Here is a 130949-nt window from a genome sequence, read left to right on the forward strand (position 1 = left end):
GAATTAGCCCTAGGTACCAGCTAATTAACTCACTCAAGAACTACCTTCCCTGTCTCCCTTCTAGCCCAGCAGCTCCTATGATTTGCTTATGTCTCTCTCCCCCACTTAGTGTAAAAGGAAGACTGAGACAAAAGCATTTAGAAAAGATAAGTTTGCTTGCAAAGACGTGCTGACTTCAGTAGGACTGGACCACTGAATAAGAAATCCCACAGATATTTAAAGGAAAAATGTAAAGATTACCATGTTTACATTTATCTCTTCAGCATAGACAGTATGCTCACATGGGAAGATATGTCACAAATGACATATTCCCAAATTTCTGTATTCAAAAGTCAGGGATAAAATAGTTTTCATTAGGGAATCAGTAACTGATGGGAAAAACTCAAGATTTCATTCATTCTAGACAGCAGATTTAAAAAAGTAGTTCGTATACTTTGTCTTAGGGTTGAAAGTGTCTTATTATCAGTAGTATTCTTCCTCCTGTGGGACTTGATGTGCACTCTTAAAATGGCAGCAGGGCAGTCTCACTTTTGTTTCCACAACCGTGAGCTTCATGAAGACAGGGTCCGTTCCAGTCTTAGATATTATGGCATTCCCGTGCTGGCACATGTTGGACGTTCAATATATATTAGTGAAATGGATACGATCACACCTCGTGCCACAGTACTTAAATAAGATTTTAACTGGATAGGGAGCTGCACCAGTTTTCCATTTTGATACTTTTCACAATTCTTAATTATGGTGCTCTGAACTGGGGCACTCCTCAAACTGCTTAGGCTACAACAAATTCAGAAGGAGCTTTTATTTCCACGTAAACGATTGTTGAGGGGCGGTTGTCTGTGAATGGACGACCCTCACGTGAGTAACAAGATGGTCACTCCCGGATGAATGGAAGACACGATTCTCGTGGCTGGAGTGATCCCTCAGCGAGGCCGGTCATCTTGCCTATCCTGTAATACCATTTAACACCTACTATTGACACCTCGCCATAGCCAGATCCCAGAGGTCCGCGTGGGCATCCGGAGCCGCGCCTCCAAGTTCGCCGCAGCAGCATCCCCCCAGCAGGGGCGTTACGCCCCAGGGCGCAAGGCAGAGCGACTCACACATCTAGAAGACAGAGTAAAACCAGTCGCACCAAGGAGAGGCAGCGTTATTTAGGCAGGCGGCTACTCCTCCAGAGCTTCCACCCTGTCCCCTGGGCCCGGCGCCCGGCGCTCAGCCTGTGCCCGGCTCCAAGAGCCCCAGCTCCCTCCACGTGTCCTGTCTTCCCAGCAGCCACCTCTGCTGCCTCGAGAGGAAAATCTCCTGACAACTCGCGGTCTGCGGACTACGACTCCCAGCAGGCACCGCGCCGCTTCTCTCTCCGCCCCCCTCCACGGGGCACGCAGGCGCTCTGGGCTCCGTCAACAAGCCGGGCTGGCGACGACTGTTTACAGTTCCTTATGGGATTTGTAGTTTTTCTGGAGCTAGCTGGGCTGTCAGTCAAAGGGACAAGAACTACAAGTCTCGGCGGCCCCAGCGTGACCAGCCTGGTCACGTGGGAGGGGGCCGACCGGGCGTGCGTGCCGCCGTTGATCCGGTGCTGCAGTGAGGAGGTGGTTCTCGCCCGTGTTGTGTGTGTGTGTGCGTGTGTGTGTGCGTGCGTGTGTGTGTGTGTGAGTGTGTGTGAGTGAGTGAGAGAGCGAGTGAGTGAGTGTGTGTGTGGGGGGACTCGGCTTGTTGTTGTCGGTGACTTCCCCCTCCCCTCCACCCCTCCCCCTTCCCCGCCGCCGCTGCAGTGGCCGCTCCCTGGGCCGTAGGAAATGAGCGATAACGATGACATCGAGGTGGAGAGCGACGTGAGTCCTGGGGCTTCTTCCTTCCCTTGCGGGTTGTCAGGCGGGGACAGCGGCCGGGGTTCTCAGCAGGGCGACGGCGGTAGGGGGCCGGGCAGCCGCCGCCTCCTTCCCCTTCCTCACCCTGGGCCGGGACCGCCTCCGTCGCGCTCCCGGCTCGCTCTCCTCCGGGCTCTTGGCCGAAGCGGCCTTCTAGGACTGGAGGTGGGGAGGAGACACGCGGCCTCTGGGACCCCCACCTCCCCCGGTGGAGGAAGGTGCTGCGGCCTCCCGTTCCCACCCTATCCAGTTCAGGATCCGGGGGACAGGGACGGGGTGCGCCCGGGATCCCATTGTCCGGATCCTGGGGAAGGGCACCGCGCTTAGGACCTGCTCCCTCGGCCCGCGACCCCCCTCCTCCCGTGACCCGCGGCGGATCCTGGCTGGTGAAGGAGGGCGGAGAGGGCTTGGGAGTGCCCAGACGCCCTGAGCTGGGTGCGAGGAGAGGAGACAGTGCTCTGGACCCCCTCTCTCTGTCCCGGGTCGGATGCCGGAAGGAGGGGCGGCGCTCGGGACCCCCCTGCCCCGCTACCGGATCCCGCTAGGGGGGATGGGGGCGTGGGATGGGGAGGGGGGGGGTAGGGCTGACTCCCCACCCGCCGCTTCCTCTGCCGCCGGCATTTTCTTTCTTATTATTGAATGTGAAGTGTAAAAATAACTTCTATATTTTCTATTTTTTTTTCTCTCTTATTCCAGGAAGAGCAACCGAGGTTTCAATCAGCGGTACGTCTCCTACTCTCCGTTTCATTTTCATTTCCGTTCAATTCTAGTCCTTTTTGGGGTCAGAGAGAAAAAGAGATCGTTCTGTTACTTTTAATATTGTAGTAAACTCTTCTGTTATCGCTAAGGTGAGGTGGGGCCTTGTTCTGGGGTTCTAGGTGGGGGCGGCGGGCTTGCGAACCTCATAATTCTAGGTTCTCAGGTGGTGAGGTTCAGTGACTGTAGGTGAGTGAGAATTTGTATGCAATGAAATGAATCCTTCTGTAGGTTTCCGCTGGGGGCTCTAGCTGTCACTATAGAAGTGGGAAATGAGAAACACATCATGCTGAAGTAAATTGTAGTATTATTTCAGGGAAAAGTGGCCAGCTTTACTTAGGAACAAGTAGGTTCTAAACCATATCTGCATAGTTGTGTGAAGTTGAAGGCACATGCAGTAATCACCTTTAACCAAAAGTCACGTGACTGCTGTAGACCTATGGAATCTAGCACAACCTGGTATTATTCTAATGCAGAAATTGGAAATGTAGAGGGGCCAAAGGTTGAATGTGAACGTGTCACATTCAGCTGCTTATTGTGGTCTGACTATTTGAGTTGAAGGAGCAGTATAAAGACAAAAGGAACTGTTGAAGAAAAGTGGCACTGTAGAGAGAGTTTTGCTAAGAGGTGATGGTTGAGACCATACCGTGTTGTCAATAATTTCTCAGAGTTTGGATATTAATGTTCTCAGTGGATGGTTCTGTGGATTAAGATAGACACAAATCTCATGTCCTTGGAGTCTGAGATAGTACTATGGGTGTTCCATGAAGAGATTAGAGGGAGAAAAAGGAATAGAGACAAAATAAATCAGAATCAGAGGAGAAGAGAAATGAGTAAACCATAGCATCTAACATTTGACAGATGGGAGCAGTAGGAAGTGTAGAGAATGAGGGTCCAAAATTTAGATGTCTCTAGGGGGCCCAGGCAGTGAGATAGTCAGGAATAGAGAGCAGAGGTGAGGACTGGGGTACTAGAGAGCACATGCCTCTTCTGAAAAGGCAGCCACTAAAGTCCAGTGGGTTGCTGTTATGTGGGAATGAGGGCTTAGTGTTGTCTTATCTTCCTATTTTAAAAGAAAGATTACAAATCCAGACTTTGATGTTATTTTTCTGATTTTTAAAATAATGTATGAGACAATCAAGTTGATTAGGGGCTTGTTACAATTTGCCAGATGCCACTTTGAGACCTCTGGTCTAATAATTTCATTATCACAGGATAAAAGCAAGCCCTCTTAATTGTACCTGCTTTTCATTAGAGCACAGATTCTAAGGTTGTCGAAGGAATTAGGCATTTAGAAAAACTTTACTTATGGAAAGCTGATATTTCCATAAAATCCAAGAATGCAGTTGTTCCAGGGGTTTTAAAATTATCCCTGGGTACTAGTCACTAAAAAAGAATTTGTTTTGTTTTATTTTTCCTTGAAGTATTTCCTTGAAGACAATACTTTGAATATTTGAAGTATTGTCAGATACTTAATATTTATACATACGTTTGAAAATTAAATTCCTTTTTTTCAGTTACTATTATCCTTAATAATGTAAACATGGAATTTCATGTTTGGAACACAGTCTATTTAAAACGTTTTTTTCCTCCAAGTCTCTGGTTGTAAAATCTGCCCTAGGGCTTGATCAGGATTGGAGGGTAGGGATTGTTTAGGCTTCCTTTGAAGAATCATTATTTAAATTGGAATTATATTGGCTTTCCAGTGAGATAAGGATTTTCTTTGTGAAATTTTGGCTTCCAGTTCTTGAGCGCTTTCTGCTTTTCAGAATGCTCGTCCACATGGCTGTTGATGTAAATCGTTTTATTAAATTATGAAAATGTCCCCACTCTCCTAGAGTGCTCATCTCATTGTCTGGTATGGAGGCTTTCAGTTCGCTGTTAAGGTACTTAGGATTTTTCCCTTTGATTTTGGAGGGTGGGCACAGGGAGTGGTTCTGACCCTTTGTTTTTAATTTGACACATCTACTTGCTGAGACATTTAAATATTATCTGTTACAAGATAATCATAATGGCATAGAGAGAAGAAGCAATAGACAAATTTCATAGCATATCAAGCAATTATTGTGAACACGTAGGGTAAAAAAGATTTTTTTTTCTGTGTGACTATGTTTATTTCCTGACATTTAGTATAGATAAATACATATATTTTTTAATTTGGGGGAAACTGTTCTTAAGCTTTGCCTTCGTTCAGAAAAGGGTGTGGACTGTGAACAACCAAATATTTAGAACTGCAAAAGAACTTTTAAAAAGTTATTTTGAAACGGTCCTGTGGGTCCTAATATAAAAAAAGGTATTCATTCATGTTTTATAATGTCACTACAATAGCTACAGCCTTACTACATAAGAAATGTAGGATACTCAGCAATAACAGAGTTAGGAAGTGAGGCTAACAGTAACAGAAAGTGAAACTGATTTGACGTATTTTTTTCTGTTGCCTCAGTGTGAACAGAAAACAACTTCTCCGGTGACCAGTAAGCTTTGTTAAAGGAAGTAATCCCAAACAATAATTTATATTATTAAATTCAATATGTCTCAGAATCCCACTGATATTATTTTATTTTTATTATTTTTTTGGAGGGAAAAAGTTGCATTTCAAAGACAGTTTTCTGGGGCAGGTATATTTCATGCAAGGTGATCTTTGTTTTATTTCTGCTTGAGATTTTTTTTTTTTTTTTTTTTTTAAAGAATGAACGTATACAAGAAACGTAGGGTTAGTGTGTTAGTCGGAAGCCTAAGACCTTTTTCAGCTTATCCTTCATGACAGCTGCAGGTGTTTCAGTTACAGTATATCTTTGGGGGGGTTAGAAACAGATTTGTACAATTCTGTTTCTGGACCTTTCTGGTATGAAATATTTCTAACTTCTCAGAGCTCTTTGTTTCTTTAGAAATTGCAATGTATTCAGAAGGGAATGAGCTTGGTCATCTTTGAGATCGGAATTTACTCAGGAAACTACTGTCTTTTACCCGGAATTAGTTGCATGGCAGAAGTGCTACATGATACATTACATGTACTTTGTGTCTGCTTAGAGTGTTGACAGTGATGTGGATGCCAGGTTTGGTTCCTAAAAAGACCTGTTGAAGGGTGTTCTTATATTTAAAAGTCTTTTTTCAAGATTCCAGTAATGGTAAAATAGTTGAGCAAGGAAAATGGGTATAGTATGATGGCATATTTGGATGATAGCGTTCCCAAGTTTTTTTAGGCACCAAGTGATTTTTTTGAATAGCCTGGAAAACACATGTGTGTATTGGATTTTAAAAATGTATACCAGGCAGTCGGCTTCAAACAGGAGAGGTGTTGGGAAGTTGCAATTTGTATCTCCTATTCAGTTTTTATTTATCCTATTTGCTTCCCATCAGAAGTAGTAAATAGATCTTTTCTGATGAGAATTTTGAGCCTGTGTATTTCCAGTGTTAGTGTTTAATAAGAGTAGCTTATTAAGTAATCGTAAGCAACACTATCTTCTTTCTAAAATGTAGCCTTTAAATTTCTTAAAGGCAGTAAATGTTTACTGGGCAACTCTAATTCCATATATGGTGGGAATTTTCTATATTGGAATTGAGAAGATTCCCCTTACAGATGGGGTTAGGTGTCACGTGACCTGCAAGAGAGGGCATTGCTCTGGAGAACCTTGGTCATACTTGAATAATGGATCATTCATTTCCCCTTGTGATTTGCCTACCTAGAACTTGCAGGAAATAATGCTGCTGACTGATGTAATGCCTTTAAGGAAGATGTATTCTCTATGCAGTAAGTTGGAAGGAAATAATTTAAAGAGATTTCTTCAGTTTTGAACAGCCCTCCTTAGCTTGAATGACCTACTGCCAGTTTAGCAACTTCTTGGCTAAGAAAATAACATTTGCCTTCAACATTTAACAACACTTAAGATAACATGTGCTTGTTAGTGTCAGAGATGGACAAATTGTAGGTGAAGATTTTTATTCTGGCTGCCAGTATGGAAAGTTTGGTGGAAATAATACTGAGAGGCTGAATAAAAACCTTGGCAGAGATGTCAAAGCTGGAATCGATTTGGTGTCGGAGTTCCTGTTGAGCATCTGTGGGCCACTCTTAAGATCACACGGCTCTTTAGTATTTCTGTTAGCCTAGGATGCCCTGAAGGAAGGGTTGTCTGCTGGAAACTGCAAATCCAGCGTACTTAAAGAGTGACAGCATCCAGCCACTGCTCCTGTAGGATGTATAGGGGAGGTATTTGTGGGCCTGCTGTTCAGCCCAAGAATGTTTCTGTTGTCTCCTAGAATTTGTTTGGTATCACCCGTTTTCATTATCAAACATCTTTCTCAGTATAGCTGAGAGAAAGCTGACTCATCTGAGTTGAGCTTTATTTGTTCAAGACACAGCAATTGTTTGGCCCTTCCCCACCTGTTGTTTTTTTTTTTTTAAACTAGTTTTGAGTTTGTGGGAGGATCTCAGGTGCCTTACACTGGGAGTCTTCAAATCTTGTCCCTTTCAAAAAGGGTTGCCAGCAAGCAAAGATAGTTAACAAAGCAGTGATAAGCCTGGCAACTGGCCCTCCATTTGGATGAGTTGCGGGGGAAGAGAATTCATCCGGCTGGACGTTTGGAAATGTTTCCCAAACAGAATTCTCAGTCTTGTGTAAAGGTTTTTCATACGTGTAAAGGTCTTTCAAGCCACTAGAGGTATTATTTAGTTCAGAGTTGCCTGGAATTAGGCATGTTAGTTCTGCATGTTTTTAACTTGCTCTTTCAAATGAGGCTGGAGAAGAAGAAAAATGCGTCATTGCCATTGTCTCTGAGAGCTTCAAAATGGACTCTGGTTAAGTGTAGCAGCTTGGGGATGGACATGGCAGCAGGGAATGGTCTAAGATTCCACTCTTCTGCTGGTTAAATTGGGCCTGGAACCACCACAGAAATTCCATCCACTGCTTTGAGAACAACAGTCCCCAGCCCAGGCTTTCTACCAGGCAGTGGACTGCTGCCTTTCCTTGTTGAGCCAACTTCTCAAACTTGGCTGGCTTCCCAGATGAGAAGCCAAGATTTCTGCTGATGGTCCACAGCCAAGTTCACTTACAATCCTCTAACCGAAGACTTGTCCATTTGAGTCCTTTCAGGGCTCCGTGAATGGGAAGGGGGTAGTGCATTGTGGGGATGATTTTGGTGTTAGATTATACTTAGCTCCACCCTTCTAGTGCAGGCGTGAGTGAAACCAAGTCCAACTTGATTCTAGCCATTTGAGATTTGCAGGGCTCTCCCAGAAAGAAAACAGACAATTAGAATTTTATTTGTATCAACAAGAGGGATTGTGGGTAACTGGTGTCACTGCTTCTGTGCACAGCTCTTAAGCTGGGAGGAGGGCCAGGAATCAGGGTGATTTAGTAGACAGGAGTATCTTGGGCTGCTGCTGGATACCAAAGCTGGGCGATTATTTTGCATGTAAATAAACCATCCTAGGGAGTGTGTAGCAAACACAGGAGAGACAGATAGGTGCCAAATGCCATCTCTCAGCCCTCTAAGTCTTTAGTCTAAGACCCAGCCAACTTACCTATGTATCAACAGATGACTAGAGGGAATGGTAAGTTAGAAAAGGACTAGATACTTAAATATGTTTAATTTTTTCAGGCTCTTCATACTGCTGATAGAAGGAACCTGCACTTTTCCTGCTCTAATGCTGTATGATACCTTCCTCTAGCCTCAGGTTATCTGATCATTCCCTCAGTTTCCCTGTAAATTCCACATATCCCTGGAGTTCGGCAGACACACATTTTTACAGAGAATCCAGGCGTAAGATTAGGAGAGCTTTAGAAGTGTTCCAGGCATCTGCCCTGAAAATGAGTGCTATGCCATGGAGAATCATGGCTGTGATGGGAACCATGTTTCCAGTTCAGCAGAGCTATAGGTGAGGTGTTGTGCTCGAGAGACCAGGAAGTGACTAAAATTACCACAGCTGCTCACAGCCTCTTCCTCTGTAATGACTCAGACTTTTAGGATTAGATACTAGAATTTCAAGTCCTTTCATTCCTATAACTCTTGTCTCTATAGACTTTTGTCCGAACATCTTGTCTAGTATAAAGATTCATTTGAGGCATTCTTGTGCTAAGCCAAGTTATTTACTCCTGTTGCTTCATTTTTAAAATTCCTGGTGCTGTGTCTGGGTAGATTAAAGCTACCTGAACTTCCTCTGTACAGACTTCCTCTTTAGGTTAGCCCAGTGCAACCTTGTGTATTGGGGGTAAATTCTCAGAGTATAGTATTTCCCATAATTCCCGGAGTGCAGATGTGAAGTTCTTGCTTTAGGTTAAGTGAGCGTTTGTGCTTCATTGGAGGGACCACCCCTTTAATGGGGACCTGCCGAAACTCTCTTGCAGTGTTCTCCAGCACTGTCACTTCCACCTGAAGCCAGTGTATTTTGCCACTGATTACTTGGCATCTCTGTCCCTCTCCAGCTGATTGTTCTTTGTGATTCTAAGCAGGACAGGATAAGGAGTTTGGTCTGTGGGTATTTAGATACCGCCAGTGATGCGCCACAGGTGCCTGAGGAGGTGTATTGAGAATATGTGAGTGTCAGAGGTTTACTGTCTGAGAACCGCCTTTCTGGCAGCCTGTGTGAGGGAAGCCCTTGGCTGAATATCACCTTAGATGCACTTTAAAAAGTAGGAGCTCAGAATGCAGTTGGCGTCTATATCAGCTCTGTCATAATGATCGCAGATTCATGCATCTGGGTTTTCTAGAGGTTTTAGTTTCTATTGTATGATTTGGCAAGAAGGTCTTAAAACTAGTACCTCTTAGTGAGCTGGAGACCAGAGCGGACTCATGGTGATGGTTTCACATGGAAAGAAACAGTGCACCAGTGACCTAACTCCTTTTCTGGGTACCCACCGTGGGGAATCTCTTACAGTGGGGGTGATCACATCTTATGAAGGGGCCCAATGCAGCTTTTCCCTGGTCACCTCCCAGCCATGGACTGGCGGCTGTTGTGTCACATAAGTAAGTTGTGGGAGAAAACTGATGCTGCAGGAGAGCCACACTTTGTCCCCATGAATAACTTTTATTTTACTTATGCATGAACTGGATGCATCGAGCTACTTTGGATGTTCCTGTCGAAAGCCTTGCTCACCCCTTTCTCCCCCTTTAGCAGAGCCTAATTCTGGAGACTCCTAACTGCCCACCTCGACAAATCCTTCCCAGTCCAGTCAGCTGGGACAGCGCTGACAGCATATACTTCCAGGCTGTACCCACTCACCTGTACCAAGCAGAAGGACTGACATCACTAATGTGCTCTTTCTCCCATTCTTCCAGGCTGACAAACGGGCTCATCATAATGCACTGGAACGAAAACGTAGGGACCACATCAAAGACAGCTTTCACAGTTTGCGGGACTCGGTCCCATCACTCCAAGGAGAGAAGGTGAGTTTATTGAGAAAGCTGATTAGCTTAGCCGCCACTAACTTGGAACTCACTGTGGGGCTTAGCAGGGCATTCACCTTTCTGGAAAGAAATGGAGTCAGCGATATTTGGGTGACATGGTTTCCTTAATCTTTGATTCTTCAGAGAGTCATCACACACCTTACCTACTGTAGTTCATCCTTAGCAAACGATGTCAGATGTAATGGAGCTGCTTGTTAAGACATCAGTAGGAGCTCTCTTTTAAAATTAGTATTATGTATAATAAATTACTCATTCAAGAAATTATAACTATACAGTGTAATATAGAGAGTAGCATATAGCCGTTTGGGATAATGCTAAGGATTCCAGAGGTCAGTGATTCTCTGGACCTCCATGAGGATTCTTTTTATATGGTTCGAAGTGAGTACTTATTTTAAATGAAACTTCCCAGGAATGTATGTGAACCAATCTGGACACCAGTGATCTCCCAGTCCAACAGTTATTATTTCAAAGGCATATAAAGAGCATTCTTAATGTGGGACTTGAGTAAAGAGACGTGTTCATACAAAATGGAAGAAAAAATAACTACTCTTCTTCCACCATCCCCCTACCCCACTGGTGGCCTTCCAGAAACTGTTTTCCCTGGAGAGGTAGGCACCAGCTGTTTCTACATTTGCAAAACAAAGTCCGAGGCTTTGAGTAAAAAGTCTGTGGGTTAGGGTCACTCCTTGGAATTTGGAGAAAATATGTGTTTGCACAGTTCATTCCATCCTTGACACACAATATAACTGGCTGCTCTCTGCAGCTATTCAGTGTATAAGTGGGAAACTTGGAAGAAGACCTGTGTGTTTTTGGTTTTTGGTTCAATAATGCAGTGTTAAAGAAGCAACCGAAAAAAAAAGCAACTGTTTTAAGAAAAATTGTTGCTTTCAGGTGGGCTTTGAATGGCTTTCCAGATTTAGCTCTGTGGTAGGAGTCCTGGTTTTGTTTGGTTATCCGGAATTAAACTTGGGACCATTATGGTTTCATTTTATTTATACTGCCAGTCTGGTAAGCCACTTGCTTTATATGTTATCTAAGGTGTGGCTGTGTGGCTATAAAGGATGGGGTAGGTCTGACCTTTATGCAAAACATAAAATAGGCCATGTAAATACCTAGCATTGCAAAACCAGAATTTGCCCTAGGTTAGGCCTACTTAGTGTGCACTTGGCTTAATGGCCTTGGACCAACGTGCTTACCTGGAATAACAACATTCCTGGGTACAACACTGTTAAGCACCACGGGAAATCTTTATGATGGGGGGAGAGGCTCACGCTTTTAGTCAGAGTACACATGTACAAAGGATTATCTCTTGTGTTTGTCTGAACTATTGACAGTAGGTGCTTATTCATATGCCATGGTATCAATTAAAATGGCTTTGGTGAAGTAAATGGACAAGAGCTACCTTTTTCTAAGTCTCACATCTAATCAGGAATGGCGCCGGGGCAGCGTATCCCAAGAAATGGCCTGTGGATCACCCCCATCAGAATCACTACTGAATCTGTCTTTCTGGAGGCAGGCCTAGAGATCTGTATTTATAACCTGCAGTCAGGTGATTCTTAGGCTTTCTTAAGTTCAAGAACACTTTGGGAGAGGTCAGTCTTAAGAGCTCAACTATACCTTTTTCTTTATCCAGTCTATTTTACATTGTCATAACATTCTTCCTTAAGTCCTTAAAATTACCCTAAATCCTGTTGTCTCCTTTCAAGGAAGATGACAGTTTGAATTCGGTAACCTTACAAACCAAACAGTTGTCATTCTTTGTGGCCTATTCGTTTGTTCACTTACTCCATTCAGCAGATACTTACTGGGGGTCTGCTACATACCAGTCGTTGTCCTAGATATTAGGAATACGGCAGTGAACAAAGTAGACAAAAGCAGAAGCTCTTAGTGTGGTGAGGAAAAGATAGAAAATGAACTAATAATTAAATATATATATAGTATATATATATATTTAGTATGTCAGATATATATATATAGTATGTATGTGTATATATATAGTATAGTGTATATTATAGTATGTCAGATAAGTGCTGTGGAGAAAAACAGGGAAGGAAGGGTTGCAGTTTTCATTAGGGCAGACAAAAAAACACACTGGCAAGGCAACATCTGAGCAAAGACTTGAAGGAAGTGAAGGAAAGAACCATGCATCTATCTGGTGATTAGCATTCCAGGCCAGGGAAGCCGAGTGGAATAGTCCAGGGGCAGGAACCTGGGAGCATTCCTGGGCCTTTCAAGGAGACAGAGGCCAGAGTGGCTGGAGCAGAGTGAGTGAAGGGACCATAGCAGGAGATGAGGTCAGAGAAGTAGCACGACTAGGGGAAAGGAGTGGTCGAGGGGCCAGGTTTCTTCTAGCTGATCAAAGCCCCAGTGGAAGTTAACCAGGTGCCTTTCTGATTTCAGAATGCTTTTGTGTGTTGCAGTGCAAATGTTCATGTTGAGCATGAATAAAGGAAGTAAGTGGCTGTTAGCTCTGGTTGAACCCCAACCCCTTCCCACTAAGTTCCACAATCTTCATTATTCTCCTTCCCTGCCAACACTGTTTCACAGATGCTGCAGTGAGTCTAACAGAATACTTTGGTCTCTCAGACTTCCTAGTTCTCCCTAAATGTTGCAGTTTTTTTTAAAGTGGTATTTGAACCAAAGGGAATTGAGTAATTCTTGATTTGGATTGCAGTAATTAAGGTTCTGACATTATGTAAATAATCATGAAGTGATCATTTTGCCCTGTGAGTTTTGGGGGTGCTTAGATCAGTTTCTTGAAGCGAAGGCCCCCAGTCTCCTCTGACTTGTTCACCATTATGCTCCAGGTGGCTTCTCACTTAGTATTTGGATTATCTGTCCTATGTGTTCTAATAAGCCTTTTGTTTTTTAAAGAGAAACTAATACTGATTGAATTGGATCCTAACCAAGAATGGGGTGTACTTGTACTAAAACAACAACAACAAAAAAAACCCCTTTAGACGTGAGACTCAAACTCTATTTGTCCTTTGTTCCCTATATTTCTACTATAAAATGGTCACCTTTTGCTTAAGTAAAAAATTCAGTATTAACTAATATCTGTATTGCAATGTAAAATGAAATCTGCACACCAGTTCTCTGAGGTGAGTACTACACTATTATAATTGGACAATTACTACTGCTAGGGCTCCTGCCATCCTTCATGTATCAGAGATGAGGAAACAGGCTCAAGATCAGTCTATAGCTGGACAGGGACTAGAACTCAGGACTGCTGGTTGCCAAGTTCAATCTTTCTACCACACCGTAGGGGTAAACAATTTAAGGATATTTTAAAGAAATCTTGCTTCAATTCTTATATCTTGTCTTTATATTGGGAGCTTCCCCTGGATAGAGTCAGTAATCTTGGCAGTATGTCTTACTAGGGTTGCTACTAAAATATTGTCCCCTGAAGTAGCATATGTAGACAACACCAAAGTGCAGAGTTAAGGGTCACTGAAAGTTTATAAATTTGTCTGAGTCCACGTAGCTGTTCTGAGAAATAGATCATTATAGTTGGCAGTCCAGCTGGGTTTTGCCGTAGGTCACATTGTTCACAAGTAGACTCTTGAACTCTTGTTGCCTGAGCCTTTTGTTTACCATAGTTTTTCAGCTAGACATGGAGCCCACAGGAAAGATGGAATGGCGTTAGAACCATCAGCCAGTCAACCAGAGTAAGGGAGCAAGGGCAGGAACGACTGCGGTCCCACTTTTCAAAGGAAGACGTTAGTGTTCTTGAACAGAATTATTCCTTGTTTTGAGGGTCCTTGGTTGGGTGCTAGGGAGTGTTGCCCAGTGGCTTGCTGGCACTGAGCTCACGCTGTTATGTGGGGGGCAAACGTGGTGACGAGCCCATCAGTCTGCCTTTGCGTGGGGCTGTAATTCTGTGCCCACCCCCGGTGAGTTAGCCCCAGCACCTGCACCAGAGTGACTGTATCCAATCACAGTGTCTCCTTAGCATGGCTGACTTTAGTGAAAGAAAGTTCTGTTTCAGTGGTGCCATATGTAGCTGAACAGTGGTGTATAGGAATTTTTCATCTTCTAGGTCTCTTCCTAAATGCCTATTTATCATACGTAATTGCTCTCTCAGGCAGTTGTGCTCTGAATTTCTCCTTTCTGGATAGAGCTATGTTATGTTAAAAAGAGATTATAACCTAAGATGAAAATAAAGAAGAAAAGTGTTTCTTCTAGTCAGCAAGTAAGAGTTCTTATAGTCAGTGAGTCAGTCCCTTTGTTTTAGGTGAGGCTATGAAGGCACTGCCTCTGCCGGCTGCTGTCACAGACTCCGGCTCGTGGTAGGTTCCCAGAAAGGAGCTGAGGAGTGAGAGTGCCAGAGGCAACGGTGGGCTTGCTCAGCTCTTTGACGAAAACCGCCACAGCCCACATGGTTGTGCGCACGTTTTTATATGTGAGCACCGCAGAGATTTAAGAGGTTTAATGCATGCTGTCTACTCTTGAGGATCTTGCTCTCTTGTTGGGGGAGAGGATTATACCTAACAATTAACAATAATAAGATAACCTGCTGAGCATCAAGTAAGAGGTTAAAACACTGAGCTAATTTGTTTCATCTTCATTAAAGCCCAGTGTCCTTAACAGGTAGATGTTGAAACCAAATAGCCCCTTATACCAGGGAACATAGTAGTTCTTACTGCTGAAGGTCAGTCTCCCTGTTAAACTCACTCAGCACTGTGACCCGGGCTTATCCCAGGTGTAACTGTATACATATTTGTGTGGTTACTTGATGACTGTCTACCCGTCTTCCATACTACACTGTAGTAAGTACTGAAGGCAGGGAGAATATCTTTGGTCATATTTCTTCCCTTGGTGCCTGGCACACAGTAGGGAGCAGAGCGAGTGTTTATTGACTGAAGGAAGGAAGCCCTCTCTCCACCTGGCCTTGTTACACTGGGAGGAGCTCACTCTAGTGGACACCCTTTAAGGCAGGCAGTTCATTCAGCAGCAGTGTTTCTGCATCATATCTGGGCTGCTAAAGGGGTTGTCTTCTAAATGAAATGTAAACTACAGCCCTACCCATTTCACCTTATTACTCAACAAGGTTATTACCTGGCCAGACTCCAACTTGGGCAGTTCTTTTATTCTTAAATTTTCTACATCTTAAGTTGTTGTCCATAGTTGTCCAGGTCTCCCTTAAGCTCCAGGCTCAGCAACTGTAAACGTACTGATTCATTGAATTCTTTGTTTAACTGTATTTTTGCACTGCCAAAGCCTCCAAGGGCTTTTCAGTGCCCATCAAGGTAAGGACTGGCATTCCATGTTCTCTGAATAAGGTACCCAACTTGTCCTCCTGCTTTTTCTGCTCCTTCCCTTATTGTGAAGCAGTGTACACCCTCCTCTGTTTCCCCAGGAATGTCATCTTCAGGTTTATCTTAGTTCTTTCCTTCCACCAAGGTCTCAACTCCAGCTTCACCACCCAGATGACATTGGGGTTTCACAATGAAGAGACCCACTTACAAGGGCTCCCCAGCTCCCCATGTTTCCTGCCTTCCTGTGTTTCTCCCCAATGAGGCCTCCCCTGCCAGTCAGTCTCCACCTGCCCATTTTCAAGGGCTGTATCAAATGCCTCAGCACCCTGGGAACACTGGATTATCACTCTCCCTGACACCCCACCGGCCCTTTATGGGGCCTCTCCTGTGTCTTCCTTTTTTCTGTGACAGTTCTTATCACCTAACTGAAGGGTGCACTCCTTGAGGGCAGAAGCTTTGTCCATCCTTCTGGAAGTCTCTGCACTACAGAGTAGGGGAGGGCTCACTCCCATAGAGAAGACTAGAGAGTCGGGAAACTCACCGCTTTTCCATCTGGAGATTTGAAAGAAGAGGAATTGGTTACTGGGCCTTCCCTCCAGCATTTCTCTTTTCTTTCCCCTCTAACAAAATTGCAGAAACTTTGGAAAAATGGGAAGAAGAAAAACAGTACTTCCATTCCTCTAACACAACTACAACCTTTCCTTTATTCTAAGATTCTAAGACAGGTGCTGTCCAGTGGAATTTTAATGTGAGCCACAAATAGCAGGTAAAATTAATTTTAATAATATAGTTTATTTAACCTAATATACAGAAGTAAGTATGACTTCCATATATAATCAGTATAGTAAAAATTACTAGTGGGATATTTTATATTATTTTCTTGCGCTGTTTTGATAATCCAGTGTGTGTTTTATACTTACAGCACATCTCAATTCAGACTAGTTACATTTCTTTTTTTTAATTAATTTTTATTGGAGTATAGTTGCTTCACAATGTTGTGTTAGCTTCTACCACACAGCAAAACAAATCAGCCTTACACATACATATATCCCCTCCCTTTTGGATTTCCTGCCCATTTAGGATACCACAGTGCGTTACAGACTAGTCACATTTCAGTACTTATTAGCCACCTGTGGCTGGTGGCTATTGTGCTGGACAGTGCGGTTCTCCCCATCCCACACCCTATTTTAACATGACTGAAATTGGGTGCCATCTTAAAGTGGATGTTAAACAAAGCTCGCCCCTTTTTTTTCCCTCCCCCGGCAAAGGCTGCTCTTAAGTCCATGTGTTTATTGATGGAGTCTAGGAGACAAGAGAATAATGGTGTTATCAATCTGTGTATCCCCTCTGGTCTCTTCATACGCATGCTTTACATGGGTAAAGGCTATAGCTTGATGCTTTCACATAATGTGCCCTTTCCCCAAGTGATAGAGTGTTCATATTTAGCCATTAGGCATGTTTCTTTTAACCATTCAGGTTGCCTCCAGTCTTTTAACTTTATAAATAATGTAGTGATGAACATCTTGGTGCATGTGGCTGTTTCTATAAAACAGATTCCCAGAAGTTGGATTGCTGGGTCTAGTGGTAAGAACATCTGATTTTTTGCTGTATGTTGCCAAAATGCTTTCCAGGAGGATTGTTTTCATGTCTTCTTTCTTTTCTTTCTTTTTCAAGCAAATTCTAAAGATTAGTCTTTTGGTATTGTTTTGAGAGTACCAATTTTACCACCACTGGAATTTTTTTTTTTGGAGGGGGTGACTAATTTAATAGGCAAAAGGTAGTAATTAATTTTGTATTTTGTTTATCGCCTGTGAGATTAAATCCTTTTCCGCATGTTTATTTACTAGTTGTATTTCTTCTTTGAGGAAACCCTGTGCTCCCGTCCCTTGTGGTCAGAGTTTGATGGGGAAATGTCACACCTTCATTTCAGACTACCAAGGGCTCAAGATAAAAGAATACAAAGTTTGAAACATGATTTGTGTTGACCCTTAAACAAATGTCTGGCTCCCAGCTTTAAGCCCTTAATGGGGCATGATAGCTTTGCCTTCCCCTAGTAATCAAGAAAATGGTCCTTTGGGCTTGGAAGGGCCAGGAAGAAGCCTTTGAGGGGCCACATGGCTGTGCTGGCTCTGAGCCCACAGCCTTCCAGCCTCCCTTTTTGGCATTGATGGTGGTTCCATTTTGGAATGAACTAGTTTAATACAGACCCGAATTTATTGTGCTTTGATATTTGTTTCCAGAACATGGCTTATTCAACTGAAAATGTACACCAGCTTTGCCCTAGGCCTCCCTTTACCTTACTATGCATAGAATTTTGTGCAGGTTTCAGAAAATAATGGTTTTATTTTCTTTAAAATAACAAAACATGTCAACTGGTGAGTCAGGCAGTAGTTCTTTTTTCATTCCCCAGGATGTGGCGTTTTGGTTCTTGGCAGAACCAGGGCAGCCTGGTAGGATCTGATTTTGACAGGAGGAAAAAATGATAAATACAGCAAAGATGACTGTTTCTCAGGTCAGCATTAGGACCCTAGGGAAGAGCAACAGTGTTCCTAATGTTAACAAGCTAGTACGACTCTTCTCTTCCTCACCTCTCCCCACCTGCTTTCTAAACAACTTGGATTTTTGTCTAAACAAAGATTTACAGCTCCGGAAATGTGTGGAACTCTTGCCCTATATGAAAAATTTTGAGAACCACTACCTTAAATGGGATTTAATGACCTTGGATGTCATCCTAAATATCAGTGTTAACTACTTCAAGAATCATTTGGGACCTTTAGGTGCTAATTAGAATCAAACTCTTGGGTTTGGGGCCTCTCGTGAAATAGGTAGTTGATTCTTGCTGCAGCACACCAGGTGAGTACACTCTGTTCCCAAACAGAGTTCTGTTCAAGTGGGTGCCTCTGGAGGCTGGGTGGCCCTTTCCTCCATCTCCTTGCTGCTCTGGGCAGGGATGCAAACAGGCCAGCAACTGCGTACGAGCAGGAGAGGTGGCACAGGAACCGCTGGGTCCCTCTGCCACGCTGGGTCTTCTCCGCTGTCCATTTCGGGTTCCCCTTCTTAGGTAATGAAGCCAGAGCAGTGCGGGGGGCCAGCGTTTCCCCTGGCCCAGGCCCAGGTTCAGACAGTTCTTTCAAGCTAACTTGCATCTTCTGGCTTTTCTTCTGTATTTGTTTCTTCTCTGCTAGGGATCACTTTGAGTTTCACCTGCCTTTAAAAGAAAAACAGTCTTCCTTCAATGCTGCTGTTATTACATGCTACTTTTTTTCCATTTCTTATTTTTTCAGCCTCATTCTAAAAACCAGTCTTCATCTTTGCTTCAGCTTCAACTCACTTCTGCACCCATTACCTGTGTGAAGATGATTTACCTAAAATCACTCCTTCAAGGAAATCACCCTCACCAGGCTCTTCATTGATATCCTTACAGACAAATTGGGTGACTCTTTCATTGTCCTTTTCTTCCTGCTCAGACTCTCCAAATTCCATTGATCTTCTTCATTAGTTCCACAGCCTCCCCTGTGGTCCCAAAATAGGGTGTTCTGGAGGCCTGGGTTCAAATCTTGACTCACTGTTACCCACTGGTTATGTAATATCAGGCAAGTTACAGCTCTGTGCCTCAGTTTCCTCCTTTATAAAATAGGGGAAATAACACATCAGAATATTGTATGAGGGTGCCTGGCATTTAGTAAGTACTCAGCTGCTGCCATTATCATCATCATTTGTATCGCTTTGTGCAGCCGTGGCTCTGGAACGCGATTGGGCAAGGGGTCCAATGTCCTTTTGCGTGGCTCCCAGAGGGAAAGAGAAGCCTGACTGCCGCTGTGCGTTAAACTACTACCCAGAAGGCCCAATGCCTTTTCAGTGCCCTTGGCCATGGGCCATCCTGTGTCCAAACCATTAAAGAGATATGTTTCTGCTTAGAAAGGCAGAATGAGAATTGGTACCTTCTAATTGTAAAAACTAGCAGGAAATAAATTATTCGGGTCCTTACTGGGTACCCAAAGGCAACAGTCAATCTGTGGACATGTTGACCTACCAAGTGTTATCTGCTCAGGGACACTCACACGAAGATTGCTGACTTAGCCAACTGGGCACGGTTTAGAAAACAGAAACCAAAAGCCCAGGGCCACTCCATAGTCCAGGCTGTAAAGCCCAGGGTTCTTGCTGGCTTCATGTCTGCTGTTCACAGTATAAACTCATAAAGGCAAGGGCCTGCCCACACCTTAACCCTGTGGCAGGTCACATGATCTTGCATGGTTTGTAAAACTGGAAGAGGGGATTTCAGTTGAGTCTAGCATTTTCTACCTTCAACCTTTTGCTTTTTCTTCGCTGGACTAGATGCACATGTAAATTTGGGGGAATTCTGTATTTCGTACTTTAAATTTTTTCTTGTGGGACTTCTTGTTGAGTACCCTGGAGGGGGCAAAATAAAGTTAGTTGAACCATGCTTTTGGACTTAGTAAGTGAGGGTCAGGGATACCCCAAGTGGCCTAGGTGCTTCTACTTAGGCAAGGGGCTGTGTGGAGGAAGGGCGGTGCTTATTAGCATTCTGGAGGCCTCGTGCTGGGTTTATTACAGTCTAGCCTTCTGTGGAGACCTCTTGATCCCAAGACACTGTTTTCTGAGCATCTGTGAATTTTATCTTCATCCAAAAACTGCCTTGAGGTGGAAAAACTTCCATCTCTCATGGCATCTTTCTCTTTGGTTTGTTGTGCTGTGCTTACTTCTCCCTTTTCACTTCGTGGTTTCATGTATAAATATGTGAAGAAGAAACTGGGAGCGCTCAGGCTGCTACTCAGTGCGGTCATTTGTTAAAAATTATCTCTGAACATTTGCAAGCGCCACCAGGGAAGTCTGCAAGTGCTCTCTTGTTCAGAGATTTTGCTTTTTTCCCTTGTGCCAGATGCAAATGAGGAGTTAAATAAGGGTTAATGTTGCTTTCTGGGAACAACAGTTGAAAAAATAGACAAATATAAAGAGAGACTGGGATGTAAATATGCATAACAATTAGATCAGTGATGGAGTGCATAGAATTTGGAAGGCTGGGTGGGGTCTGAGAGAATTTCTTGTCAGATAAGGAGTAGCCACGGAGAGAAGTACTGTGTCTGCAGTCACAGAGCCCATTACAGACAGGACCTAGGAGGCACCCGTCTCCTGGATTCCTAAGCTCTTCTCCCCACTCTGCCACCTATCCTACAATACTTGTTTTTAATCCCATCTCTAGCATCCAGAGAGGCAAGGTATTTTAATTAGTCCCTTGTAAATATGTGCCCACCTTTTTTTTTTTTTTTCATTTTATCACCTAGTAATTAACCCTAATAAGTCCCCTTTGGCAGAAATGGGAAACAGCTTCTGAAGCGACCTTGTAGCCAGAGTTGCAAGCCCCCGTTGGTAGGTGCTCTCATTCTTTTCTACATAAGCTGACTTACTCAACTAAAGAAATAGGCCTGGTCCTGTCCCCACCCTCATGCCCTTGCTTGTGCTATTCTCCCTGCCCAGAGCAACCCTTTCCCACAGATTCCACCTCAGTCTAACCCAGGGTTCACTGGTTCAGATAGGAGCCTGTGTGTGCAGAGCCGAGGCTAATGCTTGGCACTCAGAAGGTGATCACCCCAGCCAGAAGCCATCTTTCCCATGGCCTTTCTAATCTGTACTACTCAAGTTACACTTGTTGGTACTGCCCTGTGATTTGTCTGTATATAAATACATTTATCTCCTCAACTAGATAGTAAGTTAGCTTCTGGGCAAAAGAAACCACGACTAATACATTTTGTTTCCCCACAGTGTCTGCTCCGTGCCTTGTATGTAATTCGCACCAGATAAAAACGGTTGAATATGAACAATTTCCCTTTGAGGAAGTTGCCTTAAGGATGCTATAAGAGGAAAGCCTGGAAACTCTAGTACTTGTGAGAACTGGTGAATAAACCCAGGCCTTCCAAACCTCTCTGATACCCAGCCCTGCTGAAGTCTATGAGTTGAGATTGTCAGAATATACTACAGGTGGATTTAGTTTTGCTCGCCTGAGTGCGGCTGTTTTCTTTGCCACTTAAGAAGCTTTACTGCAGTTCAGGTGCCTGAGGTGCCTCACCACCATACTTCGGCTACTAGACTACCCTGCCTTGAGCTTCAGTTCTCTTGGCTTTGTACCATTCCACCAGGGGCCGAGTAACCTGACATCCATTTTATTAGCTCATTAACTTGTTCCTCTGACAGGGCAGTGCGTAGGCTACCCACAGCCATGGTAAAGGTATGGTTGCTTCCTGAAATGGCCCAATCTCATGCCCTTCCTGTGTTGACATCAAGCTCTGACAGCTTTCACAAAATTCTCTTTAGCCAGTTACGCTGAAATCATGACAAAGCAGCATGGCTCAGTTGGAACTAGTTAACAACGGTCTGAAAGCTTGTCTGAAATCTAGGACCTTGATGAACAACATTGTACCCATTCGCATCCTGACAGCGTTGTACCCATTCCCATCCTGAGCCACCTCCAGCTGAGATCTTGATCTTGTCTTTCTGGACCAGCTGCCTGTAGCCAGGCCCTAGCAGAGAGTGAATGGCCTAAGGTCTCAGTTAAGTAGCATTTTAATGTTTTCAGAATAGCCTGGCTGAAGACATGAAAGCAACCTAAAGAACCAAAGCGGGTGGACAGGGTACAAGTTCAGGAGTGAGTTGGACCTGCGTTTGAATCCAGGCTCTGCACTCTTTTATTTTGAATAAACCAGTAAACTTCTCTGAGCCTTGGGTTCCTGGTGGAGCTCCCTCTCTCAGAGAGAGCCAGCGAGGTAAGCTATGTAAAGCCGCTGGTGCCTTGACTGGTGTAAACAAGATTCCTGATAGCACTTGCGCCGTTTCCTCAGCCTTGTGCCCCCTCACCCTCCTGCTTCCATTCCCTCATGCCGTCTTTGCTGAAGGGCATGGTTTCTTCACTGCGTGGACTAGGTCTTTATTTTGTCCCCTTTGCTTTTTCTCATATTGCAACAGGCATCCCGGGCCCAAATCCTAGACAAAGCCACAGAGTATATCCAGTATATGCGAAGGAAAAACCACACACACCAGCAAGATATTGATGACCTCAAGCGGCAGAATGCTCTTCTGGAGCAGCAAGGTGAGCAGCAGAGCTTGTGGGGCATCTGGCCCTGCTGTGCTCCAGCCAGGTCAGGGCTTCGCACCCAGGCCTGCTGAGTCAGAACCAGTTACGGAGCGTATGCTCCTAAGCAGCTGTGGCCCTGCTTCTTGGGCCTGAGTAGTTGAGTGTAGAGCCATCCTGAGGAAGGACCTGAGCCCTCGGTGAGGGAACAGTGGAGTATAGGGGTTAGACACTGGAGACTCTTTTCTGACCTGCTCTCTCTCCCCTTCTTGGGGCTCAGGTGCTCTGCTTGTCGTAGGGGTCACACCTGGCATCAGGTGTCTCAAAAGAGCTGTGAGGTCCTTGAATTGGAGTGTGCTGTGTAAGCGCCACAGAGACTCCGGGTGTTCAGGGACAGTGAGCGCTCCCCGTTGTCAACGGTAGTCCAATCAGGGCAGCCTATGGGCCAGGCCCATGCTGTTCTCCAATGCTCACATCCGCCTTTTCCTACAACCACAGGGGAAAGCGAGAGCTGATCAAGTTCTTTGTTCCTGGGGAATTCACTTCTCTTCCTCCCTCATGGAAGATGCAAGTAAAAGGAAATGCAAGTAACCACCTGGGTTAGAACACCTCAAATAAACTAAACTAAAATAAATGGGCTGACCTTCCAGGCTCAAGATGAGCTGAAACGAGGGCTGGGCAGCGGGAGGCGGCAGCGGGTTGGTCACCGGGCCGAGCAGCCTGCATGTAGGGGCCGTGTGTCGGAAAGCCCAGGTATTCTGTGTGTATTGGTGACTTGCTTCCAAGTGTCCAGCTTGTCTTTCCAAGTGGATCTTGTACATGAGAGCTAAGCCAAAACTTTTCTTTGGCTGATACATCTTCTGTCATCCTTTCCTGTTGATGTGTGGCCTTCACACCCTTGTGGAGCCTGGCATTGCCAGGCCAGCTTCGCTGTTACTGCACCACTGGGTCCCACAGGGAGCTCGTGCTCCTGTCTCTGTACTGGGCTTCCACAGCAGGACAGTGACATCACAAGCCTTCTCTTTAGGGTTGGGTGGCATTGCAGAGTGGCTGGCCACATCCACTGAGCGCTCAGCTCTGGCTGGGAAAGGCAGAGGGAAATGAAGTATGCAGGTGGAACAGCCACCAGAAGGGAGTTACTTATGAGCCACCCTGAGCCTCGGGGGCCAGCAAGCCCTTCGGAAGAACAGGCTGGACCCTGACCTGAGACTCGGTTACTCCCCCAGTCTCCAGAAGGCTATAACCCGCTCGCTTGGTTGCCTTTCAGTCCGTGCACTGGAGAAGGCGAGGTCGAGTGCCCAACTGCAGACCAACTACCCCTCCTCAGACAACAGCCTCTACACCAACGCCAAGGGCAGCACCATCTCTGCCTTCGATGGGGGCTCAGACTCCAGCTCGGAGTCGGAGCCCGAAGAGCCCCAAAGCAGGAAGAAGCTCCGGATGGAGGCCAGCTAAGCTCCACGGGGCAGGCCAGCAATAAAAACTGTCTGTCTCCTCCATCGTCTTATCCTCTTTTCAGTTCATCTTTAAAACCCTCAGAACCATTTAAGAGACTCTTTTTTTTCTCCTCCTTTTTTTTTTTTTTTAATTTTATTTTTACGTAGAAGCTCTTGGACAACAGCTCTCGTTCTCCTTCCCCATTTCCACTATTTTTTTTTTTAACGTTTCCCTTCAGGGATTCCCTGTCCCCACCAGGAATATTCAAACCAAAACACCCCAACTTGGCAGCTTTTTCTGTGGAGGACAGACGGCCGGCCAGACCTCTGAGCACATGGTGTCCTGACCACCCACCAGCTCCTCCAGCCCTGCCGGGCGCATGTGCCCCGGGGACTCCTGCCCCTCCCAGGCCTCTCCTCCCGGGCCACCCTCACCTCTGTTTGATAGACTTTGTGAATCTGTGGACTGCTCTACTTTAAGAAGATGACCAGTTTGGAGTAATCAGAATTATTCCCCCTTCTTTTTAAGGATTTTTTTTTTTTTTTCCCCTAAAAGGCTATTTATCGCTCCTGTTGAAAGACCAGAGATCCTTGAAGAAGTTTGTGGTATAAAAGGAAGTGGGGACAGATTTGCAGCGCAGAGTCTTTGGCCTGTTTCACTCCTGCTTCTCTCAGCCAGCCTTAGGGAGGGCCGCGTGACACTCGTGTGGTTTGTTGGGGGACAGCAGCAGTGAGGCGGTAGCCACCAGGGGGTGGGAGGGGGTGGGACGAGGAGGGAGGGTAGGGTGGGGTAGAGGTTTTGTATTGAGGGCCAGTGATGATGTTTTGATATTTATTTCCTGCTACTGAAATTTGAATCTGAGTGAATTGTCCCTATTTCTGATGATGTCAGTATTGCAAAACGACAGATTCATAAAGTAATGATCAAATCTTCCTTTCTTTCCGTGTGTATTTCTAAGAAATAGAGCCAACTGATTTTCTATGTAAATACCAAGAGCGGTTCACCTCATACTAAACCCACACCCCAGTGCAGACCCCTCCCCACCCTCGTCCCTCTCCCCTTCCAGCTGTCCTGGAACCTGTCCCCATTATGTGATCCAGCCCTGGTTCTGGCTGCGGTCCGCAGATCCCAGTGAAGGGTTTTGTGTGTTTAGGCCTCATTTCTTTGTCTTTTTCCTACTCTGTTCCTGGCATTTGCTGATTTCTAGTGTATACTCTGTAGTCTCAGTCCGTGTTTGATTCCATTCCATGGAGATAAAAAGTATGTTGTACATACTGCTGAAGAATTGTCTTGCAAGTTAAGGCTTCCCCTTTACTATAAGACTATAAATAAAAACTTATTTTATCCTTCTTGGTGGTGGTGTCTTCTTGCCCCGGCAGAGGCCAAGGTATCTTGGTAGAGGGAAGCACCCCCTGGAGGCCGCTGGGCCTGTGTGGGAGCCTGAGAGAGGAGCCTGCAGGCTGGGAGCAACCGTAAGGCAAAGTGGTTCCCTTTGTGCTCTGAGGGCTCAGTGCAGCCTGGGCAGGGGAAGGTAGCTAACCCGGTGGTGGTGACTTCACTCATTGGATAGAAGCTTTTAAGGCTCCAACAGGGATGGGGTTACCCAGGGCAACATTTCTGGATCCAGTTCCTGCTAAATAAATGACCCTTGGGGAATTGGTAGCCCAGAGCTGTGAGTTTGGGTTTCTCCTGGTAACGAAACGTCCAGTCCAGGGGTGGCTGGTATGCTCTAGGACTTTTCAGTTTCTAGAGAGTTCCGACATGGTAATAGGCGGCAGCAGTGCTGCCACGGGCTGGAAGTCAAGGAGGCTTCAACAGCATCCAGTTAGTTCTACTTGGGCTAGGGACCAACACCGGCCTGAACTCACTTGACCTTGAAAGAAAGGATTTATGGCCAGAATACAGCTCAGCTTTGGTTTTCCTGTCTGGCTGACAGGAAATACTGCTGTTCCTAGTCCAAGGGAGGGAGAGAAGTCAAAGCAGTTCTTTGATTTGTCACTCTTTAGAGTGGTGGTGCTGGGGCTTCTATCAATTGGATATCAAATCCATGGTATCTCGTTTTGGTTAATGGGAGTTGACAGGTGGTGGTGGATCATGTTTCCATAAGAGGCATTTTTTAAAATATTTTATTGAAGTATAATTGACTTACAATGTGTTAATTTCTGCTGTACAGCAAGGTGACTCAGTTATATATATATATATTTTCTTTTTCATATTTATAAGAGGCATTTTGTAACGTGATCAAACCAACCCCCAAAAACTATGATCGCGATAAGGAAAACAAGGATGCTGGGAGAGAGCAGCATCCCATTTATTGAAGTCATTCTTTTTAAGATGGAAAGAGACACGAATAAGGGGGAAAAAATGGGAATGAGAGGTCAGGTGATTTCCTAAGCCTTCAAAGTTAGTATGATTTTCTCCCCTTTCATTGTGCTTTACTACATCCCTTTGTATATCTGGACTTATTTGTAGATTCCATATTACACACAGTTGGCTTGGTCAGGCTGGGCATCAGAACCAAGCTGCAGCTGCGGCCGTGTTGGTCAGGAGATGGAGTGTGAAGCAAACAGTCGAGCCAGCCCTGGGGTAGGGGACGTCCCCGAGAGCCAGTCCCTGGCTCCAGGATATTGGCTGGACAAGGGGTTGAGTTTTAGGCTTCTCAAAATTTCAATAAACCCGTTGGAAGAAAAGGGCCACAACAGGATAGCTGATTCACCTGGGAAAATCCAAACCACCTGACTGACAAGTGGTGGAGAGGAGGCGGTGCCACTGGGAGCAGCTGCCTGGAAAGGAGAACCAGGTAAGAGCAGCCGGGCTGGAGGTTGTGCTTGCTGAAGGGGACAGATGAAAGCCACAGCTGAGTTCCTTCTGGTTCGCGTGTCTAGGAAGCCAGTGTCTGTCCTCCATGTCACCGAAGTTGGACCACGGTTCACTCGGTGAGGTTATTCTTGGTGGCTGGTTCTCGGCACTGCGCTCTGGACTGCCCTGGTGAGTTGCTTGGTCCTGTGAAAAGCCACCTCTTTCTCTTGCAGAGGTGAGCTTGATATTTTCTTTCCTTTACAGGTGCCCCAAGGTCAAGGGTATTAATGGCCCAGTTTTTTAAATTCTTGATCTGCTAATCCCATCTGTAGAGTAGCTACCACTTCAGCAAAGAACTACCTCAGATTACAGAGCTATCAACTCGGAAAGGTTTAAAAAACAAGACTAGAGTAGGTGAGAGCCCTGAACTAGGACTGAAGAGAGCCACGTTCGATTTCTAATAATAGAGCGTAGTGGATTATGCTTGAGCTCTGAAGTCAGGTTGCCTGAGTTCAAAATTCTGGCTCTGTCAGTAGCTGGTAATCTCGGGCGAGTTACTTCTCTCAGCCTCAGTGTCCTCATCTATAAAATGAGGATAATAGTAGCTTTAACCACATGACGTGTCTGTGAAGACTAAAGGAAATAATGCTTATAATGCACTTGACCTCAGGACCAAGGGAGCACTCAGGTGCCAACTGTTGTCATCTACGTAGAGCATGTGACCAGGGCTGAATCTGCAAGACGGAAAAATCCGGCTCCTGCGGCTGTCTCCAGACTGCGTGAGGGTGGACGTCTGGGTATCTCACAAATGCTTCCCACCCCTGAGGTGTGCCCTCCCTGTACAAGGCAGAGACGGCAGGGGACCCCAAAACTGGAGTGACACACTCCAGGGTTCAAAACCGGAGAATGCACCTTAGATCTGTCGTCAGTCGGAGTGAGACTGTCATCCCCTCCCTCTGCTACTCAGTGGCATCTCTAAACTTTGGGCACTTGGTGCTCTGCCTGGCAGAATTGTTCAGAAGCCCCCATGGTGTTGTTACTTAAAGTGGATCCTTGGCCATGCCCTGGGGGTGCTTGTTAAAAGGATTCCTGGGCTCGAGCTTTGACCTGCAGCATACCTCGGCCCACCAGCCAGAGTCGGGCTGTTTAACAAGCTCTCCCAGGTGGTTCTCATGCACTCAGGTTTGACTCCCAACAGCAAAGTAACCCAGGGAACAAAAGGAAGCTCTTGGGGAAAGTGAGTCACAGCTGAATTAGCCAGGTGGGTCTGAGACCGGGCTCTTTAAGGCTGCACTCGGGGAAAGGGGGCGGAGAGGGGCTTGTTAAACAGTCCTATTAATAGGACTGCCTTGATGGTGTTTCCCTTCTCCCCGTGGGTTTCCAACACTAGTGAGGGCTGCCCTGCCACCTGTTTTTGAAGCCCTAAGCAAGGGTGATATCATGGGGCAGCACCCATTTTTATGCCACACACTGGCTGTCCTCTGTCACCAGGCAGGTTTATAAGCCAGCCAGAGCAAGCCTATCTCTCAGGCCTGTTTGCCAGGCTCTGTTCTGGACAGCCTCCGGGAACATGAAACTAGAGCTTTTCTTTGCTCAAAACAGTTTCTCTAGCCTGAGGAGGAAACCCAGGTAGGGAAAAGGAGTTTACCAGCCTCTACATTTGGATGCACAGTGGAAAAACCATGGTAGGAACTAGGACCCTTCTGAAGCACTGCTGAATCATGAACGGGCAAAGACAGTGTCCTTCACTTGTGGGGTTCGATAGTTTGGGGTTTACTAAGGCACGGGCTTAATTAATACATCCCCACACTTGCCGTGAGAAGGGGATAAACAAAAATATTTTCTAGTTCATTTCTCAGGTAGAGAATCCGATTGGCCAAGTAATCATTCCCGGACCGGGTTTGAGAAGCAGGCTTAGCTGTACGCAGGACTGATGGTATCAGGCCCCTGCTCGAGTTCTGGAGGCTCTCCCAGCAAACATCATTACCCAGCTGGTAAGTGTTGTCCTTGCTCCGTTAGGGTCAAGGTGGGGACAGGGAGCCCGAAAGCTTCAGAACCAGTGCCTGGGTGGTTTAGGTCACAGGCTCTGAGCCCACCTATCTGGACTGGCTCTGGGTGACACTGCTGTGGTTTCCTGAGGCATGAGGACAGCAGTAGCACAAGGTGCCATTGTGAGGTGTGAAGGCATAAGTTGGAAAGCCTGGCACTTTGGAAGGACTCACATGTTAACAATTCTTAGGTCTAGCCGCCGGCATGGGTCCTGGCCACGCAAACATTTGAGTTTTGTTGAAATATGGAGAGAATAAACCCTATCCTTCAGTGTGTTCAAATCCTCACAAGAAAGGGGCAGTAAATATATGTTGAATACCAAAGGGTGTGGTAACAAACAGGCTTTGCTTGGCTTCTGAAGGGATTCCAGCAAGATGTAATCTGTTACCATCTGAAAATATCTCAACTTAGGAAATGAAATACATGGAGTCATCAACGGCTCGGAGGTGGCAGGGACAGATCTGGGGCTAAAGGACAGTGGCCAGTGGCTTTGGACCAAAAGGCCACAGCAAGGCCAGCCAGCTGAGAGGAGGAGTGCCACATCCATAGCAGGCTAGTGGGAGACTTGAGGTACAGGAACTCTGGTTCAAATGACTTGACTGTTTCCCGACCAGGTAGTGAGTCCAGGGCCCACTCCTTTGCAGAGAGCTGCCGTGAACGGTTTGGCAGGTCTTTTCATCTGGGAGCTCCCATGAGGCCAGGTGTGGTCTTCGTGCTTGCTACTGCACCCCAAGCACAGTGCCTGGCCTGTCACAGGCACCACACACGGACACAAGCGTGTGTGTACGTTCATCTCTGAGCACTGTTAGGTCAGTCCTGAGGTTGCCTCTGCATGAGTTCAATCCATGGGTATTTGACCGGCACGTATTCTCAGCCCAGCCCTGTGCCAGGCACTGGGGAGATTCAGGGCGCCTAATGAAGCCTAGGCCCTGCCGCCAAGAAGCTTAGAGGAGTTGGAGACCAGATTCACGCGCGTGGCACAAGTGTGCATGCCCGGGCTACAGTGCCAGAGGAGTTCAGAGGCTGGGGCCCTTGACGAGAGAGGGCTGGCAGGTGGGAGGGGCAGGGAACAGGGCCAGGTCATTGCTTCTCAAGCTCTTGCTGCGCTCTCCTTCCTACCTGAGCAGAACCAGCCCCGGGCTCCCGGTGCAGCCGGCAGAGAAGCTGGGTGGAGGCTATGGGTGAAAGGAAGGTGGGCCAGAGCCTCCCCCCTGCATGGGATGGCTAACCATTCACATCCCACCACGTAGACTGGCCACCGTGGGATCCAGGCCCAAGGCAGCCACTGCTCTCGAGACGGAGGGGAGGGACTCGAGGGGTGGAGCCCAGTGAAGCGTTCACCTTCCTTGGGAGCATGGTGTAGGTCTCCAGGGTACCCATGTCATCATCCCCGTCATCATCCCCCTCACAGAGGGGCCACTGCAGGGCACTCACCACGCTCCTGCCAGGCACTGGTCAGCACGCCTGGGCAGCAGAGTCCCTGCAGCCCCAGGGTGCACCCAGCCTTCCCCTTGAGAGAGCTGTGCCACTGAGTCTGCTCTGACTCTGGTAGCTGAAGTCCCAGGCTCCTGTCACCCGCTTTGTCTCATTGGCCCAGGCCATCACAGGTACAGCAGATGGCAACATGAAGTCCCACATCCAAGAGAACAAAAATGTTGGGCTTCCCTGGTGGCGCAGTGGTTGAGAGTCCGCCTGCCGATGCAGGGGACATGGGTTCGTGCCCCGGTCCGGGAAGATCCCACATGCCGCAGAGCGGCTGGGCCCGTGAGCCATGGCCGCTGAGCCTGTGCGTCCGGAGTCTGTGCTTCACAATGGGAGAGGCCACAACAGTGAGAGGCCTGCGTACCGCAAAAAAAAAAAAGAGAGAACAAAAATGGAATACATTTTATTATGGAAAGAATTTAATGTGACCAAAGGTGGTGAGAGTAGAATACTAAACCCTAATGTAGGGGCTTCCCTGGTGGCGCAGTGGTTCAGAATCCGCCTGCCAATGCAGGGGACACGGGTTTGAGCCCTGGTCCGGGGAGATCCCACATGCCACGGAGCAACTAAGCCCATGCACCACAACTACTGAGCCTGCGCTCTAAAGCCCGTGGGCCACAACTACTGAGCCCACATGCCACAACTACTGAAGCCCGTGCACCTCGAAGTATAAAATAAATATTCATGAGTGCATACTGATATAAATGATTGAATAAATGGAGCACAGACAAACCTCCCAAACAAAAGAATTCCAAATAATTTATGTAGCTACTCTACCCTCAAGGGTGTGGGGCATAACTCCCCATCCCTTAAGTGTGGGCTGTGCACACGGACTTCCTTCTAAAGGGAACAGCAGGGGAAGGGGAAGAAAGAGGAACCTTATGGTGGGGAAACCTGGCAAGCCTCAGCCAGGTGGCCAGGGTTAACAGCATTAGTGATGAGCCATGTTGATAGCATGTACCATTGATAGGATGTGATCAGAGGGCACGTGACCTCTGTGGTGTTCCTCCCCCCAAACTCAGTCTAATCAGAAAAAATTGACACAAATCCCAGTTGGTGGACATTCTGCAAAATACTTAACGAGTCCTCAAAACTGTCAAGGTCATTCAAAGCAAGGAAAGTCTAAGGATGTCACAGCCAAGAGCAGCCTAAGGAGACATAATGACTATATGTAATGAGGTATCTTGGATGGGATCCTGGGGCAGAGAAAGGACATCAGGTAAAAACCAAGGATTCTGAACAGAGTATGGACTTTAGTTAATATATCAATATTGGCCAGTAGTTAGGATGAATGTATCATATGAGATGCTAACAAGAGGGGGAACTGACTCGGGGGTATATGGGAACTCAGTGCAAGTTTGTTTTTTAAAATGCATTTTGTCATTGTTGTTACTTTTCCACATCTGTGTTTCTGCAGGGGGCAGAGAAAGCTTCCCATTAAGTTGGGCTGGTGATGAGCACTCTGCCTGCCTGCCTGGCTTTCTTCTTGGATGTGCCCGAGAAGTAGGAGGGAGGAACATCAGCCGCCTGGCCCCGTCCTCTGAACCTCCTGCACCAGCAGGTAAAAAGCAGAGGCAAAGAGGTTGTTGCGAGGAAGTGAAAGAGGATGTCCAGGAACCAGTTAGGCACGCCGGGCTGGAGTGGAGAAGGCTGGCTGTGGCCAGCTCCCGGGAAGACTGCCTCACCGGCGCCTTGCTTGCGACTCACGCAGCATCGCACTCTGCACCGGGGTGGCATGCATTTGGTGCAGGGGGCGCTGCTCTATGCCAGGGACCTGACAGACAGTGAGCAGCGGGTTAGAAGGGTGAGGTGAGCCTGCCCCTGCTGTTCGCTGTCACCATCCTTGTCCTGGTGGAAGATGGGAGCAGGCATTCAGGGCCTCGGTCATCCACCGCTGGAGCTAACTCGTGCATGTTCAGCTACTGCTCCCCACCCCCGAGGCCGCCCATTTCAGAGACCTGGGTGGTGGAAGCACATGGGCTTTGGAGGCAGCAGATCTGGGTTCAGGTTCAGACTCCACTACTTGATAGCTAGGAAACCTTGGGTGAGTCACTTAAGCTCTCTGACCTGTTTCTCCAGTTGTAAAATGCAGACACACACCTGCCTCACCCACCTCATGAGGTTGAGTCAAGGATCAAATGAGGAGAGACAGTGACCAGGAGGCTCTCTCTCAGGGGTTGTTTGGATGGAGGTGACAAGAACGATCAGCATCCTTCAGGCAGAAGGTAAGGAGTTCATGGCTCTGGGGCTAATCCGGAATAGAGTTTTCTGTGTATCAGGATGCTTTGGGTGGCAAGAAATAGTAAATCCAACTCAGACTGGCTTACACAGCTGAAAAATGCAGAGGGGGCTCCAGGCTGCAGGAGTCATGTGACAGGGTTCTGGCCGTGTTTCTCGGTGTCTCAGGGAGTCTGTGTGGACTGGCTTCCTTCTAGGTAGGAAAATGGTGGTTGGAGTCCCAGGCCACACATTCCACCATCTCTAATAGGAGAGAACTGCTTTTCCCCTGTCATCAAATGTCCAGGGCTTCTCTCTCTTTGGTCTATTTTAGGCCACATCCTTGGCTCTGAATCAATCACTGAGGCTAGGACAGACCATGCTGATTGGCTTAGGCCTGGTTATTATTAAACCTGAACAAATTACTCAAGCCGAGGGATGGATTAAAATGATTGGTTTAGGCCAATCAGGGCCCAGCCTGGAGGTAGGAGGGGGGACACACCCACACACGCCTTTTGGCTGCCACAGCTGGGGAGGGGAGGAAAGGATGCCACAGTGTCCACTACAGGTTTCTAGAATCCACCATGGGAGAGAACGTGGTGATTCTGCCTCTCTAGCATCCATCTCCCCCTTTTGACTACAACCCTAATTTGCACTGGGGCTTCATTCCTTCCCCACTTTTGGACTATGTGCTTCTGATGGAGCCCCATTTCCCACTCGTGGATGAAGCATTTGATCCATCAGTGCACTGTAATCTCCCGGCCACAGGATTGCATCTCAGAAAGGCACTTGGCTTGATCAGAGGCAGTGAAACGCAATGATACTCACTGGGAAGACAGCGCCAGCTGCTCTTGTCTGCTCAACTTGACCCTGAGGATGTAAGGTCTGGAGCTATTGCTACTGCCATTGTAGAACCACATGGAGGGAGCCTGAGACTGGAGCCGATACAGAAAGCTGGAAAGAAAGCCACTGAAGCCACTCGGAAAGCCAAGCTACTTCCTGGACGATTCAGTTTATGAATCAACACATCTCCTCTTTGCTTTAAGCCTGTTTGGGTCAGGTTTTCTGTCAGTTGCAACAATTCCTTAAATCATACAATTCTCCTTCCCGTTCAAGGGCAATGAATGCCCTGAGCAGTGCATGTGGGTGGCTAAAATGTTTGGGCCGGGGGCTTCCCTGGTGGCGCAGTGGTTGAGAGTCCGCCTGCCAATGCAGGGGACACGGGTTCGTGCCCCAGTCCAGGAAGATCCCACATGCCGCGGAGCGGCTGGGCCCGTGAGCCATGGCCGCTGAGCCTGCGCGTCCGGAGCCTGTGCTCCGCAGCGGGAGAGGCCACAACAGTGAGAGGCCCGTGTACCGCCCCCCCCAAAAAAAAACCAACAACAACAACAACAAAAAATGTTTGGGCCGAACTTTACCAAGTACATTTTGTCATTTAACACTAATATTATGTACCTGGAAAGCATCCCAGCCATGAAAAGATGCAGAAAAATGCTAAATGAATATGGATGGGATTTAGTCTAGATCAGGGTAGGCAAACTACAGCCCATGGACCAAATCTGGCCCACCATGTTTTCATAAAGTTTTATTGGAGCATAGCCATGCTTTGTCTGCAGCTGTTTTGTACTACAGTGGTAAAGCAGAGTTGAGTAGTTGCTTGCAAAGCCTAAAATATTTAGCAGTTTGGCCCTTTACAGAGAAAGTTTGCTGCCCCCTGGTGCAAATCATGGAAGAACAAAATATTAGCAAAATACTTCCCCAAAATGAATACCTGCGTCCCCAAATGAAAGCAACACTGAACAGCCCTCCGTCATAGACCTCCATATTCTTGTATTAACATCAAGCCCTATTATCAGCGTTAGGAGAGCAGACTTTCATTGTACCGAACTTATCCCAGACGGTGAACGAGACATCCTATGTCTTTGTTAAGATTTGGTCTCTGCAGTGCCTGTATCTTAGTAGCCCTGGCCACAGAGGGTCTAGGAAGCCTGCAGGCCTAAGAACAGTCATTTCCCACCCCAGCCATTACCCTTTCCTCTGACTCGGGATGCTGAAGCTACTGGCTATTTCCTGCACGTAGCCCAGTGACCCTCTTCCATAAGGAGGTGGGATCAATGTAAACATGGTGGGAAGAAGAGACAAGTTCTTTTGCTTTCATAATGGAATGTCAGCATTGTTATCTGTACATCTCTGACTTCTGATGCCAATGGATTCCACTTCTGCCAACAATGTAGTGCACTCAGGAAGCTCCATGTTTAGTTCCCGGCTATCAAGCTCCCGCCAGAAGCACAGCATAGATAATAGCGGTGAAATAGCCAGGGTCACGTAAGCAACCACCCTGCTGGGGGCTTCTAAACGCCATCTCTCTGCCACGTTAAATCACCAGGAGGCAATGTACCAAAATCTAAGGCTAGTCCTCCATGGTAGGACGTCGTGGAACTGTTATTTAATATTACGGCCTCTGCTTTTGTGTGAGGTCTTCCTGAGAAGTGGCTTCCTCAAGGACACTCCTGCATTGTCACAACGCAGTGGCCAGAATCTAACTAGTGGCTTCTAACTCAGAAACGACACCACGAACAGAGGGCAGTTTAGGAATACTGTTGACTGGTATTGTTATCTCAGGCAAGTCCACGCTGGCTTATCCACGAGGTCCCCCTTCTGCTCACCGTAGGGTCTGGAAGGCTTCCCAACTTACACAGCATTCAAGGTGGGTCCAAGACAGTTCCCCAAGGGGGAACGTTGGGGCCCATCTGGATATAGAGATCTGTAGCCGGCTTATATTTCTTTATTGATAGGGGGAATATTTATTTGGGGCAACCTACCTTGAATGCTACGTAAGTGCCTCCGACTTAAGGATCCACGTGATAAATCTGAGAATCTACCTGCAGGACCCACTTGGAATGCTCTTTAAGTTGGGAAACCCTCCAGACCCGAATGGGAGCAGAGAGAAGTCTCATGGATATGCCAGTGTAAACTCCCCTACCCTTTGGGGCCCACCTCAAATCCTCGCTCCTTGGTATAAAGCCAGTTCAGACTGAAGCAATCCCTTCTGTCTCTTAACCACACCAATTATCACTGCAATTAATCTCGTAATACCTTGAGGCTAGTGGTGGTAGAGGGTCTGGCTTTTTGTTGTAGCGATGGGAAGGGTGCATTTCAATATGTTGCTTTGTCGCCTGAACTTTTGTTATCCCAGCAAAAAACAGCATGGGGGCAGGAATTACATTCCAGGACGTGGCTCTGGCTCATGCTCCACCTCTGAGGGTACCCTCTCCTCTCCTGTCAAGGAGGGGCAGGCCACAGAGCACCCGCCTTCTTGGCTTCTCCCTGGGAGAGGGTCTCTGGCCAGACGAGGAACGCCAGGTGACACAGGACTCCAACCCGTCCCCGTCACCCACCCCACCTGCTGCTGAGTGCCTGCGTGAGGGCTCTGGAGCGCAGTCCCTGCTCGTAGCCAGGTGGAGGAGACAGACTCCCAGACCCTGAAACTGTGTGTGGAGTGCTGGGACAAACGGAAGTGCTCCAGCACGCTTCTCCCCTCCTCGTCCTCGACTGGAGAAGGGATGTGAGGGAGGAAGGCAAGTCAGACCTCTTCGTAACTACCGACTCGCCCGGCCTGCAGTCGCACACAGGAGGAGGCTGGCGACCCACGAGCAAGCTGCAGAACTCCGAACGCTGGGCACTCGGAAGGAATTTTCTTGGTACCAGTCACAAATGAGAGACGTCATAGAAAAGGTTATTCTTTTACTATTTCAAGGAGGTAATACATAGCCCAATACACCAAAGCACTAGGGAATTAGAGGCAGCAGATGGCCAGAGTTTTTGAGAAGAGCCTTATGCTGCATCTCCAGGCCCCCATCTGCCCACAGCCCATGGCTGCTTATGGAAAGGCCAGACCGGCGACTTGGAGCTTGCTGTGACCGTAGCAGTGGACAAGTGAGCCAACTCCTCAAGACCCCACTGACTGAGAAAGGGTTCTTCTGTGAGGGCAGCAGAGGCCCTGCCAGGCTGAACACAGCAGGCAGCGCTCAGCCCTGCCCCGGCCAGGTTTACGCGGCTACTGCCTCAGCAGCACCCAGCTTATCTAGTGCTTGGCTTTATTTCGCTGAGCCTGGAGTGGGCAGGATGTGAATAAATCCTGAGTCAGAAATTAAGGTGAAAGTCCTTCTTAGTAGTGTTAATAATTGGGGTGAGAAAAGACAACACCGTCTTTGAGGAGGGTGGGCTGGGAGTCGGTGGGAGACAGATGGAAACAGACTGGCCACAGGCTGAAGGTGCTGCCTGCGGTCCTCAGAGGGCCTTTTCAGGGCACCTGGGGTGGGGGGGCTGAGTGGGGTGGGGGGCGGCGCTCTGGGGCTGCTTCCTCTGGCACAGAGTTGAACTAGAGGTTCATTTTCCACTCATAATTGGCTTTCCGGGTCTAAGTCACCACAAGTGGGGCTAAAGCAAATCCTGCCCATGGCACCTGCCCAACCCGGCCTTGGAGATGTGTGGTCAGTGCCCAGTGTGGCCAGGGAGGGACTCACACCTCCCGAGACCTTTCTCCTCCCACCCCAGCCCCTTCCCCTTGCAAGTAACCAGGCTGGGAGGTGAGTGCCTCAGGCACCTCTGAGTGAAGTACCACCATGTCTTTTCCTGGAGAATTCATTTTGGTGGGACCCAAAGCCCCTGCCTAGGCATGGAGCAGACTTATTTCCACCCACGAAGGCCACCTTCCCGGTGACTTAACGGTGGCACAAAGAGGAATCACAGCAGCAACTCCAGATGCCGTAACACTCATAAACATCATTCACTTCGATGCGACGGTCGCACTGGAGAGCTGCACTGTTCTCCAACCAACCCTGGCCAGGCCAGGGCGGGTTCAGATGCCGCGTGGCTGAAGATTTTTGGTTGGACAGGAGTGGAAAGAGTTTTTTAAAAACCACACCACTGTGTTCTCTAAACACAGAGCCATCAGTTTTGTTTTGTTTAACAAGAAAGGACAGAGAACCAAGCTTCACAGCGGCCAAGGCTTGTGCAGCACAGAATGCAGTATGTATCGAAATGTATAAACCTTGGTCTGACTGGGGAGGTGGGTGAACACAGAGCTGCGGGACACCATGTCTTCTAGTCAGTGGCAGGCTCTGCTGTTGCCTCATCCTGATGCTCCTCGAAGCCTGGAACTGGCTTTTGCAGAAAGTGCATGGTGGCCTGGATCACCTTATCTGGTCCAATATTGTACACAGGGTGAGTGGGCTGCTGCAAAGAGACGAACAGATGACAATTAATCACCCCAGTGGTCCCTGGAAATGTGCACAGCCTCTGCCCATTGAATGCACTTGTAAAAATGTAACATAAGGAATCATCAGAGATGCACTAGGATCTCACAAGGCCCTAATGTTCAACAACAGGGTATTGGTAAAAACATGTTACAGTATGTGGGACACAAAGGAACATTATAGAGCCATTAAAAAACATGCTTTCAAATATTTTACGATATTGGCAAATACTTATATTAAGGTGAGGAAAACAGTATGCGTGATATTATTCCAAACTTACTTTTTAAAGTGTTGATAGATGTGATTTATATAAATAGGCAAAAAATGGACATATGCCAAAACAGGAACCATGACATGACTGTTTTAAATTTTCTTATTTATACTTTTATATATATTCCAATTATTAAAACAATGAACATGCATCTATATTTATAATCAAGAAAATGGACCACAACCCTGTTACACTTAAGTAAAGGTGTCAGGCCATATATAAATTATTTTATATTATCCCACTGCACCACAGAAACCCAAAATAAACTTTGGTCTCAGGGCACAATCCTAGGCCAGTATTCAGGACTCTTCCACCCTAGGACAATGAAGAAGGGGACATAATTGCAAGAGATTTAAAAATTTTTAAGAAAATACTATGAGCAACTTCATGCGAAAACATAAAAATTCAGATAAACTGAATAGTTTTATAGAACAATACGAATTTTCAAAACTGCTCAAGAAGAAATTCTTTAAAACCTATATGAATAAGTTAAATCAATAACAATTGTTTTTTCTGCTACCACCATTCCCCCCAAAAAATACCAGGCCTACATGGTTTCTCAAGCAAGTGTTAGCTTACAAGATAATCTCTAACTTATACAAACTTTTCCAAAGAAAAAGTAGAGTAGGAAGACACCTGTCTAATTTTATGAGGTTATATTATCCTGAAACACAAACTGGAAAAGAATACAATAAAACAAAATTTTCGATCAGTCTTTCTCATGAACACACATGCAAAAAATCCTAAATAAAAATACGAGCCAAAAATACCAGCAGAGTGAATCCAGCAGGTGTTAGAACAGCACATGCACCCCCCACACTCTGTTATCACCAAGCAGGGCTTATCCCGTAACGTCAAGGTCACATCAGAATATGTATTAACAAAACACAACATCAGATTAAAGGAGAAAAGCCAGATGAGGAAAAAGCATTCAATAAAATTTAACACTAGATTATGACTGAAATAAAACAAAAAAAACAACCCAGTAGACCAGGAACAGAGGGGAACATCCTTAACCTGATATGAAATGTTTACCAAAACCTCACAGTAAGCATCCTCCTTAATGATGGAATTATAGAAACCTTCCCATTACAATCAGAACACTTTCTATTACCACCTCCAGTCAACACTCCATGGGGGTTTTAGCCAACATTACAAGGCAAGAAAAGAAAGAAAATTCTTGGGCTTCCCTGGTGGCGCAGTGGTTGAGAGTCTGCCTGCCGATGCAGGGGATGCGGGTTCGTGCCCGGTCCGGGAAGATCCCACATGCCGCGGAGCGGCTGGGCCCGTGAGCCATGGCCACTGGGCCTGCGCGTCCGGAGCCTGTGCTCCGCAACGGGAGAGGCCGCAACAGTGAGAGGCCCGCGTACCGCAAAAAAAAAAAAAAACAAACATTTGAAAACATACAAAACAACTCTCTATATAGTTCGTGGATACATACCGCAAAAAAAAAAAAAATAAAATAAAAAGGAAAGAAAATTCTTAAGAATCAGGAAGGAAAAAGCAAAACTCCTTACTTGAAGATGACATTACATTCTAAATAAGAAATCCAAGAGATTCTATAGATAAATTTTTACAACTATCAAGAGAATTCAGAGGGAATTCCCTGGCGGTCCAGTGGTTAGGACTCCACACTTCCACTGCAGGGGGCCGGGTTCAATCCCTGGTCAGGGAACTAAGATCCCGCAAGCTATGCGGAGCAGCCAAAAAGAAAAGAATTCAGCAAGGCTGCTGGGTGCAAAATTAAACTATAATTATCAGTAGCATTTCTATACATTAGTAACAACAAATTACAAAATAAAATGGAAAAAAATATTCCAGTCACAATAGACACAAAAACTATAAATTTCTTAGACATAAGTCTAACAGAAGATGTACTAGTCCTTTATGGAGAAAATGATAAAAGACCATTAAAAGAAATGTAAAAAATCTGAAGAATTGTGTTTATAAATGGGAAGCCTGAATGTTAAAGTCAGTTCCCTCCCATTAATCTTACATTCAATGTAATTCTAATAAAAATTCCACTAGTTTTTTTTGTGTGTGTTACTTGATAAGCTGATCCTAAAATGCACAGGAAATCCTAAAATGCAGAAGGCAAAGAATATCCAAAGCAGTTTTGAAGAAAAAGAATGAGGTGGGTAGGTGAGACTTGCTTACCTGCATTTAAGATTTGCTTAAGACAGCAAAGATAACAGACCAATGGAACAGTGTGTCCAGAAACAGTCACCTCATATACAGAAACTTGAGTATGTGACACATGTGATACACATCAATAGGAAAGGCTGTAAACTTCAATAAATGGTGCTGGTCAATTGGTTAACCAAAATGGGAAAAAGATAAAATTATATCCCACCTTCACTATAGACGGAAATCAATTCCAAGAGAATTAAAAAATTACATGGGATAAGCAAAACTTTAAATTGTTTAGAAGAAAATATATTTATTACCTCAGGGTAGGAACAGATTTCTTAAGGGTAGGAAAAGATTTAAGTAACGCACCCCCCCCCAAAAAAAACCCTCAAAAACTGAAAAGGCAAATAAAATTATTCACTTTAGAATTAAAATCTTCTATTCAACAAAAACACTAAAAACAAGGTGAAAAGACAAGTCACAAACTGGAAGAGATTCACCACACACACACCACTGACAAAGGATTAGTATCAAGAACACACAAAGAACTCCTACTACATAAGAGAAGAGCAAACAAAATTACAAATCAATACGAAAATGAGCAAAGGATAAGAGCTGGCTGACAATTCCCAGAAGACATAACACAAATGGCCAACAAACGTTTGAAAAGATGCTCAGCCTCACCAGTAACCAGGGAAATGCAGAACAAAACTGAGACACCAGTTCACATCTGCCAAGTTGGCAAAAAGGAAAAGTGTGACTATGGAGCAACTCATCTTGGTGCCATGTGAGCGTTAAATAACCCAAGCACATAGGGGCGAGGTTCAGGGCCATCTGGTGAGGATGAAGGTGTATCTCTCTCAGAAACTGTAACTCGAGAATGTTCACTGCAACACCTTGTGTAATAGCACAATCTGAAACCATCTCAGTGTTAACCAACAGGAGACTAGAAAATTAAACTGGGGTACGCTTAGGCAAGGGAATACCGTACAGGAGTGAAGATGACACTTAGACAAGGGGATACCGTACAGGAGTGAAGATGACACTTAGGCAAGGGGATGCCGTACAGGAGTGAAGATGACACTTAGACAAGGGGATGCCGTACAGGAGTGAAGATGACACTTAGGCAAGGGAATACCGTACAGGAGTGAAGCTGACACTTAGACAAGGGGATGCCGTACAGGAGTGAAGATGACACTTAGACAAGGGGATACCGTACAGGAGTGAAGATGACACTTAGACAAGGGGATACCGTACAGGAGTGAAGATGACACTTAGACAAGGGAATACCGTACAGGAGTGAAGATGACACTTAGGCAAGGGAATACCGTACAGGAGTGAAGATGACACTTAGACAAGGGGATGCCGTACAGGAGTGAAGATGACACTTAGACAAGGGGATACCGTACAGGAGTGAAGATGACACTTAGACAAGGGGATACCGTACAGCAGTTAAGATGAATAAACTAGAGCAACACATATGAAGACGACTAAGCCTCAAAAGGGTAATGGTCGGTGAGAAAGCGATGCAGAATAAATGGTGGGGTAGATACTGTTACAAAACATTTGAGGGCTTCCCTGGTGGCGCAGTGGTTGAGAGTCTGCCTGCCGATGCAGGGGACACGGGTTCGTGCCCCGGTCCGGGAAGATCCCACATGCCGCGGAGCGGCTAGGCCCGTGAGCCATGGCCGCTGAGCCTGCGCGTCCGGAGCCTGTGCTCCGCAACGGGAGAGGCCACAACAGTGAGAGGCCCGCGTACCGCAAAAAACAAACAAACAAAAAAACATTTGAAAACATACAAAACAACTCTCTGTATAGTTCGTGGATACATACCTATGTAGTAACAGCACAAGAATATTTGCAGGCATGATAAATGTCAAATTTAGGATGGGGTTACGCTGAGGAAGGAGGGAGGGAAAAGAACGGAAGAGGGTTGCATAGGAGGCAAATACTTGAAACAGCTGAAGGGTTGTTACTTGGATTTTCTCAATTACTAGTGAGGCTGAGCATCTTTTCATCCACCTACTGGCCATTTGTGTTTCTTCTCTTGGAATATTTCATGACAATCTGCACAGGCCCCATCATCTGACAGCCGCAGACAATCTCAGCCGGAGTTGAGTCTCAGGATCGTGACTAGGCTCACAAGCATCTCCTGCAGCCAGGCTGGCCTGGGACTGGATGCAGTGGTGAACAGCTCGCCCGCACGGGGCTGACAGTTTTTGAGGGAAGCAGATAAAACCCAGTTAAACACACACATGACAAATCGTGCTGGTGCTATGAAGGGCACAAACCAGGCCCTGGCAGAGTGTTTTGGGTCATCTCATTTACAGAAGGTGGTCTGAGAGGGCTTCTCCGGAGGGATGGCCACAAGCTGAGAGCTCCAGAAGACAGTCAGCCACATGGGGAGGGCTGCTGGCTACAGATGCAGAAACTCGCTACCTCTGAGCCAGCTTCCTGGGAGATGGGAACTAATGACAAGCGGTCTGGGTCCTAGGCTGTGGGACAAAGGCACAAACCCTCTGTCACAGTTTGGACCCTCGCCTGGAACCTCGAGTTTGCCAGCCAGATGCTCACGAACGGAGAACGAGCTGCAGACAGAGGGTGGGGACGGTGAGTTCACCAGCCTGTCCATGTCCTCATGCAGCCGGTTCTGCAGGCCAAGAGCGGGTGCTCTGCTCTCCTGCCAGCCCCATCCTGGGGGCCCCGTGGAGAAGCAGTGGTAAGCCCCCCATCCCACCTTACCAGGGCATTTTCAGGCACACCCAGGACCACATCGTGCAACATGGCTCCACTGCCGAAGTGCTGAGCTATGGACAGGCCGCTCAGGCAGTAGCAGGTGTGGTAGAAGTCCCGGGACCTGGAAGGACGGGGCGACTCTTAGCAGGTGTCCTCTGCTCCCCACCGGCCCCAGCACAGCCTCTGACAAGGCCACCGCACAGACGAAGAGGCCCGGGGAGCACTCACGCATCCCATCCCACCCTCCACGAAACTCGAAGCCTGGCTTCCCCCAGCAGCATTTTTCAGAGCCGCATCCTTCCGCCCTGCTTGATAGCAGGAACTGTAACCTTACAGTCAGTCCTGTCAGCTGTCTTCCGGAAAGGGCTCTCCAGGGTAGTGCTGGCTAAATTAATATAGTTTAAAAAAAAAAAATCCCACAACAAAATTTCTAGGAATGGGCCAAATTCTTCCCGATAAATTGCTGGGGACTGGCCTTCAGCTGGACCAGGATGCAGAGGTAGCAGGGTGTGTGTGTGCTGGAGGAGTGGGGAGTGAGCAGCAAAGGCAACAGGACTTAACTGGTTTCCCTTTTGGCACCTAAAGGTATTGAATCTACTCGGTAATAGTCGCCTTGATTATAATCTCTGTTTATGACACTCAGGAGTTTTAAAATCCTGTATCCTCTTCTATTTAAATCAGTTTGGTTAAATAAGAGGAGGGGCTTCCCTGGTGGCGCAGTGGTTAAGAATCTGCCTGCCAATGCAGGGGACATGGGTTTGAGCCCTGGTCCAGGAAGATCCTATATGCCGCGGAGCAACTAAGCCTGTGCGCCACATCTACTGAGCCTGTGCTCTAGAGCCTGTGAGCCACAACTACTGAGCCTGTGCTCTAGAGCCCACGAGCCACAACTACTGAGCCTGTGCTCTAGAGCCTGCGAGCCACAACTACTGAGCCTGCATGCCACAACTACTGAGCCTGCATGCCACAAGTACTGAGCCTGTGTGACACAACTACTGAGCCTGTGCTCTAGAGCCCACGAGCCACAACTACTGAGCCTGTGTGCCACAACTACTGAGCCTGTGCTCTAGAGCCCGTGAGCCACAGCTACTGAGCCCGTGAGCCACAACTACTGAGCCTGTACTCTAGAGCCCGTGAGCCACAACTACTGAAGCCCACGCACCTAGAGCCCATGCTCCGCAACAAGAGAAGCCACCACACCACAAGGAAGAGTAGTCCCCTCTCCACAACTAGAGAAAGCCTGCACGCAGCAAAAAAGACCCAACACAGCCAAAGATAAATAAAATAAATAAATTTATAAAAAAATAAATAAAAATAAAAAAGAGGAAAGAAAAGCTACCAACACAGCAATCTGTTTACCTAACTGGCAAGGGGGTGCAAGGAAGCTGGGTAAAAAGGAGAGCACTGGAGGGGCCAGGATGGATGGATGGCACTGGATGGGGGTGCTCCCAGCTGGGCTGCTTCCTCCCATGCCACACGTGCACTAAGCAGCAACAAGGAAAGGCCCACCCCGTCTGGCTCTGAGTAGGCCTGAGGTGCTCACCCCTCTCTCCCCGCCCCGTCCCTCCCTCCCCAGAGGCAAGGCACTCACTTGCCAGGTTTATCCAGAAGCCCCCCGGTGGGGCACTGGCAGCACATAAGAATGTACTCCTGCAGGGCCTGCTGATGAAACATCCAGCGGCTCATGCTGAGGGCAGGGTCACCTAGAGAAGACAAAGGATCAGTGTGGGCTGGAGCCTAGGAGAAGTCCAGCAAAGGATCAATGACTTCTTTGTATTTTAGGATCCATCAGGAACTGTCAGGGTTTCCCTCTAGTCTCCTTGGACTAATCTTGAAAACTACATTCTTGGGACACTCGATTTCTTCACCCAAGTCCCGAGACACGTCCCTTCTCCTGAACCTTGAAGAGTCAAAGAGCAGCAGGTCAGAGTGGCACTTGGCTTTACTTGAAGTGTCCCCTTACCCTGGATGACCACCCTAAACCACATCCCTTGCAAGCACGGACAAACTGTTTAGCTCAGCTTACCAGACTGCCCTCTGCTACTGCTCCTGACTTGGTTCACAATTCCTTTCCCTGTGCTTCTGAAGACACTTCCTCCAGTGCATCTCTGAAACTTGTTACCCAGACCCTAATTAGCCAAGAGAACTCTAATGGGGTGATAATGTCTGTTTCTTCTACTGATACTTGTCTTAGCCTGGATTCAGTCTATCTCTAAAGGGACTTAGAGAATTTCCCTAAGAAGCATTCTAATAACCACCCTCCTGCATCATATAACATGATAGCCCAAGCAGAAACGGACAATTCTGGTGATAATATTAAAGTACTGTCAATCAGCAGTACTTTAATCAGCAGTCAGACTCCTGCGGACCACTCGGTTATCAAGGGTGGAGGAGGGACAAATAATCAATAGATAGATGTGCACGGAAACATTTATGTGGGAATACACACATAGAATGTGCATTAAGTCTCTGGTTAATTTTATACTTTGATACCTGGGCTACAAAGGTAGCAAACAATCTGTAAATGACAACCGAAAGCTAATTTTTCTTCCAGTCTTCTTGTGTTTCTATGCATTTTTCTATACAGGTATGATCATTTTGTATCTTACGTTTTTCATTTAACTCTACAGGCATACATTTTTCTGTTCTGCTACATAATCTTCATAACCATCATTCTAAAGAGCCATACAGCATTTCATTAAGTGGACACATAAGGTAATGGCATCAATACAGGCTCTGGATCCAAACTCTCATATATATGAGCAGAGAATCTTCTGTGGTAAAAATTCATCAAAGTTTATAGTAAATGTGGTATATAAAGAGAATATGTAGGCAAAATAGTTAATTTTGGAATATTTATATACATAGAATACTACAGAAAATAATCATTTTTAATTTCTTAAATGAGAGATGGGAGGAGAGATGGGTGCAGTTGGAAAGCGATCGCTGTCTCCTGGGTTGAGCACTGGATGAGGTGCACGGTCAGCTGATGTTTGGGGGCCACATGCAAAAGCCACTCATCTTCAACACCCGAGTCCCGCCCTGCCCCTGAGATGCTCACACTAGAAGAGGCACATGGGAACTGAGCCCAAGGAAGGAGGAGCACTTTCAGGTCCCCCCTCTCATGCTCAGCCTGGCACACAGGCTTACTGAAGGAAGTGCTCACACTATTTTAATTACTTTCCTCTTTGTTCTTTCTCCACCTGTGAGCACAGTGGACTCTGTAGGAGATACATACATATATGATGGGACTTCACTCTATCTTGTTTCCAGGGTTGTTTCCAGTTCCTTGCAATCATAAAAAATGCCGCAATAAACATCTTTGTGAATCTTCTCTATGTCTAGGATTATTTTCTTCAAGTAGATTCACAGGAGTGGAATGATTCAGTTAAAGGGAATAAACATTTTTAAGGCTTTTAATAGATACTGATAAACTGCTTTAAGACTTTATATAGCTGCCAGCAAAATTTAAGATTTTCCTGTACTACTTCTAGCACTGGTTACTTTGAAAAAAAAGTTCTCAGCAATTAAAATGTTAAAAAGAAACAGTACCTGATCATTTGTTTTGCTGTGCATGCCTCTAGTTACTAATTAGGGTGAACTGTTCCCATAACTTGTGCTTACTAGTTCTATTTCCTTTTGAGAGTGTCTGTCCTTTTGTCTTCTGAGATTCAAGAGTCAATTTTATTAATCTAGCTTTTTACTGTATTTACTCTTTATCTGTATCGTATGGTATACCTATTTCTCCCTTTTGGCTCTACTTTTTTGGTTATATGGGGTTTTTTTTAATTGCATAAATATAGTTTACACATATGCTGTAATCACAGTGTTGATTTTCTCCTTTGTGATTTCTTCTTTTAAGAAGCACATTTAGTGGGTACAGGGATTTGGGCGGGTGGTGATGAAAACTCTAAAATTGATTATAGTGATGGTTGCACAACTCTGAATACACTAAAAACTACTGAACTGTACACTTTAAATGGGTAAATTGTTCAGTATGTGAATTACATCTCAACAAAGCTGTTATTTTTAAAAGCATATTTACTAAACTTTAGGGTAACTGCATTAAACATCTGTACAAAATATACCTTTACTTCATATCCTATAAGAAATAAAAGACGGTTACCTTAAGGTAAATGATAACCTATCGCTAGAACTGGAATCTGAAAAGAAAATGCTATGTTTATTATTAAAAAGATTACAGAGTGTTTCAGTTACCCCCTATATTATTGAAGTCTAAAGGCTCAAAGTTCATAAACTCGACAAGGAACTTCCTGAGATCTTGAATTTGCACACCAACACACATAATTACGGTGAGATGAAGGGAGATATGATTACAGGCTGATAACTGTGCCCTGGAGTCGGCCTTTTAAATCCTTTACATCTCTCCCTTAAAATACAGATCCCCATGATAATGTCATTTTGCATTTCAAAGGTTCCTTTTATCTGAGAAATCAAAAGTTTTTCAAACAGTAACTGACAGGTACAGCACATGTAGCTCAATTTCACAGGTGGACAAATAAAGCCTGGGGTACATCCCAAAGAACATGGCAGCAACTAGTAACTATCAATCCAAACAGAAACTCACAGGCCTGCTGCTATCCTACTGCTCCACAAAAACAAACTGACTCACTAATTTAGTCAGCATTTGATATTTTAAAGATATTAATAGCAATTTGTTCTTGTACTCAAATACTGTCTTCTATACGTAAGGCAGCCACCGCATGGACTACGGAAGAGAGAGGGATTGGCCTGGGTTCATGTGCTACAGGGTGCCGGTCCCATGTCATCTTTTTAGTTATCAGTATGATCATCATCATCACCTTTTAAAAATGTATTTGTTCACTTACTAAAAGTAGTAACACACATGGTAAAAAAAGAAAAGAAAAGAAAAGAAAAAAGCAGCCTACAGTACAATAGGAAAAGTACATTTCTCTCCCCCCATCTCCTACCCCTCTCCCAAAGGTACCCGTTGTTAAAGGGGAGTTGTGTATACTTCCAGGAAAGCTGGGTGGATGCCAGCCTGTGTGCACACAGACAGACTGTTCTCGGCCTGGCCTGGCCTTTGACACTTTCCGTTGTGTCCTGGAGAGCTTTCCATGTGAGCCCATTGCAATGCAGCTACTGTATGAAGAGATCATAATTTATTTAACTGTTAGCCTTTTGGTGGGCAGTTGGGTTGTTTGCTATTAAAACTCCACTTCAACACACATCCTTTGCAATGTCTGTGCAGATAAATTCCTGCCAGTGTCCTCACTGGGTTTAAGTAATTTAAACTGATGTCTCCAAACTACCCTCCAAAAAATGACGCACCTATTTACACCCCTCTAACAGTGAAAAGTGCCTGTTTTCCCACACTTTCCCCAACATAGGGTATCAAATTTTCTCATCTCGGCTAATCTGACAGTAAAAACAAATAGGGTCCCACTGCTTTTATTTGCATTTCATTAACTATCACCTGTTCGTCTGATTAATGGCCACCTACAGATGGCAGGGCTCTGATACCATGATAGGTGGCAATCAGGTATAAAGCAAGTCACTTACCCATGCTGTACTTTGTTTCCTCACCTGTAAAATGGGAATAATGATAGAACCTGTTTCTTTTTCTTTTTCTTTTATTTGGCCATGCAGCTTGCGGTATGTCAGTTCCCCAACCAGGGATTGAACCTGGGCCACAGCAGTGAAACCCCGGAATCCTAACTACTAGGCCACCAGGGAATTCCCGGATAGCATTTGTTTCATAGGGCTGTTTGGAGGATCAAATGAGAAAATACATGTGTAATACTCAGTTCTGCCCCTGGCTTGCGGTGAGCACGTGGTAAGTCTCAGTAGTTGTAGCAGCTGTAGTACAAGCAGCAGTGTAGTAGAATCCTCTGCCTGTTGTTCCGTTGAGTTGTTCATGTTTCCTACTGCTTGGTATGACTTTCTCAAATGAAATTAAGCTCTTCATCATTTATCCAAATATTTTCCCCACCTTGCTACTAGTTTTGTCTATAGAATTTCTCTTTTGTAAAATAACTTTTGTCGTTTTCCTTTATGTAAGAAAGATATATTATTGTAGAAAAATTAGAAAATAGAAGTAAAAAAGAAAGAAAACAAACATCACCTGTCATTTCACAACCCAGATACCTTCCATTAATTTTTTGGAGTCAACTCTTCACTGAAAATGGAATTACACACATACTGCTTTGAAACCTAACTTTGATCACAGTACATTGTGAATATCGTTCTACGTCGCATCTCCTTTTGACTCTCAACGTCAGCATTTTGCCCACCACTCAAAACACTCCCGTCTTCCGGAGCCCTGCCTAGTCCAGGCCCACTGTTTGCTGAGGCGTGAGCTTTGGGCCTAACATGGGCCTCCTTCCAAGCAGTGAAAAAAGCTGGAAGCACCAAGATTCACAGGCAACTAACTTTTCCCACAGGCAGAGCTTTGAATGTGACTAGTCCTCCAGAACTTGCACTATGATAAACAAAATGTGAACCAGGGGCCCCCTGAAGACTTTGGCAGGTAGCCCTCCTGTTACGCTCTCACTAGATTTTCCTGGCAGCTGCAGAATGACTGCATCTTAATCCTGCCAGGGACAGGTTTGTGAGAGGCTGACGGTGTGACCCAGAGGCTTGACCTCACCAGTTCCAAATAAAGAGATCACTAAAACCCCAAGTTATTTCTGTTTTGAAACGCCGGACTCTCGGGGGACTTCTGACTTCCCTACTATAGTGTTCAGCCAGAGACCGTGCAGGTTCCAGAGTCAGGGGACGTATCTCAGCTGAGACATATCTTAGCACCCTGAAACTGAAAGCCCGCGGGCTCCAGGCCAAGGATTCTCAGGACAGACCGCGACGGGGAGGATACAGCGATGGGGAGACAGGACAGAGGCTCTGCTGACTTCAATTCGGTACCCAAAATGGCCACAACTTAAATGAAATTAAGAAATGAAAGAAAGGGGCTCAGAAAAAGACAGCCAAACAAGAAGAACACGTGTGTGGGGCAGGGTGGGGGACGGGGGCAGTAGAAAAGAATCTCATCTTCTACATTTGAGCAATGAATAACCCAACTACTAAGTCCAAAGAAAAGCTTCCCTCTGGGCCAAGGGATCTCATTCCAAGACCAGATCTGCGCCCAGCAGGGCCTCCAGACCTCCCCTCTCCCACTGGTTTCCTCAAGACACCCTGTTCTCACATAAAATGAAAAAGATGATTCCGGAGGCAGCCAGTGGCCTGAGATGTCGAGAGGTAAAGGGAAGGCTCCCAGAAGTTTGCTCTCTATCTCACTGCTTGGATCTGCACTCCCATCTGAGGCTCCACAGAGATGAACCCAGGTCTCTCCGCTCCAGTGGTGCGGGGCAGGGGGGACAAACCCGCATCCAGGATTCTTCAATGAATCTAAAATACAACACTTCTAATGGCGGCAACCACGCAGCCAGCCAGGCATGGTGGGTCTTTGCTCCAGGGTTTCTGGTTCTCTGCCCGCTTACGCAACTGCCTTTCTGTCACTGCTGTGACCACGTGCATAGTGTGGGTTTTCAGTTCTGACGTGACACACAGAGAGTTCTGCACCGGAAACTGCAGCTTCACATGGAGTTGAGGTGGTGGTCACCGTGGAGCCAGGCACCTGCCTCCCCCTAGCCACAGCCAGAGTGAAGCAGCAGTGGCCCCTAAACCAATGGGACAGAATCCTAGCCTGAGGCGGGAAGGTCCACACTGGGCACCTCAAAATCCGGGACAGACAGCCTATTTCAACCCTCTAACAGAGCGCCCTGGCCTCCGACTCGGTCAGCAGCTGAGGGGAGTCACCCAATCCTGCGTACAGCCCCTGGGCTCACCTTGGGCGTGCAGTGCACGGTGGAGCAGAGGCAGGAGCCCCGCCTGCCAGAAGGAGTAGCAGCCATCCACCAGCTTGTTGCAGCGGCCCTGAAATCCACCTTCAAACCGCATCTGCCGGCTTGTCACCCATTGCTGAGCGTGAGACAGAGAAGGGAGAGGCAGCTGTAGGTTAAAAGAGACCCGAAATCCAGCGAGCCCAGATCCCCAGAGGCCAATCTGGGAGAGAGGGGTCCCATCTCTTGGCTTCCTGGCACCCGAGTTCTGGTGCTCTGGCCTCGGACTTCCTCACCCTCACTGCCACAGACTACACTACAGTGCAACATCTAGTCTAACCCTCTTGAGGCAACCAGCATGAATCTCTGCTCAGGGCCTAACAGACAACTAACCACCTTTTCCCGGGTTCCAAGTGGGTTCTGGTGCTGAGAGAACAAGTGCGCCAAATTGGCCTGAAAGGAAACCTGCAAGCATCTCTTTTTTTTTTTTTTTTTTTTGGCGGCACACGGGCCTCTAACTGTTGTGGTCTCTCCCGTTGCGGAGCATAGGCTCTGGACGCGCAGGTTCAGTGGCCATGGCTCACGGGTCCAGCCGCTCCGCGGCACGTGGGGTCCTCCCGGACCGGGGCACGAACCCGTGTCCCCTGCATCGGCAGGCGGACTCTCAACCACTGCGCCACCAGGGAAGCCCAAGCATCTCTTAATAAATAAGGTGTAACTAGGAAGTTTAAGGCCAGACCACCAGTGGCTGATTTCTATTCACCTTCCCTGCTCAGGGAAGTTTATTAAAAGCAGATAAATGGAATTTTGTGCTACAAGTCATCAGCTGATCTCAAACTACTCTTGGCTTTTACTTGGCACCTGAGGAAATTCATCCAAGATTTCTTAGCATGGCCCTTGTCCCTCGCAGGACTGGGGGCAGAAGCCGTTAGCCCTGGTGAATGAGGATGGCTCTGTGTGGTCTAGCCTCTCTGCTATCCCAGGAGAAGCTGGCTGGCTGACAGAAGAAAAGAGTTTACTTTGAACCTGTAGGATGGCTCTTGGTGTCACTCAGTGGTCACATGAGATGCATGCTTATCTCCAAGTTTTCTAAACACACTCTACTATGAATATGGAGATAGTGGAGGGTTTGGCCTCAAGGAATGAGTAGAACCAACTGGCCAAGCAGATAATATCTCCACTTCCCTCCCAGCCCCCCAAGGCAGTTCCAGCCACCTGCCAGCGACTCACGGGGCAGCCTCACCAAACTGAAAGGTACAGAGTATGGTATTTCCCCTGTACCTACGTTCTTACTAGACTGAGTTCCTGAAAGGAGTCACTAAGGACCCTCTTCAGAAGGAGTCCAGCCCTCCTTTAATTAATAATTGTAGACTTTAGGTTATATCCCTGTTCAAAGTAACACCCACCCACAGAGAGTCACAATCCAAAATTCTTAAAAAGACACAGAAAAACTGCACTGCAGGTGCAGGCACTAACATATCCCCAGTCAGTCTTAAATGAACCAGCGCTTTAGGATTGATGCCATTTAATGAAAGCAGGCAAAGCATTACTCAGGAAAACGGGCACTACAGTAGGGAGTCCATTCTTCACTTTTACTTACCCCACAGATGAAGTGTTTCTAACCTAGACTAATTATTTTTTTCCAGTGCCTAAGTCCATGAATTTATTCTGTTTCCCTTGCCTATATGAATTCATAAAATCCTTCAAGGATGGGTCCTAGTTCTCCCAGAGCAAACAGAGGGGAGGGAGTAGTTTGGATAAGAAGGTCGCACCTACTATGTACCAGGCTGTTTATACCTGTTCTCTCCTTTGACCTTCAAAGAACTGTTACTTCTACCTTACAGAGGAAAAAAAATGAAGTTAAAAGAGATTAGACCATTTTCCCAAGGTCATATGGCTGTGAAGTGGCACAGACAGGGTTCAAATCCAGAACGCTGTTATTGTAACTGAGGCATCTACTTATTCCTTGTTTCTGCCTGGGAAATGGAGCTTTTATGTTTCACGCCTTGTTGGTGATCAGTTTTCAAAATGTCTGATAAACTCGAAATCTGGGCACAAAGTTGGCCATTTTGGCATAAACCTTCAAGGCTGTAAGAACCTTCAGGAAGAGTATGCTATAGGAGGCTTCCTAAAGGTGCAGACAAAATGCTGCTGGTCACATCTTATAGATATAATAGAAACTGTCTTGGAAGCTCAAGATGGGTCTCACAATGGTTCCTATGATGGGAACCTGACATCTGAACTTGGGGAGAGGAGATGAGTATCAGTGGCAGCTGGTTTGCTTTGAGGTCATGGTGAGGGAATAAATGCTTCCCCAAAGATAGCTCCTTCGTGGCTGTGTGTGTGTGTGTGTGTTTATGTACTAGGCCTCCAATGATAATTTAGCTATAATCGAACAAGTCCCTGAAGCTGACTGTGCTCTGAGTTCATTCTGAATATTGGGCAGGAGCTTGGAGTTGAGACATAAATGCCTGGGCCACCTGCTCTGTGCATTAACCGGCTGTGCCTAGTTCATGTCAAGGTAGTTACTAAACGTTCACATAGTGCAGCAGGTAATGAAAGCTCGGCTTCAAAATGCCTCAAAACTCTTCTCATAACTTCTTCTCCCAGGAGAATCTTTCCAAGGCACATGATAACCTCTAATTTTAAGAGGCTGAAGCTATACTTCTCTTTGAAGTAGGAGGAAGGTACTCTGGCCCATACCAGATGTCTGAGGGATTCAAGAAGCCTCTGGAATTGGCCTAACACACTGTACAGAAAGTTCAGAGCAGGAAGATGGAAAGGCAGGAAGAAGGGAACTGAAACCGAGCACAGATGTTCACCCCTTGCACTTTCTTGGTACAGTGCTGAGCACTCCAACAACTGCATCTGAAGCTTCGTTACAGGACTGTTAGTTCACAGCTCCAGGCAGGAACTGTTAGCCCTTCCCACAGCCAACCGTCCCTTAAGCCAGCATGCCTGAGCAGTCACATCTCAGGGGCCTGGGGCCTGAGAGGAAGACGGATCACCAAGTACTTACTAATAAGCTCTTCAAGTTCAAGAAGCGTTCCTTCTTGAGGATGACCAGTGCGGCCAGGCCACAGAAAGTATAGCCACCGTGGGCTTCCATCCCTGGCACCCCGCCAATTCCACCTTCCCAATTCTGACACCTGGAAGGAGATTGAGAAAAGCAGACTGAGTGTCAACCAATGAGCACAAGTGCAGGACCACCCTGGATGGCAAAGGATGAGTTTGCTTAGTTTAATGCAACTATATTCAATAGCTGTAACTATACTCAACAGCTATAACTATATTCAATATCATGTAATAAACTATAATGGAAAAGAATATATATATAAAACTGAATCACTTTGTTGTACACCAGAAATTAACACATTATAAATCAACTATACTTCTATTAAAAAAACAAACAACATTGCAACTATGAATGGAAAGATGCTAATTAACTTTTAGAAATAGCTTTTCCTCAAAAAAAAAAAAAAAAAGGAAACTCAGACATAGTCTACTAATGTAACAAACATAGTACCTCAAATCATTACTTTTTGGAAAAAGTTATAAAATCATACGTATAGTGTGATAACCATCAGGTTAAAATAAAATTGAAAAATAACTGCTAATTCTGGTTATCTTTCAGTACAGGTCTATTGCTGCTATTTTTCCTCTTTATTTTTCTGTATTTTCAAAAAGTTTCTATAGTGAAAATACATACCTTTATAACCATTCAAAGTAAACTTCTTATTTTTTTAAATTACAATTTCCTACATTTTCAAATTACTTTATTATCACAGTAATTATTTGGGATTAGACTATATATTTAAGAGTGTATTTTCTAGTCATAAAAACATGAGTAATCTTTGGCTCAGCAATATAGGGTCATTTCTAGGAATTAATCTTATAAAGTAAGTAAGAAATGTGTTCAAAAGTCAGATTGTAAGATTGTTTACTGTATTCCCATTTATAACAGTGAAATATCAGAAACAACTCAGAAGCTCAACAGTAAGGGACTCGTTATATAAATTATGGTATATCCGTATAACAGAACACTACAGTCGTTTAAAATAATGCTACAGAAGTATACTTAAGAATGTTCCAAATACATTACATGAAAAAGTTATAAAATGATAATATACTGCATGATTTTTCTGGAATTCTGGAAACATATACAGCAAATGAGCGGTTAGTGGTGGATTACAAGCAGTTAGATTTTCTTTTTGCTTGTTTATAATAAACATGTTTTATCTGTGAAATAAGAGATTTTCTTTTCAGTATATTTTCATATAACATAGAACTTCACTTCCAATGATCTACAGGTATGTACATAGAGCCACACTCCCTACAGGTGTGTCCGCCTCACAAATCCTGACAGGTACGCAGGTGGCTGAGCACTTAATCCAACTTCCGGGTAGAAGAGAAAGGAACCTGTAACACCTCCTGTCTTCCAGGTGCCTCTCGTTAAAGGAGAGGCCTCGGGAACTCAGAGGCCCTTTTCAGAGAGGCCCAAGATCCCGGGAGATCACAGCAGAGTGCTGAGTCAAGAGCTGGCTACCACCCCCTGGACAGATTCTTCAGCATCCTCTATCCCCTAACCCCACCACCACCCAAAGACACACAATCCAAGTTTTCTTTCCAGTGCATTTGGCTTCATGGCGCACAGGAACAGCTCAAGTTTGAAAGGTCTGATGAGTGAAGAACATGCAAAGGACCTCTGAATTTTTTTTTTCTTAACTTACCTTTAAAAATGTTTTTTGAGTTAAAAAAAAATAATAAAACAGTATAAAAGAATAAGCAATAAAAAGTTACAACTGCTGAGCCTGGCCTCCTAGTTCCTCTCACCAGCTGAGTTTCTACGTCTCAGTCCCTCTTTCTCTCCACACATACACGCATGCACACACACACAATATACATTTATTTACATATTCCACTTTCCATCCCTGTTTTTACATGCATGAGAGCAATTTAGTAAAATTCTTTGGGAGTACCTTCTAGTTAAATATAACTGATTGAACACAAGAGTCCAGTAAAATGAAAGTAAAGGAATTTTAAAAAAGGATAAACCCACAAGGGTAAAGAGAATAGGAGAGGATATGAATACAGACAGGAGATAACAAAATCGTGAAAGCTGGAAAAGGAGAGAGGTAAGACGTAACTGACTTAACAGAACCGACAAACCTACACCAGCCCTGGGAGGAAAGGAGGGAAGAAGAAATAGAAAGCAAGGTGATATGTTCCGATGACAAGCTGGGGGACACAAGGTACCCCTAAAGTGGGATGAGTTTGAACCAAGTTGACTGGTGGTAAATTTATAAGAGAATCAGCTATACCTCCAGGTACCCAGCAGAAGATGGGAGGTTTCAGGGGCTGAATGAAGAGGAACTGAATTCCAGGATTTCCAGCACAGCTGAGAGCAGGTGGAGGCACTGTACTGAGCAGGGGGATTAAGTGAGTCTAAGATCTGAGCACAAGCACCCTCAACCCCTTTCCCTATTAGTATTTCACAAAGCTGGCCGCTAACTTCATACCCCAACCAGGAATCTGGAAGATTCTTCTCTAGGGAAATGGATAAGCCCAAGGGAAAAACCCTACAGATATTGATATATGAGAATCCCCCATGAATGGCTGCATCCCAGCCCACCGTGGCACACACAGTTTTTTTAGCACCTGACACTTAAATATGAACACCAGACATTTGAGCAAAGTCTCTTACGTGAAAGAGACTTTTATGTAAAATATGAAGCAAAAATAAGACAAATCAACAAAAATAAATTGGAGGAAATAATGTAGGGAGCAGAAGTAAACTTTAAGTTATATCTTTAGATAAAATACTATATACAAAATAAAAACACTGCAAGGACAAATATCCCTGAAACAAGAACAGGAGAGAATATAAAAAGGAAGTATTCTTTATAAATGGAAATTAAAAGTTAAAATAGAACTGCAGAAATAAAAACTCAACAGAGGGATTAGAAGATAAAAGGTAAGGGAATCTCTTAGAAAGCACAATAAGAAAGATGAAGAGATGAAAGATAGGCAAAAAGTTTCTGAAAAATTAGAAGACCAATTCCACTTATTGGATGTTATAAAAAGAGCAAACAAAGAAAATGGAGGGGAAGAAGTTATCAAAGAAATAATAAAGTTTCTTGGAAGTAAAGCACATGCAATTCTAGATTGAAGATAACTGCTGAGTGCCCAGCACAATGAATGCAAAAAGAAATCCATATCATGGTTCATCATCATGAATTTTTCAAACAGCAAGAATAAGAGAAACAAAACAAAAACAACAATGGATTAGGAATACAGTAGATTGGGAGGCAGTAAAGCACAGTGGTTACCCTAACAGGCTTTGGTCACTTAATTTCTTTGTATTTTAGCTTAATGTCATATTCAATATCCCATCATTTGCTATATAGGGAAACTATGGCATGGAGAAGTTAATTTGTCCAAGGCACAAAGCTAATAAATGACAAAACTGGGCTTCAAACCCAGGCAGTCAGAATTTCACATCTAGTTAAGGGCCTAACAAACCAATCCTGCAAATAACTATATATTCTGGACAAAACACACGAAAACAACTTCCTGAGGGCTCAGCAAACTGAAAAAAGCTGGGGATTTGAAAGTTGGAGCAGTCCGTCCCCCCCCTCCCCCACCCTATTTTTTTTCTTCCTGATTTGCCCTGAGGATGGCTACAGTCACCTAACAGTGGCAGCAGCAGGTCAGGGGAAGGCAGCTGAAGCTAACAGAAGGCCCACCATGTTTCTGGCAAGAAGAACCAGGCTGACAGTAATTGAGGAGGAATCCCAGAAAGAGGAGAGCCAGAGAAGGAAAACCCAAATTCCATGTTTAAACTTTGCTTAAAATTTTACCTGACCCTGAATCACACATGCATTGGGCAAACTGAAAGCAGCTTCTGACCAAGAACTGATCCAAGACCTGAGCCCCTGCCCACTGCAGGTGTGTCTAACCAAGTTGATTGCCTGCTAAAGGAAAAATATCAACACTCTTTAAAGCAATCTAACAGAATCCAATCTCTGCAATATAACATCACAATGTCCAGGGTACAGTCCAAAGATTACTTGACATAGACACTCAGGCAAGTGAGACATGTCAACTCCAAGACAGCCAGATGTTGAAATGACCAGGCAAGAATTTTAAAGTAGATATTATAATTTTATATTTACCTTAGTGAAGTGAAGAAAAATACACTTGTAATGAATGAAAAGATGGGAAATCTCAACTGAGAAAAACAGAAAGTATAAAAAAGAACCAAACCCAGGTAGTCCAGAGCAAAAGGCTATATACTCTCAATCTTTAAACTATCGCTCTCTTACTATTGAGTATTACATACCAAATCCTCAGTAAATGCTGGTTACCATTATTATCAGCCTTTCTAACAATGACACTGGCAGCCAAAAGATAATGGAGCAGTGCTTAAAAATTCTGAAGGAATACAATTGATCCAGTTTCCAATTTAGAAGTCTCTAACCAAATAAACTATAAATCAAGTGGGAGACTAGAATAAAAATACATGCAAAATCTTTAAAACGTACCGCCGAAGTTCTCTTATTGGGGATCTGTTGGAATACGATATGTGATTCATTAAAATGAGTGAGTAAACCAGGAAAAAGGAGGATGGGGCTTTAACAAAGCAGAGAAGTGAAGTGAATTTCCTGCTGAAAGGAAGCTGCTGGATGCCTGCTGTGCAGCAAGCTGAGAGCAATCTGTCCAGTCTGAAGCAGGAGGGCAGAGGCCCCAGGAGGGATAACTCAAAACGCACGTGCACACACACACACACACACACACACACACACACACACACACACGAGAACTGATACATTACCTGAAGTGTTTAACTGTACTGAGAATAATTTTATAGCTCTGGCAGAAAATTTGGGAATTAAGAGGTAATAATTAATTCCAGGAAAGTAAAAGTTATACAAAAAAGTAAATATGGGGCTTCCCTGGTGGCGCAGTGGTTGAGAGTCTGCCTGCCGATGCAGGGGACACGGGTTCGTGCCCCGGTCCGGGAAGATCCCACATGCCGCGGAGCGGCTGGGCCCATGCCGCTGAGCCTGCACTCCGCAATGGGAGAGGCCACAACAGTGAGAGGCCCGCGTACCGCAAAAAAAAAAAAAAAAAGTAAATATGATCATAGTATCTCATTTGGTTTAGCTGAAAATTGTATTTTCATAGTAGTAAGTACTACTTTGATAAAAATTAAAATGTAAAAAATAAAATACAGCTTGGATATAATTCCTCAATAATACATATAAATCTACTATACCTTTTTTTAAAATTATGAAATAATTTGAAGGATCCACGAAAGTACAGCAAATAATATATAGAACATACATGTACCTAACACCTAGCTTTGATTTAGCCGTATGCATTTCAGGTTTTTTTTATTTTAAACAAACAATTACAGATACAACTGAAGTCTCCTGAGTAGAAGTACAGACCTCCCTTAATCTCATTTTCTTTACTTTCTCCCCCGAAGTAAGCACCATCCTGAATTTGGTGTTTATCCTTCCCAGCATGTTTTTATATTACTACATGTGATTCTTCCCATAAACAGCATAGAATTGTTTTGCATGTTTTCAAATTTTAAGCAAATGTGATCTGCATGTTTTCTTTAACATCCTTTTTTTTCCTCAACAGTGTTTTTGAGACTCACCCATATTGATACGTGTAGCTCTAGTTCATTCATTTTAATTGCTGTATTATATTTCAATATGACTACACCACAACTCACTTATCCATCTTGTGCTTGTGAACATTTAATCTGTTTTCAGCGTTTTACTATTATAAACAAGTCCTATGCTTGTCTCTTTCATGCATGTGGTGTGATTTTCTGGAGAAGTGGAATTTTGGGGTCATCAGCAAGGGCATCTTTGAGATATTTCCAAATTGCTCTCCAAACTGGTTGAACTCCATTTAGACTCTGACCAATACTGTTTACCCAAGGTTTTGATCCTTGCCAATCACATTAAAGAAAGTTTGGAAAAAAAGAAAACTTTTAAAGTATTTTTGAAATGCACAATCCTTCAACCCAGACATCTCTTGTAATTTTATATTCCCTTCTCTGGTCCTTCTACACTTTATTTTTCAGAAGTCTTGACCGCCTGCTGTCTAAGAGGCAGGACAAATCTCAGCTTCTCTCACCTTGCGATCCATTCAGCAGTGCCCTCAAACAGGTCTGGAGTGATGATGTTGGTCAGAGAAGCTACTGAGGCGGCACAGTACGCACTTCTGGAAGGACAGAAATAGAGGGGGAGGTGTTAGCTTTAAGGAGGAGCTTGAACAAGGCTCACTGAACTTTTTGAACGGATTGCTCTCGGCCTCGTAAGCTGTAATCACTGCCTGGCCTCACTCCAAGCCCATGGCCAGTCCTCCTGGGTCTCCAACCAGGAGCTCTGACATTCTATTTCAATAGAGTTGCTCATGGCACAGCCTCAGTGAAAGAACATGACATTCTATTCTCCCTACCTCCACATGGTCAAATCATCACCAGATGAAATAACAGCCATAACAATTCCTGTCGACAGTGAATTCAGCTCTTCTTTCAAAGACCTACAACGGCTCCCCAAATTCCATGCTGTCATTCAGGTATTTCTGACATGCTCATTCAGTTGTCAGTACTGTTTTTAGATCCAGGACTTGTCTGTTTACGGCATGGACAAGTTAAAGGTTAACTGTATCTTTTCCAAACAGACACAACTCCAAAGCAGGCCGCCAGACCACACTGGCTGCTTAGACCAGGCAAGAGGGACCGAAATGTATGAGCCCACTCAGGTCCATTCCTTAGGCTTCTAGAGCAAGAAAAGGGTTTTGATTTCAAGTGTCCCACCAGTACACACACAGACACACACACACACACACACACACTCTCTTTAAAGGGAAAAGAAAGAACTTGTCTTTTTTTCCCCCCCCATGTTATCCTACATGATTTGGAATAATTCTTGCCATTCCATTCTGCCAGCCCTAATTCTTCTCAGGACACCTTTTATTTCAGCTGATCCCTCTATTATGGAACACGTCTACAAACTGTCTTTTCTTCCCTTCCAGGGTCTTTTCAAACATCCGACATCTCAGCTCTGTTTTATGTTGAAGACAAAACCAGTTTGTTCCAATTCTGTTTACAGATCCTTTTTCTAAGGGCTCCTAAGGAATATAAAAGGGAGGAGAGAGAAGGGTCCAGCTTCCGTATTGTCCAATATGGACGTAACACTGAGCCAAGTGCACTGGGGCTTTCCAGTGAGCTGCAGGCATTATTCTCCTCCCAGCACTTTTATCAGCCCGCTCACGCCGGCCAAAGGCACAGCAGAGGCTGAGTTATACCAGCAGGCATCAGAAGCATGGAGAGTCCTTTCTGCCAAATGTTACCACCTACCATAAGCTAAATTCAAAAGCCTGACCTAACTGCTCTCAGGTCTCAAGCCTCTCAAAGGGCTTCAAAGGTATTTGCTCTTGAATCCGAACATAACCTCTGAGGCAGGGAGGTGGCGAACACAGGGCGGTCGCCTCATAAATGGAAGAACTGAGACCTGCTGCCAGATCTCACGCTGAGACCGAGAGCGAACAAAACACACCTTTTTCGAGCATCTTCTTCCTCTCTCCCTCTACCCGGTCGTCACATCTCTCAGATTTGTCCACTACCCTCCATCCTCTCTGCTGTTACCCAAATCCAAGTCACCATTAACCTGGGTCAGTTTCCCTCTAGCCCTGAAGCCAGAGGATTTTCACTAAAACACTACAATCTAGTCACTGTAACTGCAGAACTTCTAATAAAATACAAATCAGACTGTGTCACTCCCTACTTAAAACTTGTCAGTGGCTTCCCACTACCCTTAAAATAAACTCCAGCCTTCTCAAGACTTCGGGGCCCCTTGGGCTCTTCCCAGCCTGGCCGTCCAGCTTCATTTCTCCCCCTGCCCACCAGGCCTCTGCACTTCAGCCACACTGAACTTCTCCTTTCCTGAACACACTCTATGCTCTGTCGCCAAAACTTTTGCAAATGCTGGGTCCCTATCTCCCCACTACCCGCCCAGAATGCTTCCGGTTATATAACCTAGATTAGGAGGTCAGGAGTACATAACTGCTCCTTTCTTAAGAACTGAGAAAAAAATGGTGCTTGCTATGAGTTCACTGCAACTGGATTAGTGGCAGTCCACAGGAGCTGTGAATGCCGGAATAAGCTCATCTCAGAAACTGGAAGGAGTTGTGATAGACCTGAAAGATCAAGAGACCAGTTCTGCCTAACCCAGAATGAGACAAGCTAGCCTCCAGATGCCAAACTGTCCCCATCAACTGCTGCTTCTCTTCAGGTCAAATCCACTCAACAGCACTCAGGAGTAACTGCTGATGCTTCCAGGCAAAGACAATTAAAGGAAGACAAAGTGAAAAGTGATGGAACTGGGGCACTAGAAACCACACAAAGCAGGGAAACTGCACGAGACCTGCTAGGTTTCATCCATCATTCACATCTTTAATCCTCTGTAAATGAAAAGCATGGCTCGAATGGCAGAACATTACCAGAGGAGCTCGGATAGAGGAGGAATATGGCTACAGTGCTCTTCAGTGAAACAAACATTTTTTATATCTAGCAGATATGAATAAGAAAACAGAAGGAGAGAAAGACAGACAAGATGAAAAAGCAGAGGGCTATGTACCAGATGAATGAACAAGATAAAACCCCAAAAAAACAACTAAATGAAATGGAGATAGGCAATCTTCCAGAAAAAGAATTCAGAATAATGATAGTGAAGATGATCCAGGACCTCGGAAAAAGAACGGAGGCAAAGGTCGAGAGAGATGCAAGAAATGTTTAACCAAGACCTAGAAGAATTAAAGAACAAACAAACAGAGATAAACAATACAATAACTGAAATGAAAACTACATTAGAAGGAATCAATAGCAGAATAACTGAGGCAGAAGAATGGATAACTGACCTGGAAGACAGAATGGTGGAATTCACTGCTGGGGAACAGAATAAAGAAAAAAGAATGAAAAGAAATGAAGACAGCCTAAGAGACCTCTGGGACAACATTAAACGCAACAACATTCACATTATAGGGGTCCCAGAAAGAAAAGAGAGAGAGAAAGGACCCGAGAAAATATTTGAAGAGATGATAGTCAAAAACTTCCCTAACATGGGAAAGAAAATAGCCACCCAAGTGCAGGAAGTGCAGAGAGTCCCATACAGGATAAACCCAAGAAGAAACACGCCAAGACACATAGTAATCAAATTGGTAAAAATTAAAGACAAAGAAAAATTACTGAGAGTAGCAAGGGAAAAACGACAAATAACATACAAGGGAATGCCCATAAGGTTAACAGCTGATTTCTCAGCAGAAACTCTACAAGCCAGAAAGGAGTGGCATGATATACTTAAAGTGATGAAAAGGAAGAACCTACAACAAAGATTACTCTACCCAGCAAGGATCTCATTCAGATTCGATGAAGAAATCAAAAGCTTTACAGACAAGCAAAAGCTAAGAGAATTCCGCACCACCAAACCAGCTCTACAACAAATGCTAAAGGAACTTCTCTAAGTGGGAAACACAAGAGAAGAAAAGGACCTACAAAAACAAACCGAAAACAATTAAGAAAATGGTCATAGGAACATACATATTGATAATTACCTTAAACGTGAATGGATTAAATGGTTCAACCAAAAGACACAGGCTTGATGAATGGATACAAAAACAAGACCCATATATATGCTGTCTACAAGAGACCCACTTCAGACCTAGGGACACATACAGACTCAAAGTAGGGGGATGGAGAAAGATATTCCATGCAAATGGAAACCAAAAGAAAGCTGGAGTAGCAATACTCGTATCAGATAAAATAAACTTTAAAATAAAGAATGTTACAAGAGACAAGGAAGGACACTATGTAATGATCAAGGGATCAATCCAAAAAGAAGATATAACAATTATAAATATATATGCACCCGACACAGGTGCACCTCAATACATAAGGCAACTGCTAACAGCTATAAGAGAGGAAATTGACAGCAACACAGTAATTGTGGGGGACTTTAACACCTCACTTACACCAATGGACACATCATCCAAATAGAAAATTAATAAGGAAACACAAGCTTTAAATGACACAATAGACCAGATAGATTTAATTGATATTTATAGGACATTCCATCCAAAAACAGCAGATTACACTTTCTTCTCAAATGTGCACGGAACATTCTCCAGGATAGATCACATCGTGGGTCACAAATCAAGCCTCAGTAAATTTAAGAAAATTGAAATCATATCAAGCGTCCTTTCTGACCACAACGCTATGAGATTAGAAATCAATTACAGGGAAAAAAAACGTAAAAAACACAAACACATGGAGGCTAAACAGTATGTTATTAAATAACCAAGAGATCACTGGAGAAATCAACAAGGAAATCAAAAAATACCTAGAGACAAATGACAATCAAAACACGACAATCCGGGCTTCCCTGGGGGCGCAGTGGTTGAGAGTCTGCCTGCTGATGCAGGGGACACGGGTTCGTGCCCTGGTCCGGGAAGATCCCACATGCCGCGGAGCGGCTGGGTCCGTGAGCCACGGCCGCTGAGCCTGCGCGTCCGGAGCCTGTGCTCCGCAACGGGAGAGGACACAACAGTGAGAGGCCCGCGAACCACAAAAAAAAAAAAAAAAGATAAAAACGACAATCCAAAACATATGGGATGCAGCAAAAGCAGTTCTAAGACGGAAGTTTATAGCTATACAAGCCTACCTCAAGAAACAAGAAAAGTCTCAAATAAACAACCTAACATTACACCTAAAGGAACTAGAGAAAGAAGAACAAACCAAACACAAAGTTAGCAGAAGGAAAGAAATCATAAAGACCAGAGCAGAAATAAATGAAATAGAAACAAAGAAAACAATAGCAAAGATCAATAAAACTAAAAGCTGGTTCTTTGAGAAGAAAAACAAAATTGATAAACCATTAGTCAGACTCATCAAGAGGGAGAGGACTCAAATCAATAAAATTAGAAATGAAAAAGGAGAAGTTACAACAGACACCGCAGAAATACAAAGCATCATAAGAGACTACTACAAGCAGCGTTACGCCAATAAAACGGACAACCTGGAAGAAATGGAAAAATTCTTAGAAAGGTATAACCTTCCAAGACTGAACCAGGAAGAAATAGAAAATATGAACAGACCAATCGCAAGTAATGAAATTGAAGCTGTGATTTAAAATCTTCCAACAAACAAAAGTCCAGGACCAGATGGCTTTACAGGTGAAATCTATCAAACATTTAGAGAAGAGCTAACATCCATCCTTCTCAAACTCTTCCAAAAAATTGCAGAGGAAGGAAAACTCCCAAATTCATTCTATGAGGCCACCATCACCCTGATACCAAAACCAGACAAAGATATTACAAAAAAGAAAATTACAGACCAATATCACTGATGAATATAGATGCAAAAATCCTCAACAAAATACTAGCAAACAGAATCCAACAACACATTAAAAGGAATCATACACCATGGTCAAGTGAGATTTATCACAGAGATGCAAGGATTCTTCAATATATGCAAATCAATCAATGTGATACACCATATTAACAAATTGAAGAATAAAAACCATATGTTCATCTCAATAGATGCAGAAAAAGTTTCTGACAAAATTCAACACCAATTTATGATAAAAACTCTCCGGAAAGTGGGCATAGAGGGAACCTACTTAAACATAATAAAGGCCACATATGACAAACCCACAGCAAACATCCTTCTCAATGGTGAAAAACTGAAAGCATTTCCTCTAAGATCAGGAACAAGACAAGGATGTCCACTCCCACCACTATTATTCAACATAGTTTTGGAAGTCCTAGTCATGGCAATCAGAGAAGAAAAAAGAAATAAAAGGAATACAAATTGGAAAAGAAGTAAAACTGTCACTGTTTGAAGATGACATGATACTATACATAGAGAATCCTAAACATGCCACCAGAAAACTACTAGAGCTAATCAATGGATTTGGTAAAGTTGCAGGATACAAAATTAATGCACAGAAATCTCTTGCATTCCTATACACTAATGATGAAAAATCTGAAAGAGAAATTAAGGAAACACTCCCATTTACCACTGCAACAAAAAGAATAAAATACCTAGGAATAAACCTACCTAGAGAGACAAAAGACCTGTATGCAGAAAACTATAAGACACTGATGAAAGAAATTAAAGATGATACCAACAGATGGAGAGATATACCATGTTCTTGGATTGGAAGAAGCAGTATTGTGAAAATGACTATACTACCCAAAGCAATCTACAGATTCAATGCAACCCCTATCAAATTACCAATGGCATTTTTTACAGAACTACAACAAAAAATCTTAAAATTTGTATGGAGACACAAAAGACCCCGAATAGCCAAAGCAGTCTTGAGGGGAAAAAATGGAGCTGGAGGAATCAGACTCCCTGACTTCAGACTATACTACAAAGCTACAGTAATCAAAACAACATGGTACTGGCACAAAAACAGAAAAATAGATCAATGGAACAGGATAGAAAGCCCAGAGATAAACCCACGCACCTATGGTCAACTAATCTTTGACAAAGAAGGCAAGGATATACCATGGAGAAAAGACAGCCTCTTCAATAAGTGGTGCTGGGATAACTGGACAGCTACATGTAAAAGAACGAAATTAGAACACTCCCTAACACCATATACAAAAATAAAGTCAAAATGGGTTAGAGACCTAAATGTAAGACCAGGCACTATAAAACTCTTAGAGGAAAACATAGGAAGAATGTTTGACATAAATCACAGCAAAATATTTTTTGAACCACCTCCTAGAGTAATGGAACTAAAAACAAAAATAAACAAATGGGACCTAATAAAACTTCAAAGCTTTTGCACAGCAAAGGAAACCATAAACAATATGGAAAGACAACGCTCAGAATGGGAGAAAATATTTGCAAGCGGATCAACAGACAAAGGATTAATCTCCAATATATATAAACAGCTCATGCAGCTCAGTATTAAAAAAACAAACAACCTAATCGAAAAATGGGCAGAAGACCTAAATAGACATTTCTCCAATGAAGACATACAGATGGCCAAGAAGCACATGAAAAGCTGCTCAACATCACTACTTATTAGAGAAATGCAAATCAAAACTACAGTGAGGTATCACCTCACACCAGTTAGAATGGGCATCATCACAAAATCTACAAACAACAAATGCTGGAGAGGGTGTGGAGAAAAGGGAACCCTCTTGCACTGTTGGTGGGAATGTAAATTGATACAGCCACCTTGGAGAACAGTACGGAGGTTCCTTAAAGAACTAAAAATAGAATTACCATATGACCCAGCAATCCCACTACTGGGCATATATCCAGAGAAAACCATAATTCAAAAAGACACATGCAGGCTTTCCTGGTGGCACAGTGGTTAAGAATCCTCCTGCTAATGCAGGGGACACGGGTTCGAGCCCTGGTCTGGGAAAATCCCACATGCCATGGGGCAACTAAGCCCGTGCGCCACAACTACTGAACCTGAGCTCTACAGCCCGTAGGCCACAACAAATGAGCCCACGTGCCACAACTACTGAAGCCTGCGCGCCTAGAGCCCACGCTCCGCAACAAGAGAAGCCACAACGATGAGAAGCCTGTGCACAGCAACTAAGAGTAGCCCCCGCTCACTGCAGCTAAAGCCCACGCACATCAACGAAGACCCAACACAGCCAAAAATAAATAAATTTATTTATTTATTAAAAAAAAAAAAGACACATGCACCTCAATGTTCATTGAAGCACTATTTACAATAGCCAGGTCATGGAAGCAACCTAACTACCCATCAACAGACAAATAGATAAAGAAGATGTGGTACATATATAGAATGGAATATTACTCAGCCATAAAAAGGAACGAAACTGGGTCATGTGTAGAGACGTGGATGCATCTAGAAACTGTCATACAGAATGAAGTAAGTCAGAAAGAGAAAAACAAATATCGTATATTAACGCATATATGTGGAACCTAGAAAATGATACAGATGAACCAGTTTGCAGAGCAGAAATCGAGACACAGATGTAGAGAACAAACGTATGGACACCAAGAGGGGAAAGCGGCAGAGGGGTGGTGGTGGTGGTGTGATGAATTGGGCGATTGGGATTGACATGTATACACTGATCTGTATAAAATGGATAACTAATAAAAATAAATAAATAAAAAATAAACATACACAGGTTATTTGTGAGTAAAAAAACAAACAAACAAAAAACAAAGTATTGGGTCTCTTTGAACTCCAGAATTCAATGGACACCTCTTGCAGGAAAAAAAAAAGAAAACAGAAGGAAACCGGCGCCAGAACGAGTAAGTTAGAGAGTAATCATATCTGAAAAAGGTATGTGATAAAATGCCAAAGCAATCTTGCCACGGTTTCTTTGCTTTCACCTATAATCTCAGGAAACTTTAAAAAGCTAAATTTGGAGTACTTGTAGAACAGGATGAAAATGTAGTGACCAAGAGGGGGAAAACAGGGCTTCTCTGGTGGCGCAGTGGTTGAGAGTCCGCCTGCCGATGCAGGGGACACGGGTTCGTGCCTCGGTCTGGGAAGATCCCACATGCCGCGGAGCGGCTGGGCCCGTGAGCCATGGCCGCTGAGCCTGCGCGTCCGGAGCCTGTGCTCCGCAACGGGAGAGGCCACAACGGTGAGAGGCCCACGTACCGCAAAAAAAAAAAAAAAAAAAACAAGAGGGGGAAAACATTTTTTAACTTTTTTCTTAAGACGTCAACACAATACTGCTTTTCCTCAATAATTATATTGGCTTCACTGGCATACACAGTATAAAAACAAGACCACAGGCCCAAAAGGGAGTGTCCCTTGTGCTAAACTCCACATTGCCAAACCGTGACCTCATTATGGTTTCTGCCCTCCCAGAAATGGAATCTTAAACCCGTCAATCAGGAATCACCTGACGAGCAGCGGTGAGGGAATCTGCCTGGTGGACATAGCCAACCCGCTTTTTTGCCTGGTTTAACTTCCTTGTCCCTGCTCCCTTCTGCCCATAAAAGTTTCTCATTTTGTACAGCTCCTCAGGGCTCCTTTCTGTGTGCTAGATGGGATGCTGCCTCATTCAAATCAATCTTTGCTCAAATAAATTCATAGAATTGTTAATGGGACTCCATTTATCTTTTAACAACAGATACCGGGATACTGTGATATAAGAAGAAATACGTATTTGGTCTTCCCCTCAGCACAGAGCTCATAAAACCCGTTTGGAATTTCCCGACTGATGGGCGATAGGAGAGTCTTGTTATTCATAAAATGCGCCCTTCGACCACACCTGAGTTTATGCTAATGAGGTGACTCCTGGAGGATGGGGGCTGGTTGCCAGAGGCACCAACCATGGGATTCGAGGGTTGCAACTTTCAGGCCCACTCTCCAGAAGACTGAGTTAATCACCCAGTGGCCGATGAGTTCATCAATCATGCCTACATAGTGAAGCCTCCATAAAAACCCTAGATGAAGGAGTCTGGGGAGCTTCTGGGCTGTGGACGCACCCCTGTGCCTGCTGGGAGGGTGGAACATCCCAACGTCACGGGGACACAAATCCCTACACTTGGACATTTCCAGCCCTCACTCTATATACCCCTTCATGTGGCTGTTCATTTGTATCCTTTATGACATCCTTTATAATAAACTAGTTAAACAGTAAAAAATTCTCCTGAGTATTCTGAGCTCTCCTAGCAAATTACTAAAATGAGGAGGGGGTCGTAGGAACCCCTGGTTTGTAGCCAAGTCAGGCAGAAGTGTGGGTAACTTGGGAACCCACTACTTGTGACCACTGTCTGAGATGGGGGCAGTCTTGTGGGACTGAGCCCTTAACCTGTGACGTGTGCTAACTCTGGGTAGTCAGGGTCGGAACTGTTTAATACGAGGAAAAAACACCCCGACATTTCATGTCAGAAGCGTTGGGAGTAGAGAGACAGTTCTCCAGGTACCTAGGTTCCCAGATACCTGGTCTACTTACAGACAAAAGAATATCCTTCACTGAAGGTCTTTGCAGCTCGTTACCTACTTTTATCTGCAACGTGTTTTGTGCTCCACAACTTTCATGTTTTTTTCTTCCCCTACACTTTCAAACCAATAGTTAAGCCAGAATATTAATCAACTTGTGTAGAGGAAAATACATTTACAAATAGGCAATAAGATGGCTTTGATACAGAAACCTCATAAAAAATGTATTTATCAGACTAAAGAAGAATAATCTGGTATAAAATCTCAATGATCCACACTGCCTTTGAGTAATGACTAATTCAGTGAATTCCCTATATGCTTCATAGGCAACCTCCTGCCAGGTGAGTAAACTACTTGCTAGGTACTTGTAATTCTTGAGAAAAATGATCATTTTGAGCCAGCTGGTTCCATCAGTTCATGCAACTGTTTGTCATACACCCTACTGGCCCCTAAGAGTTTCTGCACCACCCAAAGCAATTCTCACACAGTTGTTAAACATTCTCATGATTTCATCAAATTCATTCAGAAAATATCTCCCATTCCCATGCCAGAGAGATGAAAAATTATATTACAGTATACAGTTACATCTTACAGTATATCCTTTCATCTCATTTTTTCTTATCTACTGCTGCCAGAGAGGTCGCACAGAGTCTACTTAATCTCCACTAAGACACAAGTTGATTGCGCCTTTCCCACGTCATATTTGATGACTTTTGATTTCAGACCTGCCATTATCTGGGCAGTATATCCTTTCATACAAATGTATTTTTCATTTTTAAAACAAAAGCATTTGATTTTATTTCTGTGTTACTCATATTTTGGCATTTACATAAAAGAAGTCAAGTGACAGTGACCCCTGAGGACATCTGTATCGTATGTGCAGTGATTATGAACTGTGTCACTGACACTTTACTCTGCATGTCATTCGGTGAGACAAGGCAGCAGCTTCCCTGTATTGTTCCCCGGGCTTGGCATCTCTGATGGCAGATAAACCCGAGAATCTGCTGATGCAGCTGCCTGAGAAAAACCCCACTCACCTCACGTCCACCTCACCTCCAACGTGCATGAGAAAAGAGCCATCGGGTTGCTTCAGCGAGTACAAATACTGGAGAAGCTTCTCTCTGAGAAATGAACAGGAGAGAGGCAGGAGATGGCGATGGTCAGTGCATTGTCAGCAGGCGGGAGCCCAGCTGGGTGCCCAGTCCTGCTGGCTTTGACTGTACCTGTTAATGACATCATAGGCCTCTTCGGTGCCAATGATGCACAGCGCGTTGACTGCTGCGTACGTGGGCGCAAGGTGTGGGTACTGGCCAGGGCCCCCTCCAAAGCCACCTTCTGGGCTTTGACACAGCTCCAGGAACTGACACACGCTAGGTACACAGCCAAAGGGAAAGACAAGGTCAGACAGCATTCATTTCAAAACACCAAATTCCACCAGTCCATGCCTTTCCAAGCCTCCGCCTTCCTCAAAAGGGAAGAAACCTCCCCTCCCCACCTAGTGAATATATACTGGATACAGTCAACACCTGTAAAGGGCCTAATTCTCTAATGATAGCCTGATTCTCTGCTATCATCAGCTTTGTGTGCCCTCCTTTCTGAGTTTTGTATTTAAGCATTTGCCTAGTCGTGAAGCAAGGAACATAAGGCCGGGCAGTTCTTAGAACTGGGAGTAAGTCTCATGCTTCTTGACCCAATCTTTCCCATACTTTTCTCTCAATTTGCCACCCTGGATCTATGGGACCAGCCCGTTCTCCTTGCCTCTAGGGTACCTCCCAGGCTTCGGATTTTGCCTAAATCATGGTGATACTCAACTGCTGGTCTAGAGCCATCACCTAGGCCTACCAGGAATATTTAAAGAGATGCCTTCGCACTCCCATTGCCGTGTAAGCCCCAGTGGGCTACTGATTTTTACTCCGCTCACCGACAAGAAACAAGCTTCCAATGGAGTCTGCCTCCACGGTTAGGAGAATAAGAAAGAGGTGAGCTTCTGCTTGCTCAGCTCACTGTGGCAAACTTAAGCACTGCTGACTCCTATCACAGGAATGCATCCCAGGCTGGAGGCTTTGGGAGAGTGTCTCACAGAGGCTCCAGCTCCTTCACTGAGGGAAACTGTTTATTGAGGGTTGGCCTCCAAGCCCTTGCTTCCAAGCATGGCATCAGTCTGCCCAGAAGTTATCTTCTTGCTTTAAGTGAAACCAAGAGAGCCCCTCTTTGTCTAAGGCCCTCTAAAGTTCATCGGAAAGGGGTGCCCCCGGAGAGTCCTGGTCCTCGAGCTGTTTCCGCACAACGTAGCAGGATCACAGCTTCCTAGTAGGACAAGTCCTCAGTTAAGAGAACCAGCTGCAAATCTGTGTCCTTCTAGTGCTCAGACAGCCTTCTTTTCCTGGGCTCTTTCATCTCATTTTTTCTTATCTACTGCTGCCAGAGAGGTCGCACAGAGTCTACTTAATCTCCACTAAGACACAAGTTGATTGCGCCTTTCCCACGTCATATTTGATGACTTTTGATTTCAGACCTGCCATTATCTGGGCAGGGACAGCCATAGAAAAGCTGCTGACTTCCTAGTAAAGCCCTGAAGTCATCACAGGTTAAAAGCAATCCACACTCACTTCAAGTTCCACCCACAATTTTACTGTAGGAAACACAAGGATTGAAACTGAAGTTGATAATCAGAGAAGGAAGACAGTTCTGTGACATGTTTTCAATAGCAATTAATTTTTGCAGAGAAAAATGAGTTTTTTACTAACATGTTTCCCAAACCCTCATCAATTCTTATCCTATTTCCCAGAAACAAATAGCTAATAAACTCCTGGTCTAACAAAAGTTGGCTGCGTTAGCATACAAAAAGTTTCCTGATCACAAAAATAAAGTTTTTTGGCTGACATAAAACTTAACAGCACATTTTAAAAAAGAAAAAGGAAAAGAGTCATCTAGTTATCCATTCCCTTCCCCAGCTCCCATGACAGACTTACGGCAAATGCAATACTCCTGACCCTGTAGCCTAAAGTCTGGAATGGGCCGGGATCTGAATGTACCAGAGACACCATTAAATCACCCCTCCACACCAACTGCCCCCAGCTGACAGGCTGCATCTGACGGACTGAGGGCTATGTGGGGAACAGGGGTTGGGCTCTTCTTGAGTCTGAGACGCTTCTGTACTATAGAACATTCTGATCCAGAGTCTTTCCAAATTGTACCTTAAGGAACTGGCAAACTGACAGTGAAGCTACCAGCTGTCGTGAGCAGAACTCCTAGCAATTCTGAAAAGCAAAATGTGAATGATACTTCTAACGGTCCAAAGGGGAAGAAAAACTTGCCTTAGAGACCAGAAATTCACCAACTAATTTTAAAAATCACACGCGGGAAACACTGAGCAAACACCAAGAGTGGCACACTTTGTGGAAAACAAGTATTCATAAATCACTCATTTAGTCATATGACTGAAAGATCTAGTAGATCAATTTTCTTTCAAGTCAGCAAGACATTTCATTCTCGCTTACATGACGACTTCCAACAAAGTGGGAAACTATCTTCCAGATCAGGAATTTAAAAACCCCAAATGTGGAGATCAGAATCACTGGAGGGCTAATAAAGGACCCAGACCCAGACCTGCTGAAGCAGGAAAGAACTGGGCCTCTGTATTTTACCAAATTCCCAGGTGATGTGGATACGCACGAAGTTTGAATACCACAAGTCTTTGCTGTATAATTAGGATGACTTTGGGGATGTTTTTTAAAAAAAAAAAAAAAAACCCAAGCCCAGGCCACACCTAATACCAATTAAATCAGAGTCGCTGAGGGTGGGCCCAAGTGGCAATAGTTTTAAAAATTCCCCATGTGACTCCAATGTACAGCCAAGTATCAGTGCTTCTCAAACTCGAGTGTGCCGTGGAAGTCACCTGAGGATCTTGTCAAACTGCAGATCTAATTCAGTAGAACTAAAGGGACCCGAGATTCTGCATTTCTAGCAAGCTCCCAGGTGATGGCAATGCTGCTGGTCTGAGGACCACATTTTGGGTAGCAATGTGATACATCGGCACTGTCCAATAGGTAGCCACTAGCCACATGAGGCTTTTTTAAATTTCAATTTAAATTAATTAAATTTAAAATTAAGCTCCTCAGTCACACAAGCCACATTGCAACTGCTCAACAGCTACATGTGGCTAGTGGCTGCAATAAAACATAGATATTTCCATGACCTTGTTAAGTTCTATTGGACACCACTGCTTTATCATCCAGCTATTGAAAAGTATGTAAAACCTGTAAGAGGATTAAGTTCAAAGCAAGATTATCGATGATTTACTTGGACTTTTAGGGGATGGTTGAGGACTGCCTTAAGGTGGTTATTCTGGACATCACTGTCACCCGTGTGGATGGAGGACTCAAAAGCATGCATAGTATATAAGCAAATAATACATAACGAGCAGGGAAATCCTCCAAGGAATGAAAGTCCAGAATAATATAAAACAAATCAGAAGCCAATAAGAATAAAACAAGTGAAACAGGTATAAGAAGCAAGTAATATACTTAGAGATGGCAGGAGTAGGGGATAACGCATATAAAGCATATAAATATAGGAAATAACTAGGAACACAGCAGAAAAAGGACCAGAGGTTAGGGCCCATGACTTGTAAACAATACAGAAAATGCTTTTTCAAAGCATCATATACACAGTATTGGTCAAAACTATATCTGGCTCAAGCCTCCATTTTCCAACTCAAAGGAATTTCAGAATAGAGTTGTAAAAATGGCTAAGTGTAAAAGTGATTAAAAGGCTTACCATTAGAGAAAACCACAGTGTGGAAGCTACTCAGCAAAATACCTCAAGTATACAAAGGGTAATTATGCAAACTTTTTAGTAAAGAAACAAAAATTGGGGCTTCCCTGGTGGCGCAGTGGTTGAGAGTCTGCCTGCCAATGCAGGGGACATGGGTTCGTGCCCCGGTCCGGGAAGATCCCACATGCCGCAGAGCGGCTGGGCCCGTGAGCCATGGCCGCTGAGCCTGCACGTCCGGAGCCTGTGCTCCGCAATGGGAGAGGCCACAACAGTGAGAGGCCCGCGTACCACAAAAGCAAAGAAAAAAAAAAAAAAGAAACAAAAATTGAAGCTAATCTGCAGCAAGAAGAATTTAGGTTAGATTTAAGAAAACCTTCAGCACCAGACAGGTTACCACAGATAGACTTAAGGCCTAGAATAAGTTAGAAAGATGAGAGCTTTGGAAATAGGCACAGTCATCCTTGAACAGATAACTTAGGAGCAGATGCAAAGGCAGGATGGATGACTTGACATCAGGCTAAGACATCTATGTTAAGTCTTCCAATTTTCATACTGTAAGACAGCTTCAGCTGACAGAAGGGAGAGGAAAACTCCTTCCCTGGCATAGGAGAGCACTGAACAGGGGAAAGACAGGCAGGCTCTCCTGTTGATTCCAGGAGGCCAGTGTCGCCCTGGGGAGGACGACAGGTTCTCTGATTTCATCAAGAGGCGATGCCTGGTGTGCTGCTGTTTTGGAACTGTGGTCAAGTCTAAAGTTGGTTATTTTAGAGCAGGGGTTCTCCACCGTGGCACTACTGACATTCTGGACTGGATAATTCTTGGTTGTGGGGACTGTCCTGTGGAGGATGTTTAGCAGCTTCCCCAACCTCCACCTACTAGATGCCAGCAGCACCTGGCCAAAAAATGCCCAGAAGACAAATGACCATGTAAAGTATCTTCCCTGAAAGATAAGGAAACAAATTAAATTTAAAAGGAAAGATATTTCAGGAGCTAGCCAGGGGACAAGCAACTAATAACCTTTCAAAAGGGAAATAATAAAACACTGACACATGAAAATTTAAATTTAATCTTTAGAAAAACTTTACAAGTGGAAAAGTCCTAAAATAATTTTTAAGTTAAAGATACTTTTCAGATCTTACAAAAGCTAAAAGACCTAACAGTACAGTAGTTTCCCTGTGGTTTTCATTATAGCATTCAATAACAACGCATGGGATTCTCATTAAAAGATGCTTCCTTTAGTTCCAAAATCATTAACAAAGCAAATGCACTTAGTATGGTTCCAAAATATTAATTTATTTTAGGTAAACACATGCATAAATTTGTAGATACAATCTCTTAAGAGAGTCACACTAAATTCCTACCTATGAATATATTATTCTTGAAAGGTCTGATACCAGCAGTAAAAGCCTGGCCTTGCTGGCTTTGGTCAGCAGTCACAGTAGCTGACAAAAGTGGTTTTGTCCACTAGAGGGAACTCAGCTTGTCATATTGTTCCCAGAACAAACAGAAGTACAACAGTGAACAAAATAGGAAAGAGAGAGAAACTTGCGTACGTGTGTGTGTGTGTGTGTGAGTGAGTGTGTTGCACACTAGGCTGGGGAGGGGGAAGAGAGGACAGCAGAAAAATAACTAAACTCTAGAGCTAAACTCAACCTCTAGGTCACCTTAATATTTGTATAAAGAAGAGGGAAACAAAAAAAACCTAATCACATTTTCAAAGCATTTCTTTTCCCTGTGCAAAATAAATAAAAAGGCAACATCCAAAATCAGGTAGTCTTTTTAAAAAAAAAATCTCCATATTTTTATAGAAGTCATTACGATTTCTCTTTCTTACTAAAAATAGTTTATTCCCTTATAAGCCAGAGCTACTAGGCTCTGTTCATTACAAATATTATCTGCACCTAGAATTAACTACCTGCTAGGCACAGAACAAAGTACATTATTGGAAAGTCAAAGTAATTCTTTAAAAGTCTGTTAAATCAATGCTCAGAAGAACCATAGGTAAAGCTTTTAAGTTGGCTGTGAAACAGAAAATTTTGGTCATTAACTATCAAGTGGTTCTTGCAATCAGGACAAATCAGCTTTTCTTTTTTTTAACATCTTTATTGAAGTGTAATTGCTTTACAACGGTGTGTTAGTTTCTGCTTTATAACAAAGTGAATCAGTTATACATATACATATGTTCCCATATCTCTTCCCTCTTGTGTCTCCCTCCATCCCACCCTCCCTATCCCACCGCTCTAGGTGGTCACAAAGCACCGAGCTGATCTCCCTGTGCTATGTGGTTGCTTCCCACTAGCTATCTATTTTACCTTTGGTAGTGTATATATGTCCATGCCACTCTCTCGCGTTGTCACAGCTTACCCTTCCCCCTCCCCATAACCTCAAGTCCATTCTCTAGTAGGTTTGTGTCTTTATTCCAGTCTTACCCCTAGGTTCTTCATGACATTGTTTTTTCTTAAATTCCATATATATGTGTTAGCATACGGTATTTGTCTTTCTCTTTCTGACTTACTTCACTCTGTATGACAGACTTTAAGTCCATCCACCTCATTAAAAATAGCTCAATTTCGTTTCTTTTTATGGCTGAGTAATATTCCATTGTATATATGTGCCACATCTTCTTTATCCATTCATCTGATGATGGACACTTAGGTTGTTTCCATCTCCGGGCTATCGTAAATAGAGCTGCAATGAGCATTTTGGTACATGACTCTTTTTGAATTATGGTTTTCTCAGAGTATATGCCCAGTAGTGGGACTGCTGGGTCATATGGTAGTTCTATTTGTAGTTTTTTAAGGAACCTCCATACTGTTCTCTATAGCGGCTGTACCAATTCACATTCCCACCAGCAGTGCAAGAGTGTTCCCTTTTCTCCACATCCTCTCCAGCATTTATTGTTTCTAGATTTTTGGATGATGGCCATTCCGACTGGTGTGAGATGATACCTCATTGTAGTTTTGATTTGCATTTCTCTAATGATTAATGATGTTGAGCATTCTTTCATGTGTCTGTTGGCAGTCTGTATATCTTCTTTGGAGAAACGTCTGTTTAGGTCTTCTGCCCATTTTTGGATTGGGTTGTTTGTTTTTTTGTTATTGAGCTGCATGAGCTACTTATAAATTTTGGAGATTAATCCTTTGTCAGTGGTTTCATTTGCAAATATTTTCTCCCATTCTGAGGGTTGTCTTTTGGTCTTGTTTATGGTTTCATTTACTGTGCAAAAGCTTTGAAGTTTCATTAGGTCCCATTTGTTTATTTTTGTTTTTATTTCCATTTCTCTAGGAAGTGGGTCAAAAAGGATCTTGCTGTGATTTATGTCATAGAGTGTTCTGCCTATGTTTCCTCTAACAGTTTGATAGTTTCTGGCCTTACATTTAGGTCTTTAATCCATTTTGAGCTTATTTTTGCGTATGGTGCTAGGGAGTGATCTAATCTCATACTTTTACATGTACCTGTCCAGTTTCCCCAGCACCACTTATTGAAGAGGCTGTCCTTTCTCCACCGTACATTCCTGCCTCCTTTATCAAAGATAAGGTGACCGCATGTGCGTGGGTTTATCTCTGGGCTTTCTATCCTGTTCTATTGATCTACCTTTCTGTTTTTGTGCCAGTACCATACTGTCCTGATTACTGTATCTTTGTAGTACAGTTTGAAGTCAGGGAGCCTGATTCCTCCAGCTCCGTTTTTCGTTCTCAAGATTGCTTTGGCTATTCAAGGTCTTTTGTGTTTCCATACAAATTGTGAAATTTTTTGTTCTAGTTCTGTGAAAAATGCCAGTGGTAGTTTGATAGGGATTGCATTGAATCTGTAGATTGCTTTGGGTAGTAGAGTCGTTTTCACAATTTTGATTCTTCCAATCCAAGAACATGGTATATCTCTCCATCTATTTGTATCATCTTTAATTTCTTTCATCAGTGTCTTATAATTTTCTGCATACAGGTCTTTTGTCTCCTTAGGTAGGTTTATTCCTAGGTATTTTATTCTTTTTGTTGCAATGGTAAATGGGAGTGTTTTCTTGATTTCACTTTCAGATTTTTCATCATTAGTGTATAGGAATGCCACAGACTTCTGTGCATTAATTTTGTACCCTGCTACTTTACCAAATTCATTGATTAGCTCTAGTAGTTTTCTGGTAGCATCTTTAGGAATCTCTATGTATAGTATCACGTCATCTGCAAACAGTGACAGCTTTACTTCTTCTTTTCCGATTTGGATTCCTTTTATTTCCTTTTCTTCTCTGATTGCTGTGGCTAAAACTTCCAAAACTGTGTTGAATAATAATGGTGAGAGTGGGCAACCTTGTCTTGTTCCTGATCTTAGTGGAAATGCTTTCACTTTTTCACCATTGAGGACGATGTTGGCTGTGGGTTTGTCATATATGGCCTTTATTATGTTGAGGAAAGTTCCCTCTATGCCTACTTTCTGCAGGGTTTTTATCATAAATCGGTGTTGAATTTTGTCGAAAGCTTTCTCTGCATCTATTGAGATGATCATATGGTTTTTCTCCTTCAATTTGTTAATATGGTGTATCACGTTGATTGATATTGAAGAATCCTTGCATTCCTGGAATAAACCCCACTTGATCCGTTTAATGTGCTGTTGGATTCTGTTTGCTAGTATTTTGTTGAGGATTTTTGCATCTATGTTCATCAGTGATATTGGCCTGCAGTTTTCTTTCTTTGTGACATCCTTGTCTGGTTTTGGTATCAGGGTGATGGTGGCCTCATACAATGAGTTTGGGAGTGTTCCTCCCTCTACTATATTTTGGAAGAGTTTGAGAAGGATAGGTGTTAGCTCTTCTCTAAATGTTTGATAGAACTCGCCTGTGAAGCCATCTGGTCCTGGGCTTTTGTCTGTTGGAAGATTTTTAATCACAGTTTCAATTTCAGTGCTTGTGATTAGTCTGTTCATATTTTCTATTTCTTCCTGATTCAGTCTTGGCAGGTTGTGCATTTCTAAGAATTTGTCCGTTTCTTCCAGGCTGTCCATTTTATTGGCATAGACTTGCTTGTAGTAATCTCTCATGATCTTCTGTATTGCTGCAGTGTCAGTTGTTACTTCTCCCTTTTCATCTCTAATTCTATTGATTTGAGTCTTCTCCCTTTTTTTCTTGATGAGTCTGGCTAATACTTTTTCAATTTTGTTTATCTTCTCAAAGAACCAGCTTTTAGTTTTATTGATCTTTGCTATCATTTCCTTCATTTCTTTTTCATTTATTTCTGATCTGATTTTTATGATTTCTTTCCTTCTGCTAACTTTGGGGGTTTTTTGTTCTTCTTTCTCTAATTGCTTTAGATGCAAGGTTAGGTTGTTTATTCGAGATGTTTCCTGTTTCTTAAGGTAGGATTGAATTGCTATAAACTTCCCTCTTAGAACTGCTTTTGCTGCATCCCATAGGTTTTGGGTTGTCGTGTCTCCATTGTCATTTGTTTCTAGGTATTTTTTTATTTCCTCTTTGATTTCTTCAGTGATCACTTCGTTATTAAGTAGCGTATTGTTTAGCCTCCATGTGTTTGTATTTTTTACAGATCTTTTCCTGTAATTGATATCTAGTCTCATAGCGTTGTGGTCGGAAAAGATACTTGATACAATTTCAATTTTCTTAAATTTACCAAGGCTTGATTTGTGACCCAAGATATGATCTATCCTGGAGAATATTCCATGAGCATTTGAGAAAAATGTGTATTCTGTTGTTTTTGGATGGAATGTCCTATAAATATCAATTAAGTCCATCTTGTTTAACGTATCATTTAAAGCTTGTGTTTCCTTATTTTCATTTTGGATGATCTGTCCATTGGTGAAAGTGGGGTGTTAAAGTCCCCTACAATGAATGTGTTACTGTCGAGTTCCCCTTTTATGGCTGTTAGTATTTGCCTTATGTATTGACGTGCTCCTATGTTGGGTGCATAAATATTTACAATTGCTATACCTTCTTCTTGGATTGATCCCTTGATTATTATGTAGTGTCCTTCTTTGATTCTTCTAATAGTCTTTATTTTAAAGTCTATTTTGTCTGATATGAGAATAGCTACTCCAGCTTTCTTCTGGTTTCCATTTGCATGGAATATCTTTTTCCGTCCCCTTACTTTCAGTCTGTATGTGTCTCTAGGTCTGAAATGGGTCTCTTGTAGACAGCATATATATGGGTCTTGTTTTTGTATCCATTCAGCCAATCTGTGTCTTTTGGTGGGAGCATTTAGTCCATTTACATTTAAGGTAATTATCGATATGTATGTTCCTATTCCCATTTTCTTAGTTGTTTTGGGTTTGTTATTGTAGGTCCTTTCCTTCTCTTGTGTTTCTTGCCTAGAGAAGTTCCTTTAGCATTTGTTGTAAAGCTGGTTTGGTAGTGCTGAACTCTCTCAGCTTTTGCTTGTCTGTAAAGGTTTTAATTTCTCCATCAAATCTGAATGAGATCCTTGCTGGGTAGAGTAATCGTGGTTGCAGGTTTTTCTCCTTCATCACTTTAAATATGTCCTGCCAGTCCCTTGTGGCTTGCAGAGCTTCTGCTGAGAGATCAGCTGTTAACCTAATGGGGATTCCCTTGTGTGTTATTTGTTGTTTTTCCCTTGCTTTTTTTTTTTCCTTGCTTCTTTTAATATGTTTTCTTTGTATTTAATTTTTGACAGTTTGATTAATATGTGTCTTGGCCTATATCTCCTGGATTTATCCTGTATGAGACTCTCTATACTTCCTGGACTTGATTAACTATTTCCTTGTCCATATTAGGGAAGTTTTCAACTATAATGTCTTCAAATATTTTCTCAGTCCCTTCCTTTTTCTCTTCTTCTTCTGGAACCCCTATAATTCGAATGTTGGCGCGGTTAATGTTGTCCCAGAGTTCTCTGAGACTGTCCTTGGTTCTTTTCATTCCTTTTTCTTTATTCTGCTCTGCAGTAGTTATTTCCACTATTTTATCTTCCAGGTCACTTATCCGTTCTTCTGCCTCAGTTATTCTGCTATTGATCCCATCTATTTTTAATTTCATTTATTGTGTTGCTCGTCATTGTTTGTTTCATCTTTAGTTCTTCTAGGTCCTTGTTAAATGTTTCTTGCATTTTGTCTATACTATTTCCAAGATTTTGGATCATCTTTACTATCATCATTCTGAATTCTTTTTCAGGTAGACTGCCTATTTCCTCTTCATTTGTTAGGTCTGGTGGGTTTTTATCTTGCTCCTTCATCTGCTGTATGTTTTTCTGTCTTCTCATTTTGCTTATCTTACTGTGTTTGGGGTCTCCTTTTTGCTGGCTGCAGGTTCGTAGTTCCCGTTGTTTTTGGTGTCTGTCCCCAGTGGCTAAGGTTGGTTCAGTGGGTTGTGTAGGCTTCCTGGTGGAGGGGACTTATTATGATTTTAGGCAGCCTCTCTGCTAATGGGTGGGGTTGTGTTCCTGTCTTGCTAGTTGTTTGGCATAGGGTGTCCAGCACTGTAGCTTGCTGGTCGTTGAGTGAAGCTGGGTGTTGGTGTTGAGATGGAGATCTCTGGGAGATTTTCGCCATTTGATATTATGTGGAGCTGGGAGGTCTCTTGTGGACCAGTGTCCTGAAGTTGGCTCTCCCACCTCAGAGGCATAGCACTGACTCCTGGCTGCAGCACCAAGAGCCTTTCATCCACATGGCTCCGAATCAAAGGGAGAAAAAGAAGAAAGAAAGGAAAGAAAGGAAAGGAAAGAAAGAAAGAAAGAAAGAAAGAAAGAAAGAAAGAAAGAAAGAAAGAAAGGAAGAAAGGAAGAAAGGAAGAAAGGAAGAAAGAAAGGAGGGAGGGAGGGAGGGAGGGAGGAGAGAAGGAAGGAAAGAAAGAAAGAAAGAAGATACAATATAATAAAATAAAGTAAGATTAAATAAAATAAAGTTATTAAAATAAAAAATATTAAGAAAAAAAATTTTTTAAAGAAAAAAAAAAACGGACGGATAGAACCCTAGGACAAATGGTGGAAGCAAAGCTATACAGAGAAAATCTCACACAGAAGCATACACATACACACTCACAAAATGAAAAGGGGAAAAAATAACAAATCTTGTTCTCAAAGTCCACCTCCTCAATTTGGGGTGATTCGTTGTCTATTCAGGTATTCCACAGATGCAGGGTACATCAAGTTGATTGTGGAGCTTTAATCCGCTGCTTCTGAGGCTGCTGGGAGAGATTTCCCTTTCTCTTCTTTGTTCGCACAGCTCCCGGGGCTCAGCTTTGGATTTGGCCCTGCCTCTGCATGTAGGTTGCCGGAGGGCGTCTGTTCTCCGCTCAGACAGGACGGGGTTAAAGGAGCCGCTGATTCGGGGGCTCTGGCTCACTCAGGCCGGGGGGAGGGAGGGGTACGGAGTGCGGGGTGAGCCTGCGGCGGCAGAGGCCGGCGTGACGTTCCACCAGCCTGAGGCGTGCCATGTGTTCTCCTGGGGAAGTTGTCCCTGGATCCTGGGACCCTGGCAGTGGCGGGCTGCACAGGCTCCCCGGAAGGGAGGTGTGGAGAGTGACCTGTGCTCGCACACAGGCTTCTTGGTGGTGGCAGCAGCAGCCTTAGCGTCTCATGCCTGTCTCTGGGGTCCACACTTTTACCCGCGGCTCGCGCCCATCTCTGGAGCTCCTTCAAGCAGCGCTGTTAATCCCCCCATCCTCGCGCACCAGGAAACAAAGAGGGAAGAAAAAGTCTCTTGCCTCTTCGGCAGGTCCAAACTTTTCCCCAGACTCCCTCCCGGCTAGCCCGTGGTGCACTAACCCCCTGCAGGCTGTGTTCACGCTGCTAACCCCAGTCCTCTCCCTGGGATCTAAGCACCGAAGCCCGAGCCTCAGCTCCCAGCCCATGCCCGTCCTGGCGGGTGAGCAGACAAGCCTCTCGGGCTGGTGAGTGCCGGTCGGCACCAATCCTCTGTGCGGGAATCTCTCCGCTTTGCCCTCCGCACCCCTGTTGCTGTGCTCTTCTCCGCGGCTCCGAAGCTTTCCCCCTCTGCCACCCGCAGTCTCCGCCCGTGAAGGGGCTTCCTAGTGTGTGGAAACCTTTCCTCCTTCACAGCTCCCTCCCACTGGTGCAGGTCCCATCCCTATCCTTTTGTCTCTGTTTATTGTTTTTTCTTTTGCCCTACCCAGGTACGTGGGGACTTTCTTGCCTTTTGGGAGGTCTGAGGTCTTCTGCCAGCGTTCAGTAGGTGTTCTGTAGGAGTTGTTCCACGTGTAGATGTATTTCTGGTGTATCTGTGGGGAGGAAGGTGATCTCCACGTCTTACTCTTCCGCCATCTTCCTCTCCTCTCCTCCAAACCAGCTTTTTAGTTTTAAAACATTCTTTTAATTACAAAACAATAGTTTCATTGTAGAAATTTTAGAAAATGCAAATCAGCTTAAAAAAGAAAAGAAAAATAATCACCTTCAACCCCACCATCTGCACAAATAACTACTACCATATGTGTATATATCCTTGTTTTTTTCTATGCATAGAACCACCTTTATTTTTAATCTATAAAAAATGAATTTTTATCTTTTCTCATTTAAATATCTTTCTATATAAATACATACATTTTTATATACAGATATACACATTTATATATATATAAATTTTTAATTGATGTGTAATTGACATGTAACATTGTATTAGGTTCAGATGATTTGACATTATGATTTGATATCTGTATATACTGGGAACTGATCACCACAATAAGTCTATTTAACACCTGTTAACTTTTAAATTTTTACGTGGCTGCACAGTATTTCATTGTATGTATCATGACATAGATACTTTACCTAAACTTTACACTTATAGCATCCCTGACTGCTGATATTTAGGTTGTCTCCAATCGTTCAGTGTGAAAAGCCCTCTAAGGGGGTCCTCTCTTCCTATCTGATGTTGCCACAAAAGCTGCTCTGACACTTATTCCCTCACAAAAGCCTTACATATAAAATACCATGTATACAACCTGGACAAAACTCAAAATCGATGCTGACCCGAGTTTTTCCACGTCAGGAAGCCCCTTATCACCATCTTCCCACTTCAGATCGGTTTACGTCCACCTCTAGGGGGCATCCTTCCTGCTCCAAACCACTGCTCCTTTAGGGGGTATCTGCACTTCACTCACAAAATCCTCCCATGTCTTTTGTCTTCTGTCACATACGACTTTCCCATTCCCATTCCCCCAGCGTGCATCCTGATTGTGTATGTGGAGGACGGGGGGGGGGGAACTTCCCAAACAATTCACAACCCCCAACTGGTATTTCAAAAACACACAGGCCTTTATTTTGACAATTAAATTCCTGTTACTGCAGAAACTGTGTCCAACTCTACATCCAGAGCTAGAAGCAACTAGGCTTGCAGCAGCTCTGTGATGTGGAAGACAATGCATATTTTTCCTCTCCCTCTGAAAGCATCATACACATCACAAGGGTTAATGGCCTAATTCTTTATTATCTTCCCTATCCACATTCATCACAAGACACCCTGCCCAGGAAGGCAAGAATGAGAGGTTATTGTTAAGACGGAATGAATGAGACAATGTGTGGCTCTGTTCTTCTGACCTGACAGTGTGACCCAGGCAGGGGGACTGCGGCCAGGGAGGGGTATGTGCTGGCCTCCACGCATCCCGGCACAGCTGCCCCTGTGTGCTGCGGGCAAACGAACCTGGCTCAGGGGCGTCCCTCTGACTCTCTGCTTCCGGAGCAGCAGCAGGAGAGATGAGGTCGAGGTGCTGCTGAGGGGATGCGATCTCTCTCAGTGAGAACTGGAGCATTAGATCCAATTCCTGGCGGCTCCGTGCTACCTCAGGTACCCCTCAGACTAGAGTGATGATCGGTTTCTTCTTTAAAATACAAACTATGAGCGTCTAAGGATGAGAAGCCACACTGAGGACACCATGTGCACCAGCACTTTGGGAAGAATCCTAGTTGCTTAGATCTTTAACCATAAATCAGAAGCTTAGGAAAACGATGTCATGACATTTGTACACCAAAACGGTAACACATCCACTGCTACCAAGAGCCATACTGTCCCTCCCAGGCATTGGTGAGGAGGGACTTCTATGGAGGTGTTTATGGAAAGCAAAGGCATTTTGGTCCACTGGGTTGCCACGTGTTTCCCCACAGAAGCTATTCAATTGCATACTGTACTTTCTGGCAAAATCATATTTCTCCAGAGTTGATGATGAAGACTTTTCTCAAAGACCAGAGCAAGAGCCAAAAGAAAAGGCCACAGAAGAAACAGAATCCTTATCTTGGGAGTTCAAAGTCTTATTCTACCCATGAGCATACAATGGGCTTCTGAAGTGGAAGAGTTTCAGGAAGTTACTGGAGGTCAAGAGAAGGGCAACGGTTTCTTTGTAGTGCTCTGTTTTTCATTCAAAATAAATAAAACAGAAACAAAACAAAAAGAACCCCAAAGTCAAAATACAATTTCAGAGAACACCCCAGGTTCCCCAAAGCCAGACTCACTCTGTCGCCACCATCTGGGGAATGGGCTCATCTAGGAGTTCCAAGCTGTGCAGGATCCAGTAGCAGAGCCATGGGCGGCTGGCATCCAGACACTGCAAAAGGAACAGGGCAGAAAACACACCCCTTATTCAGAATCATTCCAAGACCCTGCTGAAAAGGCAGCAGGGTCTTCAACTGTTCAGTGTGAAAAGGGAGACATCTGTCTCCCTCCTGGCAGCCTGGCAAGGAGGAGGAGGACAACCTCTGAACAGTGAATGAAGGACACTTTGCCTGGTGGCTTTAGCCAGGAGCTGAAATGACCATATGTGAGAAAAGGACAATGGGACAAAGGAGTTTAACCTGAACCCAATGGGTCCTTCCCTGACAGACATCCAAAGAAGCCGAGCAGAGGACTTCTCACATGCCAGAAAGTTAAGTGCTACTATTTTCTCAGTGCAGACCCAAGAAGATACACAACCTCAGGATGGGATTACCTGGAGTAACTCATCCAGTAAGTATCTCCTCATGCCAAGCTCTGGGGGCACAGTAATGAGTAAAATTCAGTTCCTACTCTTAAGATACTTTGTTTAGGATGTGTGTGGTTTTCTGTAGAGGAAGAGGGCAATTAGAAAGACATGTAAGTACAAGTGTCTTTCTGAAATAAGGCAGAACAAAACTAATGCATACATATACCTGGATAAACGCTATAATGGGCACATGGAAGAAACTGACTACCTCTGCCTGGGGAGCTGGGACAGGTTTCCAAAGGTGACATGTGAGCAGGTCTTGATCCTAACTCAAGCCATAAATATTCAAGCATTCAAGGCTAGGCAGGCAGGCAGTATTACTGCCCCAGTTTTACAAATCCAAAGTGTATATATGAGATCCAGAGAGATGAACTTTTTCCAGATTACAGAGAGTAAACTTCAGAGATAAGACTGCCAGTTTCTAGACTCTCAGTCCAGTGCTCTTTCCATTGTCCCAAACTGCCCTCTTCATAAATGTGCACATAAATGTGCGAGCTCCCCACCTGGGGGCAGCTGGTGTGGTGACAGAAGACACTGCTATCGGTTTCAGTGCCAGCTTCTCCTCTCACTAGCTATGTGCCTTTGAGCAAATACTTAATCTTGCTATGCCTATTTCCTTATCTATGAAGAAATAAAGACTTACCTACCCACTGGAGTATCTGTGAAGATTAAATGAGACAACGAACAGCAAGCTTTTAGCGCACCCTTCAGTGAATTGTTAGCTGTCACGGTATTAATTGTATCAGGGTTGCCTGGACCCTAATCACTGAGGATTGAATACTGAAAGTCCACAGGCCAAAGGTAACCCAGGGATGCGTCCTGCTTGTTCCCTGCAGTGTTTTGTTTGTTTAATTAGAATTGGCTGTAACATTTACGTGTTGAGAGATCCACAGAGAAATCTGAATTTCTGGCTTCATTTGGAAAAACAAGAAGAGATCTGGCAACCCTGGGTCTGCCCTGCGGTTTGGTGGCAACTGGCAGGAACAGAGTAAAGGCGTGGGTCCTCTGCTTTGCCTCAGTTCCACCCCGCGCACCGTCCCCCAACCAAGCCCACGTCTCTCGTTTATGCTACCCGCTTGGGTCTATAGGCCCAAATTCCTGCTGTAAATAATCAAATGTAGAACCCCCAAATAAAAGCAAATTCAAAGCAGAGCTGCTCTATGTAAAGCGGGGCAGGGAAACTGGCGGCCTCTGGTTCACATTCACCCTCTGGCTGCTACTCACCCCTATTCCCAACACCCCTCCCCTCCACCTCCGCTGGCCTCCCCTGAGCCCCTCTCTGGACCCCTAGGGCTCTAAGGTATATTGATTTAAGATCCACTCCACGTTTGGGCATTTTTACAGTGTTAAACCGCAGGGACTTATATACTGGTCCTTTGGCCAGTAGAGAAATTAGAACAGCTTACAGGGCCAAGGGGTGGGGATGAACAGGTATCTAGACCACCTTTTAGCAGTCAAGGGGTGTCTAGAAGAAAACCATGTGAACCCCCCTCAGCCACGATAGGGGTGAAAGCCCCACCCCATCTGGGGCCTCCACCAGCTCTAAGGGAGGACGAGACTAGAGATCGGGTTCTGTCCTTTCGGAAGTAGGAGTCCCGGCTCTGTGGGGCAGAGCTGCTGCAGACCCGGTTCTCACCAGAGCCACACGGGACGGTGAGTGACTCTACGACAGGGCAAGCCCATAGTGTCTTTTCCATCCAAACAGTAAAAAAGGAGAAAGATCTGACTGATAATTTGATAGAGAAAGCTCCTGGGCAAGGTGTTTACCTCGTAGGCATCTGTCAGCTGTCGGAGGCCTCTCTTCAGATAATGGAAGTGCTTCTCCCTCTGCAAAATAAGCCTGGAAAGATAAAGAGCTTTGTAAACCTACTCTAACAGCCTCGGCTTCCCCCACTACAGAACACACGCACACACTCACTCACACCTTCTGGTCATCCCCCCACAGTCAATGAGCAGAAAACAGCAACCTCTTTAGCTCCCCGGGGCGGCTAAACCAGAGAAAAGAGGCCCGCCTCTGAACGTCCCTAACGTGTCTGGAAATGGCGCCGGCAAATGTTTGGGGCGGGGCTTCCCTGGTGGCGCAGTGGTAAAGAATCCGCCTTCCAATACAGGGAACACGGGTTCGAGCCCTGGTCGGGAGCTGGGATCCCACATGCCGCGGGGCAACTAAGCACGCGCGCCACAACTACCGAGCTCGCACGCCTCAATGAGAGAGAGCCTGCGTGCTGCCAACTGTGGAGCCCACGCCCTCTGGACCCCAACAAAGAGCCCGTGAGCTGCCACAAAAGATCCTGCATGCCTCAAGGAAGATCCGGCGTGCCGCAACAAACACACGGCGCAGCCAAAAAATAAATAAATAAAATGTTAAAAAAATTAAAAATCAGGGCCTCCCTGGTGGCGCAGTGGTTGAGAGTCCGCCTGCCGATGCAGGGGACATGGGTTCGTGCCCCGGTCCGGGAAGATCCCACATGCCGTGGAGCGGCTGGGCCCGTGAGCCATGGCCGCTGAGCCTACGCATCCGGAGCCAGTGCTCCGCAATGGGAGAGGCCACAATAGAGAGGCCCGCGTACCGCAAAAAAAAATAATAAATAAAAAATTCGTGCAGACAAAAAATAAATAAAATGTTAAAAACAAACTCTCCTTCGTGGCCGGTAGCTTTGGGCTAGAAATGCCACTGTGAGCACACTTAGCCAGGCAGTAACAAACCACCCCGAAAGTTCCTCCAGGGTCTAGCTGAGAACAGATACCTTGCGGCTCCCCATCCTGTAAGCAATTTAAATGTGAGCCTCGCCACTTCCCTGATTTGGTTAGCCTCTGTCGTTATGGTCATTTCTTCTGGGGTCACTTCTCTGAAGTCTGTGGTTTGTACCCTGCCTGCCCCTCACTCATCCATCTAGTATTCCCTCCCCGAAATTCCACCTCCCACGTGCTGACCCACAGCCCTGGCCTGAGGATCATGTCTGTATTCTGCAGCCAGTCGCTCTCCTCGGCCCTGATGTCAGCAACACTGGCTCTAAGATGGACTGTGCTGGCCATGGCCACCTGCACAGGCAGGCAGAGGACAGGGGCTGCACTTCTCGCTGGGTCTGACAGAAGGGGTCTGTGTGATTACGGAAGGAAGGAAAAAAGTAAAGAATTTAAGACATTCACTGTGCTTGCTGATTCCAGAAATAAAATGAAAGAAGAACCAGTCTCTTTCCTAGGTATTCAATTCAACAATTGTTTATTGAACTCCCACTGTACTGTGCTGAGAAGAAGTAGTCTTTACTTCAAAAAGTCTAATTCAGTACTGGAAATGAGATAAGGACATAAGCGGTTACAATATGAGGAAAACTGGGTAGGTGTCATAAAGGGAAAACAGATAAAATACTAGAAGCTCTAAAGGGTTTGGGGGAGGGTATCTCATTCAGAAAACAATGATCAGGGAAGGTTGTGTGAACAGGTGGAATTTGAGGTAGGGGCCCTGGAAGAAGGAGAATATTTTAACAGGCAGAGGAGGTGAGGAGTTGGTGGGAGGACAGTTTAGCCAAGAAGGAACAAAAACAAAAGGAACCGACCAGGGCCGTCCAAAAGAACTTCCAGTGATGATGGAAGTGTATTTGTCTGTGCTGTCCAATAGGTAGCCACCAGCCACATGTGCATACTGAGCACTTGAAATGTGGCTAGTGTGACTGAGCAACTGAATTTTAAACTTTATTTAATTTTAATTAATTTACCTTTAAACAGGTACAAGTGGCTAACGGCTACTACACCATGCAGACAGGTATAAAGTGTGCAGAGGGAGTGCAGGTTGGGGATTTGGCCTGGCTATTAGGAATGAAAGAGGAATGGTCAAGAGGCCCTTTTTACAGGGATCTGGGATGCCAGCTGAGGAATTTAACTCAACTTAATACGCAAAGGGAATTTGCGACAACATGGATGGAACTTGAGGACATTATGCTACGTGAAATAAGTCAGATAGAAAAAGATAAATACTGGACGATCTCACTCATATGTGGCACTCCAGGGCTTCCACCAAAAAAACAAAAAACAAACAAAAGCCCTGAGCTTGTGGATACAGAAAACAGATTGGTGGTTGCCTGATGTGAGAAGTGAAGGGGAAGGGCAGTGAAATGGGTGAAGGGGGTCAAAAGGTACAAACCTCCAGTTATAAAATAAATAAGTCATGAAAATGTAATGTACAGCACAGTGATATGGTTAATAATACTGTACTGTATATTTAAAAGTAGCTAGGAGAGTGGGTCTCCAAAGTTCTCAACACAAGAAGAAGAATTTATAACTATATATGGTGCTGAATGTTAACTGGACTTACTGTGGTGACCATTTTGCACTACATACAAATATTGAATCATTGCGTTGCACACCTGAAATGAATATAATGTTATGTCAGTTATACCTCAATTTAAAAAAATAGGCAAAGGAAAACCCTGAGGGTTTTCAGCTGAGAAAAAATGACCAGAACTGTGCTTTAGAAAAATTATCTGACCACAGTAGGTATTCAATATGTGTTTACAAACTGTACTGATGAAAGCAGTAAGTGGGGAGAGAGATGAGGTGGGAAGACAGGGTAAGATGCTAGTAAGAGTCAACCAGGTGGGAAGAACTTAGAGTTCTGAGGGCTCCACCTAGCACGGTGCCCAAGACAAGCTGACTGTGGACAGGTGGACTCTGAAGCACTGGAAGTGTATTCAGGTGCGGATGTCAGTCACATCGCTGGAAACACATGTGAGATTCTGGAGAGGGATCCAGGTGACACAGACGAACTGGGAATCATTTATCTGCAAGCAGGTGACAGGTGAAGCTGCAGGAGTAGAGGACAGAGCAGAGAGAAAAGTTTGAAGGCAGAACTGAGGGAAGACCCATCTTTAAGGGCTTGGAGGACCAGGAGCCAGAGGAGAGAAGTAAAGAGCAGTACACAAGCAGAGGAAGGACAAAGGCAGTGTCGCCTCACAGGCAGAGCAGGAGGAGAGAATTTCACAGAGGTTGTTTTTTTTTTTTGCGGTACGCAGGCCTCTCACTGTTGTGGCCTCTCCCGTTGCGGAGCACAGGCTCCCGACGCGCAGGCTCAGTGGCCATGGCTCACGGGCCCAGCCGCTCCGCGGCATGTGGGATCCTCCGGGACCGGGGCACGAACCCGTGTCCACTGCATCAGCAGGCGGACTCCCAACCACTGTGCCACCAGGGAAGCCCTCACGGAGGTTTTTAACAGCGGCAAACAGTGCAGTAAGAGTGAGGAAAAAGAGGACAAACTACAAAGTGGCTGGTGACCTTCAAGAGAGTCAGGGAGTGAGGAGAGCAGATTCCAGATCATAAAGAAGAGATGGCCAGACTCAATTTCTCTTTCGAGGAGGTCCAGGGGTCAGGGCTCAGTGAGCACAGGCACAGGTGGGCTTTAAGCACTGGAGGTGTATTCAGGTGAGGGCATCAGGAGGAGAGGTGAGTCTGAAAATAATGAATGAGTCTACATTCTCAGAACAGAAACAATGGGAGAGTGTGAAATTAGACAAACAGAGGACTCTCAAGTGGGGAAGAGGGAAACCAAGGAAACGTGGGACGGCCTCAGTTTTCTCAGGAATTAGGAGGCAAGACCTGGGAGAGTGTGCGTTGGCCATAATGGGGAATATGTTAGGAAATCTACACAAGATGAATGAAGGATGATAAACCGGAGTGAAGGCCCAGCTGAAGCTGAGGAGTATAAACTTTTGATGAAGCCATTCAGAAGGCACTATTGTATGATTTTTTTCTCGGCAATCTTGCTAGGACCCTTTAGCAGAAGCAGCGACAGGGGTACTGTGGTTAGGGCTCGTAAGACGGGAAGAGCAGAAAGGTAGAGGTGTGAGGGAGCGGAATGAGATCAGCGGACAGCTGACGAGAGCACACCGCGCGGCCTGGCCCCGGCTGGGCAGGCTGAGTGTGGCCAGCATAGGTGTGATGGACGAGAAAAACCAGGAGGGCGCAGGAGACCGTTAACAGGGCAGGCAGGGACCCACTCAAGAAGTGAGAGGAGGCTGAGAAACCCAATCCAGGTGAGGGCAAGCACAGAATTTGGAGGCAGAACTCCTGACTTCTAACTACGAAAGGATCAGGTCACAGAGGGGTTTCTACAGGTCAGTTCTTTCCAGTCTGAAAAACAGTCAGAGGAATTTGAATACGCCAAATACCCTGGGATGCTAGGCCACAGAGGAGAGAAGGGAAAATACTCTGTTCCAATAACGAGAACACTTTCCACCTCATTTAAAATGTCGGGCAAGACAGCCTTAAAGGTTTCTTGCAAATAAAATTTTGTGATCCTAAGTGTAATGCTGGGGAAAGGGACCAGGCACTGACTGGAATTCCCTGTTGGGTCTGCCTGCCTACTGCATACCCTATAACCCCGTGAAGGGAGCGCGCATCTAGCTTCAGCACCTGGGCCCAGCACGGAGCAGGCTCTCCACGTTTACTGTCGAATGAACGAGAGAAAGAATAGAGGAATGGTAGCGTCAGTTTCTGACTAGCCAAAGAGACTTCTCCCTGGGTACGTGTCCTGTCAATTAAAAAGAATGACAAACCTCAAAGGGAAAGTTAAAATGCGGGCAAGCAGAGAGGACAAGGAGGGCTTGGTTAGATCGCAGGTGGCATCCACTCTGGCTCAGGGGTGCTTCCCATCAGTCTCTCGTGTGGTCTGACATGCCACACTGCAGGAGACCTGTCAGCCAGGGGTTAAACTTCCCTGGAGGACTCGGTATTTCTAGAGAGCTGAATTAAGCCACAAACAAATCCTTCCCCTTATTGTAGGGAAAAGGAAAAACCAACCCTGGAGAACGAACCCTTTCCCTTGTCTTCTCACTCCTCTCATTTGACAAGGGGCTTGTCCGTCCTAGGAAATGAAAGACCTCAGAGGCAAAGGCTTTTCTATGTGTAGGGAGGAAGAGACTCTGCTACTCCTCAGGGTCCTGAAGTGACAAGAAGCTACCTGAAGCCTCACCTGACCAGAAACATCTAACTGAAAGAGCTTCAGGCACCTTTTCTGCAGCTCTGAGTTGGTCCCTAGAGGTGGGACCTGAGGCAGCCCAAAGGGGGCTCCCCAATAGCTCTCCTCCCACCCCGAACCTCACTCACAGATAGCCAGGCCCTGGGAGTCCTGCTAAGAGGGAACTAGTGAATTCCTTTAGCTGGTTTCATCTGAAGACCAACTCTGGCCACAAGCAGGGGAAGAGAAATTTCTTCCAGTGGCTTTTTCCACAAGGGAAACTGTCCTTTCACTTTCATCAACTTAATCATAAACACACGTACACATGCATACAAGCACACACACAAAAATGCTAATATGTAAATGTTATTCTAAAATCTCGGGAAATGTTTCTTTGTTTATCTAGAGCTTCAAGGGCCACAATGCTGCTTGAATTTTAACTTCTTCTTTGAGGTTTATGATTCTTTTAAGTTGAAGGGACATATATCCAGTTTCTCTTGGTCAGCCAGAGACTGTACTAAGAGCCTTACTGTTATGGACTAAATTGTGTCTCCCCCATCCCCAAATTTGAAGCCCTAACCCCCATTGTGACTGCATTTGAAGATAGGACCTTTAAAGAGGTATTTAAGGTTAAATGGGACCTGGTGATGCTATAAAAAGAGTAAGTGACACTGGGGAGGAGTCCACACAGAGAAAAGGCCGTGTGAACACACAGTGAGAAGGCGGTCTCTGCAAGCTAAGGAGAGAGACCTCAGGAGAAACCAACCCTGCCAGCACCCTGATCTTGGAATTCTAGCCTCCCAAACTGTGAGAAAACAAATTTCTGTTGTTTAAGCCACTCCATCAGTGGTATTTGATTATAGCAGCCCTAGCAAACTAATACTCTTACCATTCTTTTATTCTAAAGTCACCTCTAGATCTAAAACTCTTTTCTGTGTAGGGCGTTAGAAAAGAAAAGCTAGAGCTCTTTCCCTTTCCTTTCTGAATAATTCAGCCCCAAAGCCATTCAATCAGGTGGAGCAGAACAAGCCAGGCTCTGCCAGGAGTGGGGTGGCAGGGCACGCCGCAGGGCATGCTGCAGGGCACGCGGCAGGGCACGCCACAGTGCATGCTGCAGTGCTCAACTGGCTGAGGAGGGCATCTGTGTGGCTGCGGAGAGAGGGGTGGGAGATTGGGACACACAGGAATGACCAAATAAATGCATATATTTAGGATACTGGCAGCCTGGTTCCACTGTTGGAGAAGTATCTTAGAAATACTTGTGTACCGTGCAGTATGTACAGTACAGTCCCATGCCCTCACCAAGCTCCAGGCACACTGCCTTGGGTGCACTCTGCTATTTTCAGTCTCAGAGCTGTAGCTCATGTTTTCCCTCTGCCTGGAAAAGTCCCACCACCTCCTAAACTGGCCAATTCCTACTCACCCCCCAGGTCTCAGCCTAAGAGTCACTTTCTCTGAAAGGCCTCTGCTACGACTTAATGTCTACATCCCTCCAAAACTCTTATGTTGAAATCCTAATCCCCAGTGTGATGGTATTAGGAGGTGGGGACCTCTCTGCATGGTGATTAGGTGGTCAGGGTAGAGTTCTCATGAAGGGATTAGTGCTCTTATAAAAGAGACCCCAGAGAGCTTCTTCCACCAGGTGAGAATACAGTGAGAAGATGCCATCTATGAACCAGAGGTGCGGGTCCTCGCCAGACACCAGATCTGCTGGTGCCTTGATCTTGGACTTCCCAGGCTCCAGAACTGTGAGAAATAAACGTTAAGTCACCCAATCTACAGGAAGTTGCTACAACAGCCCAAATAGACTGAGACACCTTCCCTAATTTACATCCAACCTAATTTACACCCTCCCTGTTACTCTCTCTCGGAGCGCCACGTTCCCTTCTTAAGACAGTTACCTTCAGGCTTCCCTGGTGGCGCAGTGGTTGAGAATCCGCCTGCCAATGCAGAGGACACGGGTTTGAGCCCTGGTCCGGGAAGATCCCACATGCTGCAGAGCAACTAAGCCCGTGCGCCACAACTACTGAGCCTGAGCTCTAGAGCCCGCGAGCCACAACTACTGAAGCCCGCGCACCTAGAGCCCGTGTTCCGCAACAGAAGTCACCGCAGTGAGAAGCCCGTGCACTGCAACGAAGAGTAGCCCCGCTCGCGGCAACTAGGGAGAAGCAATGAAGACCCAACGCAGCCAAAAATAAATAAATAAAAGAAATTTATATTAAAAAAAAAGAGAGAGACAGTTACCCCCTTGGTAACTATGTTCTTTGAATTCATTGGTTTAATAACTACCTTCCCCATGAGACTGAGAGCCCAGCAGGAGCAGGACCTGGGTCAGCCTTGCTCACCCTGTTCCCAGAGCCCAGCAGTGCCTGAGCCCCTAGATACCGTTGCCAAATGGGTGAAGGAATGAATGACTTTAAATGAACACAGCAAACTGAATGACAGCAAACACACTCCCTCCCCCTAAACGTGGACCATCCCTGAGACTCATGCCTTTGTTTGTGACAGGTGAGAGATCAGGGATTCAGTCCATTGTTGGCTGCTGGGAGGGTTTTAAACCCACTAAAGCCAGGGGCTTCTCCAGTCAAAAAGTAAGCCTCTGGCACATAAGCAGTAAGTCACTTGAGAGAGGGTGGGAGGGAAGATGAACTTACTTGTATGAACCTTGGAAAGAACAACAGTATGAAGGACCATATCTTTCAACTGCTCAGGATTTGGAAAATGCTAAAGTATCATCACATAGCGAAATGGCAGAAAACATGGAAGCTGAGCAGGTGCCCGTATGAAAACTGCTTTGAGAGCTTAACTCAGAGCATTCTGGCTTCAGAGCAACTGCCAACACTTAACCTTCAGTGCTCTATTAGCATTATCAATATTCCCCCCTTACAAGGAGCACCAGGCTACTTTTTCCCAAGAAAAAAACAATTGTTTGTTTGTTTGTTTTTTGGCCACGCTGCACAGCTTGAGGGATCTCAGTTCCCAGACCAGGAACTGAACCTGGGTTACGGCAGCGAAAGCCCAGAATCCTAACCACTAGGTCACCAGGGAACTCCCCGACAATTTAAAAATTTCATGTGAGTGTGTGTGTGTGTGTGTGTGTGTGGTTTATGCATTTCGGGTGTCTTACTAAAGCTAATATAATACATGGAAAAGGGTAAATTCATAAGCATGTGAAACTGTGAGAATGACTAACCACGGGGAAAGAAAAATTAACTTTTATGGGAAAGCAGGATACTGATAAACAGAACTGTTCAAAGCATGGTCCAAAAGCTCCTTGGGAGGGACCACCTCACTCCAGGAGAGAATGCATGTTTCACAGTCTGAGAGTGAGGAAAATCACTTCTGGGATGGGGAATAAACTGGAGAATGTAACAACATTCAGCTTCAGCCTTGAACTTCAGCCCAATCTTCTATTTGGCAGTGGTTCTGAAAGGCTGAATAGATGGATGCCTCGCTCAGCACCATTGCTGGCATCCCCGGACCTGGGCGTGGTCAGTGATCCTGGGAGTGTGTGTGATTCTGCCACATCTGATCAGCAGCATGACCTCAGAAACACAGACAAGCCATGTCACCTAGATCAATTGCTCTAGCTGAATATTCACGTCAGCTAACAAGGAAGTTTCGTTCCTGCAATACAATACTAGACTTTTAAAATTTGACTACTAAAATGTTAAATATTGTAATTGTGATAGTAATTTAAAATGCTGATAAATTTTCATATTTATTCTTAAACCCCAGAAGTTCATTCTATGGTGAAGATGTTTGGCTCCAGCCTTATGGTGATAAGTTGATTTACATTCTCAGCCATTTGGCCACAGTGTATAATATCTCTAATATTAATTAGCAGGCCGTGACATAAGATGCTAATTAGCATCCTTTAAAACGCTCATTTTCATAGGCAACAATGTCAGATTCCTGACATAAACCCAGAGCCCTGGTATATTCTATTTCCACAAAGGATACAAACCCAACAGAAACATTTTTGTTTTCCACCCACACCTGACCTAAGACCTATGAATCAGGGGATTTTACTCCTTTACTGTCCACCACTCCCAAAACACAGCTTCTTCCCAGATTGTAACCTCCTATTCTCCCTCCTATCTCAGTAAGAATAAAAGGAAAGTCCAAGGGCTCTATTCTGATGGTGGGTGAAAAAGGAATGTCAAATGATCAAAGGTCCCTTTGGAAATACAGAGGATATGTGTCCACAGAGCTGGTGACAGGGCACAGTGACTCAGAGCACAATCAGGTGAGTCATCGCGATGCAACTCTAACCGCAAACCCCTCCTGAAGCCACCATGCCCCTCACCATCACCAAGTCCTACCACCTCTGGGGAAACAGCCTGTACTGGGCAGAGAGCTCCTTCTCCCCGAGCTGTTTACACAAATGGTGTCATTTGCTAAGCTCCAACTGTGGCTCACGACAAAAGCAATAATTCATTGATTGAGGTCTGGGCTACGAGTTAAAGTAGAAATTTAGGTTAGCAGTTTGGAAGAAGACTCCTCTGGTTAGTTGATGCTTTCCTTTTCTGCTCTAGGGAAGAAAGATGAAGAGAACTTTTCCACCTGTCTTTCCATTTTTCCAACTGTTTTCTGCCTTGGCTAATCAGAATATTTTAACTAAATTTCTTCTCATGGAAATAAGGGGAAAATGGAATGGTGGCAAAAAAAGACACCAAGTTAACTCAGGCTAGAAATATTTGTAATGCTCCAGTAAGCAGAAGTACCCAGAGACTGACTTGCCAGGAGTTAGTGTGTTAGGAGGCCTCAGGAAATTGGGAGACATGATAAAGGAGGTCAGGCTGGACCTCAGACCCTTCAGCTTCCCATCCAGAGAGAATCAGCCAGCGGCCCAACTAGACTACGTCCAGAGACTGTCAAGGCAAAGTGCTATAACATTAAGATAAAACAATGACCAAACACAATTTGGACTACTGATCAGGAAAGATAACACAGGACGGTTTCAGAGAAGCAATCTGTGATTAGAAGAGAAATGCTAATAAATGAAATAACCTTATGAAATTCTAGTGTGATACATTACAAAATTGGGGGAAAAAAGAGAAAATGAAGGTTCAAATTAATAAGTTTCTGCTTATAATCCTCCTTTTGGAATTTCTGACATCAAAGAGCTCAGAAGGCTTCAACTTACTAAGCACCAAGGAAAACAAAAGGCATTTTATTTCTCACTTGAAATGTCGCCCTTGGGAATCTGCTGCACAATCACCAGTAAAGGCCAGGCTGGGAGAAGCTCAAACTTCTCACATTTTCCCAGTCAAGTCATAATATACATCAAAGGAATCCATCCTTTGCCATCCCCCTGGACTCTACATCTGTTTCAAAGTGTTATATGAAAAGCTTGAGAGTTCTGAACATCAGCACAGCAGGTCAGAACTAAGCTTCAAGATCATGAACTTCCTCTCGCCACCTTCAGAGCTCAGAGTTCAGGCCCTGAGGGCATCCCCATGTAACAGCTGATGGCTCAGTTCAAGTGAGCAGCTCCTCTAGACAGTATTCTAATAGTGGCAGGAGCTGGGGTCAGGAGCATTTCCAGGGAGCCACAAGGTCAGGGAACACCAGCCTCACAGCAGACTCATCCCCTGAGGTTGGACAAGCTCAAGGAGGAAAGAAGAAAGGCTCCCATGGGAGATGGTATTTCCCGGATCCCCTCAAACACTTAACCACAGCTTACCTTGGTACAAGGTGGTTGAACTTGTAAGAACTGAAGACCTCTTGGATCTTTTCTTCTACTTTTGCCTGGTAAGGATGCAGGAGACGGGAGAGAGAAAACAAATACAGATGAGACCTTTATCCACTTTATGTTCCTATTGCCACAAATGCCTACCAGCTAGAGTTCCTTGGTGTGACTTTGTACCTCACAGCATAACAAGACTGCATTCAGGGGCTCTGCAGGATGACAGGCTTGGGACAAGGACAGACAGAGAAAGAATGCCCTGTACCACATTAGCATCACAACCGACTTCTCCAGTAAACTAATCCATGGTATCCAAACTAATGGCAATTCTGGAGTTTGGCACCCTGGCACCAGTTACTCAGGGAGCAGGAGAAGATGGACCCCTTTTGCTTGAAAGACCTGTTCTTGCCTGCTCTATGAAGTTGTTTAGGTGTTCGTTAACCGGCCATTCTCAAATATGCAATTAATTTCTGCCAAGGGTCCTACTTCTTATTGTCAGATTTAATGGTTTAAATATAGATTGAACAGTATTAAAATCCCCAAAGGGATTTACAAGAACATCAATCATGGAAACACGAAAGAAATAGCACACCTGGTCATTGGACCTGTGTCACACACCAGACTCCACAGTCCCATAAAACAAAGGATCTCAGAAAGTCAGGTCACAAAAGGAATGAGATGACCTGTCTCCTCTGAAGATCACACCATGATGTGGTCAGACAGCACAGATTCTGTAAGGAAAGGGTACGGCAGTGCAGGAGGGGGCTGGTCAACGGGATACAGGGTTTCACCTTCACGGCCATCCCTGCTTTGTGGTGAGGCAAGTCCTTGCTGAGATTTCAAGATATATAATAATGTCCTCTCTGGGAAATATCAAAAATGCATTATTTGTTTCTGAAACACCTGAGTTAGAGCTTCCAGTCCCTTTTTTTTTTTTTTTTTTTTTTGCAGTACGCGGGCCTCTCACTGTTGTGGCCTCTCCTGTTGCGGAGCACAGGCTCCAGACGCGCAGGCTCAGCGGCCATGGCTCACGGGCCCAGCCGCTCCGCGGCATGTGGGATCTTCCCGGACCGGGGCACGAACCCGTGTCCCCTGCATCGGCAGGCGGACTCTCAACCACTGCGCCATCAGGGAAGCCCAAGCTTCCAGTCCCTTTGACAAGCTTCCAAAAATCACGATGAGGGGAGCAGTGATGTGAGTCAGCTAAAATGGCAGCCCATCTAAAATTCATTTATATTTGGTTTTAGGATATGCTTTGGTATTTGCCTTTGAACATGAGTTTCAGGGATTACCTGGCCAAGAATTTATAATACTTCAAAAAACAGACTGAAGTCACTGAGAATTCGACTCAGAAGAAGTAAGAAAGTTCTCCCAGACCCCTCACGATGCTTTCTCCATGCCAGACACTGATGTGGGACTAATACAAAGCACCAGCCTAAATGAAACACAGACTGCATTTTTCAGTTGTGCCTTCCTTGGCCATACGTTGAAAGGGATAAAAAAAAAAAAAAATACGAGAAACATATGTCAGGAAGATCATGAAATAAAAATATTTGCCTACCAGGTTTGGACACACAGTTTTTCTGGGCAGGAGCGCGCTGTTTCCCCCTTTGCCTGCCAAAGCCGTAAAGCTATTCTTTCTACTTCACCCGAAACTCTATCTCCAAGATTCGATTCAGCCCCAGTGCACAGAGGTCGAGTTTTCGGCATCACTAGGAGTGGAACCGCTGGATCATTATGATAACTTTATGTTTAATCATTTGAGGAACTGCCAGACTGTTTTCCAGAGCAGTTGTACCATTTTATATTCCCATCAGCAGTATATGAGAGCTCCAATTTCTTCACATCCTCAGCAACACATTATTATCTATGTTTCTGATCATAGCCATCCTAGTGTGTGTCAAGTAGTATTTCACTAGTTGTTTTTTTTTAAATAAATTTATTTTATTTTTGGCTGCGTTGGGTCTTCGTTGCTGCGTGTGGGCTTCTCCCTAGTTGCAGCGAGCGGGGGCTACTCTTCATTGCGGTGCACGGGCTTCTCACTGTGGTGGCTTCTCTTGTTGCGGAACATGGGCTCTAGGCATGCAGGCTTCAGTAGTTGCAGCATGTGGGCTCAGTAGTTGTGGCTCACGGGCTCCAGAGTGCAGGCTCAGTAGTTGTGGCACACGGGTTTAGCTGCTCCGTAGCATGTGGGATTTTCCCAGACCACGGCTCGAACCTGTGTCCCCTGCATTGGCAGGTGGATTCTTAACCACTGAGCCACCAGGGAAGCCCTCACTATTGTTTTGATTGCCTTTCCCTGATGACTAATGATGTTGAGCATCTTTTTACAGGCTTATTGGCCATTTGTAGATATTCTTCGGAGAAATGTCTATTCAGGTCTTTGTTCATTTTTTAAAGTGGGTTGTCTTTTTATTAATGAATTGTAATAAGTCCTTATATATTCTATCAATAGATACAAGTTCCTTGTCATATTCCCATTCTGTGGGTTGTCTCTAGGAACTAGTGTATTTTTTAATAGAAAAAGATCACTTCAGAGCACAAAGTATGATTTTTAGAGTACAACTTTTAAAATAATACTAGCAATAAGCCTGTATTTTTTTTGACAAATAGTAATGGATTAATATACAAATTTAAAACTAGTCATCTGAGGATAAGAAAATGAAAGTCATCCCCAAAATATAACATCCTTTTTTGCCTCTCCTTCTCCACATACAGTCTGCTAGTGTGATATAAATCATAGTAATTTTGTCACTGGGAAGATGTAAGCATTCTTTGAATGTTCTGATTTGCATAGCGGAAGGAAAGGAAGAAAGCTAGTTGTATACAAAAGAGTTAACACAGCAGGCCTGAGACTACTATCCTTAGAAAGGCCTACTTGAAAGGTAGACCCTGGCTGGAGTCTGGGAGCCTGGATCTCGGGAGGGCTCTCAGCATTCCCAGAACTGATAAGACAGGCTCACTGAGCCTAAACTGTATAAACAACGTGGTTTATGGGGAACAGCTATCTTCCTTCTGGGAGTCTGGAATTATGCTAGAAAGAGGGTGCCTATGTGACCAGCCCCAGTAAAAGCCATGAGCACCCAGTCTCTAATGAGCTTCCCTGGTAGCTCTGCATGTGTGGTCACAGTTCAATGCTGGAGAAATTAAACACGTCCCCCGGGACTCCACTGGGAGAGAACTCCTGGAAGCTTATGCCTCGCTTCCTGCAGACTTCAGCCCATGAGCCTCTTCCCTTGGCTGATTTTGTTCCGTAGCCTGTTGTTGTAATAAATCATAACCATGAGGACAGCTATATGCTGAGTTCTCTGAATCTTTGTGTAAGCAGATAAGGTAGAGGGTCCCCGGAGAAAGAAAACCAGTCATGGCTTTCTTGACATAAGAGAGGCCATTTTGGCCTAAGCCATTCTGGGATCTAAGCCTGGCCACAATGCTTGCCCTTTAATAGGTCTTAGAAATCAATGATCTTAAGAGAAGAAAGAATGCAGACGCTGACTGTTATCAGGCAAGAGAAATAACAATAGCAAAGATAATATATTAGTTATAAAGACTCCCAGTTCTCTTTCAATGGTAAAGAGTAGCCTGAAGCCTCAACCACCAGATGCACTGGAACCTAAGGGCTGATGATGTTGACCTTTTCTGAACTTCTGACTTCAATCAACTAAAGCTTGGACTCTGTTGACCACCCAAGCCCCATCATGAATATGCATGTGCCCTTAGCTTAAAACTTCCCCAATTTTGCTGTTGGGAGAGACACTGCTTTGGGAAAGACCCCCAGTGTTCTCCTTACTTGCTGCAAGGAATAAATCCTTCCTTCTCCCGATCGTTGGCTCCGTTGTGTCTTTTGGCTCAACCCCACCAAGAGGCAAACCAGTTTTCAGGTAACACTAGTAGTGAATCAGTGAACCTAGGAGTCGTCTTGGGGACCTCCAAAACATGAGGAGAATTAAAAATTTAGCCTTTGGGACAGAATTAAGAGAAGCAGTCACAACAATTGCATCATGTCTATGAAGCAAGATCTATAGTTAAATTCCTTTTTAAAATTTTATCGAAATTCTCACTTTAAATATAGGAGAACTGGGGGTAACTATTAAAAAACAAAGTGACCTAAGTCATGAAGAACTCTAACACTACACAGCTCTCAAATCAGAATTAGGAAGGGAGGAAGGGAGGAAGGGAGGAAGGGAGGAAGGGAGGAAGGAAGGAAGGAAGGAAGGAAGGAAGGAAGGAAGGAAGGAAGGAAGGAAGGAAGGAGGGACTGGCTTCAACATAGGGATGCTAAAGCATGTCTGCTTTCCCTGGCCTTTCATTTTATCTTGAATTTCCATGTTTCCTTTCCATCCCGAAGGAAGGGACCCTTCTGTTTTAGTTAATTTCTCTTTTCTGCATGAGAGCTCCCACAGGCAAGGCAGCTATCAACTGAGTACAATACAAAGGGTTATTAACAGCCCTACAATAGCAGATAATTTTCTCTTGCATAAACAACAAAAAGCCCATAGGTTCATTTCCCTTGAGCACAAAGCACACAGTTTGTGACCATGTTAATGAAAGTGATATGGCTCTCTTGGGAGCCATAGGGAGGAGGATGACATCCTAAAGCATCTGTTAGGTTTCAGAAACATTGCTACATGAAATGTTATAAGAAATGCCATCAGGACTAGTCACCAAAAAATTCAGTCCCAAGGGATTAGCTCTTCAAAAATGTTAAACAGCCTGAAATAAACGAACCTTGATTGGCTCCTGATTCAAAACACACACCAAAAAGATATAAAAAGAATCTTGAGACAATTGGGGAAATTTAAAAATAAATTGGAGGGAATTCCCTGGTGGTGCAGTGGTTAGGACTCCGTGCTTTCACTGCCGAGGGCCAGAATTCAATCCCTGGTCAGGGAACTAAGATATCCCAAGCCACATGGCTTGGCCAAAAACAAAACAAAACAAAAAAATAAATAAATAAAACATAAAAAATAAATTGGATATTAGATGATATTATACAATTACTTTTAATTTTCTTAGGTGTGATATTATTGCCCTGATGTAGAAGAACATTATTCTTAAGAGACGCATGCTTTATTATTTAGGGGTAAAGTGTCATAATATCTTCATCTTACTTTCAAAGATTCGGGGAAAAAAACCCAGTCATATACATATATACATGTGTGTACATACACACACATATAAACATACACACACACACACACACCCCCAAAGGAAAAGTTGTGTCCATCACTGTGAAACAGGAGGGAAGGGAGCAGGGCACTACCCATGAAAGAATGACATAGCCCGAGGACATGACATAAACTGATTAGAACCAAATGGGTCCAAGATGGCAGACAAGTCAACTTCCACTAGACCTTGAGTCTCAGTATACACTCGCTGTAACACATCAGGAAGCTAAATGACACACCCACAGGCACCAAGACAGTTCTAAGACCGACCATAAGGATCAAAAAGTGGGCGGTGGGGCTTCCCTGGTGGCACAGTGGTTGAGAATCTGCCTGCTAATGCAGGGGACACGGGTTCGAGCCCTGGTCTGGGAGGATCCCACATGCCGCGGAGCAACTTGTCCTGTGAGCCACAACTACTGAGCCTGCGCGTCTGGAGCCTGTGCTCCGCAACAAGAGAGGCCGCGATAGTGAGAGGCCCGTGCACCGCGATGAAGAGTGGCCCCCGTTTGCCACAACTAGAGAAAACCCTCGCACAGAAAAGAAGATGCAACACATCAAAAATAAATAAATTAATAAACTCCTACCCCCAACATCTTCTTTTAAAAAAAAGTGGGCGGTGACCCAATTCTTGGAAATCCCCGCCCCTTCCCAAAATAGCTGAAATACTCCTGCCACTCATTAGCCTATGAAATTACCCAACCCTATACAAACTGACAACCCCTTACCCTGGTGCCCTTCTCACCTTCTGAGATGGTCCACACTCTGTCTGTGGAGTGTGTTTCTCTCTAAATAAATATACTTCTTTTTTTTTTTAATAAATTTATTTATTTATTTATTATGTTTTGGCTGCATTGGGTCTTTGTTGCTGTGCCCGGGGCTTTCTTTAGTTGTGGTAAGCAGGGGGCTACTCTTTGTTGCGGTGTGCAGGCTTCTCATTGCGGTAGCTTCTCTTTGTTGCGGAGCACAGGCTCTAGGCACGCGGGCTACAGTAGTTGTGGTACATGGGCTCTGTAGCTGTGGCTCGCGGGCCCTAGAGTGCAGGCTCAGTAGTTGTGGCACACAGGCTTAGTTGCTCCATGGCATATGGGATCTTCCCGGACCAGGGATTGAACCTGTGTCTCCTACATTGGCAGGTGGATCTCTAACCACTGCACCACCAGGGAAGTCCCTAAATCCACTTCTTACCTATCACTTTGTCTCTCACTGAATTCTTTCTGCGATGAGTCATCAAGAACCTGAGCTTCATTAAGTCCTAAAACCAGGTGTGTGATCTCAGTTGGAAGACTGTGGGTTTTGGCCAGGTTCAAGTCCCAGCCTCGTGGGTTCAAGTCCCAATCAGGTTTTTGGCCGGGTTCGAGTCCCGCCACGTGGGTTCAAGGCCCAATCTGAGGTGCATGGTTTCAGCTGGCAACCACGAAGGGATGGTGATAAGGTAAGAATGTTGAGAGTTAGGTTTTGGTCCTAAAGAGGCCCTTGTGATGCTGCGAGCCAGTATACTGGGGAGGACGCTCTGCCAACGTCTGCTCATTTTTGACCGGAAGGTCAATCCTGTTGCTTGTGCAAATGCAACAGCAGATCCAGGACAGAATTGCTAATCTCTATACTCATCTCCCTGACTCTGAGGTTTTTCTCCTACATTCTTGCATTCTTGTTCATTCCTACTCCATTTCTTTCTTTCTTCCATTAACCCCAGAAAACCTGTGTGACCACCAAGGTGTACTTTTTATTGCTTTTACTCCCCTCCCTCTGACCCTTACAAGTGCTGACCCTTTTTTTTTTTTTTTTTTTTTTTTGCCGTACGCGGGCCTCTCACTGTTGTGGCCTCTCCCACTGCGGAGCACAGGCTCCGGATGCGCAGGCTCAGCGGCCATGGCCCACGAGCCCAGCCACTCCATGGCATGTGGGATCTTCCCGGATCGGGGCACGAACCCGTGTCCCCTGCATCGGCAGGCGGACTCCCAACCACTGCGCCACCAGGGAAGCCCCATAAATGCTGACCCTTTATTCCCAACGTATAGCTAGACCAACTCCCACTCATTATCAACACCATTGGGGATGTCTTCTATGCTGTTTCTTTGTGACAACTTTTTGGGCACTAACACCTGGTTGGGAGACTACCCTGGAAGGGACAGCATCTAAAGTCATAAGTGCAAATCTTCACCAAATTGCACGGTGGATTTTACTTAAGAGTGGAGTTTTGGACAGCTCAGGAGCTTGTCTAAAATGGGTCAGGCTGCATTAATCCCAACCAATACCCCTCTGGGCCATATACTCTGGGATTGGGAAAGATTTGGACAACAGGAATTAAACGGAAAAAACTTAGTAGGTTATGTAATCAGGTTTGGCCGCAATATGAGTTAGGAAATTCAAAATTGAGTGAAGTACCCTGTGTTCAAATTTCCATGGTCTTGTATCTAGGCAATGGAACCCAAAAGGAATTTAAGGCATGTGTAGCTTGGAGGGATAACTCTAGGAAGTACACTGAGTACATTTTAACTGACCCACCCAACAGGGCCATGGATCCCGAAGGAACATGGTTCCCTTCTCCCCCGAGGTACAGCCCCTTTTGGCTATGCATTTCATAGCCCAGTCTGACCCAGACATCAGGAGCAAAATTCAGAAAACAACTGCTGGTCCTCAGACTCTGATGAACAATTTGTTCCAATTGGCTTATTTGGTTTTCGGTTAATAGGGATATGGTCGAAAAGGCTGAACGCACCCAGAGAAATATGCAAAAGGCCCAGATGACGGCAGTGGCTTTGTCCACTCAGAGGCCACCAAAGGGGAAGTTGGCTTTTCTGGGCCAACCTGGCCCTGGCAGACCACAGGGTCCATGGGTAGCCATACAAGGCCAGTGTACCCTGTGTGGATACAACGGACTGGAGGGAGGATTGTGATCAATGTGCCCTTTGCAAACAGCCAGGGCATTGGAAGAGGGAATGCCCCATACGCCAGAGAGCGACGTTGGGGGGGGGGGGGCCTCAGTCATTGATGGTTTTGCAATCAGAAGACTGAAGGGGCCCAAGGCCGAAAGTGGCTCTGCCTAGAGATACCATCTACATAACTAATGTAGAGCCTTGGGTGGTCATTGATGTGGTGGCCACATGACAAAATTTCTTAAAGACACTGGTGCAACCTTGGTCTTAACCCAAAGGATTGGAAACCTTAGCAGTCATAAGGAATACATAATGGGGCTGTTAGGGAAGAGACAGGGGCACACCTTCCTGGAACCCCTTTTGTGCAAGATCAATGGCCAGCTGTTTTTACATTCCTTCCTGTTTGTGCCTGACTGTCCCATCCCTTTAATGGGAAAAGATTTATTAACTAAGTTAGGGGCCACTCTGTTTCTTGAGGGGCAAGGGAACCACCCTCATCACCAAATGGTTCTAACAAAAAGCAACAAGGCACAGATAATCTGAAGCTAAAATAGAAGACTTAGTAGACCCTGGAATGTGGACTATCGAGGTTCTGGGCTTGGCCAAAGGTATCCAGCCAGTGGTTATTAAGTAAAAAGGGTTATATAGTGTCTAAATATAAGGTACAAATTTCTTAAACCTAGGGAAGATCCTCAAAAATGTTTGTAAATAGATTACCAAAACAGGAGGCCACTGGTCTGACTAAACTAACCATAGCTGATATTCAGAGCCCTGATAGGAATTTTGGAAGAGGGTTTCTCCCCTAAGCTAAATGAGGAAAAGTAAAACTTTCCAACCTAAATGAATGGGTATGTCAGTCCTTCAATATCATTGAGGTAACCACCCAATTCTTTGAGAAAGAAAACAAGACTGCCCTTGTTTTACAAATGTAGTCTTTACAGGACCGGATGTGTGGCTCCAAAAATAATCCAAAACCCACCAATCCTTTCACCACTCCCCAAACCTTCCCTATTTATCTTAAGAGACTTGTAAGTATTAAACAAAGGGGAAATGGTCATCCTAGGAGGAACTTGCCCGTATCTTTGAGATGCAAATGTCCTATCTGGTCTTCTCAGGAACCCTTATCTCTGCCATCTTTTTAAACGCAAATTTTAAAAAAGAGGGTAAAGTAATTTAGAACTTGACTTGTCAAGGATAAATAGAAATCCTAAGTGTCTTTTCTGTAAACACTAGTAAAAAGGGTTTAACCATCTACATAAGGTGACCTTGATTTGTTCCATCTGCCAGAAGCCAATTTGAATCCAACCCCTTGTAACTGATAGGTTTTATGTTGTATCTGACTCAGGACTGAAATTTTGGAATGGGAACTATGAGGCCTCTGTGTTTGTTTGTGTGTTCATATGTATCTATATGTGTGTTGTAGGCGTGTGATATTGCCAAAAATGAATTCGTAAAAGAGCTCTACTTAACTGGCTTAAAAAAAATTCAGTGCTTATATAACTACTCAGAAAATAATCTGGCCAGAATGCATTTCAGGTTCATGTCATCTGGAAAATATTCAGTACTAAACTGATATCTGGTATTGAAGGTGGCTTAAGCTTGTTGGTTTGATTAACACAGACCTGTTAGAGTCATCAATGATCAATGTCAAGTATAATCCTTCTGTTGTACCTAGGTTTATTAGAGGTCAAATAAGACCTTTTTCTGTTACAACTTTGTCAACAAGTAACTCAATGTGAAAAAAACTTTTAAGAAAAGTAAGATATGTGTTTTTAGTAAAAGAAGGTGTGAAGAATGAAGAATACTGAAAACAGTTATACATGATCAGGATTTTCTAAGACTGGATTAAATTTAGTTGGGTAAATGGATTTTGCTGGGAATGGGCTGGGACAAGACTGGATTTGGTATGTTTCTTTGCCTTTTAAGGGATCTGTATTTGTTTTTGAGATGTCCTGTAACTTTAGTTAGGGAATAAGTATTGTCTCACAGTGACCTATGATCTTATTTGACCAAGTGTTTTGAAACTTTTTGACAAGCTTCCCAAATGTCAAATTTTAATTGTTTCTTTTGATTTCCAGCTAACTTTGGGGTAGAGGGCCCCTGAGGTATCTTAGAAATATTTAACTAGGATTATTTCGTATGTTAAGTTAAATGTAATCATTCGTAACTCTGGCTATTATAACCACATTTCTTTATTGATTACACTGTTACCAGATGTTTAACCATGCCTTTTAAGCCTTTTGTCATTTACTGATATTTTTGTACTCTGATGCTGTTACAAAAAGTGCTTCATCATCAAGGAGATTCACAGAAAGGCCTTGGAAGCAGTTACAACAGTTCCACACCAAGATGATGGCTATGCGAGGACTCCAGCCCATACTGACTTAGAACAAGGAGCTGTATTGCCCCCTGGGGCCCCTAGATCAGGCATCCAGAGATTTTTACTCCCTGACAGGCAGGGTGAAGCAGTTACAGAAGACGGACCATCGCCCTTCTGCTTCCCATAAGAATATGGGATAGGGGCTTCCCTGGTGGTGCAGTGGTTGAGAGTCCGCCTGCCGATGCAGGGGACACAGGTTCGTGGCCCGGTCCGGGAGGATCCCACATGCCGCGGAACGGCTGGGCCCGTAAGCCATGGCCGCTAAGCCTGCGCGTCCGGAGCCTGTGCTCCGCAATGGGAGAGGCCACAACAGTGAGAGGCCCACGTACCGCAAAAAAAAAAAAAAAAGGAATACGGGATAAAATCTCTGAGGGGGGAATGAAACAGGAGGGAAGGGGGCAAGGCACTACCCTTGAAAGAATGACATAGCCCGAGGACATGACATAAACTGATTAGAACCAAATGGGTCCAAGATGGCAGACAAGTCAACTTCCGCTAGACCTTGAGTCTCAGTATACACTCGCTGTAACACATCAGGAAGCTAAATGACACACCCACCGGCACCAAGACAGTTCTAAGACTGACCATAAGGATCAAAAAGTGGGCGGGGGCTTCCCTGGTTGTGCAGTGGTTAAGAATCCGCCTGCCAGGCTTCCCTGGTGGCGCAGTGGTTGAGAGTCCACCTGCCAATGAAGGGGACACGGGTTCGTGCCCCAGTCCGGGAAGATCCCACATGCCGCAAAGCGCCTGGGCCCATGAGCCATGGCCGCTGAGCCTGCGCGTCCGGAGCCTGTGCTCCGCAACGGGAGAGGCCACAACACTGAGAGGCCCGCACCGCAAAAAAAAAAAAAAATAAAATACGGCATTGTTTCTCATCATTTAAAAAAAAAAATTGGGGGGCCCAAGTCCTTCTGATCGAGGCCCAAAAAAAAAAAAGGAATCCGCCTGCCAATGCAGGGGGCATGGGTTTGAGCCCTGGTCCGGGAAGATCCCACATGCCACAGAGCAACTAGGCCCGTGCGCCAGAACTACTGAGCCTGTGCATCACAGCTACTGAGCCTGTGAGCCGCAACTACTGAAACCCGTGCGCCTAGAGCCTGTGCTCCGCAACAAGAGAAGCCACCGCAATGAGAAGCCCAAGCACCACAATAAACAGTAGCCCCGCTGCACAAAGATAACGCAGCCAACTATAAATAAATTGTTTTAAAAATTTTTTTTTAAAAAGTGGCCCAATTCCTGGAAATCCCCACCCCTTCCCCAAATACCCCTCCCACTCATCAGCCTATGAAATTACCCACCCCTATAAAAACTGACAACCCCTTACCCTGGTGCCACTCTGGCCTTCTGAGATGGCCCACCCTCTGTGGAGTGTGGTTCTCTCTAAATAAATCCACTTCTTACCTATCACTTCCTCTCTCACTGAATCCTTTCTGTGATGAGACATCAAGAACCTGAGCTTCATTAAGTTCTGAAACCAGGTGTCTGATCTCAGTTGGAAGACTGTGGGTTTTGGCCAGGTTCAAGTCCCAGCCTCGTGGGCTCAAGTCCCAATCCGAGTTTTGGCTGGGTCTGAGTCCCAATCTGAGTTGCATGGTTTCAACTGGGTTATCTCTACCTTGGTCCTTTTTTTTTGTGGGGGGGTGCCAGGCTGCACGGCATGTGAGATCTTAGTTCCCCCGACCAGGGATGGAACCCATGTCCCCTGTGGTGGAAGCAAGAAGTCTTTAACCACTGGACCACCAGGGAAGTCCCTCCACTTTTGTCCTTGACAAGACTATCTCACAATTCTGTAGAGGTAGAATTTGCAGAAAACTGATAGTAATGCAAACAATTTCTGTCCACAGAAATACAAATTGTATCTAGTAAAATGGAAGTACTTGTAAATGCAAGTAATAATGAATATTGCCCAGTTTTGCATCCATTTGCAAATTTACTTCAGCATCCCTACCTGACTTTAAAGGCGGTATGTTGAGTTCCTGTCTGAACTAGTTGTAATATTTTACTGGGTCCATGAGTCAAATAAAATCTTGGACATGTGTTCATTTTATATTTGTGTGAGTTGTGATTTTATCTTCTTTTAAAATTTATCCTTGAACAGTTTATATGGCGGAGCAGGGGGGATTAGGTGGAGGACAAACAGATACTGTCAATTTTTCTGTATATTTGACATTTTTTGTAATAAAAAGTTAGAGGAACCAAGATTCCATCACAACTTTATCTAGGTATAAGAAAGACTTTTGAAAAGTCAAATACATCTGCACACACACACACCAGCTAAATAAAGGTTTAAACCAATTAGAGAGTGTTTCTGTCAATTTAAAAGCAAACTACTCTACAGTGTGACACCAGCAGAGACTTTCCTTGACCAAACTTTAGTCAGTCTCCTCTGAATCCTCCTCCCAACTAGGCCTTGACTTTTTTTTTTTTTTTTTTTTTGCGGTACGCGGGCCTCTCACTGTTGTGGCCTCTCCCGTTGCGGAGCACAGGCTCCGGACACGCAGGCTCAGCGGCCATGGCTCACGGGCCCAGCCGCTCCGCGGCATGTGGGATCTTCCCAGACGGGGGCACGAACCTGTGTCCCCTGCATCGGCAGGCGGACTCTCAACCACTGTTAGGCCTTGACTTTTATACTTCTGTGTCCATCATCATATCACCTATTTTTAGCAAGAATCCTGCTAAGTTGGTTTAGCCAGAATCCCCCATCCCCACTATCTGATCAGGTTCCTCATCCTCTACCATCCCCCAGTGATGTCTGACCACCTTGGCCTGCCTTCACAAGGAATCCTTTTAAATCAGTTTAGCCAGATTCCCCACCTACCTTTGATGATTCCTCTTACTAATTTACCATCCACCAATCCCCCCACCTTGCTCCTTGGCTATAAATTCCCACCTTTCCTTGTTGTTTTCAGACTTGAGCCCAATCTCTCTCCCCTACTGCAAAACCCCATCATAGCAGTCCTCCTTGAACAAAGTCTTCCTTTAACAAGTGTCATGAATAATTTTTTCTTTAACAATACCTCTCCACACCCACCAGCAGAATGACTAAAGTTGAAAAGAGGGAAAACACCAAATGTTGGCAAGGATGTAGAGGAACCAGAGCCCTCACACATTGCTGATGAGAGTGTAACATGTCTGATCACTCTGGAAAAGGCCAGCAGTTTCGTTTAAAACTAAACATACACCTACCCTGTGATCCAACGATTCCACCTGTATGTTTTTACCCATGAAAACACATGATCATAAAAAGACTTCTACGAGAATGTTTATAGCAGCATTATTCATTATATCCAAAATCTGGCAACAGCTCAGTTGTCCATCAATAGGAGAATGGATTAAAAAACCAGCAACAGCAACCATTAGATCAAGTAGCTCAGAGGCAGTTTACCTGCAACCAAGCTGATCTTGTTAAGTATGTAAACTCTCAGGTCATAGACGTATAGAATCAGAAACTACTGGGATGGGGCCCACCCAGAGGATTCTTTTTAACAAGTCCTCCAGAGGATTCTGATGCATGCTAATGTTTGATATATCAAAGGTTTTTTTTTTTTAGTAGTGGTAACAGTCACTGGATTTCAGCTCAGAGGCTGATGCTTGAGTTTGACGTCAAATAGAACTTTCTTTTTTTTTTTTTTTGCGGTACGCGGGCCTCTCACTGTTGTGGCCTCTCCCGTTGCAGAGCACAGGCTCCGGACGCGCAGGCTCAGCGGCCATGGCTCACGGGCCCAGCCGCTCCGCGGCATGTGGGATCCTCCCAGACCGGGGCACGAACCCGCATCCCCTGCATTGGCAGGCGGACTCTCAACCACTGCGCCACCAGGAAAGCCCAGGACTTTCTTAACTTACTGCTGGTTTTTTTTTTAACCTGCTCACCACACTTTTCTTCTTCTTAATTAGCAAAGGATAAACGAAGGTGAGAAGGTAAAACATTCCTCTGAACAAATATCCTAATACTTAGAGTACAAAATTCAGAGGGAGGTCAGAGTTGACCTAGTCTCCTTAACCAGCTGGCAATCCTCTCTATCAAGGGTGAGATCCCTTATGAACCATGGGTTCTCAACCCTGGCTGCATATTAGAATTACCTGAGGAGCTTAAAAAATACTGATGCCTGGGTCCCACCCTCAAAGGTTCTGTTTTAATTGGTCTAGGGTACAACCCGGGGTGGTGGGCAAGACCAAAAGCTCCCCAGGTGATTCTAATGGTCAGCCAGGTTTGAGACCCACTGCCCTCACTGCCAATTCCCTTAAAAAAAAACCTTGTTTTAACATCAGGTGTTCCAGAAGTAACGAAGGAAAACTAAGTTTAAATCATAAACCAAAATGAACACTAGAAAAAAGTTCCCAATGGCCTACAGATCCACAGGCTATGTTATGAGCAGTAACCTGCCTCATTCAAAGGACAGGTGCTTATCATCACTGCGCTATAATATTCAACAATCCTCCTCTAACAGCATTTTTCATTAAAGAATTCCTAAAAGCCCATGCATATATGAAAACTTGGTTTAAGGCAGAGATGGGAAAATCCAATATCAAAGGGAAAAACATGAACAGTAAGTGTTGCTAGTGTAAAAATTACTTCCTATCTCTCATCCTAAAAATAATAAATAAATTCCAGGTTGATTAAATTTGAACATGAAAGACTTGAGTCAAGTCATTAAAACAGCAATATAGGAGAATATCTTTATATTCTTGGGATAAAGATTTCTTCAAAAAGCCCAAACTATAAGGAAAAAGACAAAGAAGAACATAAATATAAGCAAGGTTAAAGGCAAACAAGAGCCTAGGGGAAGGTATTTGGAACATATGTAAAAGATACTATTTTTCCCAAATTAAGACCGCTGACCACCAACAATATCAAGTCTTAGAGAGGATGTGGACAAAATAGATCTCCAGTACACCACTAACTAGTGCTTAAATTACTAGAGTCACTATGGAGGGCAACATGGCAGCAGGTAATAACACTGAAAAGGCACAGACCCTACAACCCAGCAATTCTAACTCTCCAGTAGAGACATACCTAGAAAACCCTTGCTTGCCCTCCCAAGCCTCTTTATAACATAACTTAGTCCTAACAGTACATCTCTCACTTTTCCAGTCATGAAGCACTTGATCACTTAGGATATGGCGAAAGGGGAACACAAGAGTTCAGAGGTAAGTCTATTAGTTTGTCAGAAGTTTACCCCTGCTTCTGATGGGGCACAGGCTAGGTGTTGCTACGTACAGAATGGTTTTGCGTTTGCCGAAGTAAGATTATACATATTGAGGAGTCCTAGAATACGCCATCCCAAAATATGCCTCGTTGGCATATGGATTATTTTGAGCTAAAGGCCATTGATAACCAGGAGGTGGAGGAAAAGCTCTAAAAACAGGGCATTACGTTTCCTTTTGTAAAGATGTCTCCCTCTCCACACTAGGAAGTGGAGGACTCCAAACAACTCTTATCTATGGAGAAGGCACGGACTTGAATCTGAATAACAAACCTTACTAAACAACTCTTGTTTACCATACTTTTCCTGGACTTAGGGGAAACATAAGTTGTCTCCCCAACCCAGAAGCCCCAAACCCTTTTCTTTGTTTTAGCCTAAAATGGCATATAAACTCAAGTTCTAACTACCCCTTTGGGTGACTCATCGATAGGTGCTCCCATGTGTACTCAACAATGCACATGTTAATAAATTTCTGTTTATTTTTCTCTTGTTGATCTGTCTTTGGTCAGTCTAATTTACAGGGCCCCAGCTAGAGAACCTCAGCCGGGTAGAGGAAAAGGTTTTTTCCTCCCCTACTATATATTTATGTGGATGTATATGCACATGTATCTTTATATAATATAAACTAATAAATATATATTTGTGTATGTGTATAGTCTGTGTACATGCCATAAACTAGTATGTATATTACTTTGTGGTTTTCAACAATGGAGGGATTATGTGAGAATCTAGGGGTCAGAGATGAAGTGACTGCACCCACGTCCCCAAGACTTAGGTGCCATGGCAACATAGATGCAGATCTAACCATCTGCCTGCATTCTTGACAGCTCTGTTTAAAACATAGCTCCTGGAATTCTTCTAGAAATCCAATCGGAAGCACAGAATAATATCCATTCATAGCTGAGTGGTAAAAAACAACAAATGCATTTAGAATTTTCTCTTTCACAGCTTCTATCTAAAGCAAATCTCGTGATGCACCAACTTTCGTACCATAGACCTTCCCCTCTCCCTACATCTCCCCCTCTCTCCCAGAGGAGGACCTTCCAGAAAGCAGATGTGCTGCCTGAGACTCATGCTAATGCTGAAGATGTGGTAAAAGAATCATTAATAGATTAACTATAAGAAAAGGCTTCTTCCTAAAAAAAAATTATCCCTCAGAAAAAACAAGTCACCTTATAAGAAATCCTTACAAAGTAACTCTTGCTATGGGGAGTTCTTTCAATTCCTTATTTTGAATACAAAGTACGAGTTGGCATTGACACATCATCCTGAAACAACCTCAGTCAAGGTCTGGTGTTGGCTGCCTACAGAAGTCAGCTGATGGTATCAATGAAAGGAGACAAATTAAACACAGATTAAATTCCTGGGGATATGAACTCACACTTGCACGTGCAAACTGCCACTGTAAACCCTTTTAAAGATCACTTTAAAAGTTAATAAGGTGGGCTTCCCTGGTGGCGCAGTGGTTGAGAGTCTGCCTGCCGGTGCGGGGGACACGGGTTCATGCCTCGGTCCGGGAAGATCCCACGTGCCGCGGAGCGGCTGGGCCCGTGAGCCATGGCCGCTGAGCCTGCCCGTCCCGAGCCTGTGCTCTGTAATGGGAGAGGCCACAGCAGTGAGAGGCCCGCGTACCGCAAAAAAAAAAAAAAAAGTTAATAAAGTGTTTTAAGTTGCGATGATCAAAGATATGCACCAACTGGACACACTGTAAAAGAATTAGAATTGTAATTTGTGATAAAATATTCAATATCTTCCCCATATTTAAAAGGGATGGATCTCAAAAAACTGAAAGTGTGGTCTGCAAAATCATATTCACTGATCCAGAGTATAGCTCCCGTGATGATAAAACCACAAAGGTCAAAGATGGCTGTGAAGAGTTTGAAGACAAATGTTTTATGAATTTATGAGGAGGAGAAAGAACAGTATTTCTAAATTAGTGTGATTTTATAAAGTATGTGGTTTTAAATAGGCACAGGTACCTGAATTTAAAATGCAAATCGTGTAAACAAGCCTTTGGTTCGTTTCCCTACATACCTAATAGGATGTGTATTCTCGAGTTGACCAAAAAACACTTCAGGGGACTTTTTAATAGGGAAAATGGGGAAATTTTGATATTTGCACTTCCTAATAGTTGGGCAACATGGTATATGCTGAATTTCAATAAGATAAAATTGATTCACATAGCTGGCCTACTGGCCGCTTAACAAGCAGAGCTCTGGCCCCATCTATCAGAAGCATAACATCTAGTTAGTGTGACTATATTTAGGGACTTGCTCCACCTCCGTTTAATAATCTTTCAGATACTAGAACTTGAAACAAGTCAACAGCAGGAGCTCGGGATTCATTCCTGGATCCCTCATGTTCCCTCCTTCAGGATCTGCAGTGGTGCAATGCCCGTCACTTGCAGCCAGCTCTTTAGCCTGGCTCTCCATCCTGTCCCCACCCGCCACCAGCACTCCCTCGTCATCAGGGCAGCCCCACCCATCCAGCTGACCTAATTCCCTACCACAGCCAACCTGGTCTTTCCCTCGTAACGGCTCCTCCCACTGGCATGGCTGCCGCCCCAACTCCATCCTTTGCAGCCTAACCCGAGTCCCACATCCTCCATGAAGTTGTCCTGACCGCCTCACCCCACAGCAGATCGGCTTCCACTCCCTGAAATCCTCATGCAATGCAGTCATAATTTAGCACTTCATTACATGCTCTGCTGAGTCATTCTGTGATTGCTTCCGGCATATTCTTCTTTTTTTTTTTCCCCTCTAAGAGAAAAGAATTTTGACTGAGACAAATAATTCTTCTAGATTCCCCTCAGAGTTGACTGGCACTTGACTGAATGTCGTCTAATGACATCATGCCATTTCAAATGGAGAATGTTTCTGCCCCTGTTCAAGGGCAGTCTAAAGGGAAAACAAAAGTAGTACCTTCAGTAACAACTGTTACTGGCAAACCTGCTACCTCTGAGATTGTACCGGTATTACCCTACCGGCCTGAATCACAGAGCATTTGCAATGGGGTGACTGCAGGTGGCACAAAAAAGGAAGACAATCGCTAATAATAGAACCACATCTTGCTTTCTGGAGTCATAAAAGGTTCTCCGAGCATCAAATTCATCAGCTTGTCAAGAAATAAAACAGCCTGTCACAACAGAGACCTTCAAAAGATACCCAGAATCTCACCACTGCTCATTACCTCTACTACCACAGCCCTGAGCGAAGCTGCCATCACGTGTCACCTGCAGACTGCAACAGCCACTAACTGGTTTCCCTGCACCCACGCTGGCCTCCTCACAATCTACTCTCAACAGCGACCTAAATGAGCCTGCTGAAATGCTCAACAGATTGTGTCAAAACCCTTCAATCATAGATCAGTCTGACTCCTGGTAGGAAACAGATGGCACATTCAAAGTGGGTGATTTGAGGAGAGTTCATATCATAACACAGGGGCTAGCAACACAAGGGTACTTCATCCCCTTCTAGACCTGAAATGTGAAGAGAAGGGGTAGAGAGGGAGACAGAGAGCTCCACAGAGAAGGCACCTAATTGGAGATGTGACCTTAAGTCTAGAGACACTCCAGCCCACACAATCCTGCGGGAAGGGAATATATACGCCAATCTCATCCCTCTCCCTCACTCTCATCCCCTATCAATACTCCCCATGGCCAAATGCATACAGAAGGCAGAAAGCAAGGTTGCCTGTCAGTGCAGGTCCACCTCCTGGGGCACATCTACAGAGCAGGGTAGAAAAGGGTAGAGTGAATCTGGGGAGGTAAATGGAAGCTATTCAGCCGGATGGCTTCCCATCTCAATCAGTGTATCTGAAAGTACGAGATCCAACCTTATCTCCTGTTCTGTCTGCTAACCTCTCTACTCAGTAGCTCTCCACGCACCAGGCACACCCTGCCTCAGGTCCTTTGTACTTGCTGCCTTCTCTGCCCAGAATGCTTTTCCCCCAGATACACACATGGCTTGTCCCCTCACCTACTTCAGCTCTCAGCTAAAACATTACATCAGCAGAGGTTTCCTTTACCACCTTATATAAAAACCTCCCTTGCTCCTAACCCACCCATGCCTGGCACATCTATCTCCCTTATCTTGCTTTATTTTTCTCCACAGCACTTCTCTCTAACATTGGATGGATAGATTTTTTTTTCTCCTTTTTAATTGACTGCCTCTCTGGCCTAGAACAAAAGTTTCATAAAGGCGTCCACTTGGCCTCTTTTGTTCACTCCCTTATACCCAGTGTCTAGAACAGTGCCTGGCACAAAGAAGGCACTCACGTATTTGTTGCATGAATGAAAATGAATGAATGCAACAGAAGAACCCATAGCTAAGGACTCTTTCCACTGTTCAGAGGTTTCACTCCTACTATCAAATCATTGTTAAGCAAATAAATAGGCTCCTGATAATCAGACAGGAAGTAGGTGACAAGCATTTTTTATTGGCAATGGCACAAAATTGAGTGTTGTCAGTAAATCCCTAAGAATAAGTGGAATCTTCAGTCAGAACCAAAGGAATAACAGCAGTGTCTTCTGTAAACAACTCCTAGCAAGGTTGTTTCTTCTTATGACTATATCATCATTAACCTACCAACCTAGTCCTTCTATAAGACTCAGTCTTCTCATCTGTAAAATGTGTAAGGATTGAATGACACAATGTATGGAGAGCATTTATTGGGTATGGAACCCAATAAATGGACACTATAATGATTATTAAAACATTGAGGAAGCCATGAGAATGAGATACCATGTTATCTTCCTATGATCTGGAACAGTTTATCCTAGACTTTTAAAACGTGAGCTGGAATAATGACACGGAAAAGAAGTATAAGATGCTTTGCTATCCACCACACAGTTGGGCCTAGATCTGAAAGACATCCTACAGTACCAGTGCTCCATATCAGAACCTAGTTGCCACACCTGGCCCAGACCTTGGCCAACCCTTTTGCAGGCCAGTACCTTGTTGCATCCATTTCTGCATCGCTCATTATATCTAAGCACTTAGAACATAAGTGCTGCTTTTTCCCTCATAGGAACTAAGCAGGGCATGTGACTGCAAAAATAGTGTAAGCAAAAGAGAAAGAGCAGATCAGTACAGCTCCTGGGGATGCTCCTGTTTTTGACTTACCCCTCTAACCATGGAAGTCTCTGTTCTGGTCCGCAAATTAGACCAAATTCTGATTCCCTTTTCTCCACTAACATTTTATCTATCCATAGCCTCATCTGCTGGGTCAATTCAGTTAACTACGCAAAAGGTGACCCCATAGTCTTAGGTCAGATAAAAAGAAAAAGGCTTGACCTGAATCCACTCAACAATCCATCACTTAGGAATACTGCAAAGATCCTGTAGTAGCTTTTTCATTGATGGGAGATTTCTTCGCAATTTTTTGCAGAAGATTTCTGTAGAAGGACACACTGGTGGGCTAACTAACCTGGGAAGCTAGATTCAAAAGGTAAGTTTCCTTTCTACCCTAAAACCCATGAAACTTAAGTCTCCAGTTAAAATATTCCCTCTGCTACTATGTGTATACGTGTGTATTCAAGCCCTTGCTTTTGTTATTTTAGTCATAAATGTACAATATAATAATTATCATTACTAATTTTTGCCAAAACTGAGGCTTCCAACCTCAGGCATGAAAATCAAAGCAGGTCCCTCCAAGATTAAGCCTAGGGATTGATCTTACTAAGAGATCTTATTTTAGTAAGCAGCCTGATGCTTACTTGTTAGTGCTAAAAAAAATCATTCTGATCACTTCTCCTAGTGACAGATGGGTAACCATTTCCACAGCAACTAACTTGGGACCAATTCCAATTGAGGAACGAGAAGAAAAACAAAACTATAATTCACTACTCATTCCGCAAACACGTTTCAAAGTGATAGGTCCCATCTACTTCGAGGCCTCAGTGAATGGCAAGTAGTACAAAATTCACACTCTTATTACAGCACTTCCCAAACTGTGCTGTTTTCCTCTCTGTCTTCCCCAACCATGCTCCTGATCAGGGGCTGTTTTATTTCTTTGCATTTCCATTGTTCGACATTGTGACCAACACACCGCTGGTGCTCAAATGATTGAATGGCTACTAAAATGTCCCCCCACGAGGCAGGCGTCAAACCTGGCACTGTGGGTCATAAATTAAATATCATGGAATGGCATGACCGCAGTCTGGCCACTTCTTTTCCCCTCTATGTCCCAAAACTATAAGCAGGGTGGGGAAAGTGCATTATCCATACGAGAACCTCCCGATGTCTGGCAAAATGGAGTGGGCTGTCCGACCCACCCGGGCTGCTTCAGTCCTCCAGGAACAGAACAAGATTCTCTCCGCTCCCTAAGGCAGAGGGGGCCCAGGTACCGTCCTCTCCCTCCAACCTTGACAACGACCCCTCCCCAACCGGCCCCACAAGCATTCCACTCTCCAGCCCAAGCCTGGGCGCCGGGAGCGTCCCAGAGGTGGGGGGGGGGGCGCCGCGGAGCACTGTGGGAGCTGTAGTTCCCGGGTGGGTTCCGCACCCCGGCGGCCCTGAGGACCAGACTCCCGCTCCCAGAAGCCCCCGCGCGGGCGCCTCGCCCAGTCAAGCCAGCTCACCTGTTCCGTGGACGTGACTGTTTCTACCGAGTCGTCCTGCAACCGCTCCCGCGCGTGCTCGGGCCTCAGACTGTACAGCGGCTCTGACCAGACAGGGGAGGAAGATGGAGGGCAACAGTAGGTGAAGGAACTCGGAGAAGCCATGCTCTGGAAAGCAGCAGGCGGTGTATAGGACTCAGCTTCGTCAAAGAACAACGCGCCTTGAAACTCTAGCGGGCTAAGGCGCTACGGACAGCGGGTAGAGTCAAAAGATTTTGAACGCGAATCGCTCCTGTCGCCTACACAACCTCAGGGAGTGAGTTGCTGGAATGCTGCCGCCCCCCATTGGGCAGAGGAGCTGCTGCAAGAGGCTCAGTTTCCTGGCGCGCAAGGAAGCATGTGTACATCTTAATTTCATTTCCCACACACACACCTTTTCAACATTCTGCTCATTCTCACCTACTTATGTCAGTAGTTCACAGTTACGGGTGCCCAAGAACCCAATGAGGGTAACTTTTTTTTTTTTTTTTTTTTTTGGTACGCAGGCCTCTCACTGTTGTGGCCTCTCCCGTTGCGGAGCACAGGCTCCGGGCGCGCAGGCTCAGCGGCCATGGCTCACGGGCCTAGCCGCTCTGCGGCATGTGGGATCTTCCCGGACCGGGGCGCGAACCCATGTACCCTGCATCGGCAGGCGGACTGTCAACCACTGCACCACCAAGGAAGCCCGTGGGTAACTTTTAAAAAGGCATTTCTGACAGCTCTCCTGATTGCCTCAGTCATACTATTATGAACAGAATTATTGCACACCTTTGGGTACATAACAACCGCCCAAGAGAAGCCAGCAGCTTCTCCACAAAGGAATTGCCACCTCAGTAGTCAGTGATGGAAGGAAGTGGCACTGCAATTCTCTCCTATCAATTTGGGGGTTACAGTGCAGTAGCAGGAACTAAAACTCAGTACAAGGGACAAGTGTAAGTGAAACAACCAAGAAAGTATTCACTCATTTATTCAGCAATTTTTTTTATGGAGCACCTACTACATGTCAGGCACCCGTGCTAGCCCTCAAGAATACAAAAGTGAACAAAACAAACAACGTCCCCCCCGCCCTTGAGAACCTTACAGCCTAATGGAATTGATAGAATTAAGTGAACGAACACTAAAAAATCTGTGAACACTAGTGATGAATTGTATGAAGAAAAATAACAGGGTCTATGAGAGAAAGTAAACGAGGAGGGGACTAATTAGATTGGGTGGTCTGGCCAAGCCTCTCTGAGTAAGTGACATGTAAGCCGAGACCTGAAGGATGACAAGGAGACATCCGTGTGAACAACATGGGGAAGCGCCTCATGAGGGAAGGGCCTGCAAGCTTGACAGAACATGCCATAAATACACTCATGTGTGTTTGTATTCATTCTGATGTTTAATCTGAAGGTGTTCTGAATAAAAGAAATTCCTATTGAGTGGGGTTAATCATCATATATGCCTCCATTAAATGTTCAAGTAGTGATTTTAGGAAAACCCTGCTACCTTTGGACAAGCAATAGAAGAGGACCTCTTTCAGGGCCCACAACAAAAAGACTGCACCAAAATTATAACACCAAGAGGTTAAACTATTTAGAGTGGGGGTGAGGGTTTTGGGGGTGGGAGAAGATAGGATAATAACAGACTTTCCAGGTAGACACAAACCCAACTTCCTGCTCGGAGCATTTTACTCTGTTTCCACTAAATTCCAAGCCACAAGTCCAGGACCCAGGGGACCATGGTGCCATCCTTCACAACCAGCCATTCCCCTGTTCTCAGACTCCAGTGTCTAAGGATGAGGCTGGGATGGCCTACGGGCCTCAGGTAGGTAAACACTATCGCCCTGTCCATTTTAGAGTTACGGTTGCTGAGTTAAGTCCTGGAGGTGCCGGAATATTTCTAAATCTGGGAATAAGTAGGTGTGTGGGTTAGGGTCACAGATATGGCTGTACAACGTGAAATAGTCTCATTATTATTTCCTCTGCATTGGCATCTTAATTGTCTTTCCCTTAGTTCTATTTTGGAAAAAATGATCTGTTAAGGTCTGGGTCATATCTAAGGATTCTGCCTTCTTTGTAAAGTGTTGCTTTGCCAGCTAGAAATTTAAATTGAACTACTGAAAGAGTAGCTGGAACAGTTTTGTAACAGATTATTACATCTGTTATTGGTGCACCTGAAGCAATTGCCAATTGTATTCAGGAAATAGAATTCTATTTCTGAAACGCAATCTCCTCCACGGTGGGATCGGAACCATGTTAATGGAGCCGTGGCAAGAGTCTCCTGCAGGATAGTGTCTGTTCACGTGCTGGGCACTGACCTAAGTGCTGAGGAGAGAGTGGTGAACAAGCCACACACGAGCCCTTACGGGTCTCGTGATTTACCAGAAGAAACAGAGGTTAAACGATCATTACAGAACTGACTGTTTTATTGCAGTTGAGGGAAATGGCATGAGGGAGAAAGACGCACAGCACACTGTGAGATTGCGTAGCAGGGGAGACTGAAGGTAGTCTGGAAGATCACGAGGAAATGAGTTAACTCACCCAGGTTGAGAGAACATACCAGGCAGAGGAAACCCAATGACAACAAAATCAAGTGAAACAAGGAATGGAAAATATGAGGGATTTATACTCTTCGGAGCATCAAGAAGAATTTTCAGCCTTGGATCAGCGGCGGCCCACCAGTCGTCCTTCCTCTGAGTTTAATAAAATGACTCATTCAAGAAGCAGAATGTACATAAATACTGGCGGTATGGCAGAGAATGATGTATTTACAAGAGAAAGTCTTAGCAATGATAATTAATTAATACTCACTCCAGCTTGGACCGCAGATGGTTTGGGTTTATTTTACCCAGTGTAAGATATTTTTCTAAATTAAACTGTGAACTGTAATTGTTTTTTTAAAAAATAATATAAAATGTGGATAGTGTTATTTTGCACTTCTATCTAGAGCAAGAAAATAAGAAAAAAAGTAAAGGTCTAAATGAACCACTAGAGGGCACTTCTGACCCTAGAGTAGCTTCTAGAGTAAGCTTTAGAACTGCTCTCACTGCATTACTCACACAAGTCCATATGTCAGCAAGGATTGTTTCCTTTAATATCTTGCAAATCTATGTAATAATACATAATTTGGAGAGTTTGGAAAATGGAAAGAACTCATCCATTATCCTGCTAGGTAATTAATTTTTCTCCCCCACAATTACTTCTCTCCCTGCATCTGTGGTCTCCTACTTTGCCTTCCCAGTCCCTGTCCCTCCTGTCTCCTGGATACAAGTGTTACCCAGCTCTTACCTAGGGCCAATCTCTCCCTCCCCCTCGTGCCCATTCTCCCTTGACTCTCTTATGACATCAAATTGTTCCTGTATTTGATCATACCCATCACCCACAAACAGGCTACTTCTCCACTCATGGGGAAAAAAAAGACGTTTTTAACCCTCTTGATTCCACTCCTTCTTCAGCTACCTCCCCATTTCCCATTCCCTCTCTACCAGTCGCTCCAATTCCTCTCCTCCCACTCTCTTGAACCCATTCCAAACTGGCTTCCCCATTGGCTCGTGTCAAGTCCCCGTTAAACTTCTAATTGCTAAATCCAAGGGCCAGTCTCAGCCTTTGTCTCATCTTCCTACCTGACCTCCTAGCAGCATGTGATGGGGTTGATCATTCCCTTCCCCTTGAAATACCTTCTTCTTCTAGTGTCTGGCACCGGCCTTTGCTATTTCCTCATCTCCCTCACGCTGTAGCTTTGGAGTCCCTCAGGGTTCTCTGTCTACAATCACTCACCTGTAGCTCAGGCAGTCCCAGAATTTCAAATACCACCAGTGGATTGAAAACCCCCTCATTTATATCTCCAAACTGGATCTCTCTTCTGAACTCGAGTTCATCTCTCATATCCTATTTGCATTTCCACTTAGATATCTAATACAATCAGTCCCCTACATACGAACGAGTTCCGTTCTGAGTGTGTGTTCGTTAAGTCCAACAAAGTTAGCCTAGGTACCCACCTAACACAATCGGCTATGTAGTACTATACTGTAAAAGGTTTAAATACTTTTCATACAAATAATACATAAAAAACAAACAAACACAAAAAATAAAGAAAACACTTTTAATCTTACAGTACAGTACCTTGAAAAGTACACTAGTACAGTACAACAGCTGGCATGCAGGGGCTGGCATCGAGTGAACAGGCAAGAAGAGTTACTGACTGGAGGAGGGAGAGGCGGTGGGAGATGGTAGAGCTGAAGGATCGTCAGCAATAGGAGATGGAGGGCAAGCTGCACGTGGCAATGTACACCAGACACGTGAACTAATACGTGATTGGACATGCGAATGCACGTTCGCGTCTTTGAAAGTTCACAACTTGAAAGTTCGTATGTAGGGGTCTTAGTGTGGTAAGTGTGTCCACAACAGAGCTGCTGGTATCTCTTCCAAACCCATGCCCTCAGCCTTCCCCCCTCAGTTAACTCCATCCTCCCACTTTCCTCCAAATACCTTGGAGGCATCCTTGATGGCTCTCTTCCTCTCTCTCATAAATCTTGGTGAAAATACATCCAGAATTTAACCCCTGCTTACCAATTCCACTGCTGAGGTCCTGGTCCAAGCCACCACCATCTGTCACTTGGATTCTTACACTCATCTCTTAACTATGCTCCCTGTTTCCACTCTTGTCCTCCTATAGCCTAATACAAACTCAAAAGCCAGACTGAACTTCTTCAATGTAAGCAAATGAACCCCTCACTTGAAGCCCTCTTGTCATCTCAGAGTCAACTGCAAGGTCCTTACCCTGGCCTAGAAGCCCCCATGACCTGGTCTTTTCTCCTTGCACTTGCCAGCTTGTTCACTCTGTCCACCACACTGGCCTCCGGCTGTCCTGTGTCCACCCTAGGCATGTGCCAGCCTCAGAGCGGTCATGCTTGCTGTCCCCTCCCCAGCAATGCTCTGCCCGCCCCCCATGTAGACAGGGCCTGCCCTCTCATTTCTTGAAGTCTTTACTCAGATTTTAATACTCTGTCCCACTCCCCTGCTTTCTTTTTCTCCACAGCACTTACCACCAGCTGACAGACTTTATACCTTATGTATTTATTTTGTTTACTGTCTGTCTTCCTCCCACTAGACTGTAAGCTCTCAGGGAAGGCTGTATTTTGTATTGTTCATCACTTATTCTCTGGCACATAATAGGCACTGAGGAAGTTAAATGACTCAAATGATTTCCAGTCACTGTAATAAACATTTGAGTGCTTGTTTGTGTAACATACTGTAGAAGATGATGAAAATGAACATAATACTAGCCTTACCCTTCAGGAACTTACTAGCTAATAAATACAGAAACTGTATACATATAAATAAAGTAAACATACAAAATATAAATATAAAATAATAAATAGAGATAGACATAAAATAAGACATAATACACACACAAAATGTAGTGGGAGAAAATAGGAAAGGAATAATTCAATTCTAATCTATTAATGAAGATGGCTTTTTTTTTTTTTTTTTTGGCAGCACTGTGCGGCTTGTGGGATCTTACTTCCCTGACCAGGGATCGAACCTGGGCCCCCTGCAGTGGAAGCCCGGAGTCCTAACCACTGGACCGCCAGGGAATCCCCAAAGATGGTCTTTTAATATATAACACTTGTGTTTAGTAATAGTTTCAATAGAGTAAATATTCTCTGGTAAAGATTTTTAAATAATTACATTAGAATGTGGAAATTGTGAAATTCTATTTTCATTCTTATTTCCTGTAGCACACACAATGTATACAAATACTGAATCATTTTGTTGTGCACCTGAAGCCAATATAATGTTATATGTCAATTATACTTCAATAAAAAAAGGAAGGAAGGAAGGGAGGGCAGGAGGAGGGGACCATCCTGTTCACAGCATCCTACCTCTTGCTTACTTCAAGGAATGATTTTTACAGTCACCATCCATGTCAACCCACCTCCCTCCTCCTTGTTCTCTCTAACCTGTGTCTGGTCTCTATTCCATCCTAGATTTTCCATCTGTATCAGCAACGTCACCCCAGCAGATGCCTGCACCTACTACTCTGTGAAATTTCGGAAGGGGAGCCCTGAGGGGAAAAAAAGTTTCAAATCACTCCAAAAAGAACAGCTTTCTGAACAATGATTTGATGGCGCAGAGAACAACTATGAGCTTCTCAGAAAGCAATGTATCATCAATTACACATACCTGCATTATTTTACTGTGTCAAATATTGATATAAATTTAATCATTATATATTACTAATCATTACATAGACTCTACTACTGAAAACCTGTACAAAAGTATTGCCTTTAATCCTGCTTGGGATTTACTATGGTGAAAACTATTTTACCAGCACATACAAAATTGAAGCCGATTAAAAAGCATTGTTCACATTGAGATATCAGAGAAATGATTTTTTAATTAATTAATTTATTTGTTTTTATTTTTGGCTGTGTTGGGTCTTCATTGCTGTGCGCGGGCCTTTTCTAGTTGTGGCGAGCAGGGGCTATCTTCGCTGCGATGCGCGGGCTTCCCATTGAGGTGGCTTCTCTTGCTGCGGAGCACGGGATCTAGGCACATGGCCTTCAGTAGTTGTGGCTCACGGGCTCTAGAGCGCAGGCTCCGTAGTTGTGGCACATGGGCTTAGTTGCTCCGCGGCACGTGGGATCTTCCCAGGCCGGGGATCAAACCCATGTCCCCTGCATTGGCAGGCGGGTTCTTAACCACTGCGCCACCAGGGAAGCCCAGGAGAAATGATTTTTAAAACTGTTGAGAGGCAATGCTAGACATGTACACTCCAGAGCCAACCAGTGACCCTCAACCTAGTCTGTGCCTTTAAAAATACAGATTCTCCTGGGTGTCAGTGCAGGCCTACCCAATCAGAATCTCTGGGGCTGGATCCCAGGCACGAGTATTTTTTAAAGCTATGATGCTGATACACAGTCAGGGTTGGAAGCCACCCCAGGCTTCTTTTTATGTGGCAGGAATGCTGGCTGTTCACTAGAGGTCTGATCCCTTTCCATAGGAGGCATTGCAGCTGGGAAGTGACAGCCCATCAGTCCCCCTTGCATGTAGGCAGGGCCTTCTGACTGAGTTCTGGCCAATGTAACGTGAGCAAAAGTGATGTCCACCATATGCAGGCCTGGCCCTCTGCAACCTCCTACTCACCCCCTATTTCCTCTCTTCCCTTCCCTGCCAGCAGGCGGTTGATGCCTAGGGCAGCCCTCCCTAGGCTGTTGAAATTGAGATTTTTAACTTTTCAGGCCCTCCCTAGAAAGTTAAAAGTTTCAATTAACCTAGAGATCTTCAGTGTTTTACTCCACTGGACAAGTGGTAAAATAGATTCAAAATGATTTTCTGGACAAATGTTTCAACATCTTCCAGATGTGTATTATTACCACTCCTTCCAAACAGTATTTTTGAAGTTTGCTAACTTATCACTACAGGGTCAACTCTCCCCACCCCTGCTGAGTGTCCCAAAGTTTCATCTTCCCTACCCCAGTGTCACAGAGCCCCTCCTTCCCTGCTGTCTACAAGGCAACCTCAGAGCGGGTATAGGTGTATATGCATTTGGCTCAAAAGCTTGCCCTCTCCCTCTTTCCTCGTCATTTCAGAGTCTCTTCCTTTATTTATCAGAGATAGAAAAGAAAAAGGATGTGAATGGAAGACAATACTGTATTGAGATAATCAGGGTGTGCGGGGTTCCATCTGTTTCTTCCAATCCTGAGATAAGGAAGAAATCCTTCTGCTAGGTGAGCACAGTACTTACAGTCACCCAGAGTTGGAAACCCGAGTGTGAGTCTGGAAGAAGCATAGCATTTTGCTAATGAGGAGTCCCACGGTCCAACTGTGTTGAGTCTTGGCAGTGGGCTGCCTGTTGGAGCATTTCTCCAGTTAATTTAGCTGTTATTACAGCAGATCCCACAGTGGTGCCCTTGCTGGCTGTTTAAACAGGGAGCATGCTCAGTGTGCCTAGGCTGTGGGTGGCAGGAAGCAGGGCAGGCACTTGTCTCCCTGGTAAAAGAATCAGTATAACATACTTGAGAGACTGATTCTTGGAGCCTTCTTGTGGGAGAGACATCCAGCAACTATTCCTCGGATGGCTCCCAGCTCTACTAAAGACTGCCCCAGTCCAAGCTGACCTCCACTGGGGAGGACGCCAAAAGGTCCCACTGAGTGAGTAAGGTAAGAGGGCGAAATTAAGTATTTCCTTTACAAAGACGCTGGTTAAAGCAAACTTTGTTGTCTCCACTAGTTTATGTAGTTCTTTTGCTACCATTGTCCCCAAATCTCAGCTTCTCCAGGGGCACGTGCGCGCGCGCACACACACACAGACACACACACACAGACACACACACACACACACACACACACACACAGAAAAGGAAAGAGAGAATATCTCTCTATGATGGCTTTGAAAGTAGCCAAGCCAGGATGAAAAAACTAGAAGCTTGGGTTTCTAGACTATCCGTTTTTGCTTTTGTTTTGGTTTTTTAAGCAATGTAAGCTACTGGATTTGAAGTCTAGTATGATGAAGTCTCTTCCATTTTTTATAAGTCTGAGCACTCATTTCCCCGGATTTGTTCAGGAAACCGCACTCCCTTTCCTGTCGTACCTAGGGAAAGCCATTTCCTTTAAAGCGAAGTTCCTTCTTGGACTAGGAATTTACCTCAGGTTGCATCTTCTTTCCTGTTCCCCTGACAGAAGCAAGCAGAGAGCCACTAATGGTCCCAGTAAGGAGGCCTGTGGAGAGTATTGCCCATCACAGTGCTGAGCGATGGTGAAGCAGCTGCACTGCCCAAAGGGGGGCAGGCTGAGCTGAACCTGCACCCTGGCCAGCCGTGTACGGTGCTGTGGATGAAAATCATAGCAGGATGGCGGGAGTCCCTTGAAAACACCCCTGACCATCTGTGGGAAATACTTACCACCCACATATGCATAGGGAAATCACTGCGGGGTGATTTCCATCCCTCAGCACTTAATGGGTACTGCGGTTCAGTAACATGCTCAAGACTGCACAGCTGGTGAGTGGAGGAGCTGGGACTGGAACCCAAGTGGGCCCGACTCCAGAGCCTGCGGCATGCACCTGAATCCCAGTGTAAAGCCGTGAAGAGAAACACACCTGGAAATCTTAGTGGAATCCACAGGATTGGTTTCCTTGGCTTTTAATGCCATCAAAGTAACTATCAGGTTCAGGATTTTTCCCTCTTTATTATAAATTTATACACTTTGCCTGAAATATAGCTCTTCAAGCAAAGTAAATGGACTTACTGCTTTCCTTGACCTACTACTGAAAAATGCATTCTCCATCCAATACTCAGCCTGAAAACAAACACACACACTTTTTCATCACTTTTTAAAGATTTAATGGGCTAGACTTGTTCTCCCTTAAAACCTATTCTCAGGAATAGGCAATTTTCTAGACTCCAGAGAGCATTTATTTGCCTCTCTCTTGTGCTAACACATTCAGTGATAGTAAATTAGGTCTTGAAAGAGGGCCATTCATTGTTTGGTGCCATTGGTGTGCACCAGCAGAAATACTCAGTGGGCTGAAATAATGTATTGGCATCCTGAGCACCGACCCTAAGCAGCTTAGATCCAAAACAGAGACTTGCTTGCACAACACTTCCAAAGGATTGTGCATCTGGAAATGTTTTTATGATCAGCTATATTTTCAGCCTCGTGAAGGAGGTCAGCAGACATTTTCCCTGTTTAAATGGGATGGGGGGGGAGTGCGGTTGGAGGGAGGTCACAGTCACACAAGGTTATGGAGAAGCCAGATGGCAGACAGGGAGAATTCTAGCAATAACTCCCCAGGGTTCCTGGAGACCGCGACTTCCAGAGTAGACCGGTGCTTGAATCGCGATCC

At 44.7% G+C, this 130949-nt stretch overlaps 2 protein-coding genes across 7 annotated transcripts; one reads left to right on the forward strand and one right to left on the reverse strand.

The window, feature by feature from the left end:
* Positions 1-1547: 1547 nt before the first annotated feature.
* MAX (MYC associated factor X) lies at positions 1548-23977 on the forward strand. Of its 5 annotated transcripts, XR_014326319.1 has the most exons (6): positions 1548-1838; positions 2571-2597; positions 9906-10013; positions 22271-22394; positions 22875-22959; positions 23644-23690. XR_014326319.1 is itself a non-coding variant. In XM_082842519.1 (5 exons), the coding sequence occupies exons 1-5, from the start codon at positions 1803-1805 to the stop codon at positions 23829-23831; spliced, it is 483 nt and encodes a 160-aa protein (XP_082698645.1). In that variant the 5' UTR covers positions 1548-1802; the 3' UTR covers positions 23832-23977. The 5 variants fall into 5 exon arrangements, 4 of the variants coding, with proteins under 4 accessions (XP_082698645.1, XP_082698647.1, XP_082698646.1 ...); XM_082842519.1 differs by lacking the exon at positions 22875-22959 and having other exon boundaries at positions 23644-23977; XM_082842521.1 differs by lacking the exons at positions 22875-22959; positions 23644-23690 and adding an exon at positions 22657-22803.
* A 13489-nt stretch (positions 23978-37466) lies between these two features.
* Positions 37467-121244, reverse strand: LOC309963946 (protein farnesyltransferase subunit beta; the record flags this gene model as incomplete). Of its 2 annotated transcripts, none has more annotated exons than XM_082842495.1 (12): positions 37467-37595; positions 42762-42876; positions 44347-44458; positions 50582-50714; positions 53595-53724; positions 59732-59818; positions 70596-70679; positions 70782-70928; positions 85746-85837; positions 88019-88091; positions 98890-98954; positions 121101-121244. In XM_082842495.1, 12 exons carry the CDS (start codon positions 121242-121244, stop codon positions 37467-37469), a joined length of 1311 nt encoding a protein of 436 aa, XP_082698621.1. The 2 variants fall into 2 exon arrangements, with proteins under 2 accessions (XP_082698621.1, XP_082698620.1); XM_082842494.1 differs by having other exon boundaries at positions 37467-37598.
* Between the last annotated feature and the right edge of the window lie 9705 nt (positions 121245-130949).

This window comes from Leucopleurus acutus, assembly GCF_964270905.1.
Source record: "Leucopleurus acutus genome assembly, chromosome: 1".
Classification (NCBI taxonomy): Eukaryota; Metazoa; Chordata; class Mammalia; order Artiodactyla; family Delphinidae; genus Leucopleurus; species Leucopleurus acutus.

Excerpts from the sequence above, each read along its gene's own strand:
- MAX (XM_082842519.1), top strand. The coding sequence starts at position 1,803 with ATGAGCGATAACGATGACATCGAGGTGGAGAGCGAC. Across the intron at positions 1,839-2,570 it reads ACATCGAGGTGGAGAGCGAC|GAAGAGCAACCGAGGTTTCA; the intron begins GTGAGTCCTGGG and ends CTCTTATTCCAG. Across the intron at positions 2,598-9,905 it reads AACCGAGGTTTCAATCAGCG|GCTGACAAACGGGCTCATCA; the intron begins GTACGTCTCCTA and ends CCATTCTTCCAG.